The sequence below is a fragment of the Eulemur rufifrons genome, chromosome 1, assembly GCF_041146395.1.
Source record: "Eulemur rufifrons isolate Redbay chromosome 1, OSU_ERuf_1, whole genome shotgun sequence".
NCBI lineage: Eukaryota > Metazoa > Chordata > Mammalia > Primates > Lemuridae > Eulemur > Eulemur rufifrons.
In genome coordinates this window covers 6,131,034-6,238,750 of record NC_090983.1, presented here as the reverse complement: position 1 = coordinate 6,238,750, position 107,717 = coordinate 6,131,034, and the positions used below count along the sequence as shown (strand labels likewise).

General features: G+C 38.3%; 3 protein-coding genes across 6 annotated transcripts; 2 read left to right on the top strand and 1 right to left on the bottom strand.

Annotated features, from left to right (window-relative positions):
- Positions 1-626: 626 nt before the first annotated feature.
- Positions 627-86,046, bottom strand: USP40 (ubiquitin specific peptidase 40). 4 transcript variants are annotated; one of them, XM_069468449.1, is made up of 32 exons: positions 85,951-86,046; positions 84,579-84,796; positions 82,353-82,420; positions 80,994-81,107; positions 78,206-78,370; positions 76,535-76,681; positions 73,351-73,494; positions 70,997-71,125; positions 62,928-63,023; positions 60,624-60,731; positions 53,066-53,366; positions 50,492-50,573; positions 48,532-48,703; positions 46,596-46,680; positions 45,624-45,694; positions 44,579-44,901; positions 42,355-42,475; positions 40,978-41,035; positions 35,026-35,079; positions 34,197-34,285; positions 32,837-32,923; positions 20,718-20,754; positions 19,557-19,621; positions 17,509-17,583; positions 14,747-14,873; positions 12,493-12,587; positions 11,086-11,204; positions 10,323-10,388; positions 8,415-8,625; positions 8,191-8,286; positions 3,652-3,746; positions 627-738 (listed from the first exon to the last, which is right to left on the bottom strand). In XM_069468449.1, exons 2-32 carry the CDS (start codon positions 84,775-84,777, stop codon positions 627-629), a joined length of 3,711 nt encoding a protein of 1,236 aa, XP_069324550.1. In that variant the 5' UTR covers positions 84,778-84,796; positions 85,951-86,046. The 4 variants fall into 4 exon arrangements, with proteins under 4 accessions (XP_069324550.1, XP_069324717.1, XP_069324647.1 ...); XM_069468616.1 differs by having other exon boundaries at positions 60,624-60,728; XM_069468546.1 differs by having other exon boundaries at positions 84,579-84,791.
- Positions 86,047-97,125: 11,079 nt separating this feature from the next.
- LOC138383295 (UDP-glucuronosyltransferase 1A8-like) lies at positions 97,126-98,281 on the top strand. Its single transcript, XM_069468048.1, has one exon. It carries the CDS (start codon positions 97,349-97,351, stop codon positions 98,279-98,281), a length of 933 nt encoding a protein of 310 aa, XP_069324149.1. The 5' UTR covers positions 97,126-97,348.
- A 7,575-nt stretch (positions 98,282-105,856) lies between these two features.
- Positions 105,857-106,813, top strand: LOC138381571 (UDP-glucuronosyltransferase 1A8-like). Its single transcript, XM_069465894.1, has one exon. The coding sequence runs from the start codon at positions 105,932-105,934 to the stop codon at positions 106,811-106,813; it is 882 nt and encodes a 293-aa protein (XP_069321995.1). The 5' UTR covers positions 105,857-105,931.
- The last annotated feature ends 904 nt before the right edge of the window (positions 106,814-107,717 follow it).

Here is a 107,717-nt window from a genome sequence, read left to right as displayed (position 1 = left end):
TGTCTCCTCGTATGGAAAGAGCACTAACACGCGAGTGTCACAGTTTTACCGCAGTGCAGAGGGGGAAACAGGAAATACGTGAGGACCAGACAGCGTGGGGGAAACGACGTCCAGAAAGCAGACCACCCTTTCCAGTAAGGCACAAGCCTGGCCGGCCCAGCAGCATGAGATGAGATGTCGGAGCCTTTGTCAATGCCGATGACTGAGAGAGTCATCTAAACAGTGACAGAAGTGATTGAATACATGCGCATTTTATACAGATTATCAGAGTTGAGCAACATGCCATTTTATCCATACCTGTGGTTAATGCACAAGTAGTAAATTTTCTGGTAAAAACGGCAGCTGGGGGTCAGGTGTTGTGTGAGGTCAACACCTGGTTGGCACCTGTGTGCACGTTATCTAGGTCTGGTATGTGTCGCAGAGCTGAGCCACCAAGTGCACCTGCCTGGCCCGAGAGGAGATGTCCTGTGCTTGTGACGAAGCAGAGGATTTGGGACCTGAGGCTGCACAGGAAGCAGCTGGTCCATCCACAGACTGACAACACTCGCCTTCGTGGAACCGACCGGATGGCTGTAGCAGGGGCGCAGAGCCCGCCCCGTGTCCCGGGAGACCTGCCGTGGCCGGTGCTATCTGAAACTCCCAACGTGGATGGAAAGAGAAGCTTCTTGTCCTCGGGGCCGGCCAGGTGTCTCTGCACTGGAGAAGACGTCACTGCTCTGCACGTGGAGGGCTTCTCGGCTGTGGGAGACACAGAGGCAGTCATGGATCTGTGGGGTCACTGCGTTGAAGGGTTTGGAATAACTCCAAAATTCATTCTAATTCCCAGGGGCCAAGTTAGAGTAGGCTGCGGGGACATGTGTCGATAATTTTGACAGCTATTTCCAAACCACCCACCCGAGGACCCCCGGTTACCCTCGCACCAGCCCCCTGTGCGAGAATGGTGGGTCCCCCACACCCTGGCCACGTGGCCTGTCAGACTCTGGGCTTTTCCAATCTGCTGGGTGAAAACGTCTCACAGCAGAGTTATCATTTTTGTAGTTTTAAAACTGAAGTATAACGTTCGTAGAGTACACACACAGCGCCATGAATCATCACACATATACACCCCTGGGTGACACAGCACAATGGCTGCCTTTGCCCCTTCAGTCCCCGGCCCGAGGGACACACCCCTCTGACCCCCACCCGGTAGACTGGCTTTTGCTGGCTGTGACCTGCACACGGATGACGTGACGCTGGGTGCTCAGCACCACTGCCCTTGCCGCTGCTGGGCAGTCTGTCAGCTCCCCCCGCATCCGGCCGGAGGGAGTGAAGCTGCCGTGTGTGTCTTCGTGGAGAACGTAACTTCCAGCGGGGTCGCGGGCTGTGGGAGGTGCACAGGAGACACCGCAGGACGCAACGCCACATTTTCCACAGTGGCTGTTCTAACCCCAGCCCGGCAGCAGGGAGGCCCAGTCACTCTGCATCCTCGCCACGCTGGTGTCGTCCGTCTTTGCCATGCCAGCGTCTCGGGGGTGGGCAGGGATACCAGAGAGTAGCTTGAGCATGTTTTTATATGTCGGCAGGCAATCTGCATTTCCTTCTCTGAACTGTTCATAACCTTTACCTGTATCTTTATGGGATTGTTGGTCTTTTTCTTATTTACTTGCAGGTTTATTTCCAGAATTACAAACAGCCATTTCCTTTGATTCAGCAATTCCACTTGCAGAAATTTGTCCTACAGATATACCCACATCTGCATTGCAAAATGGTGAGTACAGGAGGTTACTCCTGTGACAGTGACAAGCTGGAGAGAGCTGGACAGTCAGGAGGTGGGCACCGTACCGACGCCACGGTCCGCCCGTGCGGCAGGCGCCAAGCTCCAACCACGTGACGTGGCCAAGTGAAAACCGCAAGGTATGCCGAGGAAGTTCTTGTGTCAAAAAAGAAGGAAAAGCACGCCCACGTGCCCCTGTACGCAGAAGGTCCGACAGGGTGTGCAGGCGGCAGGCATGCAGGTCCACCGGGAGTGGCTGTGGGTCTGGGGAGGAGACTCTCAGTGAGCCTCGTTGGTGGCTTTTGAATTTAGAAGCATGTGACTCTATTACTCTCCAAAAAATAGATAAAATAAATGAAAAGCAACACAGTAAGTGGTGACCTCATGGTGCTCATAAAGACACAACTGTCCTATTAGGCAAAGGAGGCAGCTGAGGCTGAGATTTTGGTGACAGCAACATGAATTTTAAAAATGCCCTATCTGAAACAACACAGGTGGAAATGAAGATGACAGGCTTGGAAAACCGCTGGATGACTCAAAGTGACAGCCCTGCTGATAGCTAAGGCTCTGACAGAAGATGCACACGAGAAGTCAGAAGGAGACAGTTTTCATCACTTTCAAATGTGGAAAAAAGGCAACATTTTAGTGTGTATGAAATATTAAATATGTGAGACACATACAGAATTTTCTATGTGACTTTAAATATGTGTGTGTGACTTGCGAGGACAACCCCGAAGCAGCCAGATCCCTCGCTCCAAGGGCACCAGGCCTTGCGAGGTGCAGCATTGTAACTGGGGGTGTAGACTGTCCCTTGGCCTCATGCGGATCCCCGACACGGTGGGGAAGGTGCTCCCAGGAGTCACCCGAGGAAGAGCCCTCCAGTCAAAGGGTGCGCCCTGGAGGAGGGGCCCACGGTAGAGGAACAAAGGAAGCAGAGCGTCATGGTCCAAGACACCACAGCAAGGATGACATCTGGACGCTGTGGGTCCAGGTGTGACTCCAGCATGAACTCACTGAACATGTGTCTACTGAGCATCAACAGAAGCACTGTTCTAGGTTTTCTCCTACGTGGGTAGGAAAAAATAAAGTCTACAAGGCAGGAGCAATTAGAACATAGCAAAGGCTGACTGAGGAGAGAGCCAGAGTTACTGAGATTGGGGGTGGGAGAGGATGGAGACACCCACAGGCCTCTGGCCGTGTGGAGGTGACGCTGCGGGCCAGGTGCTGGGACTGTTGGTGTGAGTTGGCTGAACAGAGTGGTCTGAACTTCACGAGTTCCTGGGGGCCGTTCCAAGAGAGCCTGGCGGTGAGCAAGCCCAGAGGCCAGGAGCCGCCGGCGGTGCAGAGGTCCTCACCGCTCCCGAATGGAAGTGGAGAGAGCTCCCCAGGTGGCGATGAGCTGGGCAGAGGGCTCGGTGGGGAAAGCGCAGGCACCAGCAGCGGGAGGGAGGGCGGGCGGAGGGCAGGAGCCCTAAGGTAGGCAGAGGAGAGCGCCGATGGTGGCGCCCTGGAGGAGGAGGTTGGGGCACTGAAGACGCAGCGTCCCCTGCGGGAGCGTGAGCAGGGTGGGGAGGCGGCAGCTGGATGGGGTGCCCGCTCGGGAGCGCTTATGGAGACTGCATGGAAGGCCGTGACCCGGGAAGTCAGCGAGGCTGCGCGTGGGGGGGAAGGAGGACAAGGGTGCCGGGGAGGAGGACCGGCAGAGGCCTCACAGTGCCGCTGTGGTCCAGGTCGCCTTCACAGGTTCCACAGAAAGGACCAGGAGGAGGCAGTCTGAAGACATGTTGCCATGTGCTTCTCCACGGTGTAGTTTCACAGGGGAGTTCCCTGCCTCAGTTTCCCAGCAGGAGTAGGAAAAAGTCAGAGAGTGGAATGTCGGTGGCAATCCTAATAATTACCTTTTCTTTTTCCCCAGAGCGAGTTGTTGCTGTTTTTCTTTTCCAGTGTCGTCTCTGATTGTACTGAAATCGTCGTCGTCATCAACCAGGAGATTCTACATTTCAAAATAATTAGTAAGCAACATTTTCAGAAAATTTTTAGCCTACATTTGAAAGAGATATGTTTTAAAAATTAACTAAATTGACAAAAGGAGATATTCAAGTTTACATAAACTAGGTTAATAACTGCTAGAAAACCTTCTAGTGTTCAATGAAACAAATCAGGGGGTGGCAGGAACAGCTTCATAAGGAAAATTAACTTTCAACCGTCCGACCTTTGCCTACAACTGTTAGGTTATTAAGTATGAAATGTCCGATTTCCTTAAGTGCTAAGTTTGACAATTGTTATCACTGACATTCTTGTTTTATGTTTATTGTGAAGCTACATCGTCGCTCTTTCAAATGCCCAGTTTGGCTTGTGATTATCTTTTAAATATTTTTTTAGAGTAATTTTTGTGAAACTATGGGTAAGTCAAAGATGAGGGTTATTTTTGAATATGAGTTTGGTCATGGAACCAATGCAGCACAGACAGCTTGAAATATCAACGAAGTGTTTGGGAAGGACGTGGCTCATGAACACACAGTATGTCAGTGGTTTGAGAAGTTCCGTTCTGGTGATTTTAATCTTAAAAATGAGCCACATGGGCGACCTGAGACCAAGGTGGATAATGACGAGCTGAAAGCGGTAGTGGAAGCGAATCCATCTCAGCCTACACGTGAGTCAGCAGCAAGGTTTGATGTTACTATTCCAACAATATTGGATCATTTAAAACAAATTGGCAAGATAAGGAAACTGGAAAGATGAGTGTCACGTGAATTAAACGTCAGAAGAGAAATCGTCTCCAAGCTTGCCTTTCTTTGCTGTCATGATATAAAGGGGAATCATTTCTACACTGTACTGTTACATGTGATGAAAAGTGGATTCTTTTTGGCAGTCACAAGCATTCAGCACAATGGCTGGATGAAGAGAAGTGCCGAAACAGTCCAAAACCGAATATTCATTAAAAATAGTTAATGGTGTCTGTTTGGTGGTCCAGCGCTGGTCTTATCCACTACAGCTTCATGAAACCTGGTCGATTACAGTGGATGTCTACTGCAACCAATTGGATGAAATGATGAGGATGCTTGCAATTAAGCAGCAGAGATTGGTCGATAGAGACAGACCAATCAATCCTCTTGCAAGACAACGCTTGACCACATGTCGCACAAACAATACTGCTCACACTACAGAAGCTGGACTTAGAAACTCTGTCACCCACTGTATTCATCAGACCTTGCACGGACTGACTACCACTTCTTCCAGGCTTTAGACCACTTGTCGCGAGGACAAATATTCAATTCTTAACAACCCGTGGAAAACACCTTTCGAGATTTCATCACCACTCACTCTCCAGGCTTCTTCGCTGCTGGCATAAACAAGCTACTGTTAAGATGGCAAAACTGTGTTGATAGTTTAGGCGCATACTTTGGTTAACTGTATTGCTTCTTGTTTGAGATACAATAAACTACACTTTTGACTTGAAATTGGACATTTCATATTTGATGACCTAATACAAATGCTTCCCCCTAGCTAAATGTGAGCTTGTGAAAGGCACGGCCCATGTCTTTTAATTCCTCAGAATTTCCCTCAAGCTTTAGCTGTGGGGCTTTACAGATACAGGCTGCTGGGTAAGTTTGGCTGAGTGAGCAAGCCTCCTTGCCGCCCAATATCTGCAGTTGGTTTTCTTTTTTCTTTTTTTACTTACAGTAAATATTGGCCTCTCTCCTGGCTGCCCACAGGGAGGCTGCCTCAGCGAGTGCTTGGCATATAGTAAAATGCTCAGTAAATGTTGCTATTAATAGTATTATCCTTTTCCCGTATTTGCTTCATTTCTAAAGGAAAAACTTAATAGTTTCTGTTGATGTCCCTCCCTTACCTTATTGCTCCCACCTTCACTTTTATTCTATGATTCTTTAGGGACATAATCCTCAGTGAAACTCAACATGGTTTTATACTGTACATAAATGCTCTTCCTGTGACTTTGTTTTCTTTTTCAACATTCAATATTTGGGTGTATTTTCAAATTGGCATGTGTAGCTCTGGATTATTCATTTTAACTTTTGTGTATTATGCCACTGTATCAATACATTTTTTTCATTTATCCTCTTTTTGAGGGTCATTTAAGTTCTTTCCACTTTATGCTATTACAATTAGTGCTTCACTGAACATGTCTGTATATCTCTGCACACGTGTGCAAATTTTTCTAAGATACATATCTAGGAGTAGAATTACTTGGTTGTATTGTAGGGGCGTCTTTGTATCGAACACTGCCAAACCGCCAGCAGAGTATTACACCCCTGCAGGGCGGGCGCGGAGTTCTGCCAGTCTTGCTGGACAGGGCAGCTCTCTGCTGCGTTCTGCAACCCCTGCGTACCTACGGAGCTGGTCACCTTTTCACAGGCTCACTGGCCGCTTAGTTCTCCTCTTCTGTGAACTGACAGGTGATAACCTTTGCTCATTTCTCCTCTATTGGGTTATCTTTCTGCAACTGATTTGTAAAAGTATGATACATATTCTGGATAACAACCTGTTAATTATATTACTGCATGTATCTTTCCCCATTTGTAACTTTTCACTCTTTTTATGGTTTCCTTGGATAAATAAAAGCTTTTATTTTTAATGTAGCTAAATTTATTAATCCTTCTCTTTATGGTTTGTGTTTTGTTTCTTATTTTAAGAAATCCTTCTTAACCTGAAGTCATAAAGATTTTCTCGTATCTTTTCTTCTAAAGGATGAAATGACTACTTTTCACATTTAAGTCTTCTACTGAAATTGACTCCTGTATATGGTGTGAGCAGAGGTAGATACGCGTTTCACAGGGCCTGAAGCTTACACAAGTTGAATATCCCTAATCTGAAAATACAAAATCCAAGATGCTCCAAAATCTAAAACTTTAAACACTGATATGATGCTCAAAGGAAATACTTATTGGAGCATTTCAAATTTTGAGATTTTCAGATTTGGGTTTAAGGATGCTCAACCAGTAAGTATAATGCAAATATTCCAAAATCTGAAAAAATCTGAAATCTGAGACACTTCTGGTCTCAAGCATTTTAAATAAGTGATACCCAACCTGTATAAATTTGGTAACCCTTTTTAAATCAAAATTATGCATACAATTTTCCTATATAGATAACCAATTCTCCCAGTACCACTTACTGACTAATTCATTTTTAACATTGCCTCAGATATCTGTCCCATTTCCCGTGAGTGGTTCTGGGTCTGCGCTTCCCGTCCTTTGCATTTGCCTGTCTGTCCCTTCCTGCCTCGAAACCACACTGTCACCACAGCAGTGGATCCGTCTCAGGGCTCGGTAAGGCAAGGACCCTGGATTTGTTCTTCATAAAAAATATCTTAGCTCTGTCTGGCTCTTTGCTCCAGCGTATGAATTTATTCTGTTTATTTGCTTTAGCGTAATCTCTATGGATTGTCACTGGAATTATATTAATAGTAAATGTATACATTTGGGAAGGACTGACGTCTTGCTGTTGTGAGGCTCCCTGACAAAACATGATGGCTCCATGCCTGAACGTGGCGCCAATACTGTTTAGTAATATTTTTCTAATAGTCTCTAGAAGGTTTTAGAAATCTTTTGTTGGATGTATTCCTAGGTCCCTTGTAGTTTTATATATCGATCCTGGAACCTTGGAACTCTGTCAGATCCAGTGGATTATCTGGATAGTCTCTTTAATCTCCTTTGTGAGAACAGTTTTGTATTTTCCTTTTTAAGTTTCTTTTACCTCCCTTTCAATTTTTAAATATTTACTTTTCTTTGAGGGGAGGGAGGTCACGTTACATTGCCCATGTGTTTAGTACAATGTTGCATAAAAGTGGTGATTAAGGGAATCCTTATTTTGGGTCTGACTAATAAAAATACTTTTGAAGTTTTTGCTATGTGTGTTGCTACAGGTTTTTGGTAGGCATCTATGGTAGGGTGAGGTGTTTCCATCTAGCCTAATTTGCTCTAAGTTCTTTTTTTAAATATGAATGAACATGAATTTTTAATATTAAATTTTATTCTATGCTTTTTCTGCCTCTATTGGATTAGCCATATGATTTTTCTTCTTTAATCTGGCAGTACGGTGTACAACATAATATATTCCTGACACTGCTATCCTTGCATTCCTTGGATAAACCTACCCTATGGTCACATAGTAGTATTTTTTTTAAAACATACTTGCTGGTTTTGACTTGCTAGTATTTTATATTTATGGTCATAAGTGAAATTAGTCTAAATTTTCCTTTATTGTCCTTGGCAGCTTTGGTAGTGGAGTTCTATTTGCCTCATAAAACAAGCTGGCTGGCTTTCCTTCTTTTTTACCATTCTCTGAAGCAATTTGCATAAAATGGGATTATCTGTGTCTTGAAGATTTGATAAAACTTTTCTATAAGATCATTTGATCGTTATGTCTTGTCCAAGTGGTAAATTTTCTATTAATATTAAACAACTTCAACTTACCTTAACACCAATAGTATCTCCATCTTTCAAGTAATAAGGTGCCGTTTGCAAATTATCTTGCTTTTTCTTCTTTTTTCTCTTGGTAATTTGCTGGTTCTGTAGGAAAATGAAACATCTTAAACAAAACTCAGCCTCAAATTCTTACTAAATTCCCCATCACTGTGAAAAATTGTAGTTAAGCCAATAAATCCCAACTTCTCTCTGAGAAAGCCCCACAACTTTACCCAGCTAGATATTGGAAGCCACTCGAACTTTTCAGGGAAGTATTTGGCAATTTCAATTTTCTCCACAGGCAGAGAATAGAAATGGGCAACCCTCTGCCTCAGGGAGCCAGCAGTGCAGCCTCGGGCGGCGTCCCACACCAAGTCCACGGCCGGAGCATAGGCCCTCTCCCCGGGGATGCGCATCTGTGTCCTCAGCAGCACGTCCTGGGGGCTGCACCAGAAAACAGTCAAATGCCAGACTTAACACAAGCACAGTGAAAAGCACACACCGTAAACGCTGGGGCATGGTGAGCAAAGCTTCCCCTTCGACTTTTCTGGTTTTTATAAGGAGAGATTTGCCTGAAATCCTGAATACTAGTGGGAAACCCTTATTCCCCACTTTGATTTTCTTCAATCCTGACGAAGGGCAGCGTGAAGATGGCATTCTGAGTCTGCAGCGGAGTCCCCTGGAGAGGGCGGGGGACCTTCCTTGGTGGGGAGGGATGAGAGGCTGGTCTGAGCAGATGGCCGTGCTCTGGATTTGGGGCACTGTGTGTCTGGGTTGTGCGGGGTAGCGGGGAGAAGCAGCCGGGGGTTACAGTTGGGAAGAGAGACGCGAGGTGGGAGACACAGCACTGCAGGAGCAGAAGAAAGAGAAACTTGGCAACGGGGAGAAAAAGTGAGACGTGTAGAGACTGTTACAGGACACGAAGTAAACACTACAGACAAGAACTGGAAGGCAGAAAAGGGGAAATAAAAACTGTTAGTTTTACGACGTGGGGACGATGAGTGATTTCAAATGCTGTATTTCTGCTACACTGGTGTTTACCAACAGAGTGAGTGACGCTGCGGAGAAGGACTCGCCGGAGGATGTGGGCGCGGCTGACGCGGCCTCCCAGACGGGTCCCCGGGGGCTGTGCAAGCGCACCTGCACGGGAGGGCTGAGGGGTTTTGGGCAGAGATGCCAAAGTTGCCAAGGTGACAGAGGCTGCTGAAGAGGAAGATGAGGGGCGGAGACCTCCTTGAAGGGCTGGAGAGTGCCCTGGAGGCCGGCCAGGGACAGAAGAGCCGAGGGAGGCCCGAGGCGGTGCACAGCTGCGCTTCGGAGCGAGAAAGGGCACTGCTCACGACAGACGTGACAAAGGGTCAAAATCGTTCTTGTATAAAGTGTTCACACACATTAACATTAGATTTTTTCCTAAGACCCCCATTAGGAAAACAAGGCAAAATAATATGAAACAATTCATTCACCCACTCACAAGACACAAACAGTTTATAAGCCTTTGAAAAAATGCCAACCTTAGTAGCAATCAAAGCACCGGCGCAAATAAGAACGAGATAACCATTTTCATTTATAACATCTGAACAGTGAAATATTCCACGTTGGTTTGAGGATGAGGTGACTAAATACTCAGAAACTCTGGGGAACATACACGGGGACAACTTACCTGAAAGGAATTTAACAATTTAAGAGATTTAAAATGTCCATACCTTTTGATCCAGGAAACTACTCCTGCTCATACAATTTGTATTAAGACTACATTTTTTATTTTTAAGAGACAGGGTCTTGCTCTGTCAGCCAGGCTGGAATGCAGTGGCACAATCATAGCTCACTGCAGCCTTGAACTCCTGGGCTCATGTGATCCTCCTGCCTCAGCCTCTTGAGTAGCTGGGACTACAGGCACATGCCACCAGGCCCGGCTATTTTTTTTTTTCTATTTTTCGTAGAGATGGGGTCTCACTATGTTGCCCTGGCTGGTCTCAAACTCCTGACCTCAAGCGATCCTCCTGCCTCAGCCTCCTAAAGTGCTGGGATTACAGGCATGAGCCACTGTGCCTGGCCTAAATTGTTAAATTTTTGAAGAGATGAACTACCCCCCTATGATAAGATGTGTATGTATAACCTGTATGTGCAGTAGAATTTCTTACCCCAAGTTTTCTTCTTTCTGAAGGGGCTCTAAGCAGATCTCTGTTCTCCGTCCTAGTTTATATTCCCTGATAAGTGAAACAAAATAACATAGAGTGACATGCCATTTAATTTTTTAAAACAATTTGTTACCAATTTTAAGTTTTCTGAATACCGTATAACAACACTGAAGCTTTTAGAAAAAGAGGAAAACTAGAATACTTCCTGTGGTGATTACATACTTGGGTCATTTCTTAACAAACGCGGAAGTCTGGCTCTGTAAAGATGGCCAAATTGCTAAAGAAACTTCCCTTTGTTGGGCCCGGGTTTGGATTCTCCAGCCAGTCACTTATGGGTGGTAATGAGAACCGAAGTGAAAGGAGCCCTCAGGGCTGCCTTCTGCAAAGGAAACTAACAGCTAGTTCATGCCCAGCTTGCCGGTGAGTTCAGAGTTCCAGGAGGGCCGGCCGAGTCACACCTTTCCTGAGTGAGAACCCGCTCACTCGCCTTCTCCTTCACTCCAAATACTTTTAAGTTATGATAATGTCAGTTTCTGGAGCACAGAAAAAATACTCAAAGCTACATTTATACTTAATATGGAAAACTGAAATCATACTAGGGTTTATGATGAAAAGCATCATCCAACTCACATTCCTAGAATCAGCAGAAATGGGGTGTCTGTTATTATCTGACACAAAAGACGGGTCCCTCCACCAAGCCCTCTCACCACCCAGTGCTGGGGCGGGAGGGACGGCTGCGTACCCACCTGCCCCCGCAGGAACCTACTTGAGCGGCTGCCGGTTGCTTCGTAAAAGCCTGCCTGGGCGCTTACTCTCCACCGTCCAGGCTCTGAGGAAGGCTGGGGACGGAACACCAGACTCCAGGAAAGGGGGCAACGTCATGGCCTGGAAAAAGAAACAAACGTTTCTCCAACGGTTTTACAAAGCACTCGTAAAAACATACTGCTTCAGAAAAAAAAGCAGCGCTGCACAGTGACACTGAGGGAAAGAGTCCTAAGTGATGATAATGACAAAAATCTATTTTGAATCACAGGAATATCCATCTCTTAAATGAAATTAGTCCTGAGTAATTTTTGTACTCCTCTCCACTGAAATCAGCTTGAGAAATGAGTTTTCTATTTCTAAATATGAGCCAAAAGCTCATTTTTAATCATCGTGTTCCAAAAACGGAACTTTAGAATTAATTTCCATGGGAGTGTAATTCACAAGAGCAGAGTCTGCTCTAACAAAAGCCAGGGCTTCATCTTCAACTTTCATCAGTGCTAATATGATTCTCCAATGTTTGCTCTGCCAGTGAAGTAACTTTTGATTCTGAAATATTTCAGAATCTTTGGCTCTAACCAGGAGGCCCAAACTGCACGTTCTAATTCTGCAGGGGTGGATAGCTTTAAGCCCCTATTTATATTTAGGTTGAAGCATATAAAGTTGACAACATCCATCCATTTTTTGATCTTAAAACAGCATCTTTCAACCTAATACAAGGAAAAAAAGTATCTTCCCACTTGTTCTCACAAGGTTATTTCACATATTGAGGACACACAAAAGCCAAATATCAAGTGCCAGGCATAGATATGCCTCCACGTTTTTGCCTTTGAGAGAAAGAGGGATGTTCATTTAAGCCCAACAATGGTAAGATGCTTCTTCAACATTGTGTTGTACTTAATCCAGCCTTTCCGTTTGGACACAACCCTCCTCTGTGAATATTAATGGATAAGAAAACAATACAGTATCTAGTTTAGGATCCTAACATAAAAGCTGATATTCTGACCTCCTGGGAAACTGATAACACAGCTTTTCATAACAACATTTAACATGGATCACAATGGTACAAAACAATGTAAATAAAGGGGTAAAGTGAATGCTTTACAAATGTTTCAAGAAACCATGTTTCCCTATAAAATAAAAATGAACAGAAGCTGCAAGTCACTGAGGATAGAGTCAAACAAAAGCACAGCATGCCTGTCAGAGTGGGGTCAATGAGGGCCACGAGGAGCTGTCTGCACCATGGGCGTGTGCTGCCTGCTGGGTACTTACCACTGAACATGGCATATGACAAATGCCATATCAGAACAGACTGTAATTGGGGGAAAAGGAGATAGAAGAATATATTAATATCTCACTCTTTGGAAGAAGCCATATCACCACTAAGTTACGCTGCAGGAAGAAGTCTGACCTGGGACTTCAGATCCGCCAGCACAGCATCTTCTGAGATCTCTATGTCTCCCACATAGAGGACAGAACCTTCCGCAGGCACATTCCCAGGAGCACCTTCCAAAGGACAGAGGTGGATGCGTAGTTATTTCATATTTCTGAAACACACTGCCATGTTTTGATACATAAATAGGTTTATTATTACATTCAGGAACCTGTGACTCCGGGTCCCTCACGACTTCGGGGGGAGGGAAGCACTGCCTGGCGGGGGCGCAGTCAGGGGCGTGCTGTTGGCAGAACACCACAAGGAACTTTACACTAATGCCGTCGACTGAGAATGTTCTTTCCCATATTCTTTCCTTCTTCAAAGATTTCGTTGGTAGGATACTCTGCCTGTATCCTTTATATCAGCTTCCTGTTTCCTTCTCATAACACTGATCCCAACCTGTTCCTCCTTTGTCCGTTTTCACGTGTGCATGTGTGTGTTTCTGTGTGTGTGTGTTTAATCAGCCTCCTCAAAACCACAGGATTTTCGAGAGGGAGCAGGCTATCTATCTCGTTCATCTCCTCAGTGCCCGCTGTGGTGGTTGCCACACAGCAAATGCCCAATAAATGTTACTGAATGATGGAAATCTTGACAATAAGATGGACTTTCCAAGTTTGTTTAAAAAAGGGGAGAAACGAAATGATGGGTCATCAAAAACTCTGAATATAAAAAAGCTGGTAACGAAATTTTAAATTCGGAATATCTTTACTCATTTTTGCTTTAATTAAATATCTTTGTCACTGAGCACACTAATACATAATAAATTATAGATAGATCATGAGTGAATTAAGTGCATTAATAGTTCTTCTTGTGTCTTAAGCAAACTACAGGCTGGCACTACCCTAAAGACACTTTTAGGAAATTCTGCAGAATGAAGTTTTGGTCAAAGATGGACTACGTATATGACAGTGGTCTCATAAGATTATAATACTGTATTTTTACTGTCCTTTTCTATGTTTAGATACACAAATACTAACCATTGTGTTACAGCTACCTACAGTATTCAGTACAGTAACATGCTGTACAGGTTGTAGCCCAGGAGCAATAGGCTGGACCACACAGCCAGGCGTGTAGCAGGCTAGACCACGTGGGTCTGTGTAAGTGCACTCCGTAATCTCTGCACAATGAGGAAATCACCTAACTACACATTTCACAGAATGTATCCCCATTGTTAAGCTACACATAACTGTATTTCCCATTTGTTACAGAAATGCTACCAAAAATGAACCACCTTCTTTACTTTCATGGAGAAAATACTGATTAAACATGCTTTTAAAATCTGATACGTAACTAGTATTCTATCACTAAAACATTTTTAAGAATTAACATGAACTAATATAACCCAACAATAAAATAACTTTAGCTAATTTCATAGCTGATTCATAGCTAATTTCATACATATAATCCAAACTTCAAAGAAAAAGGAGATAGGATTTGACTCACTTATATTAATTTCATTATTGAGGTTTAAACGATGAAAAGAAATATAAGTATATAATACTCCAAGGCAATAGAAAAGATAAATAAGTATAACATGATAAAAAGAAAACATAGCTAACACGTTGGGCCTACTAAAAATATATTCTTTTCATCTATAGTTATGAATACAAAAGAGATTAAATTGTGTTTTCTTTATAATGAAGAACTCTTTGTATTATACAAGGGAAATTCAACTCACTTCTAGCAACTTCTGCCCATTGTGATGTGTATATTGAATTTTGAGTAAGACAATATGTTTGTACTCTGTTTATATTTCTTCTCAGAAGTCATTGAAAAGATTCCCTAGAAGCAGTTCCTGAGGGTTTTGGGGGTCGAGGCAGAAAGACCAGGAGATGTGCAGGATGGGCACTCCTGCCTTGGTCTCCGCCCCGTGGCTGCAGTGAAGGTAGTGGAATTGGTTGAAGCCTCAGTACCCTGGTACAGGATAATAAATGGGGCTGCTACTGCCCTGAGGATCTTGACAGATGACATATAAAAGATCTTTGAAAAAGAAGAATAGATTGATATAATAATAAACATAACAATAAGATATATAGTGTTTTACAGAGGTTACAAAGCACTGTATAAAAATAGGATAGTGTTATTACTATCAAATGACTTACCTTATAAACAGGTTTTAATTTCCAACCTTACATTTTTAAAATAAATATTTCAGTTGCCTCAGAGCAGAAGCAGTCATTTTACTTTTCTTTATGACACTCTGGCAGCTGAAATTCCTTTCTGTCCTCACCTTGGGTGGAAGCAGCTCTCCACACGCTGCCTTGAGAAGGAATACAGTTGGTCTGGTCCTGATGGCTCTCCCAGTGTCCCGAGGGACCCTGAGGCTGGTACCACCAGATGGGCACCTTCAGGAAACCCTAAAGAGTGAAGGATTTTTAATGAGGTGATTAAGTGAACCTCTCCACTTTTACTCCCATAGAGAGAAATTGTCTTGATGGCATAAAATATTCTTGAATTTACTATTTTTCCTGTTAGATTTATTAACTGTCATAAGTTATACTTGTTTATTATTCTTACAATCAACAATTTAAAATCAGAAAAATCAGACTTTGGGGTTGCTGGACTAAATATGCTCTTTGCTTAGAAGTATCTTAGTAGATAAATAAATGAGAGACATAAACAGTAATAAAACATTTGCCTGAAACACTGCACCAATATTTCCAGGCACCACAGAGCACTGCTGGCACAATACACCAGTCACAGCAGTTCCATTTATTATAAAGAAGCAACAGCCTATTGATCTAAGTTGGACTCCTGTACACAAACCACATGAAATAAACCCATTGCTTTATACATACCCTGTAACTTCAGTTTTACTAATTTAGCTAGTTATTCCCATCTCTTTTTTTTTGTTAGTAAGGAACCTTGATAGCTTTGTCAAGAGATTAAAGATATTATTGTTACCGTGCTCAATTTCCAACAATAGAAAATGAGAATGTGAAAAATAATCATGTAAAATATTTTAAATATACAGTTCAAGAAATGCACATTAGAATATTTTTCAGTTTGTCAAATTGGTGAAGATTAATAAATACCCAACTTCCATTCAGTTAAATAAATGTAACAACAGAACAACAGAATTCCATTTTTTTCACCTGGTAGACTGTCAAAAACCAGAAAGTCTAATAACATTCTACGTTGGTAAAAGTATGAGTAAACTTGGACTCTTGTAAGTTGGTGGCAGGAATATATACTACTGCAAAGTTTTCAGAGAGTAATTTGGCCACATCTCTCAAAATTTAAAATGTGCAAGTCCTTTGACCTAGCCATTCTACATTTAGGAATTTACCTTCTGATACACTAGTGCATGACAGAAAGCCATGTATGCAAAGACATTCATGCAAATTGGTTATGGGAGCAAACCCATGACCCAACCTCAAAGTCCCTTTTTAGAAGAGTGGTTACATTACAGTAGGCCATAACCATAGCTCGGTACTTTTGACCAAGCAATTTCAGTTCCAGGAATTTATCCTGTAGATCTACTCATATACACACAAAATGCACATATACGGTTTTTATATTGTATCAGTAAAAGATGGGAAACAACCTACATATTCTTCAAAAAGAGATTGGTTGCTAAATTATAGCATCTGTATATAATGGAATATTATGTACCTACTAGATAGAATGAAATAGCTTTATATGTCCTGACACACAGCATATGCTTGGGAGATAAAATATTAATGAGAAAACCCAGGTACAGAATAGGGTGTCTAGCATATCATCTTTTGTGCAAAGAAAAGGGAATATATATATATACAAACATATATATGGCCATATATGCTATGTATATACACATACACAAACACGAGCATGTGCATATGTGTAAAATAAAAAGTACAGACCTCTGGAAGGAGACAGAAGACACCAGTTGTCTGTGGGGAGAAGATGCTGGTGGTTGGGGGTCAAGGATAGAAGGAGGGATATGTACTTTTCCTGGCCCAGCTTTTTATATACTTGGAATTTTGTATCATGAGTATTACCTATTCAAAAATTAACTTTAAAGATCACTTTACAAAATACAATAGAATTCTATGAAGTCATGAAAAGGTAGACAGTAGGAGGTCTGTATGTGCAGCATGTGGTCTGTGTGAGGAGATCCCCAAGATATATTAAGTGAATAAAAACAAACAACAAAACAAGTGTATAACAATGTGGAGAATATGATCTCTTTATGTAAACTTTTAAAAGGACATTCACATAATTACCTTCAGCATACGAATGAAGTAATGTTTTTCTAAGAGATAAATACAAGGAAAAATAAGTTAACTGTCGTTCGCTCTAGAGAGAAAGATGTGGGAGTGACTTCTGCTTTTTGTTTCATAACTTTCTGTGCTGTCTGAATTTTCTAATCATATCTTTGCAAGTGGTTACCTGAGTACTGGGATTTTGGGCCACTTTTTTTCTTTGATCTTTACAGATATCCACATTTAAAAGAAAGAATAAATATTGGTTTTAAAATATAGTAATATGCAATGTTCATGAAAGAGTAGTGAAATGAGCCCTTTCATACACTGCTGGATAGGACTGTAAATTTGGTACAACTTGTTGGGAAAACAGTTTGGCAATATATAGCATCAGGTCTTTAAAAAGTTAATGACTTCTGACTCAGTAATTCTACCTTTGGAACTTTAAGAAGGATTTATACTTAAGTACTATTTACTATTTGTAAAAACAAACTAAATTTCCAACAATGGGGATATAGGTGAATTAAACTGTGATAAATCATGACCTTGGATATAATGATGGTTTTTGAATTTTATGATCAATTAAGATGTTAAATGTAAAAAGCAGAAAATAAAATTTTATATGCGATTTTAATTTTGTTTAAAAATATTTATAGGAAGAAAACATATCTATTGGTAGGATTTAGATATTCTCTTTATGATTGCCTGTATTTCCCCATTTTCCCACAATGAGAATATATCATCTTTGTAATCAGAAAACAGTAACTACTACTTACAAAATGTCTATTCAGAAGCAAAATCTTACCAGAGGAGGAAGTTTTCCTTCCATTAAAAGCAAAGTATCTCCAGAAGATATCATAAGCTCTTTCAGTGTTGCATCCTGGGAATACAGAAATTCTTTTTTGTCACTTATGACTTCTGAAAGGAACAAACAGAGCATTGGACCTTTTTTTAACCCTATGCCTCTATTACCTTTTCAAGAAATAAATGAATAATAAAACAGATATTGAAGACATAGGAAATTAGCTAAGACTAGCAGTACAGCATTATATATTAAATTGTGGGGTTTAAGATGTAAATATCATAAAAGATCTGAGGAAAGGGAGATGGATGAGATGAGAAATGATAAGAGACTGATTTAGGCCGGGCGCGGTGGCTCACGCCTGTAATCCTAGCACTCTGGGAGGCCGAGGCGGGTGGATTGCTCAAGGTCAGGAGTTCGAGACCAGCCTGAGCGAGACCCCGTCTCTACTAAAAATAGAAACACATTATATGGACACCTAAAAAAATCTATATAGAAAAAATTAGCCGGGCATAGTGGCGCATGCCTGTAGTCCCAGCTACTCGGGAGGCTGAGGCAGTAGGATCGCTTGAGCCCAGGAGTTTGAGGTTGCTGTGAGCTAAGCTGACGCCACGGCACTCACTCTAGCCTGGGCAACAAAGTGAGACTCTGTCTCAACAAAAAAAAAAAAAAAAAAAAAAAAAAAAAAAAAAAAAAAAGAGACTGATTTATGGAAGATGAAATTTTAGTTAAGCCTAAAAAGATAGGTTGGATTTAGAAATATAGAGGAAATAAGAGAAGGAATTTCTCATAAAAAAAAAGAACAGGGGCAAAGTCAAGGTTGACAGTATATATGGCTTGTTTTGTAAAGAGTTAACAGACTAGACTGACTAGAATGGGAAGTACCAGTGGGAGAGCAGCAGGAAATAAACCTGGACTGGAAGCGTAGTTGCAAACCCAAGGGATGTGGAGTAGAAACAAAGGAGCCAGGCAAGATTTCTGAGGTTTTTTTAAAGACCAGTTTGGCTGCTCCATGCATGACATACTGACGTGGGAATCGCCTGCACCCAGGGGAAGCCGATGTGGTAATTTAGGTAAGTGGCAAAAGGCAGCTTGAACTCAAGAGTTCAGCAGTGGGAATGGCCAGGAAAGGAGTGGAAAAGCTGACAGGCCTTTGGAGCAGAAAGGAGACATGAAGAACCAAAGGTAAGCAGAGTAGGCTGTGTTTTAGTGTGAAAGCTTAGGGTGGGAAAAACAGATGGCAAATCCGGCAAGAGAAGCCAGTTTTGAGGGTAATGAGTTTGCTTTTAGATGAGTTGTTTGATACGGACTTGGGAATTAGAGAAGAAAATGCTGAAGTGATTTGAGGAAATGTATTCTTCTGACAGCCACACTGTATGGCTTGAAGATTCTTTGAGGTCCACTTCTTGTCCCAGGCAAACTCCTTGAGTCAAGGCTCAAAAGGAGCCTGTTTCTGTTGAATTACTGACTGCCAGACAGCAGAGAGTGTTCCAAGGGAAGGCCCTAGCACACTTGCTTAAATCAACCTTTTGTTGACATTCAATGCCACCGTCTTACCGAACAGAAAGCAGGCCGGTAAAGACAGGGGAAAAGGGCAGCTGACTACAACTATCCAAGCTTTCTCACAAAGCTTCACTTTGGGTCTACTTCTAAGGCCATGGGTTTAGACTGGGAGGTTAGATGGTTTGATGCTAGCTGAACCAACAATAAGAAGACTAACCAGATTCCAACTACCCTGTGATAAAATTATTCCTAAGGCTACCTTAAGAGTTCAACTGGATCTAGAGTTTGCACCAGAGCCTAAGTGATTGCTTGGTAAGATGAATTCTACCATCATTAACTTAGAGAAACTCTGAGATTAAAAATTCAGAATGTATCTTCAAATTCTTTCCTTAGTTCAAATGTTTATTTTCTGAAGTTCTCTGCCTTCTAATGAACTACTCCTCCCAGGGACATGTTCTCATGAAATAGAGGAAATAAGAAAAGGAATACATGAAATACAAAATAAACTTAATCATTTTTACGAGTAAAATGTATAAATATCATCTTACTTCTTCATATAAAGGCTCTCCAGCTTCATAGCACCAATCCATTTTTCGTAAATGCCATGTACCTCCTATAAAGGAATTAAAATCAAGATAAAAATAAAATCACAATATATTTTAAGAGTTTGTCAGGATGGCCCTTCTAGATAAATGAATATCAAACCCTAGCAAAAGTTAGAAATCTTAGTTATCAAAAATAATAGCAATGTTTATAAACCAAAACTTCCCCCACCTACCAAAAACATCTGATAGGAATAAACATAGGTCTCATATTTATGTCCACAGGCCACAGTTTGTGAATGCAAATACTCTTCTTTGCAGACCCTCTTTGTCATTAGTTCTAGTTTTAAGTACAGTAATATTTATATCAATTTTTAAATTTAAGTACCTTAAAAAAATCACCAGTAAGTTAAAAGTGAACACTATTACTTGACAGCACAGCAGGGTGGAAAGAACTCAGGTTCTGAAAGCACAGAGACCTGGCTACTTGCCACGGAACTCTGGGTAAGCCATTTAACCTGTCTCAGCCCTTGTTTCTTTGTCTGTAAAATGGGAGTGGGTGGTAACCCCTGCACGGTGAGACTGCTGTCAAAATTAAATGAGACACTGCACGTACACTTCTAGAAGAACACCTTGTACCCAGAGCATGTTAACTTCCTTTCCAGATAACAAAGCCATAGGCTTCCACTGTCATGAAGTTTGAGAACAACACAGTATTTTACTGAAAGCAGAATGGTGCCTCATCTAGCTCACTGACATGATCCCACCTAGAAAGCTACTTCAAGTTATCTTGGATTTATTTTTTTCATTCATATTACATTCCTAATGCATTGAAATTCTGAATCAGTGAGATTCAAAAAATAAACGAGTGAAGTGATAAAAGACCTGAGTGATTCCAAGTGCTATAGATCTTCGCTTTATTTATTTTGTACCTTTGCTGGACCCTATCTAGGTTCTCTTCACTCAGAGCTTGAAATGAGAACCAGGAGAATTTATTATGTATATACAGAAATATTCATTACTTTTTTTCCCCTCCACAATCCTGTAAAAAGTTTTCCCCATAATCCTGGAGGGGGAAAAATTTGAAAAGTTTTCATTAGGCTTATAGATAATTAATTTTAAGTAAAGGCTGCAGATAAGATTATATCTTTGTGGTAAATAGCTTACCGGGTAGGCCAGATTTCTCCAGCATTATCTTTAAACACTGTAAAAAAAATTATGTCCAATGTTAGTTTTCCATTTCTGAGTTATAGTTCTAGAAGAAATACTCTTTTTGGACGCTGGACCTATTTAAGTCTGACTGTATTTAATAATTGTTGAATAAAGATATAGACAATTAAGAAAATGATACGCCAATCAGCTTTCCTTTCTTAGAGCTGGGTGGGGCCAATGCAGGAGGGGAATAAAAACCACAACAGTTTCTAGTGTTTGCAACTAGGACTTAGTTCAAAGTTTCATTCACTAACTTTCAGGTCTGAACCATGACTTCCTTCCTATGAGGATTAAGTGTGTGTATTTAACCAGATATGATTAATTAGGCTGATTTCATAGACATGCATTAAACTCTGAATTCTATAAAAGGAAATTAGCCTTTATTTAGCATTCATCAGACACAACTGATCATAGAAGAACTCACACGAAAGAATTGTGCAAGCTGTGATCTTATGTCACAATGCAAAAATGAGACAATATTAACAAAAATTTAAATAAAACAAAAATAGTAATTAAAACACTCGCCTTTTTGAGGGAAAAACATTTCGAAATAAATCTTGGGCAAAAAGCAAAATTTAATTTCTCTGGGCGCAGTGGCTCACACCTGAAATCCTAGCACTCTGGGAGGTCAAGGCAGGAGGATCACGTGAGCTCAGGACTTGGAGACAAGCCTGAGCAAGAGCAAGAGCAAAAGCAAGAGCAAGACCCTGTCTCTACTAAAAATAGAAAAAATTGGGCGGGCGTGGTGGTGCATGTCTGTAGTCCCAGCTACTTGGGAGGCTGAGGAAGGAGGATTGCTTGAGCCCAGGAGTTTGAGGTTGCAGTAAGCTATGATGAGGCAGGCCATTGCACTCTAGCTGGGGTGACAGAACGGGACAATGTCTCAAAAAAAAAAAAAAAAAAAAATCTAATTTCTACTACACTAGAGCAACAGGGAGCAAAAATAAGGATAGTCACTGCTGCACTGTTTTTGTAGAAAGAGAAAAATGGCAAACAATCAAAATAGCCATTTATGGGGGAATGTTTTAAAAAACCAGGAAGTCTCTTAAAGCAGTTCAAAGAATAATATAGATTTAAATGTACTGGTCTTAAAAGATCTTTAAACTATTTCAAGTGAAATGTAAAGTTCTAGTATAATACATGCAGCCTGATCTCATTTATGATTTAAAAGAAACCACACAAACAAATCAAGCTCTTCGTTTCTGCATGTACACTCTCAGGCACATTCTGATAGGAGCACAGCAAAGGTCTGAAAGGACACATGGGCGACTGAGATGGACAAGATTATATCAACTGATTGCCACAGTGACTTCTAGAGAAGGGTCTAGAATAGGGTGTGACCAAGGGGGCAGTTTAAAAAGTGAGAATAAATCTATGCTCCCTTATATGATTAAAAATAAAATTAAAGAAGGCTATAAAGTACAATTATAGATTGTTTGGAAAATGATGGATGTGAGAACACAATGTATTATTAATAAAATATGGGGAATGGGACCAAAGCCGTATTCAAAGAAAACTGCAGTCTCAAAGGCTTTCATTACTTAAGAAAAACAAACAATGGACTATTCAACTTAATTGCGTTCTAAGTAGGGGAAACAGCCAGCTTAAAGGCTTTGTTTCAAAAACAGCAAGGATGGGGGATACGTGCATTTATCAGACCAAAAACAGCAAGGAGGCCAGTGACTGGAATAGAGTGACTGAGAGAGGGAAATAGTTGGAGGTGTGAAAACAAAACAAACAGTACCAGGGGGCCAGATTACATAGGCCCTTGTGAAGTCATTCAAGGCTTCAGCTCTTCCTCTGGGAAACCACAGGAGGACTGCTGAGTATAGGAGTGACTAATCTCACTTACATTTTTAAGGATCACTCAACTTCTTTGTAAGAACAGACTCTGGGAAATGCAAGGCTGTAAGGAGGGAGATCAGGTAGGAAGATGCTGAAATACTCCAGATGAGAGATGACGATGGGTTTGACAGGATGGTAGTGGTGGAGGGAATGAGATAAGGTGAGATCCTAGATACATTTTAATGATAGAACCAAAACAATTTCCTGCAAAACTGGACATGGAGTAAGAAAGAGAAAAATCAAGGACAACTTCAAGGTATTTGGCCTGAGCAAGTAGAAAAATGGAGCTGCCGTTAATCAAAGAAGAGAAAAATGTGAGTGGGATGTGTTTCAGGGAGAAGAACAGGAGTTCTGCTGTAGATGTGTTCTCAGTTGGAACAACTAATTAGACAATCAAATGACAAGTGGCAGTTCTGGGGTGAGATCCAGTTTAAGTATGGAGTTCTGGAACTAGGTCCAGTGTCAGAACTGGGAAGCAGAATGCTCAAAAGGTAGAGAGAAAAGAAGGCAATGGCAAACTGAGAAGGGGTACACCAGTGGGGTGGAAGGAAAACCTGAAGAATTGTAGTCTTCTGGAGCTAAGTGACAAAAGTATTTCAAAAAATACGGTCATTAACTATGTTGAATGCTGCTGATAGAGCAAGTAAGATGAACAGGAAAAACTGCTCACAGGACACAGCAACATGGAGGCCACTGATGACCTTGATATGAGCTGTTATAGTGGCATAGCAAGGTACAAGTTTGCCTACAAGGGGTTTGAGAGAGTACAGACGAGGGGATATATAAATCACTTTTTTGAAAAGTTTTGTGGTTTCTGCCTTTGAAATTAAAAACATTAAAGTTAAAAAACCAATGAAAAATTGGAAAATATTTATAGCATGTAATAACAAAGAGTAAAAAAATGTTTGATCATGGAAAATTTCAAACACATACAGAGAAAAGTAAATTGATCCTCAAGTACTTATCACCCAGTCTCAATTACAGGTTGAGTATCCCTTACCTGAAATGCTTAAGACCAGAAGTGATTTGGACTTTGGATTTTTTTTGGATTTTGGAATATTTGTATTATACTTACCAGTTGAACATCCCTAATCTGAAAATCCAAAATGTGAAATGCTCCAATGAACATTTTGAGTGTCATGTCAAAAAGTCAAAAATCGCTAAAAAAGTTTTATGACCTAGTGGCAGCTCTGCTTCCCCAGAGAGAGCACTATAGTTGTCTGGCCCATATGTGCTGATGCCTAGCCTGACAGCCAGTGCGGCAGCACCCCTTTGCCCCCAGAGAGACCAACACACAATCATGCTCATGCGTTCCTTGCCCAACAAACAACCTGGCACCTCCGCCTCCAGCAAAACCATACCACCTTCATCACCCACAGACTAGGCCACTAAGGTAACAGCAAACATAACTGATGAAGATTATAGCTGAAGACTGTATGGAGACCATGCTACTGAGTACACCCAGAAACAAAGCCAACGCACCATTCCCAGCTAACAGCCTAGGACCCATCTACAAGAAAAAGCCTTTCCCTATGAAAGCTATTCCAAAAAATTAGAAAAAGTAACTGTTCCACTAGATGTGCAGGTATCAATGTAGGGACACAAGAAACATGAAAAAATAAGGAAACATGATATCCTCAGAGTAACAAAATAAGTTTCCAGTAATAGACCTCAAAGAAAAGTATATTTATGAAATGCCTGAAAAGGGAATCAAAATAAAATAATGATATTAAGGAAATTCAGTGAGACAGAACAAAATACAAATAATTTACCAAAATCAGAAAAACAATTCATGATCTGAATGAGAAATTCAACAAAGAGATAGATACCATAAAAAAGAACCAAACAGAAATCCTGGAGTGGAATAATTTAATGCATGAAATAAAAAAATACAATTGAGAGCTTCAACAGCAGACTAGATCAAGGATAAGAAAGACTTTCTGAACTTGAAGAAAGGTCTTTTGAAGTAACCCAGTCAGAGGAATAAAAAGAAATAACAATAAGAAGAAATTAAAAAAGCCTACAGAACCTATGGGACACCATTAAACGAACAAATTTCACATTATAGTAGTAGAGGAGGGAGAATAAATGGACAAAGAAAACTTATTTATTGAAATAATAGCTGAAAGTTTCCCAAGTCTTGGGAATGATGTGGACATCCAGATCTAGGAAGCTCAAAGGTCCCCAACTAGATTCAACTCAAAAAGATCTTATTTGAGGCACTCTATAATCAAAAGACAAAGACAAAGAATTCTAAAAGCTACAAGAGAAAAATGTCAAGCCACATAGAAGGGAATCTCCAATAGACTATTAGCAGATTTCTTTTTTTTTTTTTTTGTTGAGACAGAGTCTCACTTTGTTGCCCAGGCTAGAGTGAGTGCCGTGGCGTCAGCTTAGCTCACAGCAACCTCAGACTCCTCGGCTTAAGCGATCCTACTGCCTCAGCCTCCCGAGTAGCTGGGACTACAGGCATGTGCCACTATGCCCGGCTAATTTTTTTTTTCTATATAGATTTTTAGTTGTCCATATAATGTCTTTCCATTTTTAGTAGAGACGGGGTCTCGCTCAGGCTGGTCTCGAACTCCTGACCTTGAGCAATCCACCCGCCTCGGCCTCCCAGAGTGCTAGGATTACAGGCGTGAGCCACCGCGCCCGGCCTAGCAGATTTCTTAGCAGCAACTTTGTACGCCAGGAGAGAATGGGATGATATAGTCAAAGTGCTGAAAGAAAAACAAACAAACAAACAAACAAAGGAAAAACTGTTGGCCAAGAATACTACAGCCAGCAAAGCTGTCTTTCAGAAATGAAGGAGAAATGACCTTCCCAGACAAGAAAAAGCTAAAGGAATATATCACCACTAGACCAGCCTTACAAGAAATGCTTAAGGGAGCGCTACAACTGGAAACAAAAGGATAATAATTATCATAAAAACACATAAAAGTATAAAACTCACCAGTATAAATAAATTCATAATCATACTCAGATTTACATAGCACCATTACAGCACTGGAGTATTCTATCAATCCTCTAGTAGGAAGGTTTAAAGTCAAAACAGTCAAAAACAACAATAGCTACAATTAGTAGCTAAGTAACACACAACAGATAAAGATGTAAATTAAGGCAATAAAAATGTAAATTGTGGGGGAGAGGGAAAAAAGTGGAGTGTTTTTATGTGACAAAAGTTAAGGTATTAAATAGTCTATTATAAAAAAAGTTAAGCTAAAAATAGTCTATTATAACCACAAAACTCTTTATGTTATTCCCAGGGTAACCACAGAGAAAGAAATTACAACAGATACACAAACAAGAAAGAGAAAGGAAACAAAGCTTACCACCACAGAAGGCCACCAAACCACAGAAGTAAACAACAAGAGAGGAAGAAATGAATAAAGAATCTACAAAATAACAAGAAAACAACAAACAAAACGGTAATAAGTCTTTTCCTATCAGTAATAACCTTGAATGTAAATGGATTAAATTTGCCAATAAAAAGATACAGAGTGGCTGAATGGATTAAAAAAAAAAAAAAAGACCCAACTATATGTTGCCTAAAAGAGAATCATCTCACCATTAAAGACAGACAGACTGAAAGGATGAAAAAAATATTCCATGTAAATGGAAACCAAAAGTAGCCATATTTATATGAGATAAAATAGACTTTAAGTTAAAAACTACAAAGAGAGACAAAGAAGGTCATTATATAATGATAATGGGATCGATTAAACAAGAGTATATAACAATTGTAAATATATATGTAACCAACACCAGAGCACCCAAATATATAGAGCAAATATTATTAGATCTAAAGGGAGAGAATGGCTGCAATACAATAATGGAGGGTACTTTAACACCCCACTTTCAATAATGGACAGATCACTAAGATAGAAAATCAACAAAGAAACATTGGATTTAACTGCACCACAGATCAAATGGAGCTAATACACATGCCATCCAATAGGTGCAGGGTACACATTCTTACCAACTGCACAGGCAACATCCTCCAGGATAGATCATACGTGAGGTCACAAAACAAGTCTTAACAAACTTAAGACAGAGATTATATCCAATATGTTCTCTGACCACATCAGTATAAAACTAGAAATCAACAATGAGAAAAACTTCAAAAACCATACAAATATATGGAAATTAAACAACCTAATCCTAAATAACCAATGGGGTCAATGAAGAAATTAAAAGCGACATTTAAAAATTTCTTGGGACTAGAAGAATGGAAACATATCATACCAAAACCTATGGGACACAGAAAAAGCAGTTCTAAGAGGGACGTTCAGAACAGTAAATGCCACATCAAAAATGAAGAAAGATTTCCAATAAACAACATAACCATGTGCCTCCAGGAACTAGAAAAACAAGAACAAACCAAATCAAAAAGGGGTACAAGGAAGGAAATAATAAAGCTCAGAGCAGAAATAAACAAAACAGGGCCTAAAAGAGCAATTCAGAACATCAACAAAGTTTTTTGAAAAGATGAACAAAATCAACAAACCTTTATCTAGAGTAGGAAAAAAGAGAGAAGACTCATGCAAATAAACTCAGAGATGAAAAAGCAGACATTACAGCTCATACGAAAGAAATATAAAGGATCATAGGAGGTTATTATGAACTATATGCCTACACATTAAAAAACATAGAAGAAATAGGTAAATTCCTGGACACATACAACTTACCAAGATTAAATTATGAAGAAACAGAAAATCTGAACAGAACAATAACGAGTAAGAAAATCAAATCAGCAATAAAAATTCTTCCATCAAAGAAATGTTCAGGACCTGAAGCTTCAATCCTGGATTCTACCAAACATTTAAAGAAGATGTAATACCAATTCTCCTCAAACTATTCCAGAAAACTGAAGAAGAGGAAGTACTTCCAAACTCATTTTATGAGGGCAGCATTACCTTGGTTTTAAAACCACACATGAACACAACAAAAAAAGAAAACTACAGGTCAATAGCTAAAAGTTTTTCCTCTGAGATCAAGAACAAGACAAGTTCACCACTTCTGCTGTTCCTATGCAACATATTCATAGTACTGGTAGTGTTAGCCAGAGCAATTAGCAAGAGAACGAAATAAAAGGTATCCATACTGGAAAGGAAGAAGTCAAATTGTCCTGGTTTGCAGATGGTATGATCTTATATATAGAAAACTCTAAAGACGTCACCAAAAACCTGTTAGGACTAATAAAACTCAGTAAAGTTGCAGGACAAAAAAATCAACATACAAAAATCAGTAGCATTTCTATGTGCTAACAATGAACTATCTGAAAAAGAAATCAAGAAAACAATTCCATTTAAAATAGCTACCAAAGACATAAGATACCTAGGAATAAACTTAACCAAAGAGGTGAAGGATCTACACTGAAAACTATACACTGATGAAATAAATTGAAGAGGGCACAAATTATGAAAAGATATATCCTATGTTCATGGATTGAAAAAATTAATATTGTTAAAACAGCTGTACCATCCAAAGCTATCTACAAACTTAATGCAATCCTCATCAAAATACCAAGGACATTTTTCACAGAAATAGAAAAAACAATTCAAAATTCATATGAAACCACAAAAGACTTCAAATAGCCAAAGCAATCCTGAGCAAAAAGAATAAAGCTGGAGGCTTCATGCTACCTGAGACTTCAAAATATACTACAAAGCTATGGTAACTAAAACAGCAAGGCCCTGGCATAAAAACAGACACATATACCAATGCAACAGAATAGAGATCCCAGAAATAAATTCACGCACTTACAATCAACTGATTTTCAAGGAATGTACCAAGAATACACACTGGGGAAAAGCTAAGTCTCTTCAACAAATGGTGTTAGGAAAATTAGATATCCACATGCAGAAGAATGAGACTAGACCCCCTTGTTACCACTCAGCCAGGTTCATTTGCTGCCCAAGAAGCCAATACGCTGAGTCAGCAGGTTTTACGGCCGAGAAAGAGTCTTTATTCTGCATAGCGCTAAGCAGGGAGATGGGAGAAATTTCTCAAATCTGTTTCTCAAATTCTCCCTGAGAATTTGGAAGACAGGGTTTTTGAGGGTAGTTTGATAGGCAAGGGATTAGGCAGTTAGGTTTGTTAATTGGGGCAAAATTACAGAGATGTAGAAATCATCTTCTTGTGTTGCTCTAGTCCCTGGGTTTGCAATTCTAGTTAAGTCAATTTCTTGGTATGGGGTGGTGGTCTGGGTGGGCCAGTTGATCCACTGGAATATGGGGCCTGGAATATATCTTAAAAACTAGCTTTAGGTTTTGAAAAGGTGATATTAACCACAGAGAAAGTTAAGAATCTTTATTGACACCAGCTATGGGGAAAAGTTAAGAATCTTTATGGCCACCAGCTGCATGGCTCCAGAGTGGCAATTACAGGGGGACAGTTACTAATTATTATCATTATTTTTAGCTGGGCCCTTACCACAGTTCTCACCTTGTACCCCGTTATTGAAGGGTGGTTTTACCCTAATTTCCACTATATACAAAAATCAACTCAAAATGGATAGAAGACTTACATGTAAGACCTGAAACAATGAAACTACTAGAAGAAAACATAGGGGAAGTGCTTTATGACATTGGGCTGGGCAAGAATTTTTAAAATAAGACCTCAAAAGTTCAGGCAACAAAAGCAAACATAGACAAATGAGATTACATCAGACTAAAAAACTTTTGCACAGCAAAGGAAACAACTAACAGAGTGAAGAGACAACCTAAAAAATGGGAAAAAATAATTTGTAAGCTATATATCTGACAAAAGGTTAATATCCAGAATATATAAGGAACTTAACAGCAAAAAAATAAACACCACAATTAAAAAATGGGCAAAAAAACCTTACTAGACATTTCTCAAAAGAAGATATATAAATGGCTCACAGGTACATGAAAAAAACGCTCAACATCACTAATCATTAGGGAAATGCAAATCAAAAACTCAATGACATATCACTTTACTCAGTTAGAATGGCATTATCAAAAAGACAAAAGAAAACAAGCTTGGCAAGATTGTGGTGAAAAGGGAACACTTACCACACACTGTCGGTGGGATCATAAATTAGTACAGCCATGATGGAAAGCAGTATAGAGACTCCTCAAAAAATTAAAACTAGAACTACCATATGATCCAGCACTCCCACTACTGAGTATATTTCCAAAGGAAATAAGTATGTCCAAGAGATGTCTGCACTTCCATGTTTACTGAAGCATTATTTACAATAGCCAAGACATGGAATCAATCTAAGTGTCAGACAACAACAGAGCGGGCAAAGAAAATGTGGTGTATATACACAATAGAGTAGTGTTCAGCCATAAAAAAGAATAAAATCCTGTGACAACATGAATGAATGAACCTGGAGGACATCAAGTTAAGTGAAGTAAGCCAGATACAGAAAGACTACAGAAATACTACATGATCTCACTCATGTGTGGAATCTTCAACCAAAAAAAGAGAGTTGATATTTAGGATAGCAGTTACTGGAGACTGCGGAAGGGAGCCAGGAGGGGTCGATGAGGAGAGGTTTGTCAATGAGTACAAAGTTATAATTAGATAGGAGGACTAGTTCTGGTGTTCTATTGCATTGGTAGGGTGATGATGGTTAACTGTTACAGCCTAGCTAGAAGAAAGGCTTTTGAATATTCTCACCAAAAAGGAATGTTAAATGCATGAGGTGATGGGTATGCTAAATATCCTGATTTGATCATTATAGAACATATATATGTACCAAAATATCAAATTGTACCTCATAAATGTATATAATTACAATGTCTCAATTAAAAATTTTTTTTTTTTTTTTTTTTTTTTTTGAGACAGAGTCTCACTCTCTTGCCCAGGCTAGAGTGAGTGCCGTGGCGTCAGTCTAGCTCACAGCAACCTCAAACTCCTGGGCTTAAGCGATCCTACTGCCTCAGCCTCCCGAGTAGCTGGGACTACAGACATGCGCCACCATGCCCGGCTAATTTTTTGTATATATATATTTTAGTTGTCCATATAATTTCTTTCTATTTTTAGTAGAGACGGGGTCTCACTCTTGCTCAGGCTGGTCTCGAACTCCTGACCTCGGGCGATCCACCCGCCTCGGCCTCCCAGAGTGCTAGGATTACAGGCGTGAGCCACCGCGCCCGGCCTAAAAATTTTTTTAAAAATAAAAATAAAGCAACAAATTTTGGATTTTGGATTTTCAGATTAGGGAAGCTCAACCTGTATTGCCATGGCCGGTCTTATTTGTCAATAGTCCCACTCACTCCCCTGCCCTTGCCCCAGATTCTTTTGAAGCAAATGGCAGATATATCATTTCATTTGTAAATATTTAGTAAGCATCTCTAAAAAGATTCTTTAAAAAAAAAAAAAAACAACCCTAAAATGACTGACATCTAAAAAAGTTAAGAATTCCTTAATATCAACAAATACCCAATTAATATTCAAATTTCTGTACATTCTCTTAAATTATTACTAAAGTTCTTTTGGCTTGAATTAAGGTCCAAATAAAGTCTATACATTGCAATTGGTTGCTATTAATATTTCTCTTAAGACTCTTTCGACATATAGGTTTCCCCTGGGCCCTGTAATTTATCTGTTGAAGAAGAGTTTTCCAATCTGGATTTTGCAGACTGCAGACCTGTGGTGCATTTTACACGTTCTTATGTCTCCTGAATTTCTTATAAATTGGTAGTTAGACCTAGAGGCTTAATAAGACTCAGGTCCAATTTTTTGCTTTTTTCAAGAATGGCATGCATATTGTTCTGAGCTTCTATCATGTCTGAGTGTTGTTCTTTTTTTGGGTTGTTAGTAGTCTTTTGAGGATCATTGCCTAGGTTCATTAATTTATTAGGAGTTGAGGCTGGGCACGGTGGCTCACGCCTATAACCTTAGCACTCTGGGAGGCTGAGGTGGGAGGATCACTCAAGGTCAGGAGTTCGAGACCAGCCTGAGCAAGAGCAAGACCCCATTTCTACTAAAAATAGAAAGAAATTATCTGGACAACTAAAAATATATATAGAAAAAGTTAGCCGGGCATGGTGGCGCATGCCTGTAGTCCCAGCTACTCGGGAGGCTGAGGCAGAAGGATTGCTTGAGCCCAGGAGTTTGAGGTTGCTGTGAGCTAGGCTGACGCCACGGCACTCTAGCCAGGGCAACAGAGCGAGACTCTGTCTCAAAAAAAAAAAAAAAAAAGGTGTATTAGGAGTTGAAAAATTGTGATATTCTAGAATTCTTAATTCATTTATTAGCTGGAATACGTCTATAAGGAAAAACTTCTCGTTGCAAAGGAAAAACAGAATAAATGCTTGATTTTTTCCATTTATGGTTCCCTAGCATCAGCTATAGGTAACCAATAAATATTTTCTTTTAAGATTATGAACTCATGGATTTTAGGGATGTGTTTTAATTAATTTTAATTATTATTCTCAATGATGTTCAAATTATCTCATTTGACTAGTGGGCTCCTCAGTTTCTTTGATGATTCCAATAGTCTTTGTTAGTAGCTTCACTGCTTTCTGTGATGACACAATGTTCCGGCCTTATCTTATATATTTCCTGACCTAGATATAAAACCAGCCACTATTCCAAGATGCCCTGGTTCCTTTTAGTAAAAAAAGGTATTTAGCAACCATAATTTAGGTGCCAGGGGTGCTTGCTGCTACCAGGTTGGTCACTGTTTCTAAGCTATGTCAGGAGACCAAGCTAGAAAAAAAATTTTTTTAAAGAAAAAATATATGAAGCTCATTCAGAGTCTTCTAATTCTTGAGTACAGGTTTTTATTTAACCACACTGATTTTACCTGTCTCTCTGTTTTCCAATACTGAAGCTCCTAGTTTTCAATAATAGCAACATAATTATGCATTTATTTTATCATACACACTTATATATAGAAACATTCATACTCGTGTTTATATATAAAGTAAATACTACAAAAATATGCCAAAATGTTAATATTGGTGGGATAAGGGATGATTTCATTTTTTTCTTTTAATTCATTTCTGCATATTCCAAATTTCTATAATAAATAATCAGAAAATTAAAAAATAGTAATCTTACTTAAAAATTCCAGTTGGTTCACCAATCTTCAAGATCCCAAAACTATTCCTTTAGTGGGGACATATAATTCTTTGAAGTATATTATATAAACCCTAGCCTTAGGAGCTCCAAATCCTACCCTAGGATACCACTGCTCCCCATACCAAATATTCACAGCCCCTGAAAATAAAAGTAGAATTACTTACCTCTCTCACAGATACTGTTTCTTCTACTATGATCTCCATCTCGGTACCAGGTTGAACATCATTCCCCATCGCAAAAAACAGGAACAGCTAAGATCAAGACAGAAGTATGAATGCAATTTAATCTGAATTAAAAAATTCAATAAATGTATTATTTACTTTCAAGAAAGTAAAAGTAAAGCCAAGGGTCCATGAAACTTTAATAAAAATCTCAAAATATGTAAAAACAGGACCATGTTGAGTAATTTAATTTTACAGCTTAAACAATAATTTCGCCTACTTCCAAATGTAAAATGCTTCTTCATCATTTTTTACTAATAAATATCTCTCACATATACTATTTCTTCTATGCTCTCCATCTCTGTCTCAATCACTCCCCAAAGCAATTTTCAATTAATATACACAGTTAAAATTAATTGTTTTTTCTCTGAGCCACTTGATTATGATTTTATTTTCTGCCTAGGGATTCCGTATATTATAATTCCCAAGACCCCAAAGGAAAAACGTAAATCTGATCTCTTGTCAATTCAGTTCCTTATAGCCCTGCTTTTTCTAACTCAACATCACTTGTCATGTTTTCCTTCCTATCAGCTTCTTGCACTATTATTTGCTAGAGTTCAAGGGAAAGCAAATCAAAAGCGAAGTAGTTGGAAAATTAATTAAGTGAATCCACACATCATGGGAAACTGATATGGACTCTGATATGAGTCCAGATTACTCTGACACAGGGTATTAACAATAAGAATATGATCATAACTTTTGGACTGAAAGAAGTTGATTCACTAGGCAGGGCTTCTGGCAAGGTAACCTGACGATATTGAAAATGAACACTGATAAAGTGAAGGGGAAAGGGAGGCTGCCAGGAGACTACTATATTATTGCAGACTCATTAAGTCCAAAATCAATATACTGTATTTCATTAAATCTAAAATGTTACTGTTAGATTCATTATTTTCCGTACCACTAAAAAAGAAAAAAAAACAAAACAGCATAGCTATAACTGCAGAATGCCACGGCTGTAAGATGCAACCTAATCTCACAGATATTAAAATGTGAAGGAAAGAAGGTACATCTCAGAATTTATGCAATACAGTGGTTGAAGGTGGTGGCACTCAACCTTAAAGATCCTTCTTAACAACAAAATTTTCACAGAAAAAGAACCTTATAAATATGGTTTGGCATAATATTTTATATTTAAACAGAGAACCATAAAGATATATTCCTAAAATAAAATTTATCATTTAAGGAAAAAAAGTTTTAGAGAAAAATATTATTATTGGAGTGGTTATGGTACTAATTATAAAATTAAGACGTTCTGGTTATGGAAAGGTTGATTTTATTCTGACAGGTGAACTTATTTTACCTGAGAGGAAGTTGGTGCTTTTCCAAGACACAGGCCTAATGAACTCCCCATCTTCAATTCTGCTTCCTTCAAAGTATAACAGTCTGGCACTATAAAGAATTTTGATAACAGGATGAATGCTGTTAATTCCTACCTCTTTAAGCAAAATAATAAGCTAAAATCAGTCATTCTTTGAAAACAGAGAATATCAAGAAAGCACGCACTATGGTTATGCTTGATTTTCTATTTCTATACTCTCATATTTATTCTTGTTCTCTGTACAATGCTAAGAAGCAGCTATGAAAGTTCTAGTTTCCTACTCAATAAAAACGACTCATTCAAAGAGCTGCTGTTAATATGGACTAAAAGGCAAATATTCCGAAGCAACCCATGAACGGTGGACTAGCTTCTTCCAAGTAGAGATTGTGATTACCATCAGTAGTTAGGCTTGTACATAACTAAATGAAGTCCAATGATAAGAGGTGTTACAGAGGTGAGAATCAAAGACTTTATTCCATAACTGGTATCACAATAAAATTAGCAAAACAAACGGAAAATCTTTGAAAATAAAGCTAGAAAAATATAACAAGATCAAAACCATGACTAACATGAAGATCAGATAATCAGAAAGATAGGTGTTTCATTTACAAAACCAAAGTGTTTGTTTCTGGTTAAGGTTTTCTGTAACACATGAGTAAGATACCTGGATGGAAATATGTCTATAAATCAGTTTCTTAAAAGTTATTTAAAGAATGTTAGGTATTGGAAGCCATTATTTAAAGCAGAAGTCTTAAGGAAGACAGAAGGGTATGAGTGTAGCTAGCTTCTGAAAGCTCCCAGAAAGACTTACCTGGGCAAAGCAGCTTCCCATTTCTATCAATAGGTCTCAAACAGCTGTTCTCAGCTATGAATAAAAGGAAGCTGGTCAGGGCACCAAACAAAGAAAATGAAAGAGAGATACTCTACTGTGTTAATTAGCAAAAAAAGCTACAGTAAGCTAAAAAAACAAACAAACAAAACAAACAAACAAACAAAAAAACAAACAGAAACAAAATAAAAACCAAAAAACTCCCCAACAACCAAAAAAAAAAAAAAAACAACCCCCAAAACCAAGCACAGGCACTCTTTGCTTTGCACAGTAGTGCAAGACTGTAAAAATACAAGCTGAAGGCCGGGCGCGGTGGCTCACGCCTGTAATCCTAGCTCTCTGGGAGGCCGAGGTGGGCGGATCGTTTGAGCTCAGGAGTTCGAGACCAGCCTGAGCAAGAGCGAGACCCCACCTCTAAAAATAGAAAGAAATTATATGGACAGCTAAAAATATATATAGAAAAAATTAGCCGGGCATGGTGGTGCATGCCTGTAGTCCCAGCTACTCGGGAGGCTGAGACAGGAGGATCGCTTGAGCCCAGGAGTTTGAGGTTGCTGTGAGCTAGGCTGACGCCACGGCACTCACTCTAGCCTGGGCAACAGAGTGAGACTCTGTCTCAAAAAAAAAAAAAAAAAAAAAAAAAATACAAGCTGAAACTGCAAAGAAATCTTAATCAATGGAAAAAATTACAATTGTTCCATGAGTTTTAAAAATTTTTGTCAAAACATTTAAAACTCTGTTACACACGTATTGGGAAAAAATAGTAAAGCTAATATTTGCATTGTAATTTAAAACACTAGAAACTTTGAGAATTAAAATGCTTTCTTTGTAAAACACATATGAAGAGTAGTTTAAACAGGGCTTGCTTTCTTCTCATTGTATAGCTTTCCCATCCCCTGGCAAACTGTCATACTTCTTTGTAAGTTTGGATCAGCTTCCAATAATTTACATTTTGTGCGTTCAATGTCATGAAGTATCTTTGAGAGCTCCTTTAATGTGAAGTTTCTACCAGCATCACTTCTGCTGGGATGTCTTCATCCTTTTCATCACCACTTTCCTCACGTATGTTGGTAAGTTCACCTTCATCAAATTCCTCAGCTGCATATCTAGAGTCTCTCAAGCGACAACAGTGTCAATGATTCCACAAGCAGCTGCTATTTCTATAATTCCATACATCTTTGTTTCTTTGTGCACTTTCTTCTTGGTTGGTCAATTCCCTGTTTCAATTATCCATTCTGGTAAACTGGCACGTGGGTTCATCGCTTGGAGAAAAGGAGGCAACACAACTGCATGCTTTGCTGTCTGTGCAGTGAGCTGCATATGCAGTGACCAGCCACCAGCAGACTTGAAAGTGAGGTGCCTGGTCACTGCTCATGGTGCACATCTGTTATCTATGTGGTCATCTGTGCACTGCAGCTAGCAGCTAAGTGTGTACTTTATTCAGTTACTCACGGTTAACATGGTTGCTGAAATCTGAACCATGTTGCTGGGGGACTGATGTTATATAATTAAACTATGGTAACTAAACCTTGTGCATATCAGAATGCATGTCTTTAAAATATGTTGGGTGATTTTATGCTTATAAAATGGATTAGGCCAGCATGCACTATTTTTGAGTACGTGGATTCCTGCTTTGTGGGAAGAAGCACACCGTATTTTCAGTCCAAACAGAATTCTTACAAAGTAGGACATAAATTAGGGGGTGGAGGGGGAGGGAGGATTGAGCTTTTTGAACTGGCAAGAATGTCATGGGCCTTAGAAGTTCTAACTTTACTAGATCATAAAAGAATCTTTTTGCTACTTCTGAGTTCAATATCTTATACTATGGTAATATGAAGCTAGCATATAATTCTAATGTAAATTTCTTGTCAACTGGAAGAGTTCATGAAAAGAGTTCCCCAACTTAAAAGGTGCTTTTTAAATACTGTCTCCTTAAAATCTTTGCACCTTCATTCAACAGGCACTTACTGTGTATCTTCTGTGCCAGGCACTGTCTAGAAACTGGCAATACAGCAGTAAGCAAAGCAGTGTGGACCTGGCCCTCACAGAACCTTGTCTAATGGGGGAGCCAGATGTTAATGACACAAATAAAAAGGCAGTTACAGTGCTAAGTGCTATGAAGAAAAAGTACAGGGGGTAAAGAGACTACAACATAGAGATTAACTGGGATTGTATGGTCATGGGTAGAAGGAGAAGTAACATTTCAGCTGAGACAAATGAACAACTGAAGTTAATGGATAAAGAGTGAAGGGAAGTTGGGCACAGTGGCTCACACCTGTAATCCTAGCACTTTGGGAGGCCGAGGCAGAAGGATTGCTTGAAGCCAGGAGTTTGAGACCAGCCTGGGCAACATAGCGAGTGAGACTCCATTTCTACAAAAAATAAAAAAATTAGCCAGGCATGGTGGTACACGCCTGTAGTCCCAGCTATGTAGGAGGCTGAGGCAGGAGGATTGCTTGAGTCTAGGAGTTTAAGGTTGCAGTAAGCAATGATGATGCCACTGTACTCTAGTCTGGGCAAGAGTGGAACCCTGTCTCAAAAAAAAGAGTGAAAGGAGAGAGTTCACAGCACTAAGTCTCAGAGCTTCTGTAAGTTTCACAGAAGTCAGCATGGGAAGTGTGTTGTGAACAAGCAGAAAAGTGGATCTCAATGAGGTTACAGGTATAGAGGGGTTAGATTATGCAGGTTCTTGTAGGCTAGGTTAGGGAATCAGCCTAAATGCAATGGAAAAGCACTAAAGGGTTTTGAGCAGAGGAGTGACAGGATCACATGTACTGAAGATCACTTGCTACATGAAGTATGGTTTGGAGGAAAGCAAGAGCAGCAGAAAGGAGACCAATTACAGGGGAAGACAGTGAACCACTCATTATTAATAAAGCATAGGCTTTTAATGAATTTTATTGAGTTATAATTTACTTGTAATAAAAGATATCCAGTTCATAGAGTTTGACAAATAAAAACACCTGGCAACCAATAGCAAACAGATAGAATTTGCATCAACCACTAAAACTCCTGTGCCACTTTGTAGTACTCCCTTACCCTTCAATCTTGATCTGCCTCCTGTAACTACAGCTGAGATTTTCTTTTTCTGAAATTTTGCATGAATGGCATCACACAGTATGTGCTCTCTTTGCACCTACTTTCTTTCACTTGGCATAATGCCTCTGAGATTCATCCATGTTTTGCTTGTGGTGGGACTAGCAGTTCATTGCTTTTCAGTGGTGAACAGTATCTATTGTTTGGATACACCACAATTTTCTCACCCATTTTACCTGCTCATGGACATTTGGATTGTTTCCAGTTTTGGGTTACGAACATTTATGTCTTTATAAGGGCATATGTTTTAACTTTTCTTTAGTAAATATTTAGAAGTAGAACTGGTAAGTGAATGTTTAAATTTGTAAGAAACAATCTAACTTTTCTGAGGTGACTGTACTATTTTATAATCCCATCAGCAATATATGAGAGTTCCTGTTGTTCCACAACTTCACTAGTACTTGGTTTTGTCAGTTTTTTAAATTTTAACTGTTCCATTGGGTGCACAGCAGTGTGTCATTATAGTTTTAATTTGATGGCTAATGATACTGAGCATCTTTCCTTTCCCTAAACTTACTGGTCATTCACGGGTAGGTCTTAGTTTGTAAAGTGTCTGTTTGATCTTCCCAATTCAGGTTCGGTTGCTTGCCTTCTGTTTAGGTTACAAGTATTATTTTATATATTCTGTATTTAAGTCCACTGTCAAATAGATGTTTTATAATTATTTTCTCCCAGTTTGTGGCTTGCCTTTTCAAATGCTTTTTGAAGAGCAGAAGTTTTAAATTTTGATGTAGTTTATTAGTTTTTTCTATTTAAATTTAATTTAAATATAAAATATAATTTTATATTTTTAAATATAAAAATACAAACCTTTCCTTATGGTAAAGTAACAAAGATTTTCTCATGCATTTTCTCCCAGAAATTTTATAGTTTTAGGTTTTAACATTTAGTACTATGATCCATTTTGAGTTAATTTTTTACATCATGTGAAGCAAAGCTTGGGGTTCATTTCTACACATTTGGCTATCCAAATGATCCGGCACTATCTGTTGAAAATACACTATCTTTCCCCATGGAAATACCTTGGCACCTTTGCTGAAAGTCAACTGATTATGTGTGCACCTATTTCTGGATTCTTTATTTAGTTTAACTGTAAATATTTTAGGCTTCAAGGGCCACATATGATCTCTGTGGCCCATTCTTCTTTAACCAGCCTTCTTAAAGTGCAAAAACTATTCTTTGTTCACCGGCTGTATAAAAATAGGCTGTAGGGCATAGTTTGCTGACCCCTGCTCCATGTTTACCTGTATGCCAAAACACTCTGTCTACAGTAAGTTTTGAAATCAGATAGTGTAACTCTTCCAACTTTGTTTTTATTTTTTTCAAAATTGTTATAGCTACTTTAGGTTCTTTGCATTTACATATAAATTTTAGAATCAGCTTCTTAATTTCTAAGAAAAGTGCTAGGATTTTGAGTAAGAATGCACTGAATCTACAAATCAATTTGGGGAGAATTACCCTCTTAACAATATTGTGTTTTCTGATCCATGAACATGGTACATGACTCCATTTATTCAAGTCTTCTTAATATCTCACAGCAATGTTTTCTAGTTTTCAGTGCACAGGTCTTGCACATATTTTGTTAAATTTATCCTTAAGTATTTCATGACAATTTATGCTATTAAAAATGTTTTCTTAATTTTGATATCCCTTTTTTGTTGCTAGTAGATAAAAATACAATGGATTTCTGTAAACTGATTTTGAGTTCTTGCTAAACTTACACATGAGATACCAATTCACATTCAGTAGAATAGCTGTAATCAAAATGACAATCACAAAGATTGGCAAGGACTTATAGAAACTGCAACCCTCATACATTCCTAGTGGCAACGTAAATGGTTCAGCCACTTTAGAAAATAGTATGGCAGTATCTTATAAAGTTAAACATAAATTTGCCATATTTGACCTAGCAATTCCAATCTTATATATCTACCCAAGAGAACTGAAGACATATGTCCACACCAAGTCTTATAAGCAAATATTTATAGCAGCATTACTCATAAAAGTCCAAAAGTGGAAACAATTCAAATGTCCATCACTCATGTTTGTCCATGATAAACAAAATGTGATATATCCCTACAATGAAATACTAGCCAACAATAAAAAGGAACAAGCTATTGATACAGGCTAAATAATGGGTGAACCTCAAAAATAGTATGTTAAGTGAAAGAAGCTCAACACAAAGACTACATATTACATAGTTCCATTTATATGAAATGTTCAGAAAATTAAGTTTATAGAGACAGAAAGTAAATAGTTTAGTGGTTGTCAGGAGCTCGGAATACAAATAGGTCTAGGGATCTTTCTGGAGTGATAGAAGTGTTCTAAAACTGGATTGTGATTATGGTTATACAATTCTATACACTGATAATCACTGAATTATACACTTTAAATGAGTGAATTTTGTAGCATGTAAATTATATCTTAATATAGTGGTCAAAAAAAACCCTAATGCTGAATGGTGAGTTTGCAGTTATATTCAGTATGTTAGAATTTATGTAAATATAAAAATATAATATATACATATACACATATGTAAGTATAATATATATAGTACACTATGAATACTTGGACTAGATACACACTACACCCCAATCAGGCACACTGGTTCCATCTGGGGAGGAAGAGAGAATAGGTCTGAGGAGGAGGACTTATAAAGGACTTTATTTGCAATGTTTCAAACAAAAACAAACACATGGTAAAATGTTAACACTTGTCCATTTTGGGTGGTAGGTGCCTGAGTTTTCCCTAAATTTTTTTGTACTCTTCCATATTTTTTTCAATTAAAAGACAAAACCAAATTAAACCAAGGACCAAAAAGCAAGTGTAAATGATTACCTAGTTCCTTCATTAATTTTAATTCCTTTATGGCTGTAATTCGAATATCAAACACCACCTAAAATAGAGAAATAAACTAATGACTGTGTATAGGTTGAAAACAATGGGAGGAGATGAAAATGAAGATTATTAGTGTGTACAAAGATTATCTGAGACATTAATTACTTGACATTTAGTAGTTTTTGCCTACTTGAAAAAATCTTTCCATCCCTGAAATTCTTTTATAAAGTCAAAAGCAAAAACTTAGAATATATCCTCATACTTAAGTTTTATCAAATTGATGTTAGTTGGGACAGGAAGGGCACCTACAGAAAACTAAAGAAGCAATTCTAGCTGAAAAGGCAATAAGCTGACAAACCACTAACCCTCCTGATGAGAGCAAACAAAATAAACTTCGGGCAAACACATTTCTCTATGTTAGGAATGATGAATTTGGGGCCAATAAGCATAAATAATATAAAAATGCATAATATCAGTTCAAGAGCATTATTTAAATTATTTTATTTTAAATTTTCTTTTCTTTTTTTTTAAGTTTAAGCTAATTTCCTCTAGGGGCTAAAATCTTGGAAATTTAGGGGTTAAACTAATGTCAGAGATAATCTGTTCTAACCTTCCAACAGTACCCAACATTGTACCAAGAAAAAACAGACTGAATAAAGGACTTCACCAAAGTCTCCCACTTAGGGCCAGGGTACTAGGTCTCCTGAGTTTTAGTGCACTGATCTTACACTGCCTCCTCGACTGTATCAACAAATACTAACATACTGTAAGAAATTACAATATTTACATAAAAGAAAACAACATTCTAATAACTTTTTTTAACTTGTTACAGAAAAAAACTTAATAAATTGGAACTGCATAAATATGAAAAGATGTTTCCTGAGATGATATTTAAGATAACCAGCATTGTAGTCTCTGAGAGAGAGCAGCTGGCTCTATACACAGAGACTATAAGGTAGAGCAACTTAAGATAAACTTAAAAAACAAAAACCCACAGCACAAAACCAAAACATATACTTGTATACCTGCTTTAAAAAATACAGAAAATAGCCTTGAAAATGGCATTTTCAAGGAAGCCAGAGAATTTTGTTTTCTGGGAGCCAGAGGATTCCATGAACTAACAAAATAGGTAACTCCCACATTCTAATTCTAGGCTTTGGAGGGGAAAAAAAAAAAAAGGCACATATTTTTCTGAAATATGCCAAAGACTAATATAGATAAATAAGCAATAATCAAATGCTAAAAATAAAAAGTTGATTTCTTAAGAGATTTAGACGTCTGTTGAAACAACTGTTCCGAAATGTTAAGGTATTGCTTTCTAAATAAAATTCTGTAACTGAAAAACTGTCAGCCAAATTTTATTTATCATCAACTCACCGTGTTACCTGTTGCTGATACTTTAACTTGCTTCTCTTCAGATTCTAATTGGCATAAATTTTTAACTTGGAGCCAGTTGATCTCATTTATACTAGTCCATTTCCCTTGTTTGGTTAACAAACTGTAGGTAAAAAGAAAAGATCAGAAAAGTAACAGTTTTTGTTAGGTACCACTTACAAAATTCTACAGGTGACCCTTAATGCGATTAATTAAAGGTGATCAAGTTCTACTGAGTTGTCTCTACGAAAGTTGGCTATCTTCCTATGGTGATGTTAGGCAGTAGATGGATTCTATATCAATGACTCCAAATATTCCTTGATTTATAAGAATAATTTGTTGCCACATTTCTCAAAGAAAACTGCTGTAATTGAACAATCAGTTGTTGACTTCTGCCTGCACACTGGAATCACTCAGGGACCTTTAAAAAGAGTACCTATGCCAGAAGCCCACCCCATACGATTTGGATTTAGTTTAACAACAGGGTAGCTGTGTTTAGTTTGCAGATTGACATTGCACAAAAGTGCCACATCTAAGGAGTGTCATATGCATCATACACATTGTATATTTGTATTTCTTATAGAGTTTCGTTATACGATAGCAGCTAGGAGTAGAGTATCTTGTTCTAACAAAATTTTCCCACAGATAGTAGTAAAGGGTCTTGAGGAAGGGGTGCCTTTCTTCTAATTCGCACAGAAGCACTGAATGGGGTAGCAGAAGTCCTCTTTGGGAGTGTATATCAGAGGCCTAAAACACAATTCTACTCTTTATATCAGTTTATTACACTCTAAGACCACCTTACGTTAGCAATCCTAAATATAAGAGTTTGAAGTGCAAGATGTTAGTGAAAAACTGGATGATGACAATGACAATGATCATGTCATGTCAGTTAAGACATTTAGCAATTACTATGTGCAAACACATTGTAAGCACTTAACTCTTTCAATCCTTTCAACTTGATGAAGTTGGTACTAATTATTATCTCCATTTTACAGAAGAAGAAACTGAGCAGAGAAAGATGGAATAACTTGCCCAGGGTCACACTGTTAGTAAGTGGCAAAGTGGGGAAACAAACCCAGAGCCCATGCCCTTGCCCACTACATGGTACTGCCTCACCTAGGAGCACAGTGAAGCCAACTATAATGTCAACATAGATTACTATGTAGCTGTCAAACGAAGTTTATAAAGAGTCTACAAATATGGGTGAAGGGGAGAGAGCAGGATACAACTATTTATCTACAAAATAATCATTATTATGTTTTAAAAGAAAAAGGCTTCAAAACAAAAAAACAGTAACTTGAGTTCAGAATAAAAGGAAAGCCACCTAGATGCTAACAGTGATTGACACTGCATGGTCGGTGAAGGGATGCTATTTCCCAAGTCCTAATAAATGTATATTACCTTTTATAGAGGAATATATAACAAACTTTCTTATAAACAAGGTGAGGAAACATGTCTAGGAAATCTCTGTCCAAAAGGGTAACGATTGATAAATGTAATACAAAATAAGCACAGTGCACAAGTGCTCTGCTCCTCTGTGTCACAACCACTGTCACCAACAACACAGAGGTCCTGCAATCTAAGAAGATTGACAGCACTGATAACTCGAAGTCTTCAATTTATGGAAATGTGAGGGTTACGGTTTATGGCACACTGATTACAGAAATGTCCTGTCACAGACATGGATGACAAAAGCAGAGAGATGTAGCACTTCTGAGCTTCGAATGTGAACATAGGATTCAAGGGGGCCCCAGGAAACTGCCCTGTTTGGGCAGCTGAGTCTCTCAAGAGTCACAGAAAGGATTATACAGAAAAACTGAACTGTCTCGTGGGTCTCCAGTAACAAAATACCCAGACACAATTTACCCATGATTTTAATACCCTCCTCAAGTAAAATTTCAGGAATTTTCTTTGTGAGAATGTGGCTTTGGTTATATAATTGGTACTAATCAGAATTCACCTGATACGATTTTGCTTTCTTGCCAACTAATTTAGACTATATCTAGTCTATAAAACCAAGGATACCTATATTATTTTGTCACCATGGTTACCAAAATATGACTTTACAATAACCTAAAACATTCCTATACGTAATATTTAGAACACAATGTCTAGAAATAAAAGAACATTTAAGTCACCATTAAAATAAAGCTTTAGAGTTCTACTGGATGATACTATAATTAAAATGACTTAAAAAATTTTTCTTTTTCTCTCCTTTGTGAGTTACCTGTTATCATCATTATTAGAATCCTGAATTAAAACCGAGCTTCCGTTTCTGAGACCTTGTTCTCTGAATGTTTTCTTCATGTCTTCCCTGGGAATGGCAGTCCAGCTCTCTTCACCTGCACACTCAGCACTGTTTATGAAGACAACACCTGCTGGGATTGTTAAGGCTGTGAGGACAGTGCCCACTTCTGCATTGGATGGAAAGACGTGTGGAGATTCTATCACCTGCTGACACTTTTCTCCTTCACTACTTGTGTCTAGATGAAGAACATTTAAAAGCACAGGTTCGCAGTCAATACCAGTTTGAATCTGGACTCCACCAACCTGCAATCATATCAAGACAACCATTAGTATAGTTTATATTGGCCAAATTAAGTCAACCTAATAATATAGAAAAAGATTACTATTGTAGAACAATCTTCATATTTTTCAAGTAAATGAAACCCTCACAAATGTCTTTTAAGTATCAGAAGAACAACTTTAGATTTATCTTTTGAAACTTTCTCTTATCCACTTTTTATTTTTTAGGAGAGAAATCTGGACTGATGATAGAAATTTATGAGTTATCAGTGGTAGTGATGAAGCCAGATGGATCACAGTCAGTCCACAGAGTGGCTGAGATGCTCTTCGCCGCCCTCTTAAGATAGAAATTCACTCTTTACCTCCAAACCACCTCCATTCCCTAACTCGGTACAGCTACTCAGCTCACTCCCTTCTGAATTCCCACAGGCACTGCACACAGACCCTGACTCTAGCACATAGAGTGCAATTGTTCACACTAATTACTCACACTAGCAACGCCTGAAGGACACAGACTGACTGACTTGCCTTTGTGCCTAGCATTTGACACACAGCCTGGCATAGCAGAGGTGCTCAATAAATACCTCCTTAACATACAACTGACACTGACTATACCTAACATCCGTTGAACATGTCAGCATTGTTCTAATATCTAATTGCCTTCACAAGTGAATAAAATTTTCTTACAATGGCTTTTTAAAAATCCAAAATTATCATAAATATTTCTTCAGTATTTTTTTTTTTACCTCTACCCCATTCCATACAAAGATATCTTCCTCATCAGCAATTTCAATTTCACACAGTGTCAGTTCGTCTCCTAGAAAGATGAGATCACCAGTGAGACCATTCGTCATGAGTCATCAAAAACAATTTAGCTAAAGAAAGAGCTGAGACATTTAAATATTTGTTAGAAAAAGCATTCTTATTAAGGAAAATTAAGAAAAAAGCTATAATTATCTTTATTATATTGATAGTAATTTTTACTGTTTTAAAATTTTCTTTAATACGTCACATAAGCTTTGTGAGCATGACAGCAGGACAAGAGTAGATACAAAGGTCAAGTGTACTTGAGGTACCTGACATTCTGAACAGGAGTTAGGGTTAGGCCCTCGCTCCACCACTAATTAGCTGTATGTCCTGTGCGTGTCAAGTCTCTCAGCTTCAGTTTTCTCATTTATGAAATGGGGATAAAAGAATTTTGTGAAAATTGAATGAGATAATTTACTTAAAACATTTATTAAAGTATTTGGCATAGTGAAGCCCAAATTAAATGTTACTCCTGCTACCGTTGTTATGATTGTTTTGTTGCTATTTAAAGGCAGTAAATACTTTTAAACTTTCAAAATACTTTTCAAAGTCTGAAGCTGAGGGTTGGGCAGAAAACCAAGTCATATAAATAAGATTCAAATGGTTTCCAACTATTTTGCTCAACAATTTGTGGTAATATAAAAAAAATTCTAAAGACTTTAAAGAAATTTTTGGTAGAGAAGTTACTTTAATTTCAGAAAATATAAAAGGTTTCCATGTTAGAAGAATTTCACTTATTATATAAATTGGATAAATTATTTCTTTTTGAAAATTGACAGTGTGAAGACGATCTACATAGTTAAGAAAGCAGTAGGTGAGGGAAGCACTGGCAAAAGGTAGAAAATCACAGACAAGCCCCACACAAACATAAATGCATAAAGCAAATTGCTGTGGTTTCATCTCTATCTTACCTTCAAGTGTCTGGTAAATGTGAAGTCCTGCAGGTACAAGCTTTGCAATGCTAAGAACCATATCTCCTTCCCAAAATTCTAACAGCTAAAGAATATTAATGAAAGAAAAGAGAATAATGAAAAGTAATACACATACATGTATCTACAAAGATAGGTAGACTGCACCTTCGCAGGGTAGGTGAGAAGAGCACTGTGCCCATTCACACATGCAGGTGAAGCAGGGAGCAAGCAAATGAACACTCCCACTCCTGCCTAACAGCAAAAATGTAGAAATAAGACATCACTCGTTAAATTAGTCAAGTCCAAAATGGCTAATCTCAACCATTCCTGACTGAAGAACTCTGGCATACACAAGGAGCACAACTATCTAAACAGTTCTACTTAATTTATGTGAAGATCACTTTTATCAGAAAGCAAACTGAACAGCATGCCAGCTTAGGAACTTTCCCCAAAAGAACTTATTTGTTTAATCAGCCCTGTTCAGGGAAAAGCAGCACTAACTCTAGCACACACTACTCTTCTAGTTCCCTGAAAGGAATGTAAATTTGTAAATTTAATAAGTGGCATTACCAGTTTACTTAATAGATTACCAGGGATTTGTTCTTTAAGTTTCTACATCTGAGAGTCTGGGCACTGTGGTAACCTCACCAATATATCACCCATAAAGGTCATGCCTGCCTAGTCTTTCTCCACAACACCAGAAGACATTTCTCTTAAAAAGAAATTTCATATTTTTAAGTGATTAGTTTGTCGTGTCAGTTTCTTAACCTCTTGCCAGTGGCTTACTTCTAAGATAATAGTAGATATGTACACTTAAAACAAACAAAAAGCACAGCCTGGAGTGTATCTAAAACTTATGAAGTAAGTAAGATATTTTCCATTTGAAATGTCACCCTAGGCAGGTTCAGATCCCCAAGTCCACCTATAGCAAAAGTGTCAGAATTGGCTCAGAAATAAACTTTTAATGAAAAAGTTCAAAAGTATTAGACAATTTTAGAAATCTTGACACTGATCCAACATTTAAATAACATTCAAATCAGCTAAAATTTAAAAAGAAATTGGCTTGCTATTCTTAGAAGAAAAAAATCAAAAGGAAGCTAATAATATTGGTGAGTGATATAATTTTTCAGAAAATTCATTTAAATTATTTCTGGGAAAAAAACAAAAAAGCTTACATTTTCTATCTCCCTTTCCTTGGTCAGGAAGTAGTGTGATTATGAGGAAAGGACCCTAGATGGAGAGTGGCGAGACTGGGGTCCCAGTTCCACTATGACTAGAATTCTGACCATGGGCAAGACATTGGGTCTCTTTAAATCTCAATGATCTCACCTTCAAAATGGGGCTAGCCTGCCCTCCTGAGGTCAGAGAACCACATTACACAGTTTATACGAAAGCAGTGTGAGTAAAATAAAGAGCACCACTGTTGCTATTACCATCAGTACAACACAGCTGGATAAATTATCTGGAGACAGTGATTACAACATTTGTTTTCACTATAGTCTAGTACATACTTTTCTTCACTTAGGAATCTTATTAATAAATGCTGTCTTATATTGGAGGGTACTAAATTAGTTGCTTTTACTTGCTTAGTAGTTCTGTTTTAAGCAACATGCTCATCTTTATCTTCTTACTCCCTTTGAAAAGTAATTCTCTTTATTTTCCATAAAAAGAGACAACCATATTTATATTCTTTTTCTCCCCAAATAAAATGTCCCAGGCCTGTTTCTCCACCTGAAAAGCTGCTGTTAGGAGCTGTGCAGAAAAGCCTCTCTAAAACACTTACAAGTAGGAGAGAACATTCAGGTCAGCTCTCTATGAAGTGGCAGATGTAAAATTTCCCTAAGCAGGTTTGAAAAACAAAGTTATATCCTAAACAGAATGAAATGCTCGCGATGGACCTTAATGTCTAAATTAAGAGGAAGTAAGGCTAAATTACCTGAAATATTGATTGTCGGAGATCTCCTAAAGTTTTCCTTTTATCGAAAGTCAACTCCCACACGCTTTCTGTTTGAGAGGCTACTGGGTGCAGAGCCCCATTGAAGAAACGATATTGAGGGCCCAGGTGGAGATGCAATTCAAAATTATTGTTTGCAGAATCACATTCTGCCCTTTAAGGAGGCATAAAAAATACATAAATACTATGTTTTTATATGACTCTATTTCATCTCAAACCAAAAATATTTGATTTATAATACAATAAGTTCTCCATTTCACCTAAATAACATCCTTTTCTTCTATTTGCCAAACGATTCAATTTAGTTTTTCAATAAATAGCAAAAATTCATCTCTGTCACCATGAATTCCAAGGTTAAACTGTTTTAACATAGACTATGCCACATTAATCACATTTCTCTAAACATGTGAAATCTTTTTTGTTTTTATTTTTTTAGAGATTGCAGTGTGCAATCATAGCTCACTGCAGCCTCGAACTCCTGGGCTCAAGTGATCCTCCTGCCTCAGCTTCCCAAGTAGCCGGGACTATAGATGCGAGGCGCCTCCATGCCCAGCTAATTTTTAAAAGAGAATTTTTTGTGGAGATGAGGTCTTGCTATGTTGCCCAGGCTGGTCTCGAACTCCTGGCCTCAAGCAATCCTCCCCCCTTGACTTCCCAAAATGCTAGTATCACAGGCGTGAGCCACCATGTCCAGCCACTAAAAATCTTCTAATCCTGAGGTTATAATTATGAGCAAAATGCCAGAAACCTGCAGTGGCAGGTTTACCAACTTCTATGTCATCCGTCATCCTTACTTCCACTAGTCTCCATAGATTCTCCCATAAAATATTAAAAGTCGCTAGCATGAACTTCCTGAGTCTATATTCTCCAGGTTAAATGTCTTTAGTAGCAGCCTGGTGCTAGCTGTTCTTTTCTGAATCCACTCAGCTGACTCAGCACAGTGCCAAACACATTACCCTAAGTGGACTCTGACCATTTAGAGTTGGAATAAGGCTTATCACCATGACTCAGGTACCTGAGATACAATTCTATTAATATTAATGTGGTCAGAGAACATGACTACATTAAAGAACTTAGGGCTGGCTATCTAAAATCTTTCGAGTTGTTCTGGTTTTCTAAATTATTTTTAATACCAACTGCTGGTCTAGACCACTCACGCAGGTTATGTTTTGCACTTATTGCACTCTGTTAGGTTTTCATGTTTTTAGTACCTTGGTTTTTGTTGAGAGTTCCTTTGATCTTGGTGTGTTATTCACTATACTTGCTATGTTTTTCCCCAGCTCTAAGTCAATGATAAAAATGGTGAACACATCCCCGCTATACAATCAGCCCACTGGGTCCTAACCTAATATCCTACTGACCCTGTCAGAGCACAAATAATCAGTTCTTCAGGGTCCAATGTGAGGCCCCAAAAGAGAATACTGAGATCAAGTTCTCACAAACCATCCCTTTAAGAATCCATGATAGGCACTTGCCCAAGATTAACATTAGACCCAACAGTTTGTAGAGTCCATATTTCCTTTCTTTTGAAAATCTGCCCACCTCTGGTCTTCTGTCACGACGTGCCAGTTCTCCACAATTACTTAAATAAGAGGGGTCATTTTATTGGCAGGTTCTCTTTGTACGTAAGGAAGTAATACAGCCGGGCCAGGATGCAATTCATTTAACCCAACTGTGTGCTCACCGGTTTCTCTAGTCTTCTTAGGCTTTGATACCCACTTAGCGATGGCCATTTTATATGTCATTATTTAGTTCACTCTCACAGATAAGGATAATTTCAAAGGAAAAGACACCCTCACTATAAAAATTCAGCAGCCAAACAAATACTGGCATTAATTAGTTGACTATTTTTTCTTTTTAATTTTAATTATTAAATGCTTAAGGCCTTAGATCTTCATTCTCCAGAAATACTACTTAAACTCTAAAAGTAATTTAAAACTACCTTTTTGTTTTCAGTTCAATGTTAGCTGCATCCATTTCATTCAGCAAATGACATGGAACTCCATACCTTGGATTAGCTTGAGCTGTGAATAAAACTTTTCATTAATTTGTGTTGGCCAAATGAAATCTGGGTGCTGAAGAGGTAGCACAAAAACCATAAAGGACTGTGCTGGGAGCTGGGAAAAGTGCTACTAACTAGCTGTGCGAATATTAATTTTCTCTGGATCTCAGTTTTTCCATCTGAAAAATGAAAAGGTTAAAACAAATGAAAGGTAAATAGTTCTTTAAGCCAAGCCAGAAGAATTCCATTTCTTCAACTTTCTTTAAGTATACTTTTTAAAAAGAGTATCCACATTTTCATCCTGATTGTAAATGTAATTACTTACTGTAAAAATTCTGAAAATTATTTTTAAGAGTGTAAAAGGAAAAGATACTACCTGTAATTTCATTCCCAAGAGACACAAACACATATACACACTTTTTTTTTTAAACTGGGATGATATTTACCAAATTTGTAACTTGCTTTTTCATTTCATATGTTGTATTTTTCCAAAGCCTTGAATAAATGATTACATAGTAGTCCATTGTGTAAGTAGCATAATTAATCTATTCAATCTTTTTCTGTTGGACATTAAGGTGATTTCCAGTTAGTCACTATTATAAAACAACGGGAGCAACAAGCATCTTTGAACATAAATATCCATCCACAGCTCTGATTACTTCAAGACAAAGTTGTGGAAGTAGAAATACTGGCTTAAAAGGCATGCTTGTTTTAAGGCTTTTTAAATACGTACACCCAAACTGATCATACTAGTTTACATAACTACTAGCTGTGGAGGAAGCATCAACTGTATTTGACTTGGTAGGAAAAAAGTGGCACCTCATTGCTGTTCATCTCATTGTGACTCACATTTTTCTTATTATGAGTTAAGCTGAAAAATTTTTTGAAGAAGTAGGAATTCCTTCTTTTGTAAACTGCTTATTTATATCCTTTCCCCAATGTACTACTGAGCACAATGGAAGAGCACTCTACAGATAAGGGAACTAGTCATATATTTATTTTACGGTTTTCCACTAGTTTGTCATTTGCCTTTTAACTCTATTTTTAAAGGTTTATATCACTTTCCTTAATTTTTTCCTTTCTTTGCTTTTAAGCTTAGAAAAGTCATTTCTACCTTAATATCAGATAAATATTTAAGTTTTATACATTTTAAGTTTCCTTTTTTATGTAAACATTAAAGAGCTATCATTTAAGTGTTTGGTATGATAGGGAAAATGCCTTAATTATTTCCCTAGCAACTGAACCAACCTCCCAGTTGTATTTATTGAATAACTCACTTTCCCCCCACTTATCTGAAGAACTACCTTACCATGGATTAAAATCTCAAATATGCTTGGATCAATTCCTGGGCTTACTGCTCTCTTTCAATGATCTGTTCATTTCTTTACATTATCACTACACTGCCTTCATTGCTATAACTTTATAAATATGCTTTTACTGGTACAGTAAATTTCCCCTCAGTAGTCCCTTCTTCAATTTTCATTACTTTAAGTGAATTTTAGAATTATTTTATAAAGTTCTGTCCTTTCACCCCCAAAAAAGTGCATCAAGATTTTGGCTGGACCTTTATTCAATTCCAAAGCTAACTGGAAAACTGTCATTCAGTATATGCTCTAGTTATGCTCATACTAAAATTCAGTTCCATGACAAAGACTAATATTCCATCTGAAGACATTCTTTTCCTGTTAATATATCTTTCCATAACTGTGAATTCTGGTACACAATGTTTTTATCAGGCTTATTACTATATCTTTTTCTCTCTCAGGACAATGCAAAGCCTTTCTGATTAACAGCATAGTTATGTAACTGTTTCAGATCTAGAAAATTAATTTCCTTTGATTCACATGAAAATTAGTAACTCCTTTATTCTAATTCTTTATAAAAATGATCACTATGCTCATTCTCTAAGAACATTACCCTCATCTCTAATCACAGATATGACTCAATCTACAAAGCTTTCCTAATTAGGGTTTTTTTACTTTTGAGCAGACTTTGGGAAGTGATCAAAAAGTCTTACTGACTTATTCATGTTATTAATATCAGCTTCAATTAAAAAAATGCTCTTTATTATTATGGGTCTCAATGGTTAACCCCACGGTCTGAGTTCTCTTAGTAAGTTCAATGAAAAGTGCTTCAAAGATATTTCAACTGCTCAAAGAACACATTACCTTGAGGAAAAAGATAAAAGAAAGAGAAAAATAAAGGGGAAGATATGAAAATAAGACCAAGGCCACTTACAACTCAAAGGCAACATAATGCTCAATGACAGAGCCAACTCTGAGCATGGGACAATAACAAGTTTGCCAACATAATAAGAAGATATATTATGTGACCAAGAAAAGCCAATTTTGAAAATCTAACTATGATCTCATATTATTGTAGAAGAGAAAATTAGGTAGAAATATATAATCTTTATAAAATGACAAACTGTTAGGGTGAAAACTCAAACAGCACTTGATATTTATCTTCTAAAGTCATTAACTTAAACAAATAGGTAGATTTTTCTTTTCATACCTTCAGGGGGTCTCTGTAACCGGGATTTCCGATAAAACAACATATAGGCACTTTCTTTACCCTGAAATTGCTGTTCAATATCCTTTTCCTTGATTGGTTGGACTTTGGAATCATTTATATCAAACCAGTGAGGACAAGAGGTATTATCGTTTAATCCCAAGGATTCTGAAGTAAGTGTCTTGAAAATCTGTTGATCATTCTTTAGGAAACCAGACTCAGCCTGAAGAGAACAGTTCTTCAATAGACTAACTGTACTTTCATCTGAACTTAGTAGAAATATCTGAGAATGGAGCTGTAAGAACTATACAGAAACAAAAAAACAAATGCTAGGTTAATACAATTTTTAAAAAAATTAGACATGATAAAAACAATGTTTTCTTCCTTTCTGTGATTAGAGCATTTAACTTCATTTTTAATTTTGGCCTGGCCAGCTGGGGTGGGAAGAAATCCATTTGGGTGTAATAAAACATTTCATAAAACCAGAGTGTCTATTCAACAGTCTAATATTAATAGTTATGTCAAGAGAGAAAGTTGCCATGGCACAAACTAAAAAGCACTGTAGTTATACCTTATTAATGCTTTTTCAAAAAAGTGTTTAACTAAAACAGATTAGGTAAAACAAACACTTTTGAAATATTTAAAAGCAGTCTAAACAAAACACAAAACAAAGGCAAGCACACAGTGCATGACTATAAAATATAATTTGAAAACTAGTGATCCAGAAAGACTCTGTTAGGATAAAGTGGTACTGTAGGCCTAAATTATCTTTTAACATTAACTAAATTGAATATTGTCTGTTCTGGAAGCTGACAGGTAAGTTCAGAAAAAGCATAGAAAGGCTTAAATCACAATCCCAAAGACTACTTCTCAAGGTCTTCTTGCTAAAGGATTGGAAGAAAAAAAGTCTCTCCCCATTGCCTATCCTACCTCCTCATCCCCTACTCTTCGCTCTCTCACTCCCTAATTTCTATGCGGCTGCATCACCTCCTTCTCTCTCAGCAAAAACTTACTTTATATAGAAAATCACTTGCTTACCTCATCAATCACCATGAAAAGGTGATTCTCTCATTTTTCTCTTGGAAAGAAAGTAATTTTTGGTAATGTCAACTGTCTAATCAAAACTATTATTTTATCACAAACAGAAGAGCACAGGCTTATGCCATGGGGCATATGACCCAAAGACAATATTGTTAACACTGTGTATCAGAACAGAGGGTAAAATAGTTTTGCAGCTAATTTGTTTTAGATACAATAAAGTATAGACAATTTGAAAGCTCTGAGTAGTGAAATTCCTTTTTTTAAGTAATGAACTTTCTGTATACCCAAGTTTTTCTTTGATAGTTGAAAATTCACTTTTACGCCTCAAATTTCAGTGCAGTCTAGTACTAGTAATGGCAGAGAGCTTTTATTAGATTAACCTTCCTGATGAAAATGATAAACTCTAGACAAAACAATGAAAACAACTTTTGGGAAAGTAACCAAAAATAGACATAAAGTGGATAGGACTTAATACTTCAAAGTTTCAGTTCATAGCAGTGCATGGTAGAATCGAGTTTAAGAAGGCAGGAGTCTTACTGGACTGAGGACCCAGAAGTTGAGAATACCAGAAATGCAAGAAAGTAAAAGAAAACGTGCCATTAAGGAGGCCAAATCTGTATCAAATCCCCCTAAATCCTTGGGTAATTCCTAAATGGTGGATCCCAAATCACCCAGTAGAAAGCAACAGCTAGGTTTAGTATCTGAGCAGGGCTGACTGCTGCCAAGTAGAAAGAACATGGAAATTCAAGTCCTGGCAAATTAGAAGAGGATGGCAATCTTTTTCTTAAAGGGCCACATGGTAAATACTTGAGAGGTAAAATTGAGAACATTATGTAGGTGCTTGTAGAGTCTTTTAAAAAGTAACCATTTAATAATATAAAGCTTGTTCTCAGCTAAAGACTACAAAAACAGGCAACAGGCCACATTGTGCCCACAGGCCATAGCTTGCTAGTCCTACCTTAAGAGGAAGGACCATGACCCAGGACTAAGAGCTATTTCCCAGGACTAAAGGCAAAATTGCAACAGACCCACCCTTCCAAAGCCCAAAATGAAGCTTCCAGAGGATTAAAAAGATTCCAAAGTAATCTATGGGCTTGATAGAGAATGCAATGCAAAACTCTTTAGAGAAAAGTAATACCATCCAGAGTCTCTAAAACACATCATCCACAATGTCCAGTAGATAACAAGATTAAAAAGAGAGAGGGTTGAGGGGGTGATGGTCAAAGGATACAAAGCCCTAATTAGATAGGAAGAATACATTTTGAAGGTTTTTTTTTTTTTTTTGGATATATCGCACAGTGTGGTGAGTACATATTAGGTCATTAAATATGAAATGTTCGATTTTGAATCAATAGTTTATCATATCTCTAACAAGAAGTAGTATAATTAATCAAAGTATGTGCCTACACTATCAACACACTTTTGCCATCTTAATGGTAGCTTATTTATGCCAGCAGCAAAGCAGCCTAGAAAGTGAGTGGCAATGAAACTGTGAAAGACTTTTTCCACAGCTTGTTAAGAACTGAACATTTGTCCTTGCAACAAGTGGTCTAAAGCCTGGAGGAAGTGGTAGTCAGTCTGTGCAAGGCCTGGTGAATAGAATACAGTGGATGACAGAGAGTTTCCAAATCCAGCTTCTGTAGTTTGAGCAGTGTTGTTTGTGCAACATGAGTGTTGTCTTGCAAGGGGATTGGCCTCTAGTGACCAATCTCGGCCACTTAATCGCAAGTATCCTCATTGTTTCATCCAGTTGGTTGCAGTAGACATCTGCTGTAATACATTGACCACGTTTCATGAAGCTGTAGTGGATAATACCAGTGCTGGACCACCAAACAGACACCATTAGCTATTTTTGATGAATATTTGGTTTTGGACTGTGTTTCAGCACTGCATCTTTATCCAACCATTGTGCTGAATGCTTGTGATTGTCAAACAGAATCCATTTTTCATCACACATAACAACATGGTGCCGAAATGGTTCACCTTTATCTCGTGACAGCAAAGAAAGGCAAGCTTTGAGACGATTTCTCTTCTGATGCTTGTTTAATTCATGCAAAACCCATCTAGCCAGCTGCTGTACCTTGCTGGTTTATTTCAAATGGTCTAATATTGTTGGAATAGTGACGTCAAACCTTGCTGCTAATTCACACTTGAGATGGATTTGCTTCCACTACCGCTTTCAGCTCATCATTATCCACCTTGGTCTCAGGTCGCTCAAGTGGCTCATTTTCAAGATTAAAAACACCAGAATGGAACTTCTCAAACCACTGACATACTGTGTGTTCATTTGCCACATCCTTCCCAAATGCTTCGTTGATATTTCGAGCTGTTTGCACCACATTGGTTCCAGAACAGAACTCATATTAGAAAATAACATGAATTTTTGACTTATCCATGGTTTCACAAAAATTGCTCTAAAAAAATTTGAAAGATAATCACAAGCCAAAACGTGCATTTGAAAGAACGAGGACATACCTTCACAATAAAAATAAAACTAGAAGTGTCAAAGTGAAATGTCAGCAATAACAACTGTCAAACTTAGTACTTAAGGAAATCAGACATTTCATACTTAATAACCTAACAATAATGTACATTTCAAAATCACTGAGAGTAAATTTCAAAAGTTCTTATCACAAAAAATAAGTATTTGAGATAATGGATGTTAATTAGCTTGATTTATTAATTTTCTACATTGTATTCATAAATCATAACATCACTTTGTACTCCATAAATATTTAACTATAATTTGATTTATAATTTAAAAAATAAAAATATACATTAAAAATATTGTGTAACATGCAAAGAAACAGGACAGCATGATTCATAATCAAGAAATGAAACAGCGAATTCATAATAAAAAAGAAGAGTCAATAGGAACAGACCCAGAATTAATCTAGATATTATAGCAGGAAACAGCTATCATAAATATGTTAAAGGATTTATAGGAAAAGATGACAGACTGGGTAAATAAAGAGATGGGAAATTTCAGCAGAGAAATGTACACATTAAATAAGAACTAAGTGGAAATCCTACAGCTAAAAAATACAATGTCTGAAACAAAGTTCATCGGTTGGGCTTAACAGAAGAGTGGCTGAGCAGAAGGAAAAAATCAGTGAACCTGACCAATGGAAATTATCCAAATGGAAGTGGGAGAAGAATAAAATGAAAAAACCAAACAAACAAACAAACACTCCAGAACATCTAAGACCTATGAGGAAATATCAAATAGTCTAATATACACAGCCGGCCCTCAGTATCCATAGGTTCCACACTTGCAGATTCAACCAACCACAAATTGAAAATATTAAAAAAAATACAACATAAAAAATAATACAAACTTAAAGTTATAGTATAACAACTATTTATACAGTATTTATACTGCATTAGGTATTGTAAGTAATCTAGAGATGGTTTAAAGTATACAGGAGGATGTGTGTAGGTTACTGCGAATACTACACCATTTTATAAAAGACACTTGAGCATCTGCAGATTTTGGTATCCTCAGGGGGGTTTGGAACCCATCCCCCAAAGATACTGAGGGACAACTGTATGTAACTGGAGTCCTAGAAGGAAAAGGGAGAGATAATGAGGCAGAAAAACAAACTGAAGAAATAATGGCCAAAATTTTTCCAAAACTAAAGAGAGACTTGAACCAGAGATACTAAAAAAAAAACTTAGCAAATACAATGCAAATAAGCAAAAAGAATGATGATACCTAGACACATTATTGTCAAGATGCTGAGAACCCAAGAATAAAAAGAAAATCTTAAAGGTAGACAGAGAAAAAGAAATATTACATTCAAGAGAACAAAACAAAAAATGACAGTTGACTTCTCATCCAAAATACTAGATGTCAGAACACAATGGAATGACATCTTTAAAGTGCTGAAAGAAAAACAAACAAAAAAACTATTAACCTAGCACTCTATATCCATTGAAAATATCACTAAAAAATGAAGGCAAAATAAAGATTTTCAGAGAAAGAAAAGCTAAAAGCATTTTTCACCAGCAGTTCTGGACTCTAAGAAATGCTAAAAGAAGTTCTTCAGGCTGAAGGGAAATGATATTAAATGCAAACCTGGATAAACAACAAGGAGCAATGAACATCAGAATGGATAAATACAAAACTATTTTTTCTTTAATTTCTTTAAAAGTCACTTATGTGTTTAAAGCAAAAATAGTAACATATAGTGGAATTTACAATATATGCAATGGTAAAATACAAAAAGACAATAGTAAAAAGGATGGGAATGGGAAAATAGAATTATACTATCCCAAGTATCTTACATTGTACATGAAGTGGTTTAATTTATAATTTATAATATTAACTTATGGATAATGTAATCCCTAAATGAAATTAAACAAATATGTAAATCTAAAAAGTCAATAGAAGAGATAACAATGGAACACTAAAAATTAATCCAAAACAAGGCAGGCAAGGAAGAACAAAATAACAAAGAATAGAGGAGAAATAGAAAACAAATAGCTAGAAGGGAGATTCAAACCCAGCCATATCAATTATTACATTAATGCAAATGAACTAAACATTCTAACAAAAAGGAAGAGATTTTCAAACTGTCATCTGACAGAAAATAGATGAACAGTGGAGAAAATCAAGCAAGGCAAAGTTATTTTCTGGAAAAGTTTAATAAACTTGATTAACACTTAGCAAGACCAATGAAAAAGAAAGCTAAAAAGCACAAATTATTAATCAATATCAGAAACAAAAAAGGAACATAACTTCAGGTTCTATAGACATTAAAAGAATAATACTGGTGATGTTTTAAAAAATTTTATGCAACAAATCTGATACCTCAGAGAAAAGAACAAAATCCTTAAAAACCATAATTTTCCAAAATAAATAAAAATCAACTTGATACTCAGACACACTTGCATAAGAAAGCTTATATGGCTACATTAATGCACCAGACATGGTAAATTTCAAGGCAAGGAATATCAGCAGAGCTAAAGAACGGCATTTCATGCCAGGAGGCCCTAACAACCCCAAATGTACCTAATAACATAGCTTCAAGATACACAAAGCAAAAACTGTTGAAACTAAAAGGAGGAAGGGCCAAATCCACAACTATAGCTAGGAGACTTTAAAACTCCTCTCTTGGTAACTGATAGAAAAGAAAAAAAATTTAATAAGGATAGAGAAGAAATAAAGAATACTCTTAACCAATTTGACCTTGTTGACATTTATAAAACACTATGCCCAACAACTGAAGAAAACAACTTCTCCAGTGAACACAGAACATTCAGCAAGACAGATCATATTCTGAGCCATGAAATAAATCTCAAAAAATTCAAAAGAAATGAAATCATACAGAGTATGTTCTCCAAGTACAATGGCATTAATTGTAAAGCAATTTATTAACATAACAAAAAGATAACTAGAAATCCCCCAAATATTTGGAAATTAAGTAACACATTTCCAAAGTACTTGTGGGTCAAAGGAAGAATCATAAGGCAAATTACAAAATTATTTTGAACCGAATGATAATGAAAGCATGTTGAATATAGCTGCAGCTAAATTAGTGCTTAGAAGGAAAACTATAGCTTTAAGTATTAGAAAGGAGGTTTAAAAACAACTGAGATATCAACCCAAGAAGCTAGAAAAAGATGATCAAATTAAAGCAAGAAGGAAGGAAATAATTAAAAATAAGAATAGAAATCAATGAAACAGAAGTAGATAAGCAATAGAGAAAATCAATAGAATTATATCTAATTATACTTAAGGCAAAAGTTGGTTTTTTGAAAAGTTTTATGAAAATAAAGTTGATAGCCCCCTAGGCAAGACTGATGAGGAAAAAGGTGAGAAAAACACAAATTATTAATATCAGAAATGAAAAGGGGGATATAGCTTCAGGTTCTACAAACATGAAAAGGACAATACAAGATATTTTGAACAACTTTATGCCAATAAATTTGACACCAGAGATAAAAAGACGAATTCTCTAAAAAACACAATTTTCCAAGATAACGTAAGAAGCAACAAAAAAATCTATTTTTTGTGGTCTAATTAAAAGATATACTTAAACACTTATTGATGTGGGTAAGTGTTTTGTTCCCATAGGAAACAGCTTCAAAATGTTTACTAAATGTTCTACTGCTTTGCTTCTTTTCAGTCAAGTTGTTAACTCTTAATTCTGGCAGTTTTTTCATCTACTCTTATAGCTTAGGTTCTAGTAAACACCAAATTTACTAGAATTCTGTATAAAAGAAAGATCAAGAACCTGAAGGCATTTCTGTAAGTAAAATGACAAGCTTTTTTTTTGCCGTTGTGATTAGGAGTCACTTCCCCCTCCCCCTTTTTTTTTGCTTGCTTCTAGGTTCTGTAATCAATAACTTTAAAAGTAATACTTAATAAGTAAACTTACCAGAATTTTGACCACTGAACAAAACTACTGAATTTATTTTCACATATTTTAAACACCTTCGTGCAGAGAAATTCATGTTGCTAGGGTCATAATAAAATTTCCTGGGACTAGGACTTCTATTATGATGCCATTAGTACCTTTCGCAGTGGTCCATGCTGTTTTCTGTATTTCTTGTTCCAAGATACTCCCGTCTTTTTCAAGAGTTTCTGGCCCAGCTGATCAACAGTAATTAGATTATTCTCCTCCTTATGAAAGAAATACAAAATTACTTAAGAATTACTTAAGAAAACCTGATGAGAAATAATTTTACCCACTTATAAATTCAAAGGGACCGACTGGATTACATCTAATTAAACATGCCTAGGACAGCAAACATATAAGTGGATTAATCATAATTATTTCATTATAAAAAAGTTTTTTTAAAAAGTAGATTAAGGCCGGGAGCGGTGGCTCACGCCTGCCATCCTAGCACTCTGGGAGGCCAAGGCGGGAGGATCGCTTGAGGTCAGGAGTTTGAGACTAGCCTGAGCAAGAGCAAGACCCCGTCTCTACTAAAAATAGAAAGAAATGATCTGGACAACTAAAAATATATATAGAAAAAATAAGCCGGGCATGGTGGCTCATGCCTGTAGTCCCAGCTACATGGGAGGCTGAGGCAGAAGGATTGCTTGAGCCCAGGAGTTTGAGGTTGCTGTGACCCAGGCTGACGCCCTGGCACCTTAGCCCGGGCAACAGAGTGAGACTCTGTCTCAAAAAAAAAAAAAAAAAAAGTAGATTAAGCCTCAGTTTAGAAAATTTGGAGTTTTGCCACTTTTCATGTGCCACAGTTTAACCATTTAAATAGAAATATCCAAACGACAGCCTGAGGTTTGGCAAATTCCTGATATTATATGCAATTTTAAGAAGAAATATTTAAGTGCCAAAAAGAAAGATTATTAATGTCTTATCTGAATGTTTCAAAGTAGAAACAAGTTCTAAAACGGGGTGAGTTGTGGCTGCTACAGGCTGAATTGTATCTTCCCAAAATTCATACGTTGAATCCTTAATCCATAATACTTCAGAATGTGACTGTATTTGGAGACAGGGCCTTTAAAGAGGCGATTAAGTTAAAATGAGGCCGTTTTTCATTGTAGGGTAGGCCCTAAACCAATCTGACTGGTGTTCTCCTAAGAACAGAAAATCTGGACACAGAAAGAGAGAAACACCAGGGATGCACATGAGCAGAGGAAAAACCGTGCGAGGACACAGCGTGAGGGCAGCCATCTGTAAGCCAAGGAGAAAAGCCTTAGAAGAAATTAAAACTGCCGACACTTTGACCTTGGACTTTCAGGCTTCAAAACTGTCAGAAACTTCTGTTGCCTGTGGTCCCCAAACCCCAGGCAGCGGCCCAGTACCAGTCTGTGGCCTGTTAGGAAAACAGGGCCACACATCACCGCCTGAGCTCCACCTCTCCCCTCTCCCCATTCGTGGAAGAACTGTCTTCCATGAAACTGGTCCCTGGTGCCAAAAAGGTTCGGGACTGTTGGTCTAAGCCACCCAGTCTGTGGCATTTTGTTACGGCAGGCCTAGAAAACTAATACAGTGGCCAGAGATCAACATAAAGTACTCAGCCCAGGCCCCTAAAGTATAAAAAATCACTTATTAAGAATGAATGAATAGGCCGGGCGCGGTGGCTCACGCCTGTAATCCTAGCACTCTGGGAGGCCGAGGTGGGCGGATCGTTTGAGCTCAGGAGTTCGAGACCAGCCTGAGCAAGAGCGAGACCCCATCTCTACTAAAAATAGAAAGAAATTATATGGACAGCTAAAAATATAAAAAAATTAGCCGGGCATGGTGGTGCATGCCTGTAGTCCCAGCTACTCGGGAGGCTGAGACAGGAGGATTGCTGGAGCCCAGGAGTTTGAGGTTGCTGTGAGCTAGGTTAACGCCACGGCACTCACTCTAGCCTGGGCAACAGAGTGAGACTCTGTCTCAAAAAAAAAAAAAAAAAAAAGAATGAATGAATAAATGAAAGGAGACCCAACATCTTTAAAACAGGATACTAAATAAACATTAAAAGTCATATACTTGAGGTAAAATTCTGTTTAAAATGATAATAATAACCAAAAAAAATTGATAACCCAACCCCAATATACATATACAAAGAAAATAGAATGCAAAAAATATAATCAAATTGTTAACAACGACTGTTGGTATATGGTCTATTTATGTTTTTCATTTTCTTTATATATTGTCTGGGTTTTTTCCCCTTGAATTTTCTACCATGATAATGTATTTCTTTTATAACCAGAAAATCCCCAACAAAAAACTTTAAAATGTAGACATGGAGAATGTCCTGAAGGAAAAAGATTATGAATGGTAACAATATTATATCTCCCAACTGAATCTCATATATATATGATACACACACATATACAAACACATACACATACATACACTACCTGCAATAAGATTGCTTTTAGAATCATCAGTGGATCGTCAATCTCTCCTTCATCCTGAAGATCTTTCAAATTCACATCTGGTTTACTTTTTTCCTCCTAGGAAGGAAAACAATAAAAGAGTTTCTGTTACTAATCCCTTAAAAAGTACTTAACAAAATTGGAATGTCTACTCCATGGGAGTTTCAAGATGGAGAAACAACAATAAAAAACATCATAATAATCTGTATATGATGTTTTGGAATCAGGTAAAACTGGCTTTGAATTCCAGCTTGGTTGAGCAATCCTAGACAAGTTATTTAATCTCTCTGGCTTTCTCTGTAAATTGATATTATGAGATAAGTAAAGTTTCTAGCACAATACATATGATGGGTTCCAACATTCTCTGGCTTAGCACTACTTTAGCTGCATCCTGCGCAATTTGGTACTTTAGGTTTTCATTACCATTCAACTCAAAATATTTTCTGGTCTTCATCCAGTATGTTCTCACTCACTTGTATTGGCCTAAGGAAATTCTAACCATCATTGCAGGCTCAGCTTAAACACTCCCTTCTATTTCGGGATCATCCAAGTTTTCGCCCCATCCTATGAAGGTATTGGGGAACATGTCAAAATTATTAATACCCTGGTAAGCTATTTTTATTGACTTTTTTCATACATGTTATCTTGCAAAAGTATTTTAAATTATCTTAAAAACATAAATACAAATAGACCTAAACAATCAACATGGGCCAGGTGCGGTGGTGGCTCAGGCCTGTAATCCTAGCACTCTGGGAGGCTGAGGTGGGCAGATCACTCGAGGTCAGGAGTTCGAGACCAGCCTGAGCAAGAGTGAGGCCCCCCATCTCTACTAAAAATAGAAAGAAACTAGCTGGACAACTAAAAATATACAGAAAAATTAGCCAGGCATGGTGGCACATGCCTGTAGTCCCAGCTACTCGGGAGGCTGAGGCAGAAGGATAGCTTGAGCCCAGGAGTTTGAGGTTGCTGTGAGCTGGGCTGATGCCACAGCACTCTAGCCCAGAGAGAGACTCTGTCTAAAAAAAAAAACCCAATCAACACAAGATAAAAATAATCAAGAAATGTTACAATATGGCAAACTAGAGACAACCATCCTGATACAAAATTAATCAAAATGCTGGATAAAGTAAAAGCAAAACAAAAGAACATCTTTTTAAATACATGATGAGCTAGAAGAACATCTGGAAAATCTTCAGAAGTCAAAAAGTGAGATGGGAATCCAGGTAAGGAATCCAGAGGTGAGATCTCTAGCTCTCCAACTGTGATGGTCTGAATGTTTATGTTCCCCCCGAATTCACATGTTGAAACCTAATCGCCAGTAGAGTAGTATTAAGCGGTGGGGCCTTACGGAGGTGATTAGGTCATGAAAGCAGAGCCTTCATAAATGAGATTAGTGACCTTGTAAAAGAGGCCTGAGGGAGCTTGTTTGCATTTGCACCTTCTACCATGTGAAGACACAGCAAAAAGTGTCATCTATGAAGCAGAGCGAGTCCTTACAGACATAAAATCTGCTGATGCCTTGATCTTCGACTTCCCAGTCCCCAGAACTGTGAATAATAAGTTTCTGTTGTTTATAAATTACCCAGTCCAAGGTGTTTTGTTACAGCAGCCTGAATAGCCTAAGACACCAACTCTGCTGACACTGAGCTTCCATTCGGATGCTCATACAGGACACGGTTTGAGAGAAGCAGCCCAAAGCCTATTCAAGTAGGGAGCTGAGTGACTTTTTAAAAAAGCAACCAATTCTCCAATTCTCTGACATCAACTGGGTGCCTATAATTCCCTTTAATTCTGACACTAACTACCTGGTGATAGCTCAGATCCTACAGGCCGAGGGTTCAGTCCCATAAAACTGTCCCCTACTTCAAACACCAACCACAAATGGGGTCCCTAGGCTACCTGCACTTCTGCCTGGCTGACAAATTCTAGGGTTCCCACAATTCCTAATTCAGGTTCACATTTTTCTGGAACAACTTACAGAACTCAGGAACTTATACTTACACTACAGTTTATGATAAAGGATACAAGTGAACAGCCAGATGAAGAGATACATGGGGCAAGGTCCAGAAGGGTCTGGAGTTCAGGAGACTGTTCTCATGGCATTGGGATGGCCACCCTCCCAGCATGAGGATGGGTTCACCAAGCCAGAAACTCCTAAAACCTTGTTTTATAAGAGTTTTTACTGAAGTTTCATCACAGAAGCATGACAGATTAAATCACGGGTCATTGATGTCAGAACTCAATCTCGGCCGGGCGCGGTGGCTCACGCCTGTAATCCTAGCACTCTGGGAGGCCGAGGTGGGCGGATCGTTTGAGCTCAGGAGTTCGAGACCAGCCTGAGCAAGAGCGAGACCCCATCTCTACTAAAAATAGAAAGAAATTATACGGACAGCTAAAAATCTATATAGAAAAAAATTAGCCGGGCATGGTGGTGCATGCCTGTAGTCCCAGCTACTCGGGAGGCTGAGACAGAAGGATCGCTTGAGCTCAGGAGTTTGAGGTTGCTGTGAGCTAGGCTGACGCCACGGCACTCACTCTAGCCTGGGCAACAGAGTGAGACTCTGTCTCAAAAAAAAAAAAAAAAAAAAAAAGAACTCAATCTCCCATCCCTCTTCTTTCCCCAAGGTAAGGAACTTAGGCCTGGAAGTTTCAACCCTCCAATAACATGACTGACACCTGTGGCCACTGGCCCCATCCTGAGACATCTAGGAGTGACCTCATTAGCATCTACTCAGGTATAGTGGAAAGAGGCTCATTATGAATAACAAAAGACACTCCCACCACTAACGAAATTCCAAAGAGTTCTGTGTTAGGAACTGGCACTGGGGACAAAAGACCAAATACATATTTTTTATATCATAAGGACAACATCCAGCAAAAAGCTGGAACCCAACACCCTCAATATAAGCATGAGCTAAAAACATTGACCCCATAATACAGGACATTAAGGAATTGCCTTGACCGAGATACTGGATGAAGGGGAAAAAGCATGTCCTCTAGTAATCCTAAATTGGTCCTCATGTGGGATTGTGGCCCAGATTCACACTAGCCGTATAGCTCTAAAACCATCAAGTCCAGATTTTAAAGTTGTTAAGGGCTGGTAGTAACCACAGGCTTGTGTTAGAGACAAACAAATCTTTCTTGGAAGCAGGCACTTTCAACACAGGCATCAAATTATTCTTATAAATCAAGTTGTTAAAAACAAACAAACCAAGAAGCCTATAGTCCAAAATAACAAAATCACAAGGAAATAGAATCAGCAGCATCAGCAATATCCAAATCACACCTATAAAGTCTTCAGATACTGCAATTATCAGACAGAAAATAATAAAATAAGTATGTTTAAAGTACTTAAAGAAATTTACAACTATGGAAAAAGAGACTTAAAAGTGATAGGAGGTGAAAGGCAAGCTGGCATTTCAGGGAGGACACTGGAGCCCACAACTCCAACATTTGACAAGTTGATGCAGATGACACATAGGCTGGGCCCATCCTTCTCCACTCTGCCAGTGTCCAGCCCTGGCCGTGTGGGGCTGGGAGGGTCCAGCAGGCACCAGTCAGAGGGCTGCCAAGTGAGTGCTCCTGTGAAGACTTCTCTGCCCCACTTACTCAAACATGTGAGAGGATATTCACTGACCATCCGTGAAGCAAAAGACTTCCAAGGAAGTGGGAGGCATGGATCAGGCTCCCCTTTACAGCCAGATCTAGAGTCACATTTGTAGTCGATGGCCTCCATGCTAGATGAAATGGATCACCTTCTAGATACACTAAGAGAGACCGAAATGTTGACTTAGTTGTTTTCTTCTTCTTTTTTTCTTGTCCCCAAATCCTGCTACAGAAAGCAAAAATGTTGACTTTCATCCAGGGAAAATTACATGAGGTTGGTCCTGAAAGTTATTCCTTACAGACAGTATGTATGAAGAACTCCATGTATGTAGGGAACCACTCCTTGAAAGGGAAGAAATAATAGCTGAACTATGTGCAGAAAGAAAGAACACTACCTGGCTATGATTAGAATATTTGGAATCCTTTGTCTCTAGGCATAGGAGATCTCTCAGGATAATGGCAGTAAAGACATAAGCACAAATGTACAGCAGATGTATCTACTGAAGGTGAAATTCTTTTTTTTTTTTTTTTTGAGACAGACTCTTGCTCCGTTGCCTGGGCTAGAGTACCGTGGCATCAGCCTACCACATAGCAACCTCAAACTCCTGGGCTTAAGCAATCCTTCTGCCTCAGCCTCCCCAGTAGCTGGGACTACAGGGATGCGCCACCATGCCCGCCTGATTTTTTCTATATATTTTTAGTTGTCCAGATAATTTCTATTTTTTAGTAGAGACGGGGTCTTGCTCTTGCTCAGGCTGGTCTCGAACTCCTGACCTCGAGTGATCCTCCCACCTCGGCCTCCCAGAGTGCTAGGATTACAGGCGTGAGCCACCACGCTCCGCCTGAAGGTGAAATTCTTAAAGCACTAAATCATTATTTGAATACCACAAAGCTCTGGATGAAAAGCTAATGATTATTAAAGGACAGAAAAATAAGGAAAAAAAATTAACAAATGGATGCTTGGTAGAAGCCATGAATAAGAAAGGATACCAAGCACAAATGGAAATCAATCTTCTGATTGTTATCTAAGCCATGAGGAAGACCTTGCTATGGTAACAGAGCTTCAAGAATAGACAGGCAGTGCAGAGAGTGAGGCCAAATGAAGGAATGCCCGCCTGCCCCTTGACCTACGTCACAGAACTGGGAGGAGACCCTGATACTGCCAGAAAAAAGCTGATCAATTCTGAAGAAACAAACACAAAATTGCAAAGAGCTATCCAAGAAACTACAATCCAAAAAGACATGAAAGAAAGAATCATTACTCTTGAAACATACTGCCTCACCAGAGTACAAAGCTGCCTCTGTGCATGATCTCAATGATAAACTTGAAGATGAAATTGCAGATAGATAATGTATGCATCAAAAGACTGAGGATAAATGCTACAAACTAGAAAAATGCCTGAACTCTGAAACCGGCTGAGCAAAAGCTGCAGCAGGTATCAAGGAACATAGAATACACTCCCAGAGGCTGGGAGCCCTTTCTAAGTCTGCAGAGAGATATGGTCGTATCGAAAAAAGGTTACAACAGATGGAGGCATAACTGGAAACAAAAAAGCCAGGAACTGCAGTGGGAATGCTCAAGACTTCAACTTCATCTTAGAGAGAGAATGAAATAAAGCTAATGTCATTGTCTGAAAAGTGTGTGTGTGTAGGGCGGGGGGGGGGGGGGGGGGGGACGGCCACTCCAAAGAATAAGGATTCTCTACCACAGGAAACTGAAGATGCAAGAAAGCGGGGAAGGTAATGTGATAACGACCAGCTTAAACTAAACATGGAGACACTCAGAGATGAAACAGACCAGATGAGGATAAGAAGTGATTCACTTCATCTGACTGGGAAGGTGCTCAGCAAGCTAGTGTCTTGGCAAATGTGGCACAAGCATTTAAGAGTGATGCTTGTGTGGCGTTCTCAACCCAGAACCACAGTTATAGTCACTGCAGTAAGGTAAGTAAAGAAATGGAAGGCAAAGGATTAGAAAGAGTGAAAGAAAACTACCGTTTTCCACAGATGCCTACAACGTAAGAGAATTTAGCGCGATTACTGGTTATTAGTATATATATTGTTTAATTTACATTGTAAAATATATATTTTCGTATACAAAATCAATGTACTAAAGATAACTGCATTTCAATACACTAGTTATAAACAGTCCCAAAAACACAACATACAGTCACACAGAACATTTCCCTGGTAAACATTTTCTTCGTAGAATATAGTTTGACTTTTTTCAAATCCAAACTTACAAAGTATATATCTCTCTCAATATATTCCAAACACAATTGATAGAATGTCAGAAATACAGATGGTTCTGGCCACAAGGTATGTAAAAAAAAAAAAAAAGAAAAGAAAAAAAAAGAAAAAGAAATACAGGCAGATGTTTTGAAAAGCAAGTTGAGTGTCAAAAAAGGGACTATTTAACTTGGATATCACTGGCACCACAAGAAACCATGTTATGATTAATACATGTGGAGCAACTATTCATCAGCAACCATATTAAGTGTTTGATAGAAAGCTATGCTTTAAGCATTTTATAGTCTAACATGATGATTTGTGACTTACATATAGATGTTTTATTGTGTTTTAGTTTCATTTTAGGAAATTGGATGAGAGTTTGGGGTTGATGTGTAATACATTATAATTTCATAGGAAATAGACTCAGTGATTTCCCTCAGAACATCCGTAAGTTCTGTTTGAAAGAAAATTATAGAATTTTTTTATAAGACATTAAAGTAGCTTTAAAAAATTGAAAGATATATCTTGTTCACATATGAAGACTCAAAACCTGAATATATGTGTGTGTACATATGCACATGTGCATGTGTGAGAATGCCAACAAGGTGACTCTAGAAATATACACTGAAGCATAAAAATCCAAGACAGGCTTGATACTCCTGAAGAGTAACAACATGTAGAGAGGCTTGCCTTACCAGATATTATGACTTCTTATATAAAGCCATGGAAAGTAATGAGGTGGCATTTGCCCAGGAGAAGGAAAAAAGAACAGCAGAATGGGGAGCTGAAAAACAGACTCACACCAAAATGAACAACTCACATAACGGAACTGGCACAGTAGATTAGAGGAGAAAAATGGATTATTCAATAAATGGTAATGGGCAATTTTCCCAAATGGAACAAAACAAAAAAACTTCTTATACCATTCACAGGAAACCACTCTAGGAAGATAAAAGTTTTAAACATAATTCAAGCAGTGGTTATTGAGCACCATTTTAAAGAGTTATACAAAAGACATGAGTGCGTGGTCATAGTATATTAAATAGGACAAAATTCACCTTGGTTTTAAATCCTACTGGGAAAGCTATAGGCATGGGATTTACTGTATTTATTACATTTTTACCTATAATCTGCAGAATACAAAATTGTTATCATGTGCTATTCAAATTGATGCTCATTTTATTTGTCAGCAAAAATTCAGTAACTGTCAGCTATAGGAATAGTGCTATCTCTATGTCAAAATGGAGTAACTGTAAACTGAGAAATGGCTCCATATTTAAAAGAAACTTAAGTGATAGCTAACTAAATATAAGGCATGATACTAGACTTGACACTAGAGTGGGGGAAAAACTGCCATAAAGGATGTGAATCGGACAACTGGTGGACTCTGCATATTAGACAACAATTGTTCGATTATTAGACAATAGCATTATATCAATGTTAGAAGTTCCTGATTTTGATTAATACTTATGTAAGATAATATCCTTGGTTTTACAAGATAAACACTGAAGTATTTAGGGGTAAAAAAGCTTGATGTCTACAACTTAATTTCAAATGGTTCAGCATTAATAATGATGATGTTAATAATGTGTGTGTGTCTGTGTATGCATGTGCACAAATTGGCAAAATGTTAACTGGAGAATCTAGAGGTGTTTTTACTATTCTAGTAATTTTTCCGTAAATCTGAAATTATTCAGAAATAAAAATTTAAAACTTACATCTATATTAACTTTTACTGCTTATCAAAGTTTTCTACAGAGTAGATATATAATAAATGGTAAAAGATTATCCTCAACAAAATAATAGAAATAGAAAAGCAAAGAAATTACAAAGATATTTCTTTTTTTTTTTAGACAGAGTTTCACTTTGTTGCCCAGGCTAGAGTGAGTGCCGTGGCGTCAGCCTAGCTCACAGCAACCTCAACCTCCTGGGCTCAAGCGATCCTCCTGCCTCAGCCTCCTGAGTAGCTGGGACTACAGGCATGCGCCACCATGCCCGGCTAATTTTTCTATATATATATTTTTAGTTGTCCATATAATTTCTTTCTATTTTTAGTAGAGACGGGGTCTCGCTCTTGCTCAGGCTGGTCTCAAACTCCTGACCTTGAGTGATCCACCCGCCTCGGCCTCCCAGAGTGCTAGGATTACAGGCGTGAGCCACCGCGCCCGGCCTAGAAATTACAAAGATATTTCTAAATGAATTTCTATACTTACTTGAAATTGCCAGTTTCCCAAATGATCAACATCTTTAATATATACATGATAATGTCCTCCATAGCAGCCACCTTTGTGTATAATAACTGAGAAGAGGTCATATATATATTCTAAGTCATCCAATTCACTCTAAAAGAAAAAGGAACATAAACATTGACACAGTTTATGTAAAACAATAAGATACATAATCAAAGGACAAAAAATTTCAACTATTGAAATAAGAAACTTCACTGTTTATTCTGTTGCTTAATGGTAAATAAAGATGAATTTAAATAGCTGGCTTTAAATTTTAAAACTCTTGGTTCATTGATGTAATACCAATCATACTACACCAATCAAATTCTGCCTCTTAATTAAAACATGTATCTGAAAGGGATGTTATTTTTACGTACTTTGGCTAAGATCAGGTAAGCCAACGAGACAATGAGCCACCTTACCCTATTAGTGAGTCTGTTGTAGATAATTTTAGCAAGAGAAACCCATCTTTGTATCACACCTATTACACTGCTTTGTACATGTGCTCTTTACCTGTTTAAATTGTCCTGTATTTCAACTACTGTGTGCCTCAAAGTCAAAGCCAGATCAACTATCACCCCTCATGACACTTCAGTCCTCTACATAGAACAGGAACTTAGCTGGTCCTATTTAGAGGCAGTTTAGTAGAATTAAGAGGTTCTTTCTTACGTTATTAATTCTATGATCATCCTTTTGTATAATTATTATGTTCTATAATCATGAGTGACTCAACTGATGAGCTTCTACACTAGCAATTAAAAACAAAACAAAATGAAAAATTACTTTAGACTAAGAGATACTTTAAAGCTGTTTACTTAAATTCCCTAGCCAGATATGGTGGTGCACACCTGTAGTGCCAGCTACTTGGGAAGATGAGGCAGAAGATTGCTTGAACCCAGGAGTTCAAGGTTGCAATGAGCTATAATTGCACCAGTGCATTCCAGCCTGGGCAACACAGTAAGACCCTATATTTAAAAAAAAAAAATTTATTTAAATTCTCAATGCAGAAGAAAAAAGAATCCTTAATTTTCACATTCAAGGAGTCTGAACTACATGGTATAATCTCCCTTCCAGTTTTGATGTCTAAACTCAGTGTTCATCTCTGATGTTAAAATGTACATATGAGTGCCAGTTATTTAAAGACTTTATTTGCTTAAAATATACTTCTAAAGTGTGAAACATTTTAAAATGTTTGGTTCAGGCAAAAGACAAGAGGTACACACAAAGATGCAAAGTGACATTTTATCCCATTAATACAGAAATCCAAAAGTAAAATTAATGTGGATTTCCTAGATAAGTGCTCAATTTCTTTACTTATTTCAGTTTTGTTATATGAAAGTATACTAAAATCATGTGACAAACTATCTTTTACAAAAGAAGGGGAAAGTATATTAACTAACTCTGGGAAAATTATTTATTCTGGGTATGCCGATAACAGGTTCAGGGTCAATAGAAAATTAGAACCTTTGAGTGGTAATTCAAACAATAAAACAAAAACCAAAAAGCTCAGTAGTTAGGCTTGAAGCAGAGAAGGCTCCTGTGTGAAGAGTTTGAATTTTAAAAACATTTATAAAAATATTACTTTTTTAATAGAAATTCAATAACTAGCTAATAAATATTCTGTTCTTAATACAAAAAATAATTTATGATAAGAAATACAATCATTTTCCTCACTCTGATCTTGGCATGTATAGCAATGATATAAAAAATATTTGAAAGTGGGCTATAAAGCAGGTCGATTTTGTAATTTGTTTTTAAAACTTTTTATTTCCTATGTCTTGAGGATTACAATTTTAAACCAGTGTAGTTCCATTCTCCTCTTCACTTTCTAGATGCGTAATTAATGATTGCATCTAAAACTAAATCCAAATAGCAAAGTACCAATTAGTGGCAAGTTTTCTAAATGCAGGGTCATTTCCAATTCTGTTCTTAAATTCTCATTTCAAAGATTTTTCAAGAAGAGTTTAATAAAGAGAATTGAGAACAAATCCATAATTTGGAATTTCAAAAGGACTGTAAATACATCAGTGGTTCTCAACCAGGGGTGATTTTGGTTGACATGGACATGGACATTGGCCTTGTCTGAAGACATTCTGGTTTGCCACACCTGGGGGAGGAGGAGTGCGGATGCTGCTGTCGTCTAGTAGGCAGAGGCCAGGGGTGCTACCAATATCCTACAATGCCTGGAGCAGTCTCCCACAACGGAGAATAATTTAACTTAAAATGTTAATAGTGCCAAGGTTGAAAGATTCTGCAATAAACCAACTGAAAATCAGTCAAACAAAAGATTCAATGTTGGGAGGGGTAAAGAAAGAATTTAAAAATAACATAGTTCAAACCTGTTCACAAAAAGGCTTGAGATTGATCCGGAGAGGGAACGTATAACAGCTAGTTTCCTTGTAGCGTTCACATTTCACGAAATCAAAATTAAATCTTAGCAATGAAATAGTAAGGAAGGGAGGCAGCTTACGTAATTTGGCCGACTGTTAAAAGAAAAATTAACAAAGTTTTTAAAAAACAGAGTTATACAAAGGGATACATAATGTTTCTTAAGGTAGAAAGAAACAACCAACAACCTATGACAGTTCTGAGAGAAATATGTCCTTAGATCACATAAACCCATTACCATGGATTCAACATAACTCTTGATATAAACTCATCTATTTTATGGGTCTGAAGGTGGCATCACTCATTTATGCTTGCAACTAAAAAAAACCTAGAAGCCTGTTTTATGTTTCTAGCGTTGATATCCTAAAATATTATTTTGTGGGCATATTCCCTCTTTAATGGTACCATTTCCTGCCCACCCCTGGCCTTTTCCTTGGTGTCTCCATATACAGTTTTTTTTTATTTAGTGAAGAACTGCAGCTCTTAACCTGGGACCTAAGAAACTGTTTCAAAGGACCTGAACTCATGAAATGATAAAAAAATTTTATGTGCATATGTATTTTTCTGGGGAAAAGATCCACAGCTTTCATTAGACTTTCAAAAGGATTCTAACTCCCCAGAGGTTAAAACCTATTGAATGGGGTTTTAAAGTCACTGTTTTTAATTCGAAAGCACACAAAATATTTTTTAAGAGTCATCAGTTGTCCCCAACCCTCTTGAATTAATGGTCTGTGAGGAGAAAAAAAAAATCCTTCCCCTATGTATAAAATTATCCATAATCATATATATCTAACATCCCTAAAATATATATTTAAAATAATAGTTCCACAAATCTAGTGGGTAAAAAAATAAACAAAAAAATCCCAGAAATATATTAATAACAACATGGTAGATTTTTAAACAAGGTCTAAAAATTCATCTTAAAAAACTGAGTAACTCAAATATATGTGGCTGAGAAGAGACTGCTAAGGACAAGACAATCTGCATTTATTTAGGCAACAGAGCCAAACTAAACTTAGAATGCAACAAATCCAATGCAACTAAAATAGAATGCAATTTTAAAAGTATTTAGATCAAAAAACTTCCACTGAAAAAGAATTAAACCAATGGTATAAAAGGTATATAAAGAACTGGATTTGTTTAGTAAAAGGTTTTTATTTCAGTAATATGCAAATTAAGCCTAACCAAGAACTAAGAATGTATAAGTATCTAAGACTTTTCCAAACTTTGAAGTTTATACTTGTTAGATTGTAGTTTTAACAACAAAGGTGAAATAGAATATAAATAAGCAAATGATAAACATCTCTCTTTGAGTTTCATAAAGAGGCAAAGGCTAGATGGAAATATACATTAAACAGTATAAAATTCACCCTGGTTTTAAATCTTATTGTGAAAACTACAGGCATAGCGTGTACTGTTTTTATTATATTTTCATCTATAATCTCCAGGATACAAAATCAATATCAGGTGTTAGCTAAATCAATGCTCATTTTATTTGTTGGAAAAACTCAATAACTGCCAGCTATAGGAATAGTGCTAACTCTCCATCATAATGGAGTAACTGCATAAATATGTCTTTTGTGGCAGCTGTTTAAGACGATGCTCAGTAACCACTGATTGAATTGAGCTCAAGCTGATGACGTTTATGAACAGCATATCATACTATCCAGCAGCAGTGGGATAGCTAATGATGCAGATGATAATGACAGAGGCAGGGTTGATGCCACATTGGCCGTAGGTACAAGGAGCTGAGAAGGAAGGCCAGAGAGGTTACAGATAGCACATCCAAGCTAGAGGAATGGGAAATGGCATTGATAATTTATACATATATAGACATAGAGAAAGTTGTGAATTATCCATAATCATTTTTATATTACTATAAATGGATTACTAGTATTTAGCAATTTACTAGCATTGGTAATGCTTTGGGTGGAAATTAACTGTGTGAAAAATACATTAAAGAACAACTCCATAGTGAGAAATCACATAGAATTGTGAAAGAATGGTGAAAAGGAAATATAAATGAAGGGTTGCTAGAAGATAAAGTGAAAAAACTCTACAAAATGTTTTCCTAAAATCTGTCCCCCAAAGAGAGTTATTCAGATGCCAGGTTCTTTTAGAACAAAAGATATCCTGGATCCAAAGGGCTCAACCAGTAAAGCATGGAGACCTTACATCAAAACTGGGATAAAAAACTAATATGTGGCAGATTTTCAGAAATGCCAAAGTACTGATATAATAAATCAATGCCACATCATGAAGGAGCTGGAATGTGCAAAATTTACAAGCATGAAAGTAACATTGGGGAGGTGTTCCATTAACCTAAATGGGAGTTGTCTCTTATTTCTCGTCTTGAGAAGTTTCTCTTTCCTGGAATCAAAAATAACTGTGAATTATACCTACAGGAATGGTTATTTATTTATGAAAATGATGAATAAATTTGAGAAATATCAGAATTCTATGCTTATTGATTTGTTGTACTTTTCTCCCTTAGTTCTCACATGGCAAAAGAAATCAGTTGCTTTAATCCTGCCTTTCTTTCATCTTGTGTTTTGCTTTTCTGTACAGAAAGAAAACCATAAGTATTCTCTGTTAAGTTGCTTACTTAGTAAGTTAAGTATTCCTACTTGGTGAAAGAGGAAAGGGCATACTGGATATACCAGAGTGAGGGAGGACATAGATCAAGATTATAAAATAACTACATATTAAGAAAATCAAGAGAGCCATTTATTTTCATAGGAGTAAACAAGGAAAGGAAAAGTTCAAATAGCTTCTTGGCTGGCAGGAATAAAAATATATACGTTTACACAATAGTAATTTGCAAAAAGCAGCATACGGGGAGTTTATCAAAAAAGGCATACTTAAGAAACACTGAAGTACAAATAAATTTTTCCTGGGAGAGGAGGAAGTTGAGAGAACTGTTGGGTTGAAAGCTTTAAAAAAATTCTCTATTGTAAAAAATACAGATAATAATGTAAATGTCTTTTCAATCCCTAGTGTTAAGGGCTTCAAGTCTCTCCTCCAGACTTTTTCATATGTGTTGACTTAAGTTGACAAATCTCCCTGCTATTAAGCACTAAGTACACAGTGTGTATTAAGTGGGGACCCTGGAAAAAGGCAGGGATCTATCTTTACCTTTGCTGCTTTAACCAGCCTGTCGCAAGTTCCACAGTGGTACAAGTTGTCATAGTCAAAAACTTCCTCTTCCACGTACATGTTCCAGAGTGCATCTTCCAAACCAGATACATTTTTAACTGCTACTGTTAGATCTAAGAAGTCTTCCTGAAATATACATGAATATAATGTTAAAAAAAACAAACAATTTCACAGAGGTTTACAAAGACATCACCAGCTCACACATATATTGGGAATAATCAGATATATTTTTTTCTAAAACACTGTACATACGAAGATGTGGATCTCCTGATTAGGCAATGCAGTCATTAAATTATCCTTCCTTCTAAATCAAACTATAACTTAGCTTAAAATATATTAGAAAAAATATATAAAGGAAGAAATTTAGGAGTTTACTATAGATATAATCAAACCTATTTATGAGGAAATCATATAAACCACAATAAAACACATCTGAATTTAGAACTGTATATACAAAGTTTATAGTATCGTTTTTAGTCTCTATACTAGAATATAATGGCAGCGGTAGGGTTAAATTTTCTAATGTAAACTCCATATCTTCATATTCTTTTGCTAGAGTTGGTTTAAGATATGTTGAAGAAGTTATAAGAAAAAAAATTCTTTTGAGCCAGGATAAGAAAGTATTCTATGAAAATTAAGAGGAGGGAATTTGGCAAAAAGGGAGTTTATCAATTATACTCCAGCTATATTTAAATTACAATATATTTCTAGTAATAAATGCTATTACAATTTGGAAAGTTTAAATCATATTTATAGTTCTGTGTGTGTGCAACAGCATTATTTTGAGGAATTAAGGGGAATAGAAAATAATAGGGCACTAATTAGTTTATTGTGGAAATCCTAATAAAAGTAACACATGTGAAAAGTTAATGTCCTTAATTTATAATATGCCTTATATCCATTGTTTTGAAATTATTTTGTGAATTATTATATCACAGCTAAGTCAATCATACAGTAATTCAAAAATAGACACAATATCCTTTTCATTAAAGGATTACTGTTCATTGACGAAATCACTGGCTGTATTAAGATTTGTAGGGCAAACAGAGATTATTATATTCACGTGAGCAAATTTCCAATTTCTAAATTCCAATTAGACTAAAAGGGCAATCTACATCACTACAAAGAACTGAAGTATACACTAATTAAAATAGATTTATAAAAGCTTTGTACAGAATATATATGGTTTACATATAATGAATAAACGTAAGTACAGATATGTAAATGAACTTTCTAAAGGAAAGTAATAAACTAAATCCAATATTTAATTACAGATGTTTGTCAATTTAAACAATCCTCAGTATTCTCTATTTTTATTACTTCCCCAATTAACTTTCTTGACAATATTCTAACCATAATGACATTGGCTTCTCTCATAAGGCCACAGTCTTCTATTGGTAAACATCCCCCAAATCCATTTTCTAAATATTAGACTACTGAATAAAAGATTAAGTTTCAAGATATTTACTTCTTTTAGTTTACATGGAGAACTCGTGATTTAGGTGTATGGTAAAAGAAAAAGGCCCAATAAATTATTTCCAGTAATAAACATTTTAATCCTCATATAATATTACAGCTCCCTCCCATGTTTAATTACAGGAATTATAATTTATGATATAATTTATTGTTAAAATATTTTGGCATATTCACCTGCTTCTCACTGATGTTCTTACATTCTTTACAAACAATCTGGTTAATGATGGTTCCGTGATACAGACGATTGATGAGGTCATGACCAGAGGTCCCAACTAAAGAAGTTTCCAAAGCACTGAAGAGAATTCGATTCAATTCCTGCACATCATGTTGCCTCATCTCCTATAAAATAGATAACTTTTAAATGTGATCTTGTGCTTCAGATCTTTAAAAACATTTAGAAAAAGATTAGTTAACAAAACACAAGATTTATGATGCAATCCAAAGATAAGCCTTGATAAGGATGACTAATGCAAAATAAGCTAAGAGCAGGTTAAGAGCTCACCATCTATTTTTATTGATACTGGGAAATGAAAATATGAACAGGCAGTGTTCAGTGTGCACATATAACTCAGCTTCCCTGACAATCAGAAAATGTATTCATTCTTGTGGAAAACCATACCACACAAGTGGCCACGCCACAGAAAGGAGAGAGGAGGAAGGAACACAATAGGCACAGTGCCCAAGAGCTGGCAATGTCTGCACAGGAAAACCTCACTTAGTGGTGAATGAACTGTCTGAATTATCCACATTAGAAAAGAACTAGAATTTATTGCTTTGAAGAATAAACCACTAAAATAAGACTGACATAGTGCTACTGAGGAAAAACTCCTGATGGAACTTGCTTTATGAGTCATGTACCTGTGTGTGAACTTCTCCTTAAGAGCAATTTATAACCCAAAGCCCGAGGGCACGGCACACTTAGTGGAGAAGAGAAGGAAAAGCAGTGGAGGGGAGATCCCGAAGAGTGAGGTCACCCCAGAACCAGGAGAAGCCAGGGCTTTAAGGTGGGTGGTGAGTGCTACTGAGAGCCCCTTCAGCTGAGGACAGAGCGTGTCTTCTAGACTCTGCACATGGTTGTCACTATTGACTTGCACAGGAAAAGCAGAAAGGTGGCCAAGAAACAAATGCAGGGTACAAATGTAGAGGCAGTGAGAGAAGACAATTTAAAAATAAGTTTATTGTGAAGAGTGGCAGATAAAGTGGATGAAAGCTGGATCAAGATGTGGGACTTGGGGTCTCTGTCTTGTCTTTTAAAATGTAAGACACTAAAGAATGTAAATTTCTCCAGGATCACTGGCTCTGATGGGACAGAAAACTTGTGGAAGTTTTCAAGCTCTCTTTCCGAACAATCCTACATTTGGTAAAGGTACCTCACAGATTTTCTCCTACCACTGCAGGTCCAGTCCTAGAGGGTTTTCTACAAGATTTTATTTAGAAACAATAAAATAAAAAAGGTTTTCACAGCTTTAAGAAGTATGAAATCAGCAACTCAGTGGAAACTCATGATCAAAAACAAACGGAAATCCATCAACTGATGACTAGATTAAAAAAACACCAATGTGACATATTCATCCAATACAATCTTATTTGTCAGTAAAAAGGAACGAAATACTGACACATACTATAACATAAATGAGCCCTGAAAACATTATCTTAAGTGAAAGAAGCCAGTTACAAAAGATCACAAATTGTATGATTCCATCCCCATGAAATGTCTAGAATAGGCAAATCCATAGCAAGAGAAAGGAGGTCAGTGGTTGCCAGGGGCTGAGGGAGGGGGAAGGGGAGTGACTGCTAATGGGTATGGGGTTTCTTTTTGGGCTGGTGAAAATGTTCTAAGATTGACTGTAGTGATGGTTGCACAACTCTGTGAATATACTAAAAAAAAAACCACTGTATCCTTCCAAAGCATGAATTTTATGGCATGTAAATTATATCTCAAAAAAGTGGTTATTTTTTTAAAAGGGAAGGAAAAAGGAGATAACCCCAACTACCAGCCCTACATCCAAAATTTAACATACCTGTTTAAGGACTGTATTATTATCCAATTTTACTTTAAAGTCCATGCCCTACCTCTTTAATCATGTAGTACTGCCCAGTTAAAAAGTGTTCCCGGTTAGAAGAAGACAACAGTTCAAACTTTATTGTTAAAGGCAATATAATATTATTCCTATCATTGCCTCTTTAAATTCTGTGACAGTTGCCCATACTTGTCTTTGCAGGAATACATCTAATCCACAAAAAATGGAAAGACCTGGATGCGCTTGAATTTGTATAGCTAACAGCTGATCAATATTGACAACAAGCACCTTTACTCATTGCTGACAAGGGTGTAGTGTTTGTGCATAGTTGAATGCCTTTCAGGACTCAAACAGGAAAGTGAGAGAAAGCCCACGCACAATAGGATACAGGAAAAAAAATGAAGCAACTCAGGAGACAGTCAGAACAGGGAAAATGAAAAGACCTGAAAGGAATGGTTTCACTGGTTTTGTCTAAAGCAAACGTTACTCGGATTCAAACACAAAGCTTGTCACAAAGGCAGACACAATTTTAAAAATTTAGTTACCATTTACTTTCTCCATTATTGTTAGTCAAAGACTAAAAAGCTGATCAGCAGTTTGCTTTATAAATGGTAAATAATTTCCAGGTATGAGGTGTTGTATTTCAACTAGACTATATAAAGATTCTTGGAGTAGAAATTGTAAAAATCCGATCTCGTATGTCTCCCTGTAGTCACAACCTTCTCCCCAACCCCAAATCACAGCCATTCATAAAATCCTGTATATAGCAAGTGTCTACAAAACATATTTCTGGTTTGCAATTTTTTAATGTGAGAAGGAAACATTCAAACAATATGTTGAGACCCTAAGATAAAATTAAAGGAAGTTAGGTAACAGTAAAGCAGCATTTATTCTTTCCTCTATTGCTGGCAATATTTCCTTAGAGAAGCTGACCTTCGTACCTCATTACTGCTCCACCCAAAGCTGTCAGTGAGGTCTGCTGTGGATGCAGCTTCCTGGTCCAAGAGCAGAAGCTGAGCAAACAGGCGCTGTAACTGTAAAGGTATGATTCGAACCTGAATGAGAAACACACGTTTCTAAATGAACTCTTCCAATGTCGATTGAGGCTTTTGAAAACAACTGCATACTAGTTTTTGCATATCTCCTTGTTTATTCAGGAGAAAGTTTACAAATATATTATCATAAATGGAGAACTGATCGTGATTCAGTTATTCTTTAAAAATTCTAATTCAATCCAAAAAGTTTTTTTATCTGGAGTTTTCTACCTTGACACAGTTGAGATAAATGTTAAAGCTCAAATAGACCCTAATAAACCACCCAATTGATTACAGATTGACAACAGTTTGAATCTCTAATAGCCCAATCTTCCTCTCAAATACCTCAGATATACATATATCCCTCTGAAGAAATATTCCAGGCACTCTGGAGTGTATCTCCCTCTGGAGTTCTGACACTTTATAGGGCCAGTCACCCCTGCCTCACTTTCTGCTGGTTCCACACCTGTTCCTGTCTTATCAGATGTGGTGAGGGCTGAGCCAGACTGAGCAATGGCCGGTAGGTCTGGTCTGCAGGCCAGATTTTAGAGATTGAAAGGGAAAATAAGTATTTAGAAACTTTTATGGCAATTTGACATTCCTATGACATTTTCATTAAATACTATGAAACTACTATCTGCAACAGACTGGGAATAAAAAAAAAATACACAAAAACTAGTCCTTTGCCACACAGGTGGCTTGAGAAGCACTGGGCTGGATCACAAAAGACTCCTATTAAGTATAGATTTGAACCTGAAAGTGATAAGAAACTTCTGAATTATTTTTAAGCAGAGAGGAACATGATTACATCTGCACTTTAAGTAAAATTTCATCACAGTAACATATAAAATAACAAAACAATTTCTTACCCAATTTATTTCCAGAGTACCACATTGAAAGAATACAGGTCTCTATTTTTTTTATTTTGGTATTGTTGCAAATAAGTGATTTAAATAGATTTTTTTGATAGGCTAGTGTGGAAGATGTGAAAATATTTTCTTCACCAAAAGAAAAAATAAACATAGTAGAGAGCAAGGAAATGTATATAAAGCAGTAGGAGTATTATGTTTAATATTTGGAAAATTAATTTTTTTGGAAGGAAAACTCTATTACCCATAGGGTTAGGCCAAATAACTTTCTGAAAATAAAGACTATATTTGGCAATTAATAAGATTATTGTTTTCTATGAATAACTTAATTCTTTCCTTAAAAAAAAAACATTTCCTCAATACTCCAGAACACCCCGGCAAACCACAGATTTAATACCTTTGCATCAGGTTTATCTTTATCTTCGAAAGAACCAAGTTCTTCTGGACCAAGAGAGAATAAAGCTTCTAAAACAGAAAAGTAGAATCAGAGATGTAAATGACATTATTTCATTTAATAAAGTTATTTTAGAAAGCCAAGACCACCACTAACTAAAACCAATTAAAGATTCAGAAATATTATTGTGGCAATATTTACACCCTTACTCTACATATTCTACTTTCTTGTAACATTTTTAACCACTGACCCTAAGGAAATAAAGTGGCGTGCTAAAGTTTTAGTATGGATCTACAGAAGGAAAATAATCTTTATGCACGTAAAACTAAAAACAGTAACATCAGAAATCTTTAGTGGTTTCCCATTGCCTGTGGCAGTGGGTCCCAAAAGCCATGAGTAATCTTAGGTAACACAGTAGTGAATTACGGACTGCAAGTTAAAGCACAAAACCATACAAGAACTTTTGTAGCCACCTCCCACTACACTCAGCTACATTGTACCAGGCCTACTCCATTGTACTAGCCCTACTCCTTAAAATACTATTCTAAAATTTTTCTCCCCCAGTTCTCTGCCAGTCCTTATCAAACTATACCTCTACCTTTCCAAATTATACCTCTCCAACAATCAGCATAAGGTTCCTGCTAACCTGTACAAGGAGAGCACATTCCACACTAAGATGTCAAACAATGTACTTGGCCAGCGATTCCCTTTGCTGGAGAGGAAGCTGCCTGGGGCTCTTGTCCTACTCTTGCCTAGTGGCACTCTCCATTACCTGCTCCACTGCCTCACCTCTTCCTCAGTCTCTCTGAGGCTAATTTTCTACTTCAAGTTGCCCTTTAACTATGTTAAAACCTGGAAAAGTTTTATCCCTTTTAGGAATCTGCTTATTAATGCTGAAAATTTCTAACGGTGGAATTACTAACTGCATCAGGAAGATATTTTTATGGAGGGGATAGAGTCAAGGATAAGAGGCACCACTCTTAAATCCCACATACAGTCCAATCCATTAGAATGGCCCTGGGAAGAGGACAATGGTAAATGTTTACTAAATCTCTGGAAGCAGGAAGTCTTCCTAAGCTTAGAAGCAACAGAAGACATCACAAGATTTGATAAATTTGGTGATGGTGGTGGGAAGGGGAAACATGGCAAACCAGACACAGGATGAGTCATGTTGTTTGTCCTCAGAATATGGAGACACTGTGGAGAGCTGAGCTACAAAGCCCTGTAGTGCTAGGGTCCCCGTCAGGGCCATGTGAAGGCAAAGTAATGTTCACACTAAGATCAAGGAAACACAGATACTAAGACTCTTGCAGATGAAAATGGTTTGCAGAAAAGGGAATGGGAAAAACACACAGAGAAAAACAGGGGCAAGAAATCAAGAGTCCAATTACAAGCTCACTTCTTGTAATTGGTCTCAAGGAGATTCCCCTATATTCTTACAACAACCCCCTTTTTTAATGCAGCTAATTTGAGTGGATTTCTGCTCCTTGTACATAATCCCTTACCTAAAAATCCTTGGGTCTTTGGAATTCAGAATTTCCACATTTTAGAAAAGTAATATAAAGAAAGGGTTATGTACACTCCATTCCATTCCCAGGAGGGCCTGGGACACACTAGTCATTAATCAAGCATATTAATATTCTTGTAATGAATGTATGAATATTCATCCAAGTGAGAAAACTAAAGACTTAATAACCTTACATCAGGTTAGGTTCTAAAGCCAAATAAGTTCAGGTCAGACCAGATGAGAGTGAGAACTTTTTAGATCTCAGGAATGCAGTGAACACTTGTGGACCCCTATAAGTAATGTGACAGCTCTCCCCACTCCACAAGGCAGAAATAATTGTTAGATAACTCTGGCTTAAGTGTTTGTTATTTTGGATAAGTCTTAAAGCACAAAAATACAAACAGTATAACAACAATGAAGCTAATACTTGTGACTGACTTGCCTTTATGTTGTATTTTAAATTGAGGAATTAGAAAAGAAATATATTACCTTATTTTTTAATTTTGCTACTAAACATTATTGAAACCACACAATAGATTTAAGATAACGTATGCTTCAAATTTCTCTGGAGAATTGCCAATTTATATCTTACATTTGCAACAATAAACACATACTGTGCAATACATCTTTAAGATACTTTGTCTCTTTGTGATTTTGCATAATTAATTACATGTAAAGATGACGGTACTTATTACTGATCAAATGTATGTAACATAGCATACCTCTGAATTCAGGTGTGAAATGAAGAGTCTGAAGAAGGGAATTGAGGTAACACGTTCCACCCTGATTTCTGATTCCGCTTAAATTGGTGAATTCTCTAGGAGCAGGTGGCTCCAAAGTTTTAGTCTTTAATTTCTTCCCTTTTCCATACTGGTTATTTGACACACTGGAATAATCCTCTTCAAATAGGTCCCCAAACATTGTGAAACTAAATACTACCCTTAAAAAAAACATGACATGTTATATAAATGCTTTTATTTTTAAAATATTTTTTTCCCAAATCTCCTACCTTACACTTGGGAGTATCTATTTTGTGAAGTTGTTCCTTAGAAAGTATGTACAGTAGCTTGGGTTTTGGAGGTGAGAAGATCTAGATTTTTTTTCCCATCCCTGCCAGGATCCTAACTACCTATGTGACCTTGGACAGGTTATGAACTTGTATTCTTATGTATAAAATGGGATACCGTCTGTTCCCTAGGGTCACTTAAAACAGTCAAATGACATAATTAAAGAAAGGCATTTAGTGCACAGAGTTTGGCCCACCATAAACGACAGCTGTTTTTCAAAAAGGCATGTTTACGTCACTAATTAGAAAAGAAAGAAAACACATCACCATGCCTAATTCACTGCTAGGGTGGCAAAGCCAATCCTAGATTCCAAAAGTTGACAGGAATCTTGGGACCATCACTCATTCATTAAAATCTCTGCTTCTCACACCCCTCAGTACCTTGTACCAGATTATGACATTTAAATTAATTAAATGAATCAAGTTCATCTTGATAGTAGTTTAGTACGGAGTTCCAAAGCTGGAAGGCTGAGAGGAGGTTCATGGGGGAGGGGGGCGGGCCGCGGGGGGACCGAGGGGAAAGACTGCAATTAAAATTATGGCGCCTAAAGGCCCTCCAATATGTTTTCACTAAACCAAACATCAGCCCTGGAGACCTAGGTCACCTGCTCAAGATTTCATATCGAATGTAGCGCAGGGTCACTTGAAGATGAGAAATGTAAAGCGCCTAGCACAGTTTCTAATTACCAGGAAGCGCTGAAATACACTCCTCAGAAGCAAAAAAAAAAAAAAAAAAAAAAAAAATGGAACTGACAGTCTAGCCTCGAGCTCATCTTCTGGATTCCCGAATCTCCCACTTCACGGTCCGGCCCGGGGCCCTCGGGCCCTCCACGCAACCTCCGGGCCCAGAGGCGCGACGAGGCAGAGATCTCCGCGGCCGGAGACCACTGACCCCACGTCAGAAAAGCGCCGAGTACCCAGGCAGGCCCGGACCGCCCCTCGCCTAGCCCTCCTCAGGCTGTGCCGCCAACAACGTTTCTACGCTTCCCACGCCCCCCTGGGGATACCTGGCAGCCAGCCCGACTTACTGCCTAAAGCCCAGACCCCAGCTCCGGCCAAAACGCGGAGCAGACGAACCCGCCCCAACTGGGCGCCGCCATCTTGGCGAGGGCGGGTCTTCAGAATGCGTTCTGCAGAAAGCGACTATGCCTCCCAGGATGCCCCGCGGGAGCGCCGGCCCGTCGCGAAGGGCCTTATGGGCAATGGAGTTCCTCTTCCTGGAGAGTTTGGAAGATGGAGCGGGAGGGGTGCCCCAGCTTCCAGATCTGCTCGTGGGTTTGAGCGTCCGCTCGGCCAGGTAGCCACTCCATTCACGTTTTTTAAGTTTGTATTTATTGCTCTCTATAATCTATACTAGCTGCGGCTGGGTATACAAAGATCACTTGTGCTTTAGCATGGCTAATTGCCAAGTTACCTGAACATGGGAAACAGTTGTGTAGGGCTTGTTTGCCAACACCTTAAAGACAGTTTCCAAGTGTATCTTCAGTACAAACGCTGTGAAAAGTGTTCCACATTCGGAACCTTTATAACATCTTCAATGTTTATTTTGTCTTCACCAAGTGTAAGTAGCATGCATAGGAATACACTTAAAATATCTCAAAATTATCCCTTTTCTCACTTGAGCACCTTGGGTGGACTATCTCAATAGCCTACTTAGGCTCTCGTCTGGTATCATCCCTGTCCAATCCAGCTTCCATACAGGAATGAATGAGGGAGTCAGGGAGAAAATAATTTTGACTTCAGCTAAAAGTTTGAGAAATTGAGAACAGGAATAGTGATAGATGAAGCTGGAAAGGCAGGAGCTAAAGTGAATGCCAGACCAGGAATTTGTATTTGAAACATCTGAAGGAGATCTGTGTGGTAGGAAAGTTCAGGAAGTGTTGATAGGGAAAGAACTGGAGGCAGACGACCACCTAGGAGGCAAAAGGTCTACATTGGGAAATGACAGTGGGAATAGCCTGTGTTCAGTTCTCATCAGGCTTGACTCTGCTATGTTGCCTACTCAGCAGCTTCCTTTGTATGCCTCTCTTCTCTGGCTCCACGATATCTATCCTCTGCTTCTCCTATGCCTGCTGTGCTTCATCCCCCCCTTCCTAATAGCAGATATTCCTCAAACTTCTATTCCCTGACCGAGAATAACCACTGGAAGTTTAGCTCCACGAGGTCATAGGCTTTGCCTTGTTCACAGCTGTATCCCCAGCAACCTCAACGGTGCCTGGCTCATCACAGGATCTTAATTAATATTTATGGAATGAATGAATGGCCTCTTAACACCACCATCCTTTCTCTCATCAGAATCAAAGTCTTGGAGCTATGTTTGAAACTTTGCCTTTTGTCCATGAATCTAACTAGTGGCAACTCAAAGTATTGCCTGGACAATGTTCTTCCATTTCCATGGCTCCCTCTCCTCCTATCAGACCCTCCTTAAGTCTCACCTGAGTTAGGATGATAGCCATTTAAGTGGACTCCCATTTTACCCATCCCATCCTGCACATCACTCAGCTCAAAATTCTCTGCCGAAGAAGGTTCAATGATTCCTCAGTGTCTGCTGTAGAAATGCTTCATTTTGATGTTTTAGTCCACTCATGGTCCCAACACTCTTTTCATATTGCGTTTCTCAGTACTCACCTATTCTCCAGTCAAAGTATTTCCAAGTGTACCATATGCCTTCCTGCCTGTGATCTTATTCATGTTGTCCCCTCTGCAAAGGATGTCCATCATCTTAGGTCCTCTCTTCAATCCTATTTAGCATAAAAGCCCATCTCAAATTCTAACTCATCTGTAAATATATTCCAGATCTCTCTAAACAAGATATGATATTTTCTTTCTGTAAGCCTTCAGGATATTATGTACCTCACCTGTAGCACCTGTCTCTGGCAAAGTCATATCTTATCATTTTGTTAGTGTCTCCAAGCCAGAGGTTACACCTTATCTGCCCTGTAGCCCCTGTATCAGTTAACACTAAAAAATATTAATTGCATTATCATTGATAATACTGATATATCGCTTTGTGTAATAGTTTAGAGTGAAATTTTAAATCTTTTGTTTCATTTGCTCCACGAGAAATTAGAGTCAAATCTATAAAGATGTTGACCATGCTCTGTACCCATGAAGGTTTCACCCAAATATTCCCACCATGTGAGGGGCTGCACAAGAAAGATTAAAATGCTTTTTAAAAGTTGTGAGCATTTACTCTGTGCCAAGCAGATGCAGAGGGTTTCCAAGCACTATCTTATTTCATTCTCATAAGAATCCCACAAGTTGGGAACTGATACTATTCCCATTTTACACATGAGGATGTTGAGGTACTGGGAGATGAATAATTTTTACAAGGTTACACAGCAAATAAGTCTTAGAAATAAGATTTGAATTCTGGCGATCAGACTCCAGGTCTTCACTCTCAACCACTGTTTCCATCCTCCTCAACAAAGCCAAGCAACTGCTTTCCTGCCTGCTATCCTCCCTCCCTCCTTCTTTCTTTCCTTCTTTTCTTTTTTCTTTCATTCTACAAATTTGTTTTAGCACTTCTCATGTGTCTGGCACTGGGGTATTACGAAGAGTGAGACAGATTGTGGCCAACACTGCCACCTGCCTACCCAATATCCTTCTCTCCTTCTTCCTTATTAACAGACCCTCAATTTTATAGGGTGCAAAACCTCCCATTCAGCTCAGGGTGGTCATGTGACACAGTTCCAGTAAGTGAATAATAATGATAGCTAACATATACAGAGTGCTGGCTGTATGCCAGGCACCATTGTAAGTGCTTTTACACATAGGAACTCATTTAATTAAAAGCCTTTAACAACCTTGTGAAGTAGATGCTATTAAAAGTAAAACTCACTGGATGAGGCTTCTGGGAAACTTCTTTAAAAGGAAACATTAGTTGTTTTCTCTTTGCCCTGCTTTCTTTTCCACTTGAGATCTAGACATGATGGCTGGAGCTCTGGCAACCATTAAGAATATGAGGATGGGCCAGCCGTGGTGGCTCACGCCTGTAATCCTAGCACTCTAGGAGGCCGAGGTGGGAAGATTGCTTGAGCTCAGGCATTGGAGACCAGCCTGAGCAAGAGTGAGACCCTGTCTCTACTAAAAATAGAAAAACTAGCCAGGCGTCACAGGCATACCTGTAGTCCCAGCTACTTGGGAGGCTGAGGCAGGAGGATCACTTGAGCCCAGGAATTTGAGGTTGCAGCGAGCTCCGATGATGCCACTGCACTCTACCCAGGGCAACAAAGCAAGACTGTCTCAAAAAAAAAAAAAAAAAAGAAAAGAAAAGACAAAACAACATGAGGGTGCAGATTACTCTATAAGGATTGAAAGAATTTAGATTCCCGACGGCATTGTAGAACTGACATGTTAACCCTGGAGTATCTACCTCCTGACATTTTTTCTGCAAGATAAAAAGTATTCTTTCATTTAAGTCACTGTTTGATAGGGTCTCTTTTGATGGAGGGTTCACAGATGAATATAGTTCCTAAGTGGGACACAAGCACTGCCTTTGAGGAGCTCAAAGTGGATAGAGAAAAGAGAAATATAAAAAATAAAAATACAATGAAGTAAGTGTCATTATTCTTTCCTTGCATGCATAACTTGTAGATGAGGGATCTTTTAAAAAAATCATGGAAAATGCATATTATGAAAAAACTATGCATGGATTTCTGGGCGGGGGGGGGGGGGGTTGTACCAAAATGAACTCATACTAACTTGTTATAACATATTTGAACAGGATCTAGTTTGAGACACTAAGACGGATAAGACATCAGCTTGAAAAGAACCCCTATCAGAGTACTATGAATTCTGCTAAAATTAAAGCAAGAACAAATTGAAGCTTGGGTGGGAGAATGGTGAAATTATTGATACTTTATGAAAAGTTTATAGGGACAATGCCCCAAAGAAATCAGCAGTTTACAAATGGTTAACTCATTTTAAAAAGGGATGAGACTATACTGAAGATGAAGCCTGCAGCAGCAGACCATCCACATCAATTTGCAAGGGAAAAATTAATCTTGTTTTTGCCCTAATTGAAGAGGACCGACAATTAACAGCAGAAACAATAGCCAACACTATAAACATCTCAGCTGGTTCAGCTTCCACCATTCTGACTGAAAAATTAAAATTGAGCAAACTTTCCACTCGATGGTTATCAAAACTTTTGGGTTTTTTTCTTCTGGAAACATTGTCTTCCCAGCTGATGGTTGCCCAAATCATTGCTTCCAGACTGGCTGCACATGAGAGCAGAGCTTTCAGGAAATTTTAAGCAAGTGAGATCAAAATCCTGAAGCATTTCTTCAAAGAATTATAACAGGAGTTGAAATGGCTTTATCACTAAAATCCTGAGGACAAGGCACAATCAAAGCAATGGCTACCAAGGGGTGCACATGGGCCAGTCAAAGCAAAAGTGGAGCAAAGGTCATGGCAACAATTTGGGGGGGTTGCCCAAGGCATTTTGTTTGTTGGCTTTGTGGAAGGTCAAAGAAGGATGTCATCTGCTTATCATGAGAGTGCTTTGAGAAAGTTAGCCAAAGCTTTAGCAGAAAAACACCTGGGAAAGCCCCACCAGAGAGTCCTTCTCCACCAAGACAGTGCTCCTGGTCACTCCTCTCATCCACCAAGGACAATTTTGTAAGAGTTTTGATGGGAAATCATTAGGCATCCACCTTACAGTCCTGATTTGGCTCCTTCTGACTTCTTTTTGTTTTCTAATCTTAAAAAATCTGGAAAGGGCATGCATTTTTCTTTGGTTAATGTAAAAAGGACTGCACACATTCTTTAGGGATAGACTAAATGGTTGGTGTCGTTGCTTACAAAAGTGTCTTGACCTTGATGCAGCTTACATTGAGAAATAAAGTTTATATTTTTTATTTTTAATCTTCCAATTCTATTTTCCATGAACTTTTGGAAGCCCCCTTTTATAAATTAAACAGCAAACAAAAATGGTGAGGTAGCTGGTAAGAAGTTTTAGTCCCCAGAGATGTGGATGCTGTTTCACAGAGGCCACCTCAGAGTCAGGGGGAGAGACTCAGGAGGTGACACTCGCCAGGATATAATCTTCTTCTTCTTACAGTTCAGAGCACGCAACCCAAGGGTCCATCGACAGGTGGCTGGATAAACAAAATGTGACATATGCATTCAGTGCAATATTATTCAGCCTTAAAAAAGATTGAAGCACTGATACATGCTACAAAATGGACATACAAGGACAAACACTGTATGATTCCACTTATATGTGGTACCTAGAAAAGGCAGATTCATAGAGACAGAAAGTAGAATCGTGGTTACCAGGGGCTGGGGGGAAGAGAGGGATGGGGAGTTGTTTTTTGTGGGTACAGTTTCAGTTTGGGAAGATGGAGAGTGGTAATGATTGCACCAGGTGAGTAGAGTTAATGCCATTGAATTGTACATTTAAAAATGGTTAAAATGGTAAATTTTATGTTACATATGTTTTATCACAATAAGTTTTTAAAAAAATTCAGAGCAGGATTCCTGAATCCTAATTGGCCTCTGGGCGTTCACAGAAGGAACATTTGCAGAGTTAAGAACACATTTGCAGATTTTCACTGGATTACAACTATTATTGGAAGAAGAAACAGGTGGGCGAAGGAAATAAAACAGATAAAACCTATATGTCAAAAACAGAACAGTTGTTGGCATGGAGGCTGAGATGTCTCCAAAATGAGCGGAGCAGCACTGGTTAATGCCAGGAGGTGATCGCAGCATGCATTGAAAGAAGCCGGACGGATCAGACAGGGAGAAGGGCTAGACCAGACAGTCACCAGGCTGAGATCCAGCGGTTCCTGGGTAAGGAGGATGAGTTGCTCTTTATTTGTTGATTCATTTATTGATTCATTCATTCAACAAATATTTTGAGGATTGTACTCTGACCACAGTTTTTTGGTCCGTGTTCCTTCCTAAGAGGCTTGGACAGAGTCACATCTGCCAACCATCAATTTTGCTTAACACATCCCTTTGCCCCAGTGTGTTGTGTCTTGCTTTCACAGCTCAGCTCTGGCAGAGCACCGCATAATGATTAGCAGACTTAACTATGTTAAAATTAAACTTAAACGTTTCTTCCTGCTGACTCCAAGTTGCTATACAAAGCCTTACTTCTTTAATCAATTGCAAATTAAAGAATCTCTGAATCCACCTATGACCTGTAAGCCTCTGCTTCAAGATATCTCACTTTGGGGGCCAAACCAATGTATAACTTCCATGTGTTACAACTTTGCCTGTAACTCCTGCTTCCCAAGAGAGTCAGCCTGTCCTTTGAAGCTTTGAAGCCAGGCATTGACTTTTCCTCTCTAAGAAAGAAGCTAAACGTTATCTTCTTCCAATCAAAGGCTATTTCGTCTACATTGAAAACCTTTTGTTAGTGTAGCCACCTTCATCAATTTCTTAGCTAGATCTTCTGGATAACTTGCTGCAGTTTCTACATCAGCACTTGCTGCTTCACCTTGCACTTTTATGTTATGGAGATGGCTTTGTTCCTTAAACCTCATGAACCAACCTCTGCTAGCTTCAGACTTTTCTTCTGCAGCTTCCTCACTTCTCTCAGCCTTCATGGAGTGGGAGAGAATTAGGGCTTTGCTCTATATTGGGCTTTAACTTAAGGGAATGTTGTGGCTGATCTGGTCTTCTGTCTAGACCACTCAAACTCTGTCCATGTCAGCAATAAGGCTGTATCACTTACCATTCGTGTGGTCACTGCAGTAGTGTTTTTCATTTCCTTCAAGAGCTTTTCATTGGCATTCACAACTTAGCTAACTGTTTGGCACAAGAGGCCAGGCTTTCAGCCTGTCTCAGCTTTGGACATGCCCTCTTCACACAAACGAATCCTGTCTAGTTTTTGGTTTTAAGCGAGAGATGTGCAACTCTTCATTTCACTTGAACACTTATAGGCCATTAGTTGGCCTTATATAAATATTGTGTCTCAGGTTGAGGAGAGGCAGAGAGACGGGGCAATGGTTGGTTAGTAGAGCAGTCAGGACACACATAACATGTGTGAATTAAGGTCGCCATCTCATGTGGGCAAGTTTTGTGGTGCCCCCAAACAAGCACAATACTGATATCAAAGATGACTGATTGGCCGGGCGCGGTGGCTCACGCCTGTAATCCTAGCACTCTGGGAGGCGGAGGCGGGTGGATCGCTCGAGATCAGGAGTTCGAGACCAGCCTGAGCAAGAGCAAGACCCCCGTCTCTACTAAAAAATAGAAAGAAATTATCTGGCCAACTAAAAAATATATATAGAAAAAATTAGCCGGGCATGGTGGTGCATGCCTGTAGTCCCAGCTACTCGGGAGGCTGAGGCAGTAGGATTGCTTAAGCCCAGGAGTTTGAGGTTGCTGTGAGCTAGACTGATGCCATGGCACTCACTCTAGCCAGGGCAACAAAGTAACACTCTGTCTCAAAATAAATAAATAAATAAATAACTGACTGATCACAGATCACCATAACAGTTATAATAACAAGGAGAAAGTTTGAAATATTGTGAGAATTAGCAAAGTGTGATACAGAGACAGGAAGTGAGCACGTGCTGTAGAAAAGTGGTACCCACAGACTTGCTCAATGCAGGGTTGCCACGAACGTTCAGTTTATTAAAAAAAAACCTGAAGTGCAATAAAGGAGCACAGTAAGACAAGGCATGCCCGCATCACTATGGCACATTCATCACAAGTCACTTACCAATACTGGTACATTGTGATGATCTAAAGTCTATAGTTTATTCAGATTTCATTAGTTTTTACCTAATGTCCTTTTCCTTTTTCCAGATCCCATCCAGACACGACCTGGCATTGAGTCATTGTGTCTTCTTAGGCTCCTCTAGCTTTTGACAGTCTCTCAGGCTTTCCTTGTCTTTAGATGACCTTGACAATTTCGAGGAGTACTGGTCAGATGTTCTGTAGCTTGTTCCTCATTTTCCATTTGTCTGGTGGTGTTACCGTGGTTAGACTGAGGCTATAGGTTTTGGGAGGAAGACCACAACGATGATGTCTTTTCTTGCCTTCTTGTGAATGGATACCCACTAGTCGAAAAGACTATTCTTTTCTGCACCGAGTTACCTTTGCACCTGTGTAAAAACTTGGCTGTTCATATGCCTGTGCATCCGTTTCTGGACTTTGTATTTTGCTCCATCGATCTACTTGTGAAGTATTTGATTACTATGGCTTTGTAATAAGTCTTGAAATGTGATGTTAGCCCTGCAACTTTGTTCATTGTTTTTCAAAGTTGTTTTTGCTATTTGGAGGTTCTTTAAATTTCCATATGAATTTTAGAACCATTTTGCTAGTTGTACAAAAAAAAAAATCGTGTGGCTTCGGATTTTGTTTGGGATTGTACTGAATTTAGAGATCAAGTTGGGAGAATTGATGTCTTCATTTTGAGTTTTTCAGTTCATGAACATGACATAGCTACTTATTTACGCCTTTCACCAATGTTTTACCGTTTTCAGTGTTTAGTCTTTCACATCTTTTGTCAGATTTATCCATATGTATTTCACATTTTTGATGCTATTTAAGTGGTATTTTTATTCTAATTTTCAATTGTTTATTGCTGGTATATAGAAATAAAAGTAAGTTTTAAGTATTAATTTTATATCTTGCAACTATGTTAAACTTGCTCATTCGTTCTGGAGAATTTTGTAGATTCAGTTGGAAATTCTACATAGATGATAATGTTGTCTGAATGAGATTGTTTTACCTTTTCCTTCCAATGTGCATACTTTTTTCCTTTTTCTTGTTTGGCTCCACTGGGTAGAACCTCCAGAGCAATATTAAATAGAGGTGGTAAGAACAGCTATCCTTGACATGTATCCGATCTGAGGAGAAAATTCAATCATTCACCACTGAGTATAAAGTTAACCGTGGGCTTTTCAAAGATGCCCATTATTAGATTGGGGAACTTCTCTTCTTCTTCTAGTTTGCTGGTAATTTTTATCAGAAATGGATTTTGTATTTTGTCAAATACTTTTCCTGTGCCTACTGAGGTGATTACATTTTTTAAGTTTATTTGTATGCTGCATTATCGCGATTGATTTTACTTTTATTATTTTTTATTGTGGCAAAATACAGATAATATAAAACTTACCGTCTTAACCACTTTTACGTGTACAGCTCAGTATTGAGTGTGCTCACATTGCTGTGCATGCGTTGCCACCATCCATCGCTAGAAGGCTTTTCATCTTCCCAAACCGCACCTTTGGATCCATTAAACAATAGCTCACCATTCCTCCCTCATCCTAGCCCCCGGCAACCATTTCACTCTTTGATTCTGTGAATTTCACTATTTTAGATACCTTCTGTAAGTGGAATCACACAATATTTGTCTTTTTGTGACTGGTTTATTTCACTTGGTAAATTTCCTCGATGCACATGTATGTGTGTTTGTGTGTGTGTGTGTGTGTGTATACAAAATCACATTTTGCTTATGCATTCATTGGTGGATGGACACCTGGGTTGCTTCACCTCTTGTCTGTTGTGAATAATGCTGCTATGAACATGGCTGTATAACCTTGAATGTGGAACCAGGCTTGCATTCCTGGGATAAACTCCACTTGATTATGGTATACTCTATTTTTATATATTATATATTTTTATATGTTTTTGGATTAGATTTGCTAAAATTTTGTTTAGAATTTTTGCATCTAGGGACATGAGGGTCTGTAGTTTTTCTTTCTTGTAAGGTCTGTCTGGTTTCGGTATTGTGGGGATGCTGGTCTCGTAGAATGAATGTGGAAATTCCCTACCCTCCAATTTTATGCACTAGACAGTGAGGAATTGGTGTTATTTCTTCCTTCCATGTTTGGTAGAATTCATCAGTGAAGTCATCTGGACCTGATATTTTATTTGTGGGAAAGGTTGAATTATAAATTCGATTTCAACTTGAAAAAATACAGGTCATTTCCATTTTGATTATTTGTTCTTGGATAAAGTCTGGCAGCTTGTGTCTTTTAAGGAATTTGTCCATTTCACTTCAGTTCTGGAATTTTTTGACATAAATGTGTTCATGATATTCTATTATTATTTACTAACATTAGAATATGTAGTACTATCACCTCTCTCATTCTTGTTATTGGTAATTTATTTCTTCTCTCCTTCTTTATTTCTGATCAGTGTGGCAAGAGCATTGTCAAGTTAATTGATCATCTCAAAGAAATAGCCTTTTGTCTTAATGAGTTTCTCTGTTGTTTTCCTATTTTCTATTTCATTGATTTCTACTCCGAAGTAAGCCTCCGGGGAAGAAGATCACTCAATGCCATTTTTATTTTTCGAAGACAATCATCTGAAAATACTCCCGTCAGCAAGGTAAATGGTGACTAAGCAGAAGTCTAGTAACAGAAGGAGCCGTTTTGTGTTCCTGACAAGGCTTATACTCCCAGGTTGGCTGTAGAACCCCTCATTAAACACTCCTCCAGGTGTTACCCGACACATACCAACGGGCTCACCCATGAAGGCATCTGGAAAATCTTCATAATGCAATTCAGTCCAATGCCACAAATGTGCCTGTGTACTTTCTCTGTGCAAGGCATAGCATGGGTACTGTGGAAAGAGACTGAAACATGAAGAATATATATCTCATGACCTCGAGGAGTGCTCAGCAGCATGGGGGAGACCAATACACCTTTCCTGAAGGAGCGTATCATGAGGTGATGCCGGGAGCCCACAGCAGAGGTCTGTACCTCTGGCTAGAATGTGGAAGTGTGGCGGACAGAGGGAGGCATCTCAGCAGAGTGCTCGGGCAGCACAGGGCAGGTGACCACCCACTGCCTGCAGCATACCTGAGGGAAGCAATTTGAAATACATGCCAGTCACTTTCCATCACATTCCTGGATTGGTCCATGAAAAAGGAGTTGTCCATCTTGTTTCAGCATTTCAGAGGCCTCAGAGGGCTGGAAACAGAAAAAGACAAGCAGCAGAGATGCTTGTGAACCACAATTTCTTGCCAGTTAGGAGGTCAGTGCTAAGGACCTCACTTGTGCTTCCTTGGAACATGGATGTCAATTTCTTTCTCAGTAGAGAGCCTTTGGTAGTCTGAAGATAAAATTCTACATTTTGCTTTGGGACAAATTCCAAAAATACAAGCTTTATTCAAATTTACTTTTCTTTTTATCTTTCTGAGTTGTCAAGGTTCAAAAGTATTGCTTAATAAATCTGTTTCTAAACTCACATTGTTGTACTGGCATGATCTGTCCCCAGAGCAAAGGTCACAAGCTACTTTTGTCTAGAAACATGTAACTGGGCATCTCAGCAAATGCTAATCATTTATTATTGTGCTTATGAGTAAATCATTGGCAGTGAATGTAATTTTTTTTAATGAACATGTGACTACACGCCCTGTGTCAGGTGCAGGTTTTGTGCCTGCACTTTTTCTGCCTGCTGTGTTGCAGGAGCTGAGAATCCAGCAGCTGGTTTGCTCCGGGCTGCGGTTCTGCCATGGCTCCTGCAGCGCTGCCCGGGCTTCTTCCCCTGTGTGCATGTCTGCTGCTGACGCCTGGCCTGGCCCAGGCAGGCAAGCTGCTGGTGGTGCCCATGGACGGGAGCCACTGGTTTACCATGCGGTCGGTGGTGGAGAAACTCATCCAGAAAGGGCACGAGCTGGTTGTGGTCGTTCCAGACGTGAGTTGGCACCTGGGACAATCCCTGAATTGTACAGTGAAGACTTATAAGACTTCTCACACCCTGGAGGATTTGAACCATGAGTTTGTGAGTTTTGTCGACGATCAATGGAAAAATCGGCCACAGACTTTATATTCTTTTTTAATGACTTCAGCCAGAGGTTTTTTTGAAATTGTGTTTTCACACTGTAGGAGTTTGTTTAATGACAAAAAATTAGTAGAATACTTAAAAGAGAGTTCTTTTGATGCTGTGTTTCTGGATCCTTTTGACATGTGTGGCTTAATCGTTGCCAAGTACTTTTCCCTCCCCTCTGTGGTCTTCAGCAGGGGAGTATTTTGCCATTATCTTGAGGAAGCCGCACAGTCTCCGGTTCCTCTTTCTTATGTTCCCAGAATGCTCTTAGGGTACTCGGACGCCATGACTTTCAAGGAGAGAGTACGGAATCATATCTTCCACTTGGAGGAGCATTTAGTTTGCCCCTATTTTTACAAAACTGTCTTAGAAATTGCCTCTGAAGTTCTCCAGACACCTGTCACAGAATATGACCTCTTCAGCCATACATCAATCTGGCTGTTTCGAACAGACTTTGTTCTGGACTATCCCAGGCCTGTGATGCCCAACATGATCTTCATCGGTGGCATCAACTGCAAGCAGGGAAAGCCGTTGCCTGAGGTGAGTTGTCTCTCCCTTAGCAAAATAGGCATAATCTGCCTTTGGCTTTTCAAAAAAAGATTCCTTACTGAACTATGAGTTGTCATTTATATTCATCAAATTTAGAATTTCTTTCTGGTTTAATGAATTATTTTGTGCTAATGCACTTGTGGATTAGCAAATTTTGTAATTATATATATGTATATATAGTGTAATTATACACACACACAATGGATATAGTTGTACATCATTTCCAAGCTGCATTTTTAAAAATAGAAATGGGGTGTCGCTATGTTGCCTAGCTGGCCTGGAACCTCTGGGCTGAACCTCCTAGCTCAGCCTCCCCACTGCCTGCGATTATAGGCTCATGCCACCATTCCCAGCTACCAGGCTATATTTTTTAATATTGTTTATGGGACAGTAATGAAAAACACAGTAAGAAATGCAACTTCCCTTTTTTGCTAATCCTATGCTACCCCCTATAGGAAAACTGCTCTTAGAAGTTTTGTGTGCATCATTTTCAATTTTTGAAGTCATTTTCCATGTACCCATATAGCTAATGTAAATTCTCTGGTGGGTATACATTTCCCTTTTTAAGAAACTATCAAACACTATCCTCACATGACAGGATCATTGTGCAGTCCTTCCAGCAGCTCATTGGGGTCCCAGCTCTTCTCCCTGCTCCTGGACACTGGGCTTGGTCAGTCTTTTCACTGTAGCCACTCTACTGGGTGTGTAATTACATTGCACTTTTAGTTTGATTTCTGTAGTCAAAATGACACTGAGCATCTTTACATGTGTGTGTTTTCCATCTGCATGTCTGCTTTGGTAAATGTCTGTGGAAATGTTCACCTATTTGAAAAACATTTGAATTTTTCTGTTTTGTCCTTTTTGAGTTTTAAAAGTTCTTTATATATTCTCGATGTAAGTTCTTTATCCGATATATGCTCTGCAAATATTTTCTCCCAGGTTGCAGATTGTCTCTCTCTTTTTAATAAACTTTTTATTTTGGAATAATTTTAGATTTATAGCAAGGTTGCAGAAAAATGTTACAGAGAATTCCCATGTTCCCATTCCCTATTTTCCCTATTGGTAAATCCTATTTTCTATGGCACATTTATCACAGCTCTGAACCAATGTTAACACGTTGTGATGAACTAATGTCTATAGTTTATTCTGAGTTTATTGGTTTTTTTCCTAATGTCCTTTTCTTTCCTGGGATCCCATCCAGGACACGACATGACATTTAGTCTTCATGTTTTCCAGCTCCCCTAGCCTGTGATAGTCTCCCAGACTTTCCTTGGTATTGGTGACTTTGATGGTTTTGAGGGGTAGTGGGTCAGGTATTATGTAGAATGTTCCTCAGTTTGGGTTTATCTGATTTTTTTTTATCATGATTAAACTGGGGTTATAGACCCGAGAGGTAATGTCTTTTCTTGCATCTTGCTATGGCTATGCAATTGTGGAAAAGACTGTTCTTTTCTCTACTGAATTGCCCTTGCAACTTTGTAAAAGCTTGGTGCCCATATGTCTGTTCATCTATTTCTGTACTCCCTATTCTGTTCCACTGTTACATTGATGAAATATTAGATTACTCCGCCTTTGTAGTAAGTCTTGAAATGAGGTACTACCAGCAGTTTAAAATTTTTCTTCTTTTCAGAGTTGTTTTGGCTAGTGTAGGTCTTTCACATTTCCTTGGGAGTTTTGGAGTCAGTTTGCCAATTTCTACCAAAAAGCCTGCTGGCATATTAGTTGGGATCGTGTTGAATTTATTGACCAATTAAGGACAGTAGGCTTCTTCAGAATCTTATGGTTTCCCATTTATGAATATGGTATAACTCTGAATTTATTTAGAACTTCTTTAAAATCTCTCATCAATATTTTTGTGCTTTTCAGTGTACAGTCTTTCACATCTTTGGCCAGATTTGTCCCTAATATTTCATATTTCTGATGATATTTAAATGCTCTTTTGATTCCAATTTCCAAGTGTTCATTGCAAATACAATTGACCCTTGAACAGTGTGAAGGTTAGGAACATCAACCCTGCTGTGCAGTTGAATTCCACATGTAGCTTTTGACTCCCCAAATAATTAACTTCTGCTGTTTACCAGCAGGCTTACCAATAAGAGAAACATTCAATTCATACACATTTCTTTGTGTGGTATGTACTGTATTCTCACCATAAAGTAACCTAGAGAAATGATAATGTTAAGACTATGAGAGGGAGAGAAGACCCATTTACTATCCATTAAGTGGAAGTGGACAATCTTAAAGGTGACATGTTCATTGTCTTGAGGTGGAGTAGGCAGAGGAGGAGGAGGAGGAAGATGAGGCGTTCATCTTGCTGTGTCAGAAGAGGCAGAGGGGGAAGAGGTGGAGGGGCTGGAAGGGGAGGCAGGAGAGGCAGGCACACTTGGTTTAATTTACAGAAATGCATCATCATTTCTGTCTGACTGTTTTGCTTGTTCATTCCTTAAAATGTGCTTCTACACACTACCAATCCTTCTCCCACTGTTTGCTTCCCTTGCAGTGAGTGTCCATAGCACAGAAGGGTCCTTGTCATAGAGGAGGTAAAAAGCAGTCTGGAGTAACTGCCAGTCTTCTGCCATGTTGTCTAATGTGCATTTGGTTTGGGCACCGCTTCCTCCTCACCTTCTCCCTCAGCGTCTGGCCCTGGTCCAGAGCACTCCTGTCCAGCAAGTCGTCCTCTGTGAACTGCCCAGTGTGCTGTGCACGAGCTCTTGAATTCCTCCAAGACCCATGTGTTGCAACACTTTATGCCCCACCTTTTTTTCTGTTTTCTTTGGCCACATCCACAGTCTCCTTCGTGATTTCCCTGTACAACAGCTAGACACAGTTTTCTACAGCAGGAACTGACTGTTTCAGGCCTGATGGCTTTCACAGCTTTTTGTATCACAGCAACTGCAGCTTCAGTGGTGAAATCCTTCTGCGTTTCCCTGATGTTCTCTCTGTGGGACCGTCTTCCATAGCGTCGACAGCCCTTTCATACAGTGCTTTGTGCAATGAGCCCTAAAGGTCCTTGTGAGCCCCGACCTAGATGCTGAATTAGAGACGTTGTGCTTGTGGCACATAGATCACTTTGACGCCTTCCATGTTGAACTCATGTGGTTATGGATGCCCAGCGGCATTGTCTAATATCAAAGAACTTTGACAGGCAGTGTCTTACTGGCAGGGTTGTTTCTGAGTTCAGGGACAAAGCATTGATGGAACCCATCCAGAAAAAGTGTTCTTGTCCAGGGCTTGTGTTGTACAACGAAAGACTTCTCTTTTCCTCGGGGGTCAGCAGCTTTGCAGATAAGGGCAGTCCTGATCATAAACCCAATGGCATTTGCACAAACAGTAGAGTTAGGCTCTTCCTTCCTGCCTTAAACCCTGGTGCTCGCTTCTCTTCCTTAATAATAAATGTTCTTTGTGGCTTTTTTCCCCAGAATAGGGCATTTTCATCTGCATTAAAAATCTATTCAGGCGGGTATCCTTTCTCCTTGATGATTTTCTTAATGGCATCTGGAAACTGGTCTGGTGTCTCTTGTCCAGCAAAAGCTGCTTCCCCTGTCATCTAGACATTTTAAGAGTCTAACCTCTTTCATGAAATCATCTTTGCTGGCATTAAATTCTCCAGCTTTAGATCCTTCACCTTCCTTTTGCTTTAAGTTGTCCTGCAATGGCTTTGCTTTCTCTGGCATCATAGAGAGTCTACAGGTATTTCCTTCTTATAGCGATCCTACATCCACATAAATGCTACATTTTCCACATAAAATAAAAACATAAATCACAACAAGTGCAAGGTCTCAGTACTTGCTGGTGTAGCTTCAGTGATGGCTGCTCAGATTTTGTTTTTGTTTTTGGCAATGGTCCTTATGCTGGAATCATTGAGTTGGAAATGGTGGGCAAGCAGAGCTGCAGACCTCAGTCTATGGTACTCATCAAGCTATTCAAGTTACTCTTGAAATGCCATGACTTCTCTCTGCCTATTGGGAGAACTTCCAGCATCAGTGGTGGTACTTTTCACGTCCCATGGTGTTAGTCAAGGTCTATAATATTCCTGAGATTGCACCAAACAGTGGAAAAATACATGAGAACCATGAGAGATCACTATTTAGTGTGATAGGCAATTTACTATAGAAATGGACTGCTCAGGAGGAGAGGATTAGCATCACAGGGCATTTCAACTGATACTCCCAGCACTTTAGCTCCCCGCAGTGGCAACAGGAGGTGGCTGTGAAATTATCACAGTGTGCACCACTGTTAGTTGTATGTCTAAGGATTTATACAGCATCTTCACATTTTTTACATTTCTCCTGAGGGAGAATGGCACCTTTTACAGTCTGTGTTTGTGGGTGTAAATTTTGATAAGTTTTACCCTTCTACAATAGATTTGTATATATTTTAGGATAGTTAATGATAAAATAGAGTGGTATGCACATATATTTTATGCATTCATGACTTACCCAACTTAAAAAAATTTTTTTTTGATATTTCTAGATTACATAATTTATCTGCAAGATTTTTGAAATGGTTGCTAAACTCCACGAAGTTTTTTACATATTTATTTTGAAAAATCTGCCTGTAAATGGATCCCTGCCCTTCAAGCCTGTGTTGTTCAAGTCAGCTGTACATACAAATAGCATTAATTTTTATGTATTGTATTTTGCAACCATGCTGAACTTACTTGTTTGTTCTAGGAGATTTTTGTACAGTTCCTTGGAATTTCTAAATAGACGGTCATCTTGTCTGTGAATGAGATCCTTTCACTATTTCTTTCCAACCTGACACTTTTTATTTTTCTTGGTTTCCTGAACTGGAGAGAATCTGAAGAACAATTTTGAATAGAAGTAGTAAAAGCTCCCACCCTAGACATGTGTCTGGCCTGAGGAGTAGAACATTCAGTCATTTGCCATTAAGTAGGATGTTAGCTGAGGGTTTTTCAGGGATGCCCTTTGTTAAGTGGAGAAACTTCTCTTATTTACCAGTTGTGCTAAGACTTTTTATCAGGAATGGATTTTCAATTTTGTCAAATACTTTTTCTATGCTTATTGAGATGATTATACCATTTGACTTTTTGAATGGATTTTTGTGGTGTGTAGCCTTGATTGATTTTGTGTTTTTAAATATTTACTTCATTCTGAATGTTGGAAAAATACTCATAATGTAACATTTATCATGTCAACCCTTTGAAGTGTACAGTTCAATATTGAATATATTCACATTACAAATAACACCATTCATTTCCAAAACTCTTTTACCTTCACAGACTGAGCCTTTGGACATCTTAAACAATAACTCCCCATTACCCGTCCTTCCAGCCCTTGGCACTCACCTTTCCACTATGTGATTATATGAGTTTGACTATTTTAGATGCCTCATGACAATGGAATCATAGTATTTGTCTTTTGGTGACTGGCTAATTTGATTCAGCAAAATGTCTTGTGGGTTCATCCATGTTGTGGCATGTGTCGGAATTTTCTTCCTTTTAAAGGCTGGATAATATTCCATTGTATATGTATCTGCCACCTGTTGCCTATTCATTCATCTGCGCGTGGACACCTGTGTTGCTTCCACCTCTTGGCTATTATGAATGATGCTGCTAGGAACTTGGCCCGACAACCTTGATTGACTTTTAACGTTGAACCAGCCTTTCATTCTTGAGATAAACCCCAGTTGATTATAGTGTATTATCTTTTTATATATTATAGATTTTTATATATTATGGAATTAGATTTGGTAAAATTTTGTTTAGAAGTTTTGCACCCATGGTGAGGAGGGTCTGCAGTTTTTCTTTCTTTGAATGTCTTTATGTGATTTTGGAACTGTGGGAGTGCTGGTCTCATGGAATGAGTTAGGCAATTCCTCTGCTCCTGTTGTATGGAATAGACAGTGAGGAATTGGGATTATTTCTTCCCTCCATATCTGGTAGAATTCATCAATTTAAATTAGAAATTCAATTTTTATGCAAAAGATTTAGGTTATCTCCCTGTGGGTTATTTATTTGTTCATATGTAAATTCTGAGACCTTGTGATTTTTAAGGAATTTGCCCATATCATTTAAATGGTAGCATTTATTGTCATGAATGTTCATGACATTCACTCAGTATCATTTTGATATCTGTGGACTCTGTGGTGATACCACCTCTCTCATCCCCCTCTTTGGCAGTTTATTTCTTCTCTTTTTTTTCTGATCACTCTGGCTAGAGCTTTAGCAAGTTCCTTGAGCTCAGAGAACTAGCTTTGATTTCATTGCTTTTCTCTGTTGTCTTTCTGTTTCTAGTTGTCTGATTTCTCTTCTGATTTATGCCTTTAGGGAAGGTAGATGGCTCAGTTCCATTTTCATTTCTCAAAGATGATTATGTGAAAGTGTCCCATACAACAAGGTAAATGGTGGCTAAGCAATTGTCTAGGAACAATTAGGGCATCCCCCAAGGAGCCATCTTTTGTTCCTGACAAGGATTATACTCCTGGTGCCACTGGCAGGGCTGAGGAAACTGTGGCTTTGTGATTTTAAAGAATTTGTTTTTTTAAGCAACGAAGGGCACAAGAACAGCTTCATCTTTCTCTGCTGCACCCTGTTTAATAAAACGATTTGTTGTGTATAATTTGGATTCAGTCAAATGTGGCACTTACGGACCTAGAAGCCCACATGTGGCCTTAAGACCACCCACCTGTCTGACCTGACACACACCGACAGGCTCACGCAGGAAGGTACCTAGGAAACCTGCGCGGTGCAGTTGAGCCCAGTGCAACAACATTCCTGTGTACTTTCTCTGTGCAAGGCACAGCATGGGTACTGTGGAAGGGGAAGGAAACATGAAGACACATCCCCTGACCTCAAGGAGCGCTCAGCAGAGTGGGGGAGACCAATACGTGCTGAAGGAGGGTGCCTGTGGTGATGGGGTGAGCCCACAGCAGAGGACCACACCTCTGGCTGGAACGGGGACGCATGGAGGACAGAGAGGAATCTCAGCAGGGTGCTCAGGCAGCACTGGGCAGGTGACCACCCAGTGCATGCAGCGAGTCTCAGGGAAGCAGGTGAATATAGATGCCAGTCACTTTCCATCACATCCCTGGATCAGTCCATGCCGGAGGGGTCGTCCACCTTGCTCAGCATTTCAGAGGCCTCAGGGGTTGGAAATGGAGAAGGAGAGGCAGCGACCCCTACGCGTGGCCGAGACACTTGGGAACAACAACTTCTTGCCAGTCAGGAGCCGTTGCTAAGGCCCTTGTTGTCTGTCCTTGGACCAGGAGATGCCAATTTTTTCTGGGCAGAGTGACTTTTTTTTTATTTTAATTTTTGAGGGTGTTTTGTAGTCTGAGGATAAAATACAAATTTTGCTTTGGGACAAATTTCTTAAACACAAGGTGCAGTCTTGCATTTATTTTCTCTCCTGTTTTATTTTATGTATTCATTTTCTCTCCCTTTTATCTTTCTGAGTAGTCACCGTCCAAAGCACTGCTGAATAATTTTGTTTCTAAAGTCACACTGCAGTACTGGGCACGGTCTATTTCTAAGGCAAAGGTAATAAGCTAGTCTTATCTGGAGAATGTACAAGTGTGTATCTCAGAAGATATTATGGTCCTTATGAGTAAATCATTGGCCGTGTGTGTGGTTTTTTTAAGAACATGTGGGTACACGCCCTGTGTCGGGTGCAGGTTTTGTGCCTGCACTGCTTCCGCCTGCTAGGTTACAGGAGCGAGAATCCAAGGGGCTGGTTTGCTCCGGGCTGCGGTTCTGCCATGGCTCCTGCAGCGCTGCCCAGGCTCCTTCCCCTGTGTGCGTGTCTGCTGCTGATGCCTGGCCTGGCCCAGGCAGGTAAGCTGCTGGTGGTGCCCATGGACGGGAGCCACTGGTTTACCATGCGGTCGGTGGTGGAGAAACTCATCCAGAAAGGGCACGAGCTGGTTGTGGTCGTTCCAGATGTGAGTTGGCACCTGGGACAATCCGTGAATTTTACAGTGAAGACTTATAAGACTTCTCATACCCTGGAGGATTTGAACCGTGAGTTTGTGAGTTTTGCCGACGATCAATGGAAAAGTCGGCCACAAACTTTATATTCTTTTTTAATGACTTCAGCCAGAGGTTTTTTTGAGCTTGTTCTTTCACACTGTAAGAGTTTGTTTAATGACAAAAAATTAGTAGAATACTTAAAAGAGAGTTCTTTTGATGCTGTGTTTCTCGATCCTTTTGATCTGTGTGGCTTAATCGTTGCCAAGTACTTTTCGCTCCCCTCTGTGGTCTTTGGCAGGGGAGTATTTTGCGGTTATCTTGAAGAAGGTGCGCAGTGCCCGGCTCCTCTTTCTTATGTTCCCAGAATGCTCTTAGGGTACTCGGACGCCATGACTTTCAAGGAGAGAGTACGAAACCATATCTTGCACTTGGAGGAGCATTTATTTTGCCCCTATTTTTTTAAAACTGGGTTAGAAATTGCCTCTGAAATTCTCGAGACACCTGTCACAGCATACGACCTCTTCGGCCATACATCAATCTGGCTGCTGCGAACAGACTTTGTTCTGGACTATCCCAGGCCTGTGATGCCCAACATGATCTTCATCGGTGGCATCAACTGCAAGCAGGGAAAGCCATTGCCTGAGGTGAGTTGTCTCTCTTTTAGCTCATGAGTAATTATCTGACTTTGGACATTAAAAAAAGAATAAAGATTCCTTCCTTAGCTGTGATTTTTCATTTGCATTTGTTGGATTTGGAATGCTTTCTATTTTAATGAATTATTTTGTGCCAGTTCACTTAATTGTGGGTTAGTGAATATTAGAAATTTGTCCCATTGTTGTGTGTATGTATACAATTGATATAGCTGTACATAATTTTTAGGCTGTATTGTTTGTAAATAGAAATGGGATCTTTCTGTGTTGCCCAGGCTGGACTCAAATGATCCTCTTGCTTCAGCCTTCTGGGCAGCTGAGATTACAGTTTTATGCCGCCATGCCCCACTAGAAGGCTGGAATTTTTTTTTTTTTTGATACGGGGTCTCATTCTTTTGTCCGGGCTAGAGTGCAGTGATATCATAGCTTACCACAACCTCAACCCCTGGGTTTAAGCAATCGTCCTGCCTGAGCCTCCCAAGTGAAGAGGACTACAATCCTGTGTCACCAAGCCCAGCTAATCTTTTTAAACTATTCTGTAGACAGGGGTCTGGCTCTGTTGCTCACCCTGGTCTCAAACTCCTGGGCTCAAGGTACCTTGGCCTCCAAAGTGCTAGGACTACAGGCATGGGCCACTGTGCAGCTTAGGCTGCAATTTTTAAGTGTTTTTGGAAAAGTAATAAAAAACACAGTAAGACAAGAAAATTCCCTCTTTTGCTAGTTCTGTGCTACTCCCTACAGGAAAATGCTCTTAGCAGTTCTGTATGCATTGTTTTCAATTTTTGAAATCATTTTCTATAACTCCATATGGCTAAGGTCAATTGTCACATCCATATTATTAAAATATAATCTGTTAATAACATCAGGCTGCACATGTTCTTCTTTACTTTGCACTTTTTACTTGCTGACAAATCGTAGAATCGTG

What these genes read in the sequence shown, in the direction of transcription:
- USP40 (XM_069468449.1), bottom strand. Translation starts at nt 84,777, where the DNA reads ATGTTTGGGGACCTATTTGAAGAGGATTATTCCAGTGTGTCAAATAAC. An exon ending in TAAAAGCAATCTTATTGCAG is followed by an intron (nt 60,732 to 62,927) that starts GTAGTGTATGTA and finishes TTCTTTCATAAG; the next exon opens with GAGGAGAATAATCTAATTAC. An exon ending in CATTTACCAGACACTTGAAG is followed by an intron (nt 45,695 to 46,595) that starts GTAAGATAGAGA and finishes TCATCTTTCTAG; the next exon opens with GAGACGAACTGACACTGTGT.
- LOC138383295 (XM_069468048.1), top strand. Translation starts at nt 97,349, where the DNA reads ATGGCTCCTGCAGCGCTGCCCGGGCTTCTTCCCCTGTGTGCATGTCTG.
- LOC138381571 (XM_069465894.1), top strand. Translation starts at nt 105,932, where the DNA reads ATGGCTCCTGCAGCGCTGCCCAGGCTCCTTCCCCTGTGTGCGTGTCTG.